Raw genomic sequence first — 128270 nt, forward strand, 5'->3', positions numbered from 1 at the left:
GATAAAGAAGATGTGGTACATATATACAATGGAATACTACACAGCCATAAAAAGAATGAAATCATGCCATTTGCAGTAATATGGATGCAACTAGAGATTATCATACTAAGTGAAGTCAGTCAGACAGAGAAAGACAAATACCATACAGTATCACTTATATGGGGAATGTAAAAAAAATGATAAAAATCAACTTATTTACAAAACATAAACAGAGTCACAGACATAGAGAACAGACTTGTGGTTACCAAGGGGGAGGGTGGTAGGGAAAGGATGGACTGGGAGTTTGGAGTGAGTAGATGCAAACTATTACATATAGAGTGGATAAACAACAAGGTCCTACTGTATAGCCTCGGGGACTATATTCAATATCCTGGGATAAACCATAATGGAAAAGAATATTTTAAAAGATTGTACGTATTCGGATATCTGAGTCACTTTGCTGTGCGTCAGAAATTAACACAACACTGTAAATCAACTATACTTCAATAAAAAATAAATTTTAAAGAAAGAACCACCTAAATCAGAATCAGTTGGTAAGGCATATTGAAAATGCAAATTTCCAGGATCCACCTTTTGAATCCTAACTTCTAGAGATACGGCCCTCCCTTTTATCAAGCTCCACCTGACCAACACTGATTGGCCCAGGAGTCAGTCCATCACTCAGAGCCAATCAGAGCTCTTCCTCAGAATGTTAAATTTATGGCCCCTGGACTAGAAGTTCCATGAGGAGCAGAAGCTGTTTTGTTCTCTGATGTATACCGAGCATTTCAAATAGTGTTGGTTACACAGTAGGAGCTTCTTAAGAGTCTCAGTTTCCCTTTGATGGTGAACATTGTGAGCTGTGAGGTTGCCATATTCCCCTAAGTTTGGAAGAAGTATAGAGACAGAATGAGATTGTCCTAGAAATACTCAAGTCCCTAATTCCAGTTGTCCCTGAAGTCTAACTGTCTCCCTGTCCTTCCCCTGGTTTTGTGAGCCAATACATTGCCTGAATTTATCGTCCAAATTTGCTTGATTTGGGTTTCTGTCACTTGCAACCAAAAGTATTCTAAGAAGTACAACCAGGATCTTAGAGTCTATTAATTTCATTTTAATTATTTTTATTATCAGTGGAGTTGGGTCTTCGTTGCTGTGCGCGGGTTTTCTCTAGTTGTGGCCAGCAGGGCCTACTCTTCGTTGCGGTGCGCGGGCTTCTCCTTGCAGTGGCTTCTCTTGTTGCAGAGCACAGGCTCTAGGCGTGCGGGCTTCAGTAGTTGTGGTGCATGGGCTCAGTAGTTGTGGCTCACGGGATCTGAAGCTCAGGTTCAGTAGTTGTGGCACACGGGGTTAGTTGCTCCGTGGCATGTGGGATCTTCCCGGACCAGGGATCAAACCCGTGTCCCCTGCATCGGCAGGCGGATTCATATCCACTGTGCCACCAGGGAAGTCCCTAGAGTCTCTTATTTGTAAATTATTTCATGATATTTTACCACACTTTAGTCTAAAGCAACCTCTGAAATACATTTTAAAAATTGAGATACAAAGAGGTTGAGAAGACTCACCTAAGGTTATATGCTAGTGTGTGGCAAAACCAGGACTAAGATTTGTATTGATGCTTCCTTCCTGGTGGAAAAGAAGAGATAAAACTTGGGAGAGATTGAGAGTTTTGAATTGTTTTTACCTCTAATGCTTTCCAATTAACTTAATATTATAGCATAACTGGTTCAGTGAAGAGGGAGGGTTTCAGCCACCAGGTACTTTCAGAAATCTCATTCTACGACACATGAAATGTTGCATAAATTCTTATTTAGCCCCAGTGGAAGTTTCATCTGTCAATGGAGAGTGAGGGTAACAAGGGAACTGTTACTTTTAATTCTAATCACAAGGAAGAATTGGCTGGTGATGGTGGTGCTATAGAAGTGTTAGGAATCTGAAGAATATTGCCTTGTTGTTTTAGAAATTGTCCGACTTAGATGACCCTGGATATATCTGTCTAGATATGTGGTGAGCAGAGATTTCAAAATTTTAACAGAAGAAAAACAGGAATAAACTCTTTTGACAGTTGTGTTATATGTGTGGGGGTGAAAGACTAAGAGATTGGGATGGATTTTTTGGCCCGGCATCCCTCTTCCTTTGCTGTGGCATCAACAAACACCCTATCATATATATATATACACACACGTAAGTACATATTATTTGGTCATACATATGACCAAAGTGTGGACAATCAGATTTGTTCTGGAATGTGACCCAAATCAGCCCAAAAAGAGCCAAAACCTTGAGAGAAGCACTTCTTTTTTTGGCTGAGCCACACGGCTTGTGGGATCTTAGTTCCCTGACCAGGGATCGAACCTGGGCCCCCTGCAGTGGAAGCATGGAGTCCTAACCACTGGACTGCCAGGGAAGTCCCCAGGAAGCACGTTTATTAGGGCGTTAATTTGGAGCACTTAAGCCTGTCTCCACCGTCTGATGGTGGCTATTTTGTCAGTATAAGGAAAGAGCCTGCTTAAGAAGGGATCCAACATGGGGAGTGGAGAGGGTGAGAGAGGGGGAGAGAGGGGGAGAGAGGGGGAGGGAGGGGGAGGGAGGGGGAGGGAGGGGCAGAGAGAGAGGAGGTATCTTAACATCATTATTTTAGCACTTGGTTCCAGCCATGCCAGGATATTTTGGTTCTGAGCCTTTTGGCAAGGCCCAGGTAGAAAGGTTGAGCTGAGTTCTGCCTAATTCAGAGGCATCTAAAGAATCCAATGGAGTTGCACAGTGCATTTGCTGAGCAACGAATATTTTAGAAAGACAAAGACACGATGGAGCAACTAACCAAACATGAATACGGAGGAGTAGCATGAAGGCCTAAGGGAGGCATCAGGAAGACACAGAGAGAGTTTAGGTCATTAAGTAAGTGTGCAAAAATAAGGTACAATGCTTTTTTAAAAATTCTTTTCTCAGCAAGAAGATATAGGAAACTATAGGAGTATGTGTTGGGTCATAACAGATGATAGAAGGAAAGTTAAAACTATTCCACTTCTGTTTCTATTGTTTTTCCATTGAGGACAATTATTCTCAAATTGAAAATGTCAGAACAACAAAGATCAGGAGAAAATGGAAACCAGGAACACTTACAGAGACTGGAGGTTATTTCAGTCGAAAACAACTTTGGCTGATTTGAACAGAAAAGTGATTTATTAACAGGAAATTGGGTAGCTCATAGAAACTCTGGAACGGGTGGAAAGCTAGGCTCAGAGACTAAAGGCAGGGACACTCACCTAAATGACCCGACAGAACAGCCTACTGAGGACTCAGCTGTCACAATCTCTGGGCAGTGGATACTACAGTTTGTGCCACAGCTACCACAGTATCGGACATTACATGCTGCCACTAGGATCCTGTCTCTGCTGCCCTGAGAACTCTATCTTGACACAACCATACTTTCCACTCAAGATGAATCTCCACAGCTATGGATTTTGTGCATGGCTGACTTCAATCCAAAGTCTGAATGGACTGACAAATGTATCTGAGTAACAGAATGTAGTTATGGACTTACATCCTAGCTGCAAGGGATGCTGGGAAAAATCTGAGTGTGGTATTTTTTTATTCTTATAAGAGGAGGTAGATTCTGCCTCTCACTAAAGCTCACAAAATGTGAATTCCTCAAGCTTTTCATATATAGCTGTTAATGTGTTGAGGTAAATTCCTTCTATACTTACCTTGTTCAGAGTTTTTAATCACGAAAGGGTGTTGTATTCGGTAAAATGCTTTTTCGGCATGTGTTGAGGTAACCATGTGATTTCTATCCTTAAGTCTGTTAATGCAGTATCACATTTAAGGATTTGGGTATGTTGAACCATCCTTACATCCCAGGGATAAATACCACCTGATCAGAGTGTGTGATCCTTTTAATGTGCTGTTGAATTCAGTTTGCTAGTATTTTGTTGAGAATTTTTGAATCTATGTTCATCACGGATATTGACCTGTAGTTTTCTTGAACTGTCTTTTTCTGGTTTTGTTAGCAGGGTAATGCTGGTCTCATAAAAAGAGTTTGGAAGTCTCCCCTCCTCTTCAAGTTTCTGGAGGCGTTTGAGAAGGATTGGCATTATTTGTTCTTTAAATTGTTTGGCAGAATTCACTCATGAAGCCATCTGATCCTGGGCTTTTCTTTATTAGGAAGTTTTTGATTACTCATTTAATCTTCTTACTAGTTGTAGGTTTATTCAGATTTTTTATTTCTTCGTAATTCAGTTTTTTGTAAGTTATATGTTTCTAGGAATTTATCCATTTCTTCCAGGTTATCCAATTTCTTGGTGTATACTTGTTCTCAGTAGTCTCATAACCCATTTTATTTCTGTGGCATTGGTTCTAAGGTCTTCTCTTGAATTTCTGATTTTGAGTCCTCTCTGTTTCTTAGTTTAGCTAAAGGTTTGTCAATTTTGTTGTTCTTTTCAAAAGACCAAACCTTATTTTGTTTTTTCTATTCGTTTTCTATTCTCTGTTTGATTTATTTTTGCCCTAACCTTTATAATTTCCTTCCTTCTGGTATTTTTGGGCTTAGTTTCATAACTAAGCAGGACTCCATGGGGCATTCCTCGGAAAGAACTCCCCATGTCCTCTGCCTGCCTCTTGTTTGTAGAAAAACTTTACCCCCTAGGCCTTCCCCGAATTCCAACAGATAAATTTAATCAGCGGAGTAAGAAAGTACAGAAACAAAGGAAAACAAACAAGACAAAATAATAATTTAGCCATTAAACTAAGTCAAGGACCTTTAGTTCCTCCTCAAGGGCTATAGATAATATTCTGAGCCAAATCCTTTGAGCTGTTATGTTTTTTGTTTTGGGGTTTTTTTTTGAGGGTATGCGAACCTCTCACTGTTGTGGCCTCTCCCGTTGCAGAGCACAGACTCTGGACGCGCAGGCTCAGCGGCCATGGCTCACAAGCCCAGCCGCTCCGCGGCATGTGGGATCTTCCTGGACCGGGGCACGAACTCGTGTCCCCTGCATCGGCAGGCGGACTCTCAACCACTGCACCACCAGGGAAGCCCTGAGCTGTTTTGAAGATACTGAAACCCCCACCAGGTGGAAGAAGTTAACTATGTGCTGACCACAAGCACATAGACTTTAGACCAGTTGGAACCAGAAGGTTGATGATGTTGACTCCTGATTACCTCACCAACAACCAATCAGAAGAATGTCCACAAACTGATTATACACCCTGAAACTCTCCCCCTTCCCCCTTTTTTTAAAAAAATTATTTATTTTCGGCTGCATTGGGTTTTCCCTGTTGCACATGGGCTTTCTCTAGTTGCTGCGAGCAGGGGCTACTCTTTGTTGCGGTGTACGGGCTACTCATTGCAGTGGCTTCTCTTGTTGCAGGGCTCTAGGTGTGTGGGCTTCAGTAGTTGTGGCACGTGGGTTCAGTAGTTGTGGCTGGCTGGCTCTAGAGCACAGGCTCAGTAGTTGTGGCACACAGGCTTAGCTGATCCGTGGCATGTGGGATCTTCCCCGACCAGGGTTTGAACCCATGTCCCCTACATTGGCAAGTGGATTCTTAAGCACTGCGTCACCAGGGAAGCCCCTCCACCGTCTTTTAAAACCTTTCCCTGAAGGACTTCAGGGAGTTCAGGCCTTTAAGCATTAGTCACCTTTACTCCTTGCTTGGTGCCCCATAGTAAATGTTGCACTTTCCTTCACCACAACCCGGTGTTAGTAAATTGACTTTACTGCATGTAGGCAAACTGACATTTGTTATTTGTAGACCTTTTGTTTGATAGCCATTCTGACAGGTATGAGGTGATACCTCATTGTAGTTTCCATTGGCATTTCTCTAATAATTAGTGATGTTGGGCATCTTTTCAAGTGCCTGTTAGCTGTCTGTATGTCTATTTTGGAAAAATGTTTTTGCTCGTCTTCTGCCCATTTTTTGATTGGGTTGTTTTCTGATATTGATTTGTATGAACTATTTATATATTTTGGATATTAACCCCTTGTCAGTTATATCATTTGCAAATATTTTCTCCCATTCCGTGGGTTGTCTTTTCATTCTCTCAACAGTTTACCGTACAAAAGATTTGAAGTTTAATAAGGTCCCATTTGTTTATTTTTGCTTTTATTTCTTTTGCCTTAGGAGACAGATCTGAAAAAAAATATTGCTGTGATTTATGTCAGTGTTCTGCCTATCTTCTCTTCTAGGAGTTTTACAGTTTCAAGCCTTACATTTAGAACTTTAATCCGTTTTGAGTTTATTTTTGTATATGATGTGAGGAAATATTCTAATCTCATTATTTTACAGGTAGCTGTCATTTTCCCAGCACCACTTGTTGAAAAGACTGTCTTTTCTACATTGTATACTCCTGCCTCCTTTGTCATAGATTAATTGACCATAATGCGCATTTCTGGGCTCTGAATTCTGTTCCATTGATCTATGTGTCTGTTTTTGTGCTGGTACCATAATGTCTTAATTACTGTAGTTTTGTAGTATAGTCTGAAGTCTGGGAGGGACAAATCTAGCTTTGTCCTTTTCTCTCAAGACCGCTTTGGAAATTTGGGGAGTTTTGTGGTTCCATATATATTTGGATTATTTGTTCCAGTTCTGTGAAAAATGTCATCGGTATTTTGATAGGAATTGGATTAAATCCCTATCAAAATAGATTAGATTGCTTTGGGTGGTAATGCCAGTTTAATAATATTAATTCCTCCAATTCAAGAGCTAGAGGTATCTTTCCATTTCTTCTTATCATCGTTAATTTCCTTCAGTAATTTTTTTTTTTTTTTTTTTTTTTTTGCGATATGCGGGCCTCTCACTGTTGTGGCCTCTCCCGTTGTGGAGCACAGGCTCCAGACGCGCAGGCTCAGCGGCCATGGGTCACGGGCCCAGCTGCTCCGTGGCATGTGGGATCTTCCCGGACCGGGGCATGAACCCGTGTCCTCTGCATCGGCAGGCAGACTCTCAACCACTGTGCCACCAGGGAAGCCCCTCCTTCAGTAATGTTTTATAGTTTTCAGAGTATAGGTCTTTCACCACTTTGGTTAAGTTTATTCCTAGGGGTTTTTTTTGTTTCTTTTGCGGGGGGCATGCCACAAGGCTTGGGGGATCTTAGTTTCCCAACCAGGGATTGAACCCATGCCCCTACAGTGGAAGTGCGAGTCCTATCCACTGAACTGCCAGGAAATTCCCCCTAGGTATTTTTCCCCCCTGGGTATTTTAGTTTTACTTTTTGATGTGATTTTAAACAGAATTTTTTTTTTTTTTTTACTTTCTAAGAGTTCATTGTTAGTATACAGAAAAATAACATATTTCTGCATATTAATCTTGTATCCTGCAGCTTTGCTGAATTCATTTATTGATTCTAATAGTTTTTGTGTAAAGACTTTAGGGTTTTCTATGTAATGTATCATGTCATTTGCAAATAGTGACAGTTTTACCTCTTCCTTTCCAATTTGGATGCCTTTCATTTCTTTTTCTTGTCTGACTATACAGGGAAGTATAACCATCATTTCTTTAAATTAGCTTTCTGCCTCTTTCTCTCTCCTCTTTCTGGGACTCTCATAATGCATATATTGGTCCTCTTTTTGATGTCCCATAATTTCCTTGCGCTTTTGTCACTATTTTTCCATCTTTTGTCTTTTTGTTCCTTTGAGTAGATAAACTCAAATGGCCTTTTCTTCAACTTTGCTGATTCTTTCTTATGCTTGTTCATGTCTGGTTCCTCTAAGGAATATTTTAATCCAGTTATTGCATTCTCCAGCACCAAAATTTGTTTTTTTCTTTTTTATATTTTCTCTTTGTTGAAATTCTCATTTTGTTCATAAATACTTTTTCTGAGGTCCTTGAGCATCTTTATGATAGTTATCTTGAATTCTTTGCCAGGTAATTCATATACCCCTGTTTCTTTAAGGTTGATTTCTGGAGATTTATTTGTTCCTATGACTGGGCCATTTTCCCTTGTTTGTGTTCTTTGCAATTTTATGTTGGTATCTGCACAATTGAAAAAACACTCAACTCTCCCAGGCTTTATGGACTGACATCATACAGGGAAAAACTTTCACCAATCAGCCCAGTTAGAGATTCTGGGGGCCTCTCAAACCTTTTCTGTGGATGTCTCTTCTCTAAACTTGGGCATGTAAACCACTAATTAGAGGGATTTGCTGGTTTCTTTTTTCAGTAGTTTGTAATCTCTTGCTCCCTCTGTTGTCTGTCTGCTGTACTGCGGGCTCTTTGAAGCAGCAGCATGCTGGCCAGCTCTTTTTTTGTTCTCAGCGGCTCCCCAAGCAGTACAGAATGCCAGTTCCTGTTTATGCTCTGAGACAGGTGAGACAGAAGCTAGTCCTTGCATAGCCCCCTGAAAAGCCAGAATGTTGGATGCACACTCCACTCCTGTCCGCTGAGGGAGAGGCCACCAAGCTGTATCAGTCTTTGTCTACTGTGGTTCCCCTGGAGCTCTAGCATGCCATCCAGCTCAGCAACTCCAGGCATCTAGAGTGTGCTAGTTCACATAAGTGTTCCAAGACAGGTGAAACAGAAACCAGTACTTTGGGCAGCCCCCTAAAAGTCAGAACATCGAAAGTAAGGTCTAGTCTTCTCTTTCACTCCCCAGGGAAAAGGCAGGAGCTAGAAGTTTGATCCAAGATTGCATAGCACCATAGCAGGGAAAGAGACTACAGCAAGAGATTGTCACAGATTTTCCTATGGACTTCAGTGTGACCGGATGCATGCTTGAAACAGTATTTCCTTGGGAGGAAGGAAGCTCTGGGGCTTCTATTCTGCCATCTTGCTGACATTACTCTCTATACCATTGACTTTTTTTTTTCCAACAGGACAGAGAAATAAACTTCTACTGTACTTAGAATTTTCTCAAATATATTTTTTCTTTATAAGCAGCTAAATATAATTTGAATGGATGCAGATAGATGCCTGCTTTGGATGGTAGATAAAACTAGATGAAGTCTTAAAACTTTACAAATCTAGGATGATCCAAATGTAAGATTCAAATTATTCTTCTTCTCCCAAATATTTTGTGAAAAAGAGGAAATTTTAAGAAATGATGAGAACAAACAAAACCTAAAGTCAACAGTAGGAAGGAAATAGTAAAGATCAGCGAGGAAATAAATTAAAAAAGAGATTAAAAACCAATAGATAAAGTTAATAAAACCAAGATCTGGGTCTCTGAAAAAATAAATAAGATTGACAAACCTCTGGCCAGGTTCACCAAGAAGAAAAGAGAGAGAACCCAAATAAACAAAATAAGAAATGAAAAAGGAGACATATCAGCTGATACTACAGAAATACAAAAAACCATAAGGGAATACTATGAACAATTATATGCCAACAAATTTGACAACCTAGAAGAAATGGACAAGTTTCTAGAAACATACCGCCCACCAAAATTGAATCAAAAAGAAACAGAAAGTTTGAACAGACCAATCGCTAGAACTGAAATAGAATTTGTAATTTAAAAACTCCCTACAAAAAAAAGTCCAGGACCAGATGGCTTCACGGGTGAATTCTACTAAACATAACTTATACCGATCCTTCTCAAACTCATTCAAACAAATGAAGAGGAGGGAACACTCCCATGGACATTCTATGAAGCCACCATCACCCTGACACCAAAACCAGACAGACACCACCAAAAAATATTAGGAAACTGGACCCAACAACCCATAATAAAGATCACACACCAAGACCAATGGGATTCATCCCAAGTTCACAAGGATGGTTCAACATATGCAAATCGATCAATGTGATACACCACATAAACAAAAGAAAGGAGAAAAACCACATGATCATCTCGATAGATGCAGAAAAAGCATTTGAAAAAATTCAATATCCATTCATGTTAAACTCTTACCAGAGTGGGTATAGAGGGAACATATATCAAAATAGTAAAAGCTATTTATGACAAATCCACAGCCAATATAATACTCAATGGTGAAAAGTTGAAAGCCTTCCCACTAAAATCTGGAACAAGACAAGGATTCCCACTCTCACAACTTCTCTTCAACATAGAATTGGAAGTCCTAGCCACAGCAATCAGACAAGGAAAAGAAATAAAAGGTAACCAAATTGGAAGGGAAGAGGTAAAACTGTCATTATATGCAGATGATAAGATACTATACATAGAAAACCCTAAAGACTCCACACAAAAACTACTAGAACTGATAAACAAATTCTGCATGGCATCAGGATACAAGGTTTACAGAAATTGGTTGCATTTCTTTACACCAACAATGAAATATCAGAAAGGGAATGTAAAAAAACAATACCTTTTAAAATCGCAACCCCCAAAATAAAATACTTAAGAATAAACCTCACCAAGGAGGTGAAAGACTTATATGCTGAGAACTGTAAGATATTAATAAAGGAAACTGAAGATGATTCAAAGAAATGGAAAGATACCCCATGCTCTTGGATTGGAAAAATTAATATTGTTAAAATGGCCATACTACCCAAAGCAGTCTACAGATTTAATGTGATCCCTATCGAATTACCCATGACCTTTTTCACAGAACTAGAACAAATAATCCTCAAATTTATATGGAACCAGAAAAGACCCAGAACTGACAAAGCAATCCTGAAGAAAAAGAACAAAGGAGGAGGCATAACCATCCCAGACTTCAGACAATACTACAAAGCTACAGTAATCAAAGCAGCATGATATTGGCACAAAAACAGACATATAGATCAATGGAACAGAATAGAGAGCCCACAAATAAACCCACACACCCACAGTCAATTAATCTTCAACAAAGGAGACAAGAATATACAATGGGTAAAAGACAGTCTCTTCAGCAAGTGCTGTTGGGAAAATTGGACAGCTGCATGTAAATCAATGAAGTTAGAACATGCCCTCTTACCATAGAGAACAATAAACTCAAAATGGCTTAAAGACTTAAACTAAGAAATGGCACCATAAAACTCCTAGAAGAGAACATAGGCAAAACATTCTCTGACATAAATCACACCAATATTTTCTTAGGTCAGTCTCTCAAGGCAATAGAAATAAAAACAAAAATAAACAGATTAGACCTAATCAAACTTACAAGCTTTTGCACAGCAAAGCAAACCATAAAAAACACGAAAAGACTACCTATGAAATGGGAGAAAATATTTGCAAACGATGCGACCGACAAGGGCTTAACTTCCAAAATACACAAACAGCTCACACAACTCAACAACAACAAAACAAACAACCCAATCAAAAAACGGGCAGAATACCTAAATAGACATTTCTCCAAGCAAGAAATACAGATGGCCAATAGGTACATGAAAAGATGCTCAACATCACTAATTATTAGAGAAATGCAAATCAAAACTACAATGAGGTACCACCTCACACCAGTCAGAATGGCCATCATTAAAAAATCTACAAACAACAAATGCTAGAGAGGGAGTGGAGAAAATGGAACCCTCCTACACTGTTGGTGGAAATGTAAGTTAGTGCAGCTACTGTGGAAAACAGTATGGAGGTTCCTCAGAAAACTGAAAACTAGAATTACTATATGTTCCAGCAATCCCATTCTTGGACATATATCCAGAGAAAACTATAATTCAAAAAGATACATGCACCCCTATGTTCATAGCAGCACTATTCACAATAGCCAAGACATGAAAACAACCTAAATGTCCATCAACAGATGAATGGAAGAAGAAGAGGTGGTACATATATACAGTGGAATACTACTCAGCCATAAAAAAGAAGGAAATCATGCCATTTGCAGCACCATGATGCAACTAGAGATTGCACCAATGCAACTAGAGATTATCATACTAAGTGAAGTAAGTCTGGAAGAGAAAGACAAATACCACATGATATCACTAATATATGTAATCTAAAATATGACACAGATGAACCTATCTATGAAACAGAAACAGGGACATACAGAATAGACTGGTGGTTGCCAAGGGCAAGGGGGGCGAGAGAGGGTTGGATTGGGAGTTTGGGATTAGCAGATGCAAACTGGTATATATAGAATTGATAAACAACAAGGTCCTACTGTATAGCACAGGAAACTGTGCTATTCAATATCCTGTGATAAACCATAAGGGAAAAGAATATGAAAAAGAATGCATATATATATGTACGACTGAATCACTCTGCTACACAGCAGTAATTAACACAACATTGTAATTCAACTATACTTCAATAAAAAATTTTTAAAAAGAAATGTTGTAAACGCATAAAAGTGTAGTTCCCAGGGAAGCAATTCCTCCTCTTTGATTTTTTTGTTGTTTTTATCCATAGGAAAATAATGGCTTTCATGCTGTTTTGGTTAATTAGGAAGAACAGGACAGACATCCAGATGTTAATCCCTCCTACTCCACATCTTTCTTTGGTCTGGAAACTAAGTCTGCATCAGAAACCCAAGTCAGCTTGTATTAAAAAAGCGGTCTGATGTTGTTTATACTTAACCACTTGGTAAATGAAATAAAGCCATTAGGAGAGATAATAGACCTCAGATTTAAAAATAAATGTTGAGATGAGATAAATATCTCTGCTTTTCCATGACATTTATCTGGCAGCAGGAACCTATTAGACTGTCATGATATTCTATTCCACTGACTTATTGCCAGGCTCCCTTTTACAGAAGGCCAATCTTTCAGGTGCCTTTACACTCCTTATTTATATATACTTACCTATTTATCTTTTTTGCATTTGCTAGTACTCGGTATCTGAATTCCAATTTTGTACATCTCATGCGAAACTTAAAGTCCAAATGTACGGTGTTCTTGACAGAAAAAAGGCTAAATGTCCCCATCTGAGTAAACACCCATTTTACTGAGTAGTGGTGGCCTGAAGGTTCAGTTACGTGGAGGTTCTAATTGTGCATTTCAAGTGACCATGTAGGAGCCACTCTCACCCGCACGTTCAATAGAAAGAGAATATTGACGGTTTTCTAGAACATTTAATTGAAAGAGAAAATATAATTAAAGACTGAAAATACTGATTTCTTTTCTTAACTAAGTTTGTCTTGTACAACTTCCAGCCAATAATAAAAGCAAATTTCTCTATCAATCTTTCCAGAAGCAGCTCAAATAACCCAAAAAACCAAAGATATCTTGCAGGTTTTCTTTTAAAAGTTGTGAGACAGTGAAAAAGTAAGGAGAAATGGTGGAAATCTTCCATTGTATTGAAAAGATCAAAAACCACTGAGTCAAATATCCCCCTCATGTAGTGCCCGCCTACCCCTCTTTGCAGACATGCTCACCAGCATGGCTTTATGTCACATGTTTTTACTTTCCTGCCCACTCGTACCACTGTAGAACCAGAAAACCTCAAAAAGGATTTGTATTCTGTCTTATGCATTAGCAACAAAATTTGTCAACTTGAATCTTTATTACCGGCGATCACATCAAAGCTGAAAAACACGGCATAATCTCTCTTTTCACCTTAGAAGTTGAATTTGTCACACTAAAAAAAAACCACATTCTTTAAGCTTGTAAATGGAACATGTTTGATTTAGGAATCATTGAGAAAGAATAAGCAAACCAACCCCCGACCCCTGCCCCATGACTCTCTTCTAAGGAGAACCAATTTAGAACAAGACAAAGATACAAGAGGTTAGGTGGTAAGCAGGCAGTGGGAATTCACTTTTTGAAGCAACTACATGCAGAATAATGATGACTGTGGACAAATGCTAACATGTATTCAGTTTTCGACAACAAGTTATACCCTTTATAAGCTTTATTGTAACCGTTTTGTGAGGCAGATTCTATTATCACTGCCAATTTCTAGATGAGAAAACTGAGGTTTAGGAAGGTTAAATAACTTTCCCAAGGTCACACAGTTAGATTTGGCGGAGCAGGAATTTGACATCAGGTCTCAATGCAACACCTCCACTGATTCATTTCTCAAGAGCTGTTCTCAAAAAGCTCTTATTCTCAATCATCTCCTCCAACATGACTTCTACAACTGTTCCAAACATGTTCCCTTGCTCCTCTCCCTACCTCCCCAGCTTCTCTAAACAAATCACGGCAAACTACTTTAAATGATCAAAAACCCGAATCAGTCCAGACCTCTTTCTTTTGCAAATGACAGTCACCCACTTGAGCAAAAGAAAAAAACGTACTGGGCCTTATAACTGAATAGTCCTTCAGATAAGGCCAGGTACAGGCATGCCAACAATGTCATCAGGTCACACTTTTTGTCCTTTACTCAGTTCTGCTTCCCACTGTGTGGCTTATCCTCGGCTTGGTAGGATGGCCACCAGAAGCAGCAAGTTAATCCTTTTACTTTAGCAATCCCAGCTTTCCCAATGTTTCTAGCGGAGAAAGCTCAGAATTACTTCTCCTAGAGCAGGCCTGGGATATATGCTTCCCCTTGGGGACATGGAAATCATTTAGCTCCACTCAAATCACACGTTATGGTAATGGGGGATGGTTGTCTTTCAAAGGAAACTCAAGATATTATTGATAGAATGTAATGGAAGCTGGGTTGGCGAGCACAACAGACCTCGTTCTGACGTCTAGCTGCACGCCTTTTCCCATATTGTCACTATATTATCCCATTTCCAAAGCTTACCTCCATCAGCCTCCTTTAGTCAGTCTTACTGAATTTTGAGTGCATCTTCAGGACTTAAGTGCTGACATTTTATATCTATATATGTCCCATAATAAGACTATAAAGTCACACTCAACAGTTTCAAAACTGTATTCGCCATTGTCCTTCCCCTCCTGCCCCATACCTATTCTACTACCTGTACCCTTTGGCTTGGTGTAGAGCACCTCCATTGGCCTAATTGTCTAGAGCAGAAAACAGCCATAATCTTTGACTCTTATCCTACATTACGCTCACATCTAGTTGGTCATCAAACCCTGTAAATCCTATCTGCATAGTATCTCTTGACTCCTTCTAAGTCCCTCCATATTTCCTGCTACACACCTAGCTCAGATTTCCTCATTTCTTGACTCTTCTACTTACCATCCCAATACATCTTACTCCTTTCAAATATATTGTCCAATTTTCCAGAAAAATAATCTTTCTAAATCACAGATATGATCCCATCACTCTCCTCTTTACAACCATTCAGTGACTCCCTGTTGTACGACTGCCAGGGATCTCAGTTTCCTTATTGTTAAAGGAAAGGATTCAATTAAGGATCTCTTGGATCCTTCCAGCTCCATAATTCTTTTCATCTTTGCCAACCTAAAGCAGTTATTTTTCTTTGGCCATCTGGCAATGGCTTTTTCTGCCTTTTGGATTATGGGCTAAGACTCAGGTTCTTTCTGGGTATCACTCCTTACTGTACCTCAGAGGAACGCTGGGTCAAGCTATCTTGAGAAGTCATCTCACATTGAGAACAGCTGGAAAAGTGTAAGCATGGGCAGTGCAGAGTCAAAATCAATATAAATTATTTGAGACATATCTGATTCTTAACGACCACCACTTACATTCATGAAGCTGTCTACAGATTGACTGTCTAAGAGAATAAACTATGTTATATTTCTGATATTGGAACTTCTTCCAACAATGAGAACTATATCGATGCAGAAGTAGAAATACTGGTTTATCATAAGATGAAGAGCAGAAATGTTAATGCATTATTCATTACTACGTTATTATTTGACATCTGTTGAACTATACCATCACAGAGATCTTTAATCACTCCTTTCCTCCTAATATCCTGAATATTGGAGAAAACCTTGGAAATGACTACATGTAGGAAACTGTTATAACTTTCAAGTTAAAAGAATTTATTCTAACCAAATGAACACCTCCATCTCCACTTGCCGATTTAAGGTAACAACACAGATTCATCAATTTAAAATAGAGGCATACAGGGCCTTCCCTCGTGGTCCAATGGTTAAGATTTTGCCCTCCAATGCAGGGGGTGTGGGTTTGATCCCTGGTCGGGGAGCTAAGATCCCACATGCCTCGTGGCCAGAAAACCAAAACATAAAATGAAAGCAATATTGTAACAAATTCAATAAAGACTTAAAAAAATAATAGAGGCATAGATTTGCTGTACACCTGAAACCAACAAAACACTGTAAATCAACTATACTCTAACATAAAATAGAAATTAAAAATAAAATAGAGGCATACCTGCCTTAGCACTGCCCCATACAGCAATGATTTACTATAGTACATTCAAACCTTATATACATACACACACATTATAGTACCCATAGAAAAATAGTGAACATATTTTTGTCACGTCCAGTACAGTAGGGTGTGCATTATTACTTGCTCTTGGCCAATGTGACTGATCAAACTGGGCTGCCCCTCCTTCAGATGGAGCAATGAGTGCCAGTCCACGTACTTATTGCACCTGGTTTCTGATTCTGCCATTACAGTGTGTGATTATGTTTGACTTATAATAGCTAAAAACAGCTCCAAATTGATAATACTGGAGCTACAGAAAAAGAGACAAGAATCAAATCCTATGTTAAAAATGCACGTTTTTATGGCCGCCTGTGCAGAGGAGCACAATCAGGAAACTGGTCAAGAAAGCAGGCAACAAAGCTCAGCCATCAGTCAGGGATCGGTGGAAGTTTGTGATATTATCAAGGGTACCACAGACATCAATAAATATCTACTGAGCAAATACTCTGTGCCAGGCATTAATCTAGATGCTGGGGATAAAGCAGGGAACAAGACAGATGAAAACTCCTGCCCTCATGGGGATGACATTCTAGTGCCGGGAGACAGAAAAGAAAAAACATAAATCAGTAAAAATGTTTGGACACTAAGTAAATACCTTTTAGACACTAATGGTTGGGGGAAGGGTTGTAATTTAAAATAAGAAGTCCGGGGACTTCCCTGGTGGCGCAGAGGATAGGAATCTGCCTGCCAATGCAGGGGACACGGGTTTGATCCCTGGTCCGGGAATATCCCACATGTCACAGAGCAACTAAGCCCATGTGCCACAACTACTGAGCCTGCACTCTACAGCCCGTGAGCCACAACTACTGAAGCCCACGCGCCTAGAGGCCGTGCTCCGCAACAAGAGAAGCCACTGCAAGGAGAAGCCCATGCACCGCAACAAAGATTAGCTCCCACTCACCACAACTAGAGAAAGCCTGTGCACAGCAATGAAGACCCAATGCAGACAAAAATAAATAAAAGTTTTTAAAAATGATAATTATCCATTCTGTGTAACAAGTTCTTTTTAAAGAAATAAAATAAGATAAAATAGGAAGTCGGGGAATACTTCACTGAGAGAGATTTGAAGGGGCAAGACATGAGTATATCTTTTGAAGAGTATATCAGGAAGAGAAAACTGCAAAGGAAACTCTCTAAGTTAAGGCTATGACTAATACGTTTGAGGAACATCACGGCAGCCAGGGTGGCTAGAACTGAAAGAGCAAGGGGAAGAGGAAAAAGAGGAGAAGTGGGGGAAGTGATGAGGCCATTCTATGGACTCTGAATTTAGGCCATCCTATGGACTCTGAAATTTACTTTGAGGGACATGTGGAACGTTGATATCATCAGTTAGAAGATGATATGGCTTACATCATTCTGGCTGCTACTTTGAAAAGAGCCTAAAGAGGATGAAAGAGCAGAAGCAGGAGAAATCTCCAATTAGGTTGCTGAGCTAAAAGATCAGAGATGTGGCACCCGGTTTGGGCTGGGAGGCAGCCCCAAGGCCCCAGCTGGGCTGTCCCAGGCGGCAGCTGTCAGTGTGCCATGGGAGAACTGAGAACGGTAAGGTGGCTGCACCACGCTCCTTGGCTCTTAGACGCCAGAAGACGCAGATCTGAACAAACCACTTGACCGGAGGGTGGAGACAAGATGCGGAGTGAGCTCATCCCCCATCATGAAAACACCAATATCACTACTAACTGCTGAACAAGCATTGATTTAAAAAAAAGGCTGAAACCTATCAAAAAAGATATCCTACATCCAAAGACAAAGAATGAGACAGTAGGAGGGGTGCAACCTGATAAAATCAAATCTCATACCTGCTGGGTGGGCAACTCACAAACTGGAAAATAATTATATTGCAGAGGTTCTCCCACAGGAGTGAAAGTTCTGAGCCCCACGTCAGGCTCCCCAGCCTGGGGGTCTGGCATTGGGAGGAGGAGGCCACAGAGCATCTGGCTTTGAAGATAAGTGGGGTTTGATCACAGGAATTCCACAGGACTGGGGGAAACAGAAACTCCACTCTTGGAGGGCACAAACAAGGTCTCGTGCGCACCAGGACACAGGGGAAAAAACAGCTGCCTCCTAAGAGCCTGGGCCGGACCTACCTGTGGGTATTGAAAGGTCTCCTGCAGAGGCGGGGGTGGCTGTGGCTCACTGCAGGGGCAAGTAAACTGGCAGCAGCACTTCTGGTGAGTACTCATGAGAGTGAGCCCTCTTAGAGGCCGCCATTTTCTCCCCAAGACCTGGCCCTACCAGACAGCCTGTAGGCTCCAGTGCTGGGACACCTCAGGCCAAACAACCAACAGGGTGGGAACACAGCTCCACCCATCAGCAGACAGGCTGTTTAAAGTCTTCTGAACAAACAGCTGCCCGATAAACACATCCCCTGACATGGCCCTGCCCATCAGAGGGACAAGACCCAGTTCCACCCACCAGTGGGCAGGAACAGGTCCCTCCCACCAGGAAGCCTACACAAGTCTCTTAGACCAGCCTCACCCACCAGGCGGCAGACAGCAAAAGCAAGATGATTACAATCACAGAAAGTTAGACAAGACGGCAGAAGAATACGTACTAGATGAAGGAACAAGATAAAACCCCAGAAGAACAGCTAAGTGAAGTGGAGAGAGGCAATCTACCTCAAAAAGAACTCAGGGGCTTCCCTGGTGGCGCAGTGGTTGAGAGTCCGCCTGCCGATGCAGGGGACACGGGTTTGTGCCCCGGTCCGGGAAGATCCCACGTGCCGCGGAGCGGCTGGAACCATGAGCCATGGCTGCAGGGCCTGCGCGTCTGGAGCCTGTGCTCCGCAGCGGGAGAGGCCGCAACAGTGGGAGGCCTGCGTACCGCAAAAAAAAACAAAAAAACAAAAAAAAAACAAAAGAAAGAACTCAGAGTAATGATAATAAAGATGATCCAAGATCTCGGAAAAAGAATGGAGACACAGACCGAGAAGATACAAGAAATGCTTAAGAAAGAGCTAGAAGATCTAAAGAACAAACAGACATGAACAATACAATAACTGAAATGAAAAACACACTAGAGGGAATCAATCGCAGAAAAAATGACGCAGAAGAACGGATAAGTGAGCTGGAAGACAGAATGGTGGAAATCACTGCCACAGAACAAAAGAAAGAAAAAAGAATGAAAAGAAATGAGGACAGTCACAGAGAACTCTGGGACAATATTAAACACACCAACGTTTGCATTATATGGGTTCCAGAAGGAGAAGAGAGAGAGAAAGGACCTGAGAAAATATTTGAAGAGACAATAGCTGAAAAATGCCCTAACCTGGGAAAGAAAACAGTCACTCAAGTCCAGGAAGCCCAGAGAGTCCCATACATGGTAACACCAAGCAGGAACATGCTGAGACACATATTAATCAAACTGACAAAAAGTAAATACAAAGAAAAAATATTAAAAGCAACAAGGGGAAAGCAACAATTAACATACAAGGGAACCGCCATAAAGTTATCAGCTGATTTTTCAGCAGAAATTCTGCAGGCCAGTAGGGAGTGGTATAATATATTTAAAGTGATGAAAGGGAAGAACCTACAAGAATACTCTACCCAGCAACGCTCTCATTCAGATATGATGGAGAAATCAAAAGCTTTACAGACAAGCAAAAGCTAACAGAATTCCGCACCACCAGACCAGCTTGCCAACAAATGCTAAAGGAACTTCTCTAGATGGAAAAGAAAAGACCACAGCTAGAAACAAGAAAATTATGAATTGAAAAGCTCAGTAATAAAGGCAAACATAAAGTAAAGGTAGGAAATCATCCACACACAATTATGATATCAAAACCAGGAATCGTGAGAAGAGGAGAGTACAAATGCAGGATACTGGAAATGCATTTGAAATGAAAAGACCAGCAACTTAAAACAATCTTGTTTATTTATAGACTACTATGTCAAAACCTCATGGTAACCACAAACCAAAAATCTACAATAGATACACACACAAAAAAGAAAAAGGAATCCAAACACAACAGTAAAGTTAGTCGTCAAATCACAAGAGAACAAAAGATGAAGGGAAGAAAACAAGACCTTGAAAAACAAATCCAAAACAATTAACAAAACGGCGGGAATTCCCTGGTAGTCCAGTGGTTAGGACTCTGCACTTTCACTGCTGAGGGCATAGGTTCGATCCCTGGGCCTTTGCACAGCAAAGGAAACCATAAACAAAACGAAAAGACAGCCCACAGAATAGGAGAAAATATGTGCACACGATGTGACCAACAAGGGATTCATCTCCAAAATATACAAACAGCTCATGCAGCTGAATATCAAAAAAATAAACAACCCAATCAAAAAATGGGCAGAAGACCTAAATAGACATTTCTCCAAAGAAGACACACAGATGGCCAAAAAGCACATGAAAAGATGCTCAACATCACAAATTATCAGAGAAATGCAAATCAAAACTACAGTGAGCTATCACCTCACACCAGTCAGAATGTCCATCAACAAAATGTCTACAAACAATAAATGCTAGAGAGGGTGTGGAGAAAAGAGGACCCTCCTACACTGTTGGTGGGAATGTGAACTGGTGCAGTCACCGTGGAGAACAGTACAGAGGTTCCTTAAAAAACTAAGAACAGAACTACAATATGATAAAGCAATCCCACTCTTGGGCACATATCCAGAGAAAACCATGGTTCGAAAGGATACATGCACCCCCAATGTTCACTGCAGTGCTGTTTACAATAGCCAAGACGTGGAAGCAACCTAAATGTCCATCGCCAGATGAATGGAAAAAGCAGATGTGGTACAAATATACCATGGAATATTACTCAGCCATAAAAATGAATGAAATAATGCCATTTGCAGCAACATGGTTTGACCTGGTGATTATCATACTAAGTGAAGTAAGTCAGACAAATATCATATGATATCCCTTATAAGCGGAATCTAAAAAAATGATACAAATGGACCTATTTATAAAATAGAAACAGACTTGCAGACCTAAAACACAAACTTACGGTTACCAAAGGGGAAAGGTGGGGGGAGGGATAAATTGGCAGTTTGAGATTGACATATACACACTCCTATATTTACAATAAATAACCAACAAAGATCTACTGTATAGCACAGTGAATTCTGCTTGATATTCTGTAATAACCTAAATGGGAAAAGAATTTGAAAAAGAATATATATATATATGCGTAACTGAGTCACTTTGCTGTAAACCTGAAACTAATACAATATTGTAAATCAATTATACTCTAATATAAAGTAAAATTTTTTTAAAAGTCAGAGATGCATCTCCAAAGAGAATGTGCTATAAGGACTGGACATAGCACTGATTCAGCTATCTAAACCATCTTCAAAATGCACGCTTTGAGCAAAACTTTGGAAAACTTTCTGAAGGTAATTTTAAGATGGTTTATCCCATAAAATGTACTAAACCTTACATGTTGAGGTTTGACAGTTATACAACGACTTTTTTTTTCATATTCACCCTTAGATAGCAATGATTTTCATAAGAGAAGCCCTTTAATTTTAATATGTTTTTCCTGGATAGTTTTGCATAATTTTTACATGATTTCCTTGATGAACCCACTAAAACTATTTTCCACCCATAGTTTTGCAAAATCCGTATACTAAGGAAATACTGAGGAAGAGCTAGGAACTGGGCAATTCAGCAGGATCACAGAAACCACGTGCTGGGAGCTGCCTGTCAGCAAATGCTGCTAGAGATTCTGTAAATATCAGGAAAAATCCTGCAGGTAAGGGCAAAATAAATGGCTTTGGCAAGTTTTGTATAGGCTGCATATTTCTTGTGGGGTCAGTGCTACTTCTAAAGAGTCCAAGTAGACTATTTTGGAACACAACTTTCTGTGTGCCTGCATACTTGCTGTCTCCCTGCCTAGATTCCTCCATAAAAAGCCTCTTGAGTGCACTGTTGATTACAGGGATTTTATGGCATTGGATGATGGGAAGCTAGCAGGATGTTCTAGTTACCACTGCTGAAAAACAAATTATCTTAAAACTTAGTAGCTCAAAACAACTATTTTATTTTGTTCATGATATTGTGGGTCAGGAATTCTGGAAGGGTTTGGGATGGGGTTCTCATGCAGCTGTAGTCATCTGAAGGCTCAACTGGGCTGTATATCCAAGGTGGCTCACTCACATAACTGTCAGTTGATTCTTTCAGCTGGGCTGTTGATCCAAGCACCTACAAATGGCCTCCTCACGTTGTCTGCGCTTCCTCACAAAATGGCAGCCTCTCTTAGATTCTTACAAGGTGGCTCAGTGCTCCAAATATGAGTGTTGCAGCATGTAACCCGGAAGCTGTATCTTTTTTTATGACCTAGCCTTGCATGACATGCAGTGTCATTTTGATCACATTCCATCGGTTACAAGTAAGTCATAAGCCCACTCAGATTCTGGAGTCATAAGCCCACTCGGATTCCCACTCAGATTCTCAGCCCACTCAGGGGGCACATACCTTACCTCCTGATGAGAGGAGTGTCAAGGTCACATTGTAGAGGAGCATGTGGCAGAGCAGATATTGTTGGGGCCGTAGTTGGAAAATATAATCTCCCACACAGGGTTAGTTATTAAAAATAGAATGTGTGAAGTCACTGAATTCAAGGTAGAGTATAGAGGTCACCAGACTTCGTGGAGAAACAAAGTAAGGAGGCAGAAACTGCAGAATGTTTACATCCTCACATTCAAAAGAGCAAAAGGATCCAAGAAAACAGTGGGAGTTTAATCAAGTCAGGCTAAAGTTTCAATAAAGGCTTCACTGCATGCTACACCCCAGGTGACCTTGCTAACGGTTCTCTTACGGCAATGCATTCATCATTTCACAGACTTTTAGTGAGTGCCTACTCCATGTGCCAGGGACTATTCCAGGCTCTTGGTACACATCAGTAAATTAACGGGGCAAAAAGCCCTACCTTCACGGAGAGTATATTCCAGTGGAGTCATGATATTAAAATCAACAACACTGCTTGCAAATTAAGTAAATGACGATTAGAGGCGAGGCTTCACGTGGTCTGACTAGCTAACTTTGCCCTGAAGAATGTTCTGCGCCGAGAATTTGCCAGGTAACTGTGCAACAAAGTGGCAAGGTCTTTGGGAAAGACGTTTACAGGTAAAAGGGTTAATTTCTCCTGTGAGTTTAAGAGGGCTTCTAGATACCACTAATGTCTTGCTTCTCCCACGCCAGGCTGTTTCTCATCCATCTTGTGACCTTTGTTCTACTTGCGGGCATCACTGCAGAAAAGAAACCCCTAGGAACCCTAATACTTCACCCCACCCTGTATACACACCCTTTGTCATGTAGCTTTGGACTTACATAAAGACACCTTGTATTTCCTGAGGTGATTTGCCAATAGAATAAGGCAGACAAGAGCGTGTCAGCTCTGAGACCAGACCTAAAGAAGTCTTGCATGTTTCCTCTTGTGCTCTGGCCCCTCTGCCATTGCCATGCAGTCATGCCAGCGTTGAACTGCTGCAGGATGAGACATGTGGACCACAGCCCAGTCAACCCAGTCTCCCCAAGCAACAGCCAGCCCGCCCCCAGAGCGCAGCCAAGATCCCAGACGCGTGAGCAATAAACTTACTATGATGCGCCGCAAGATGTTGTGATTGCTTGTCATGCAGCATTTTTTGGCGGGAGGTGGGAGGGGAACACAACTTGGAAAAAAGCAGAGCTCCTTGTCTCGGACACCTGCTTCCATTTTATTTTGAAGGCAATCAGCCCAAGTCCCTTTCATTGCTGCTGCTGCTGCTACCTTGGTGCTGGGCTGTGTGGAAGGATAATCAGAGCCAGAATGAACAGAGTTGCCTCTAGATTCATGACGAGGGTGAGGTGGGGAGGAATAAAGTAGAATAAGGCTTCATTTCTGCTTATGCAGGTTTGCAGTTGATGACTCCTTGCCCAAAGGGGCAAAAATCACTCCTAATGCCTACTACGACTGAGGGATGAGCAAGAAGCCCCAAGGAGAAACAGAGCATTCCAGATGCTCCTTTGATACCGTTAGCCCATCACACTCCCTGCCTAAAAGTGGACTTAGCTTTCTATTATTATAATGAAAAATGAACCTGTTTCGGCACGTTACAGGAGAACGGAGGCCATGCCATCCGCTCTATGGATGTGTCAGTCCTGGCGGTCACCTTGGCAAACTGAACTTCTCCAGAATACATCAAGCAAGGACAGAGGGGCAGCCTATTTAATCTCTGCTTCCAAATCACTGCGACAATTAACACTTTTCAGGAAAACAATTACCTCCAAGCAAAACTGGCCTTTCAAGTAAGTGGAGTTGCTGCTCTCCCAACAAAGTGTCAGAAACTTTTCCAGGAGTCACTCATTCTTTTGGGTCTTGCACCGTCCCTATCAAAATGCAAATACCGCTGCGAAAGGTGAGCTCTTTGGCCTTCACTAGTCAACACTTTGGGAAAGGAAGAATTATTTCAAAACAGCTGACCAAAAGAAAGGCAATTCATGTGTTTAATTGTTCATTTTCTGTCTTTCCCACTGGACTGTAAGCTCCAAGAGGTCTAGGACCATGTCTATTTTGTTTATCCATCTACTTTCAGGGTCCAGGACCCATACGAGACACTCAATACGCCTGCGGCGGGTCGGGGTGGGGGGCGGAGGAGCAGACGGGAAGAAACATGGGAAGGAAGGAAAGGAGGGAAGGAAGTAACTAAGGACACACAGAAAAGGGTCAAAACGCCTAATTAAAATTCTCAGCAGCGTTTACCCTTATATTCACTAGTTAATGGCCTCAAGACATTTATGGGGCGCTCACTACGCATGAATGGGGGTCGGGGGCGGTCTCTAGAGTAGGAGAAAGACCCCCATCCCTTACCTTATCCTGGTGTGGTTCTTTGAACTTTTACTCCTGGATAGTCCAAGAAAAACAACACGACGGCCAAGGCCGAGAACAAATTACCCTATGGGGCATTTCACCGTTTTACTGCACGAAACGTGCGTGATGCATTCAAATCCCTCAGCCTTCGGGATGAAACACTCAGAATGAGAAAGCCAAGTTGACCAAGACGAAAAACAAGTTTCAGGAGGGCGCTCAGTTTTTTCCCAGTAGCCTCTACTAGTTGCGTGGCTTCTCGACCTTTACTGTGCATGAGAATCACCTGGGGATCTTGCTAAACATGCTGATTTTGATTCACTAATCAAAGACTGCTGGGGTGAAGTCTGAGCTGCTGCATTTTTAACATGCTCCCAGGTGATGCTGATCTGCTGACTCGAGGAGGGCCACCCTGGAGTACACGAGGGATTCGAGGTCTTCACCTCCTCCGCCAGGTGTGCGTAGACCCAGCCTCAGCGTTCCGGATCGGTGTCCCGCGCGTTCCTGGCCTTCCGCCGAGAGGGGAGGAGCCGGGGGCGGAGCGAGAGGAGTGGCGCGGCCCCCGCGTGGGTCCTGCCGGAGATCACCTCGGCCCCTAGGAGAGGCGGCCGAGCTGCGGCGGCGCAGGAGGGGGCGGGTTCGGCAAGGGCGCGGCCTCTGTGAGGGGAGCGCGAGACGCGCATCCCCCGCGCTCGCCGGGGCCACTCGGGAGCCTCGCGGCGATCCGGTGCCCCACTTGGCAATCCGCTCCGCGCTCCTGCCTCGCGCCCGCCTCCTCTTGTCACCTCCCGTCTCAGCCTCCTCGCTCCATTCCGGCCGCATCCACCGCCATCCGAGTGCCTCAAAGAGCGAGAGGTGGTGCGCGGGACCGCAGGGCGCGCCCTCCGGCAGACCCCAGCCCGGCCTTGGCGGGCACGGGCGGCAGCATGGACACCAAGCGCTGCTTCGCCAACCGCTTCGATGACTACCAGGGCAGCCTGCTGGCGGGCCAGTGCGAGGAGGCGGTGGCGCCCTTGGTCACCGCCACCATCGAGCGCATCCTCCAGGAGCTGCCCCCGCTGGGGGGCGGCGCTGAGGGCCGGGGGGCGGCGGCCGCGGCCAGCAGTTGCCAGGGAGGGCTGTACGGCGGCGTGGCCGGGGTGGCCTACATGCTCTACCACGTCTCTCAGAGCCCGCTCTTCGCCGGGGCCCGGGAGCGCTACCTGCGCTCGGCCAAGCGCCTCATCGACGCGTGCGCCCGCGCCGAGGAGTGGGGCGAGCCGGACGCCGACACCCGCGCCGCCTTCCTGCTCGGGGGCGCGGGCGTGTACGCCGTGGCCACGCTTGTGTACCACGCCCTGGGCCGGTCCGACTACGTGCAGCCGCTGGGCAAGTTCCGGTCTCTGTGCGCCGTCTGCGCGCCGGTTTCCTTCCTCGAGTGCGGCTCCGACGAGCTGTTCGTGGGCCGCGCGGGCTACCTGTGCGCCGCGCTCGTGCTCAAGCAGAAACTCGCCCAGGAGGTAAGAGGCAGCCCCGGCCGCGAGGCGGCGCTCGCCGCCTGCCCGGCCCTGCCCCGCCTCCCTGCCCCGGACTCGCGGCTCCGGGAACAGCGTCCCTGGCTGTTCTCCACCTCTCTTTGTTACTCTTTGTCTGACATTGTCGTTTCTTGAGTCCCTTCAGGTTTATCTCCTGGCTTTTTCCCTCTCCCTCTTCTCCCCCCACCCACGCTCAGTCTCTCGGTTGGGATTCTGAGCCTTCGCGCTTTGCTCGTGTTTTACGGCGGACGTGGCACCTCCCCAAAAGCCTCTTTGCCCAGTAGTTTTCTGGAGGCCCTTTCAAGTGAGATATTTTTTAATCCCAAATGAAAGAGATTTCCTTTCCTTTGACCCTCCTGTCAAAAGCTGAAGCACCCTCGAATGTTAGAGTACTAGAAAATAATAGAAGTTTGGGGGGCTGATTATGCTATTATTGTTTCCATCATTAAGGTGAAGGTAAGTGGCTTCTGCGATCCCCAGGTCTGTAACCCAGAATAACTGCCCAGCTATAGGTCTGATGTGCTTCCTGTGTTGCTTTCTATTCAGTTCATTTTATGGCTCTCAAAATGCATATCTGATGGGGTGTCCTCTTTTAAATAAATGTAGACAGAATTTTACCCCATTGTAATCGAATGTGTTTTTGTTTCTTTCATTTTCAAATGTGTCTTTAGGATTGTCAGGACGACAGCATACTTGACAGGGCAGGTTTTCTTAATGAATAGCTTTCCAGTGGCTCCTTGAAGTGAATTGGATTTCACAACTGCATATGGGGTGTGTTTTTTGTTTGTTTCGGATTCACTTTGAATACAGCCTGTAGATATTAGAGGAGAATGTGCCAGTTCCTATAGAGTAGGGAAAAAAAATCCTCCAAAGGATCATAGTAACTAGAGCTGAAAGAGAGGTACTTTCATTCATAACCCACTGGAGCCAAATATTGTTCTAGGGAGGAAGTGACACATTTAACTTGGCTCTGTTTGGACGAGAGCGGCGTTTGAAGAAAACTTAAAGGCACACAGTGTTTTTAAAGTGTAATTAACTTAGATAACTTCTACAGAGGCAGGCTTGATTTTTGTTTTAATTTACAGCAGGTTAATTCAAGTGAGAAAAAAGATTACTAAAGACTGCACTGTACTAGCAGGGAAGCAAAGGGCTGTGTGACAAAGTTGTCTTGAAATAGTTCACTCTGCTTCTGAGTCATTGTTATCTGCTGGCGGTTTCCCAAGGGCCCTTCCAGTTGTATAAAACCTTTGAGAAGGCCACAGGGCGATTTACATATCATTTACATTATATTTGCATCTGCTTCTCAGACCTTGCTGTCTGGCGGCAGGCAATTTTCAAATTGTGCGGGTCCCCCCCCCCCCAGTTGTTTTCCTTAAACTTGCTGCTTTCCCTTTCTTTGCTTTTCTCTGGAATGGAATAGCAGAGTGGGAGACCCATCAGGCTACGCAGGTGGCAACGGATCAGAAGGACTCCTTGCCCCAAGACTGGTGGCCCAGGGCCAGTCTGCAGTGCTGATCCACAAAGACATTTATTAAGACCTCTCTTTTGCCCTGCTGCCAAACCAGATCTCTCTTTTTATACTAATCAAGTTGAGGTGCTCTGGCCTCTGCTCCCAGGACATAGAACAAGCGCTGAGAGTAAAACAAAAAACAAAACAAAACCCATCTCTTAGCCTGAGCAAATCAGCTAGTCTCAGTGCCAGCCTCAGCTGTGGTAACCCCAAAAGTTCAGGCTTGAAAGGCGCAGGGCAGAGGCTAAGCACGCCAGGCTGGAAGCCCTTTGAGGGGAAAATACAAGTTTTCTGCACCATCCCCACCCCCACGTCCTAGCCTGCATATGGCTTTGCCCTCAGTAGATGACCCATAAGCCTTGAGTAAATTGAATTGTGAACTTCTGTCATTTCTCTATAGTGTGTCATTCTGTCCTGAGTTTCTTTTCCTCCAATGTCATTTATATTGACTTTCCTCTGGCTCGGTTACCACCCTAGTCTAGCTCGGCCCTACCGTACTAGGCACATCTTTGCCACCTCATAAGTAGCTGAATGAATGAATCACCCTATAGTGGGATCAGTGCAATGTATGTACTCTGAGCTGGCTTCTCTCACTCAAGCCGTTCCATGTATCTCTGAGACCCTAGGTTTCTTTAAAACACTTTTCATTATGTCACTACCCTGCTCAACATCCTGCAGTGGCTCCCTATTACCTTTTCTCTAGTGGCTGCTCATCTCACTCGCCGTTAGACCTAAGATCCTTAAAATGGCTGACGAAGCCCCATGTGACCTGGCCCCTGCTTACCTGTTCTACTTTTTGCTCACTCGGCTTCAAGCAGACCAGCCTTCTTGCTGTTTCAGGTATTTATTGTCTCAGAGTGTTTGTACTCTCTGTTCCCTCTGCTTGGAATACTCTTCCCCTAGCTATTTTTATGGTTAGCTCCCTGACCTTGTCCAAGTTAGCTCCTCAATGAGGCCTTCCCTATCCACCCTATTTGAAACTGCCACCTGTCCCCTGACTTATGCCCCTTTCTTACTGCATTTTACTTATTTTGTTTATGTCTTTTTTTTAAATAACAGAACATACTTTAATTTTTAAATTTATTTATTTTTGGCTGTGCTGGGTCTTCGTTGTGGTGCGCGGGCTTCTCACTGCGGTGGCTTCTCTTGTTGCAGAGCACAGGCTCCAGGCGCCCAGGCTGCAGTAGTTGTGGCACGTGGACTCAGTAGTTGTGGCTCGCAGACTCTAGAGTGCAGGCTCAGTAGTTGTGGCGCACGGGCTTAACTGCTCTGTGGCATGTAGGATCTTCCAGGACCGGGGCTCGAACCCGTGTCCCCTGCATTGGCAGGTGGATTTTTAAGCACTGCACCACCAGGGAAGTCCCTGTTTATGTCTTCTTAATTAGAATGTAAGTTCCATAAGAGTAGAGAGTTTTTGTTTGATTTCTGTACTTAAGCATTAAGACAGTGCCTGGTATATATCTGGGTACTCAACTTGCCTTGTTTTGGTGGTGCAAATATTATCTACTCTGTGGCTTGCTTCATCACTCAGTTTTAATGGCGTCCCATTTATCAATATCTTCCTTTATGGTGGTGCTTTTGGTGTTAATGTTTAAACAAATCCTTTCCTATTTCAATAAAAACTTTAAAAAAATCCTTTCCTACTGCCAAGATAACAGTAAATATTGGTTGAATGCGTGAATAAATGAATACTAGTTTCGTACAATCTTGACCTCAAATCAAACTTAACCACTAGACCAGTGTTTGTTAAACTTTAACATTATAGACCTCACCTGCAGATCTTGTTAATAAAATACAGATTCTGATTGAGCAGGGCTGGGATCGGGCCTGAGATGCCGCATTTCTGACAAGTTCCGGGGTGATGCTGATGCTGCTGGTCCAGGGACCACACTTTGACCAGCAAGGCAATACAGTGCTGCATAGATTTCGGCATTATATCAGCCACGTCTATTAAGACACCGTTTTGTGAAGCTTGATACATTTATTTATAAGGTTTTAGTTTAGAATACTGATCACTATATCCTACCATGCTTTCATTATAAGGATCCGCAAGAGGAATTTCTGTCAGGGCTTCGAAACAGGAAGAGTTGAGCTCCTCCTGGAAATGGATTGAATTTTTTAAATCTCCAGGATAAACTGTGTAACTGATTGTATTTCTCACTTTATGGTGGCTACTAGGAAGCATATGGCAGAATCGTGGTCCAGGTAGCTTATGTACAATACCTTATCACGTGTATTTTTGCATACTAGACTTTGCCCTGGGTTTATCTCATTTTTTTTCGTCTTTCATTTACGGTTTTCTGAATTTTCTTCCTTACATTTGATTTTATTATTTTTGTATATAAGATTCATACATTAAAGAAAGTGTGTGTATGTAGAGAGAGACAGACAGAACGAACCACTCTATCCAGGTAATATACTTTTGGTTAATTTGGCCCTCCTGGAAATACTCAAGGGAAATAGCTTAGAGGGTTTGTTGGGCAGATAGCCTTGAGCAACACAGCACTAAAGTCTTAAGAAATCACACCATAAATACTTGCATTGGGTCTATTCTGCTTTCCAGATTGGTGGAAATGTTGCAGGGAAAAGGAAGTTAGAAAGTATGCTGGAGGGATTAAGGCGGAGGCCTAGGGACCGCAGTTAAAATAATAACTTTTGCCCCCTGGTGACCTTGGACAAATAATTTAACATCTTGGAGCCTTAATTTCCTCGCTTGTAAAATGGATTAATAATAGCTTCCTCCTTCGCTTAGTCTGTCATTCATTCATTCAGTGAATGTCAGGTTTCCACGTGTGCCAGGCACCTTGCTAGATGCCAGGATTGAGCAGTGAACAAAAATCAATATATAGTTATGTTGTCAGAAGGGCTTGGAAGGAGGTAAACAGGAAATAAGTGCAGGTGGGGCGGGAGAGGGGAGGGGTGCCGCCTGGCATACATTAGCGGGGAAGCGTTCTCTGCGGAGGTGATGTCCTAGCTCATCACTGAAGCATGAGAATGAAGTGGCTGCCTTAAGGGCAGGCATTCCAGGCCTTGCTGTTCCTAGGGGACAGCAAGGACAAAGCCCCCGAGGTGGGAAAGTGCTTAGAGATTTCGAAGAAAAGGAAGGTGGCCTGCCCAGCTGGAGCAGAGTGCGCAAGGGCTAGAGGGCTGGAGACCAGGCAGGAGCTGTGAGCAGGGGAAAAGCAGATCCTGCAGGGCCGGGGCAGTCCAAGTTAGGAGTTCGCACTTGTTTCAGGTTGAAACGGGAATGTCTTCATCTCATTCACCTTTCAAAAGAAGATTTCCCTGGTTTTCTGTGTAGATAATGGGTTGACCAGTATTAAGAAGGGTCACAAGGGGGGCTGATTAGAGGGGGTCTAAACCCTTTTGTGCCAAGGACTCCTTTGTAAATCTTGTGAAACCTACAGTACCTCTTTTTCAAGGACATTTTTAGATGCATAAAATACACAGGATTACAAAGGAAGCTAATTATATTAACATTCGGTTACCAAAACATTTAAAAATGTGTGATGCAGTAGCATACGTGCTGCTTGATTAACACATTCAATAAGTTTTTGCAGCGAGGCCTAAGGATTATTGTACATTTGTATCATGAGGGTCAATGATATTTCAAGTTATCTTCAACAACTGCAGCGTGACATGAATATATCTGTGATTTCTATAGGTGGCAAAGTCACAAGTACTCCTGGGTGGTTCGTGGTCTGCATTCATAATGAAAGGAAATGCCAAGTTGTTTAAATAAGATTGGAGAAAATATAGATGTGATTTTCTTTTCCCAAAGGGAACTGTTCTGGAAGTTGCTGCAATGACTCACCCTAGATAAAGTGCCTAGTGTAGTGCTTGACACAAAGTACCTGCTTAATGAGATCAATGGTATTTCCCTTTGCACCTACTAACAAAAAATCAAAAGTGATTCTGAACATCACATAGAAAATTATACCCAATACAAGGAATCTATCTTACTGCCATGATTATAGGAAAACACCTTTTGCCAGATTGTTAGTTGTGTCCTTAGCTCATTGCTAAGGCAGGTGGTTGGCAGCTGTCTAAGCGGGGATGCCTTTAGCTGCAAATAATGGAATGTCCAGTGGAAAATCATCTAAATCAGGTAACCGGGCCACACAGCAGGGGTGAGCGGCGGGCAGACGAGAGAGCGAAGCTTCATCTGCTGCTCTCCATCGCTCACATTACCACCTGAACCATTCCCCCTCCCCCCCCCCAAAAAGGTTGGGGACTGCTGATCTAAATAATGGGAACAGTATTACCTCACTTGACAAGGAGTGTAGAGCTAGGTCATTACAGGATTGGTTCAGCAACTCAGGAAAATCATCAAAACCCAAGCCCTTTCAGACCTTTTTCTCTGCTGTTCTGGGTGTGTGAGCTGTTATCACTCTTCAAAATTGCAAGATGGCTGCTGCCATTCCAAGCGTTGTGTTCTCCCATACAACTGGGTGAGGTTTTTTTCTTTGAATTTTTTTTCTTATCGTATGGAACATTCTATCCTTGAAGAATTTCCCTTTTGCCTCATTGCCCAGCAGTTGGTCAACAACCCAGCACTGGCCACTTCTGGTTTCTGGGGATGCCGAAAAGGCTAATATCCTTCATTTCTAACCTCTGACCTCTAGTGGATGCAGGTTCTGACAAGAAGAAAGGGGAGGGCAACGGCTGTTGGGTTGTTACCAAAGTGTCTGCCCCTTGGCTCCCTTACCAAGGTCTGTCTCATGACCTCCCACTTGGCTATTGTCAATAATGCTGCAATGAACATGCAGATGCAGATATCTCCTCCAGATCCTGTTTTCATTTCATTTGGATAAATGCCCAGAAGTGGGAATTCTGGATCATATGGTAGTTCTAGTTTTACTTTTTTGAGGAACATCCATACTGTTGTCCGTAGTTGTCGTAGCAACTTACATTCCTGCCAACAGTGTACAACAGTTCTCTTTCTGCATCCTCACCAGTACTTGTTATCTCTTGCCTTTTTGCTGATAGTCATTCTGACAGGTGTGAGGAGATACCTCATCGTGGTTTTGATTTGCATTTCCCTGGTAGTGATACTGAACACCTTTTCATCCAACTGCTGGCTGTTTGTATGTCTTCTTTGGAGAGTTGTCTGTGCAGTTCCTCTGCCCATTTTATTAATTGAGTTGTTTGTTTTGCTATTGAGTTGTATGAGTTCGTTATATATTTTGAATATTAACCTCTTATGGTTCACAAATATTTGCTCCTATTCCATAGGTTGCCTTTCCTTTTTGTTAGTAGTTTCTTTTTGCTGTGCAGAAGCTTTTTAGTTTGATGTAGTTCCGCTTATTTTTGATTTTGTTGCTTGTGCTCTTGGTGTCATATCCAGAAAATCACGGCCAAGACCAGTGTCAAGGAGCTTTTCCCCTATGTTTTTTCCCAGGAGTTTTACATTTTCAGGTCTTATGTTTAAGCCTTTAATCCATTTCAAGCTAATTTTTGTAAGTGGTATAAGATAGGGGTCCAGTTTCATTTTTCTGCATGTGGTTATCCAGTTTTCTCAATGCCATTTATTATTGAGACTATCGTTTCCCCGTTGAGTATTCTTGGCTCCCATATCAAGTATTAGTTGACCATATATGTGAGGGTTTATTTATGGGCTCTCGATTCTGTTCCATTGGTCTGTGTGTCTGTTTTTATGTCAGTATGATACCATTTTGATTACTATAGCATTGTAATATAGTTTGAAATCAGGAAGTATGATGCCTCTAGCCCTGTTCTTTTTTCTCAAGATTGCTTTGGCTATTTGGGGTCTTTTGTGGTTCTGTATGAATTTTAGGACTGTGTTTCTCTTTCTGTGAAAATGCCATTGGAATTTTGATAGCAATTGGATTGAATCTATAGATAGCTTTGGGTAGTATGGACATCTTAATATCATTCCTGATCCACAAACACAGGATCTCTTTCCATTTATTTGTCTTTAATTTCTTTCATCCAAGTCTTAACAGTTTTCAGTGTATAGATCTTTCACCTCCTTGGTTAAATTTATTCAGAAGTATTTTATTTTGATGTTATTATTATAATGGGATTTCTTTATTTTTCAGATAGTTTTTTTAGTGTACAGAAGCACAACTGATTTTTGTATGTTGATGCTGTAACCTGCAACTTTACTGAATTCATTTATTCTAGCAGTTTTTTGGTAGACTCTTTAGGACTTTCTATATATATGATTATGATTATATCATCTGCAAACAGACAATTTTACTTCTTCCTTTCTGATTTGGATACCTTTTATGTCTTTTTATTGCCTAATTGCTCTGGCTAAAACTTCAGTACTATGTTGAATAAGAGTGAGAGTGGGCAGCCTTGTGTTTTTCCTGATCTTAGAGTAAAAGCTTTCAACCTTTCACCATTGAGTATGATGTTAGCTGTGGGCTTGTCATATATGGTATTTATTATGTTGAGGTATATCCTGTCTATACCCAATTTGTTCACTTTTTATCATTAAAAGATGTTGAATTTTGTCAGATTCTTTCTTTATCTGCATCTATTGAGATGATCATTATTTTTATCTTTCATTATATTAATGTGATGTATCACGTTTTTAAAGGAAAACATTTTTTTATTTACTCATTCAGTTACTTGAACAGACTATGTGCCATGCAGTGTCCTTTGTACTATGTATTCATTTTTATTTTCATTTTTTCAGCTGTACTGAGGTATAATTGACAAAGAGAATTGTAAGATGTTTAAAGTGTACATCATAGTGACTTGATATATGTAAACATTGTAAAAGGATGTTCACCATATAGTTAATTAACACATCCATCACCTCACATATTTGCATTTGTTGAACCATCCTTGCATCCCAAGGATCAATCCTACTTGATCCTTGGGTATGATCCTATTAATGTGCTCCTGAATTCAGTTTGCTAGTATTTTGTTGAGAATTTTTACATCTCTATTCATCAGGAATATTGGCCTGTAGTATTTTTTTCTTGTAGTGTTCCTGTCTGGCTTTAGTATGAGAGTAATGCTGGGCTCATAAAATGAAGTCAGACATGTTCCCTCCTTCTTTTGGAAGAGTTTGAGAAGGACTGACATTAATTTTTCTTTCAATGTTTGGTAGTATTCACTAGTGAAACCATCTTGTCCTGGACTTTTCTTTGTTGAGAGGTTTTTGATTACTGAGTCAATATCCTTAGTCAGTATTGGTCTGTTTAGACTTCTATTTCTTCATGATTCAGTCTTGGTAAGTTGTATGTTTCTAGGAATTTATCCATTTCTTCTAGGTTGTCCAATTTGTTGGCATATAATTGTTTATAGTAGTCTCTTATATTTTGTATTTCTGTGATATCAGTTCTAGTGTCTCTTTAATTTCTGATTTTGGGTCTTCTCTCTCTTTTTGTCTTAGTCTAGCTAAAAGTTTGTCAATTTTGTTTGTCTTTTCAAAGAACCAATTCTTAATTTCATTGATTCTTTTCTCGTATTACTCCTGTTCTCCATTTCATTTATTTTGGCTCTAATGTTTGTTTATAATTTCCTTCCTTCTGCTAACTTTGGGCTTGGTTTTTTTTTTTTCTTTTTCTGGTTCCTAGAAGTGTAAATGTTAGGTTGTTTGAGAGTTTTTTTCCTGAGTTTTTCTTAAAAATTATTACTGTCATACTCACAAGGTAAACACAAACAATAAGAGGATACAGAAAGATATACAGGCATACCTCAAAGATATTGTGGGTTCAGTTCCAAACCACTGCAATGAAGCGAATGTCTCAATGAAGCAAGTCACATGAAGTTTTTGATTTCCCAGTGCAGATAAGTTATGTTTACTCTTATATTGTAGTCTGTTAAGTGTGCAATAGCATTATGTCTAAAAAAACAGTGTACACACCCTAGTTAAAAAATGCGTTATTGCTAAAAAATGCTAACCATCTCAGCCTAACATTAGCGAATCATGATAGTAACATCAGAGATCACAGACCATCGTATCAAATATAATAATAATGAAAAAGTTTGAAATAGGGGGAGAATTACCAAAATGTGACTCAGAGGCACAAAGTGAACAAATGGTGTTGGAAAAATGGCTCTGATACATTTGCTTGACACAGTGCTGCCACAAACCTTCAATTTGTAAAGCAAGAAAAAAAAGGCAATGTCTGTGAAGCACAATGAAGTGCATAAAACAAGGTATGCATGTTTAAAAAAATGTCTTCTTTGAACATTTTTAAAGAAATATTCTGGATATATAAAATACCTATATTTTTATCCATTTATGTGATATTCTGTATGTGTGTGTGTGTGTATGTATGTGAGTGTGTATTGGGTTGGCCAAAAAGTTAGTTTGGGTTTTTCCGTAAGATCTGATGGAAAAACCAAACGAACTTTCTGGCCAACCCAATATATACATACACACACTACAGCTTGTTCTCTTATGTGCCTGTGCATCTTTGCACATTACTGTGTAGAGAGATCTCATTCTTTATACTGGTTTGATTTAATAGCTGTACCATAATTTAACTATTATTGATGGACATTAAGTTGATTCAAACTTTTTTCCTTTTTCGCTATCAAAATCAATGCTGTAAAGTATACACACTACTACATATAATGTGCATATATACGTATACAACATTTACATATACATACATACATATGTCTGTATATGTATCTTTGCCTTCTGTTGCAAGTATATATGTAGGATAAATTTTTAAAACCCAATTGCTGAGTCAAAGTTTATAGATATTTTTCTCTTGATGGAGATTATCAAACTGTTCTCCAAAAAGGTTACATCAATTTCCATTCCCTTCATGAGCATTTGGGGGTGCCTGTTTTCCCACATTATTTTCTCTTTTCTTTTTTTTTTTTTACATTTTATAATCTAAACTGTTTTTTTGAATATTATTTAATTTTTATGCAGCAGGTTCTTATTATCTATTTTATACATATTAGTGTATACATGTCAATCCCAATCGCCCAATTCATCCCACCCCCACCGCTTTCCCCCCTTGGTGTCCATACGTTTGTTCTCTACATCTGTGTCTCTATTTCTGCCTTGCAAACCAGTTCATCTGTGCTGTTTTTCTAGATTCCACATATATGCGTTAATATATGATTTTTTTTTTCTCTTTCTGACTTCACTCTGTATGACAGACACTAGGTCCATTCACCTCACTACAAATAACTCAATTTCGTTCCTTTTTATGGCTAATACTCCATTTTATATATGTGCCACATCTTCTTTGTCCATTTGTCTGTCAATGGGCATTTAGGTTGCTTCCATGTCCTGGCTATTGGAAACAGTGCTGCAGTGAACATTGGGGTGCGTGTGTCTTTTTTTTTTTTTTTTTTTTTTTGCGGTACGCAGGCCTCTCACTGTTGTGGCCTCTCCCGTTGTGGAGCACAGGCTCCGGATGCGCAGGCTCAGTGGCCATGGCTCACGGGCCTAGACACTCCGCGGCATGTGGGATCTTCCCAGACCGGGGCACGAACCCGTGTCCCCTGCATTGGCAGGTGGACTCTCAACCACTGCGCCACCAGGGAAGCCCGCATGTGTCTTTTTGAATTATGGTTTTCTCTGGGTATATGCCCAGTAGTGGGATTGCTGGATCATATGGTAATTCTATTTTTAGTTTTTTAAGGAACCATCATACTGTTCTTCATAGTGGCTGTATCAATTTACATTCCCACCAACAGTGCAAGAGGGTTCCCTTTTCTCCACACCCTCTCCAGCATTTGTTGTTTGTAGATTTTCTGATGATGCCCATTCTAACTGGTGTGAGGAGATACCTCATTGTAGTTTTGATTTGCATTTCTCTAATAATTAGTGATGTTGAGCAGCTTTTCATCTGCCTGTTGGCCATCTGTATGTCTTCTTTGGAGAAATGTATATTTAGGTCTTCTGCCCATTTTTTGATTGGGTTGTTTGTTTTTTTAATATTGAGCTGCATGAGCTGTTTATATATTTTGGAGATGAATCCTTTGTCCGTTGATTTGTTTGCAAATATTTTCTCCCATTCTGAGGGTTGTCTTTTCATCTTGTTTGTTGTTTCCTTTGCTGTGCAAAAGCTTTTAAGCTTTATTAGGTCCCATTTGTTTATTTTTGTTTTTATTTCCATTACTCTAGGAGGTGGATCAAAAAAGATCTTGCTGTGATTTATGTCAAAGAGTGTTCTTCCTATGTTTTCCTCTAAGAGTTTTATAGTGTCCGGTCTTACATTTAGGTCTTTAATCCATTTTGAGTTTATTCTTGTGTATGGTGTTAGGGAGTGTTCTAATTTCATTCTTTTACATGTAGCTGTCCAATTTTCCCAGCACCACTTATTGAAGAGACTGTCTTTTCTCCATTGTATATCCTTGCCTCCTTTGTCATAGATTAGTTGACCATAGGTGTGTGGGCTTATCTCTGGGCTTTCTATCCTGTTCCATTGATCTATATTTCTGTTTGGGGGCCAGTACCATATTGTCTTGATGACTAGCTTTGTAGTATAGTCTGAAGTCAGGGAGTCTGATTCCTCCAGCTCCGTTTTTTTCCCTCAAGACTGCTTTGGCTATTTGGGGTCTTTTGTGTCTCCATACAGATTTTAAGATTTTTTGTTCTAGTTCTGTAAAAAATGCCCTTGGTAATTTGCTAGGGATTGCATTGAATCTGTAGATTGCTTTGCGTGGTATAGTCATTTTCACAATATTGATTCTTCCAGTTCAAGAACGCGGTATATCTCTCCGTTTGTGTCATCTTTGATTTCTTTCATCAGTGTCTTATAGTTTTCTGAATACGGCTCTTTCACCTCCTCAGGTAGGTTTATTCCTAGGTATTTTATTCTTTTTGTTGCAATCCCACATTAGCTTCAGTACTAGGTTTCATGAGACTTTTTAGTATATGACAAACTGATGGGTAAAAAATGAGGATGGAAATTTCTCAGATAGGAAATGTGTCCTCTTTTCGTTCCATTCAGCACTCACTGAACAAAATGCATATGCAAGATTTCACACAGTCTGAATTTGAGTGGTCCCTGGTTTGTAAGCAGCAGTGTGTTGTTCATTGCATAAGTAAACCCTGCAGTTTGGCTTGAAATGACAGCAGGTTGGGGAAACTGGACTTTTGTAAGCTGAATCCAGTTCCTAATTGCTCGATTATAGACCTATCAGGGAATGGGGCACTTCTGTGGGCTGCATCTTAGATCCTTTGTTACTCTTGATCCAGAACCCTGTGATGGCTGAAAGGACATAAGAGCTAGCACTGCTTGATTCCTTGTTGTGCACACTGTTGTAAGCACTTTACAGATATTATGTCATTTAATACTTATGACCTAGGCACCAGTACTATCTCCATCCTCCCCAGTGAGGGAACCGAGGCACAGAGAGGCTGTGGAACTTGTTCCAGGTTACACAGCTAGTCAGCGGCAGAGGGGGGTTCCATCCCCACAGGCTGGTCGCCAAATCTGTGCTTTCAGTGCGCGCTCTTCACACTTTAACGTGCACGCAGATCTCCTGGGGATCCTGGTAAAAATCAGGTTTTGATTCAGCAGGTCTGGGGTGAGGCCCAAGATACTGCATCTCTAGCAAGCTCCCAAGTGACGCTGCTGCTGCTGGTTCATTGAGAAGATTTGAGTAAAAAGCTTGAAGTCACTATTTTTTTTTCAATTTTATGGGATTGCCTGTCAACAGATTTGACTGATCCCCCCCCACCCGCCTCCGCCAAACTTCATGATTTTCATCGTTTGTCCTTTGTACTAAAAATGATTTCTTCCACAAATGCCAGAATATCAGCTTTCCAATTCGTGGGTGACGCTGAAGGAAAGAATCCCTGCCTGGCACATCTTCTTGCAGGTTTAAGGACTCTGAGTGACTACATGGATTTCTTTTTTTCTGATAAATATAATTTTGCACTATATACACAAGGATTTTGTTGTTGTTTGTTTTCTACATTTCTTTAAAGGCCCAAATAGACCATGCTCCAGCAGTTTTAAATCCTTTCATAATAAGAGACACTATCATTCCCAGATCAGATCGAAAACATGATGCTCATAGAACTACTCCCATTTTAGAATCATTCAGTTAAATTTACCTGTGTGACATAAATTAAATTGAAGATACGTAGACTTTTTTCCTTTTTTTTTTCCTTCTGATACAGTAATTTAACACAGAATAATGTGGATTTCCTTGGAGATAACTTGTTTACCCCTTTTAATTAATCTACTAATATACATTCCACTAAAACCTAAACTTATCATTTGTATTGTAATTACTTGGAGAGAGCATGGTTCATAATTTCTTATTACTGAAGAAGTAAATTGGGGAAATGTGCATAGTAAAAATTATTTTTTTGCTGCACCTCGTGGCACGCGGAACTTCCCCAACCAGGGATCGAACCTGTGCCCCCTGCATTGCAAGTGCAGAGTCTTAACCACTGGACCACCAGGGAAGTCCCAAAATTATTTTAAATGTACTGAATTATTTGTTTTGCCAATAACCTGACCTCCCAGTGTTCCATAAGAAGGTGGTTTTAATGGAATTTCACTATATTTATTGACTTCTGAATGTGAAAATGATAGATTGTATTAATTTTTTATTAACTTGGCTAATTTCCTCTTTGCTGGTTAATGAGAGATGTTTGTCACTCGACTGGCTCCTACACAACACACAGTGGATTTCCTCCATGTGTGGAGGGGGGTCCTTTAATATCCCCATGTGGTGATGGTCTCTTGGTAAACTTGCCATGATGTGTCCAAATAAGCATTTCTCTTCGTGATTCACTTTTACTGATTACTCTCTGACCTACATTCACTAATTAAGTACAATGCCTTGGACGTTGGATGTTTGGTTTGTCTCAAAAACATGTTGTTCTCATGCGTTATTTATATATATCTAAGTACCTCTTATCTTTTCCTAGTTACTTTCTTTATGGATTTAGCTACTAAGGAAGCCTACCAAGTTAACAGACTCATTATTCTTGGGGTGCTAGCCACTTGGACAAATGGAATTTTCAAGAAGTCATTTGATCCATTCGTTCTTTTTTTTTTGCGGTACGCGGGCCTCTCACCGTTGCGGAGCACAGGCTCCGGACGCGCAGGCTCAGCGGCCATGGCTCACGCGCCTAGCCACTCCGCGGCATGTGGGATCTTCCCGGACCGGGGCACGAACCCGTGTCCCCTGCATTGGCAGGCGGACTCTCAACCACTGCGCCACCAGGGAAGCCCCTGATCCATTCTTTCTTTTAGCAAGCTGAACAAAGAAGTGTTTTGTGTAAGGTCACATTTCCTTTTCTGAATAGCTTTATACATTCAACAACCCAGACAAATGAATGCCTTTGACACTGTGAAGTGTGAGCATTGCTACCTGGGCCATAAAGAAGCTGTTTCCCAGATGAGAGGCAGTCTTACAGACTTCATGGGTGAGAACATCATCTGAATGAGAGGTGGCAAAACAAATATTGGTCATAGCATTATGGAAGTTAGCTGTTACTGTACCCATCTACTGGCTCCATTGCTTTGCATAGAATGGATTCCCCCTGCTCAGTGGTGTATTGAAGTCTGGTGTCCATGGCAACCGAAGCATCACCAATCTCAAAGCAAATACTATGGGGACCAGCTGAATCTCCACTCCTACAGTGACTTTAGGAGGGAGCCACATTCCTAACAAACTTTCCAGCTATCTAAGGCTGAAGAGAACCAGTGCTCAACCAGAAAGGAGGTATTGTTCTCATGCACATTTCAGTAACATAATTTTGCTATTTAAAATGTTTCCTCTTTCCTTGTAAGACAAAGAGAATTGCGCGTGTGTCAGTTGCAGCTGTTGAAATAGGTTAGCGTCTCAATGAAGGTATTAAAAGGTGATGGTTAAGAATAGGGCTTTTGGGACTTCCCTGGTGGTCCAGTGGGTAAGACTCTGCACTCCCAATGCAGGAGGCCTGGGTTCCATCCCTGGTCCGGGAACTAGATCCTGCACACATGCCGCAAATAAGAAGTCCACAGGCAGCAGCTAATGAAGCCCAGGGCCGCGTACCGCAACTAAAGATCTGTGTGCTGCAACTGAGACCCAGTGCAGCCGAAATTAAATAAATAAATTAGTATTTTTTTTAAAAAAGAGGTTACTTAAAAAGAACAGGGCTTTCAGTCATATAGCCTTGGGATTGAATCGTGGCTCCATCACAGTAGCTGGATGACCTCAGCCATGTTACTTAGCATCTTTGAGGCTTGATTTCCTCATCTGCAAAATGTAACACAAGCTTTTAAATGCACCCACTTCATAGGTGTGGTATGAAGATCCACTGAGAATGTGCGTGTAACATGCTTAGCAGAGGGTCTGCTAGGCACAGAGTAAAGATTCTGTATAAGTCAGTCCTTGTTTTATTAGTATTTTGAGTATTATTGTCATTAATGTAAGTGAGACTAACTAAATAATTAACTAAATAATACAAGTATGCTTTTTGGACATTCAGCCCATCTAATATTCCCTGTGGTGTTAGTCAGAGCTGCTATGCCCCTGATCACATAAGCAAGGCTTTGAGATCTTCAAACAGAGGCCATAAAGGGCTGGAGGGAAATATCCTCTGCTCTGCCACACAGGAGATTAAGCTGAGCAGCTCACAGAGATTGTGTCCAAGTAAATTGAGTGGCTGGTCATCACTCCGGAAACCCGAAGCCATGCAAGTTACCCTTTGCACTTTGCTTCCTCCAGGAGGGTGTTCTTTCCTCTTTTTAAAATTTCAGGCTCCTTGAAGACTTAATCTAGGAATTGGCTTTCCTGTGTCTGATTTGTACTCCTCAGAGTAAATCACCTAATTGGCTTTATCGGCAGTAAATTGCTATGCAGGTGATGTTGGAATGTTTGTTTTTTGCTCTCTTCCCCCAGAACCTGAGTGGTAGATTCAAGGACCTCTTTCCTGCTCTTAAGTTCTCTTCTTTGCTTCTAAAGATCATTTGCTTGCATGGCGCTAATTCAGAATTTCAGACAAATTTCAGTAGTTGTGTCTCTGGCGAAATGACAACTTCAGATGAGTTTTCCTCAGCAAATGTTCCCGATCATGTACAGTCGGTAGCTTGTTTCAGAAAAGGATTAATACAATTAAGGATTCTTCCAAGTGTTTCTTCAGCTTCTGGGCCCAGAAATTATGTTTTTCTTGCATTAATGCACTTTTCTATTTCAAGGCTATGTCATATGGACTCACTGTCAATTTTACAAACTTAAATCTATGTTTTACTCTTCAGCTGCTATTCATATTCATTTATGACATGATGATCTTGATATGTATAAACTATACTACTCTATTAGTAGAGGCATCATTGAGTTCTTATCCCTAATCATTGAGGTGTCATGTATAATCATTAGTTCTGCTTACAATCTTCAATACCATACCAAGTGGTTCTAGGTCTGTGGCCTTCATCTCCATGGGGGTCTATTATATCTTTCTCTGATCTGTGGCCTTAGGTCAGTGTTTCGCACACTTGAGGGTGTATTAGAGTCCCTTGGAGGGCTTATTCCATCCCCAGAGTTTCTGATTCAGTAGGTCTGGAGTCGGGCCTGAGACTTTGCTCTGTTAACAAGTTCCACTGATGCTGCTGCTCGCCTGGAGACTACTTTTTTAGAACCACTGCCTTAGACATACCCTTAACCTTGGCCGAGCGTGTCTGACATGTGGGAACTGGGTGAAGGCATGTGGTGGTAGTACCACAAACTTATCACCACCACCAGAAAAGAACTCAAAAGACAGGACTCAGATTTTCCTGGTGGTGCAGTGGTTAAGAATCCGCCTGCCAATGCAGGGGACACGGGTTCGAGCCCTGGTCCGGGAAGATCCCACATGCCGCAGAGCAACTAAGCCCGTGTACCACAACTACTGAGCCTGCGCTCTAGAACCCGCGAGCCACAACTACTGAGCCCACGCACCACAACTAGTGAGGCTGTGCTCTAGAGCCTGTGAGCCACAACTACTGAGCCCATTCGCCACAACTAGTGAAGCCCGTGCGCCTAGAGCCCGTGCTCCGCAGCGAGAGAAGCCACTGCAATGAGAAGCCCATGCACCACAACGAAGAGTAGCCCCCAGTCGCCGCAATGAAGACCCAACGCAGCCAAAAATAAAATGTAAATAAATAAATAAATTTATATATATATATATAAAAAGATAGGACTCACTATATTACAGGCACTGTGGTTAACATATTATATCCATTTCAGGGGAGAAAACTGGGACTTAGGTTCAGTAACTTGCCTGTCATCACACAGCTGGTCAAGCAGTTAAAGCCACATTTTTCAGACTACAGAGCTTCTTTTAGAGATTTAAGTCAGGTTAGATTTCTGCATGTTTTTCTAGTAATGTATACACTGCCAAGAGGAGAGTGAGTTGTACCCCAAGCCACATGGAAGGATAGTTTTAACTTGGCTCTCTGAACCTCAGGGTGTTTCTGAAGTTCAACTTAAGATTCAATAAAAATGGCAGTACAGGAGAGGGCTCTACATTGGTCCCAAAGTTCCAGAAGCCTGTGAGACTCAACTTCAACTTTGTCATTTACAAGTTTGATAGAGTGGTTAGACTCCGGGATCCTTTCCCAAACTCGAGCAGCTAGATGATGGTCTTAGGCCAGGTTCTCCAAAACCTGACTCAGATATGGGCATGCTCCATTAAGGAAGAGTTCTCAGGAGAAACCAGTATGGGAGTGGGGGAAACAGTGAAGGGTCAGAAGCCAAAACAAAGGTGTGATTTTAGGCTAAGCCCCACTTTCTGTCTCATTCTGTAGGGGAGCTCCGGAGTGTAAATCACATCTCAGAGTTTGTCCTGACTAGAGGTATCGCTCTCCCACCAGTAATTCACTACAGCTGCGTGTGTGTGGGCGTGATCCTCTGGGTACTTCAAGGCTTCTGGAACCCTGGGGCAAATGTGAAGCCACATGAGTTGCTGGATTTAAGGGGCCCACCAGCATGTTGGATGGAAAAAGAATAAAAAGAGATTCTAAAGCCTTCTAAGAAGAAAAACAAAACTGCTTCCTTAAAAGGATTTGCACTGGACTTTGAATAGCAACTTAAGAAGCTACAGGACAATGGAGCAAGGCCCCCAAAGTTCACTAAGAAAATTCTCAACTAGAATTCTATAGCAGCCAAAATTATCAAATGTGAGAGTAGAAAAAAATCTTTGCAAGTTCTCAAAGAAACAGAACATTTTTTTTCTTTCAAAAGCATGAGGCAGAGGTAATCTAGCTTCACAGAATGTGTTAAAAAAACGTAGGGGCCAGACGTTCCAAATGAACCAGCCACCACGTGGAACACCGCAAGAGCTGGTAAAACATTTTTAAGGGGGGTCCATTGCGATGGGAGAATGAACCAAGAAATAGGAAAATACGAGATCTCAGAACCTGGAGCTCCAATGCAGGTGGGATCAGAAAACTTCGAGAGTGATGGTAAGGGACAGCCCGAGATGACAGCTCGGTATCAGGCCTTGAAGGCAGCTGGTAAGTACTGAAGCAGAGCTACAGCCTGGATGATGCTAAGAGAAAAAACAAAAAATAGAATAGGCAGCTTACCTGATATGTTTGGCTGTACCTAGGGGAGTTTTGCAAATTTGTTGGAAAGTTTGGGCATGAATTGGGTGTAGACAAAATAGAAAACCGAACAATATTATAAGAAAAGGAAATTGGGCTTCCCTGGTGGCACAGTGGTTAAGAATCTGCCTGCCAACGCAGGGGACATGGGTTTGAGCCTTGGTCCGGGAAGATCCCACATGCCACGGAGCAACTAAGCCCGTGTGCCACAACTACTGAGCCTGTGTTCTAGAGCCCGCGAGCCACAACTACTGAGCCTACGTGCCACAACTACTGAGCCTACGTGCCACAACTACTGAAGCCCACGTGCCTAGAGCAACAAGAGAAGCCACCGCAATGAGAAGCCCACGCACCGCAACAAAGAGTAGCCCCCGCTCGCCGCAACTAGAGAAAGCCCGTGCAGCAACGAACACCCAATGCAGCCAAAAATAAATAAAAATAAAATATTTTTTTTTAAAAAAGGAAATTATTAACTTGTGCAGGGGGCACGGGGAGAAAGGAAATGGTAATCACTGCAAATGGCTTTGTTTAATGGATATTGATTTAACCTCATATTGTTTGGGAAAAAAAGTGATATAACTGTTTTGGGTATTTGGGAAAGGAAATGTATGTGTGGAGAGATTATAAGAGAGCTAAGTCTTCATCTTCCATGTTAGGAGATTAATAGATAACACCTTTGATGGAGAAGTCAAGAAATAGCTGTACAAGCATCTCATCTAGAAATATGAAGATAAGTAACTAGACAAAAATGCCCAAAACAATGTTTTCAGTTTTTGCCTTGGAGGAGTCAGAATGTGGATGGGGAGGGGTGGGGCGGGAGCCTGCTATTATTTTAAAGAACTCTTCACTTTTTAAGTTATGCACATGTATTTCTTTGAGAAATATAACTGCCAAGAAAATAAGAACTATTTTTCTTAATCTCACCTGTGCTTTTTAGCTGTGATTTCTCCATATTCTCTTCTTCACATATATCTTATTCCTGCTCGATGATTGTTCTCAGAGAACATCTATGGAATGTTCCTAATAATAGAATTGATGTCATATATAGATAAATTTTGTCAACAGATATTTCCCCATCAAAAATATAGCTGGATATATGCATTTTATTCTTATAAATAATACTAAATTAGGATTTAGTGATGACATTGTATTAGTTTGAATGGTCGAATAGCTCTGTGTCAATTAAAATCTTCATATGGTTTAATTTAAATAGTTGTGCCTTCCTTAATAAAGTATTGAGTAAAATCATGAGGATCAGAGCTATATTTATTAAGCTGCTACCCAAAAAGAAGGAGGAGAGAGCCCAGTTAAGATAATTAAAAGTGAAAAGATAGATGGTTAGAATACAGTGAAGACTGGTGGAACCACTTACGTAAAGCAGAATAAGAATAATTTTTTTTTTCGAGGCAATAGCTCTAAGCCGCTCCAAGATTCTAAAATGCTTCCAAGTCATTGCAGCCAGTGGTAACTAATTATTATATAGAACATTAAGTCAGCTAAGTACTCTTTACGTAAGCTGTCCCATTTAATTCTCACAATATCTCTTCGAGTTACATATTATTACTACTACTATCTTCTGAACAGAAAATAGAAAGCATTGCAGAGAGGTTGAGTAACTTTCCCGAGGACGCAGGGTCGAGGAGTAGGATAATAACATTTATTGCCCAAGCAGGATACTTTTGGTAGGAACCAGCCAGTTGAGAATCTAAGACAAGAGAGAGAAACCAAGACTTACCTATGGGACTTACGGTCCCCAATTGATAAGGGGTTACATGTAGTCTAGAACTCAAGTTCTTCTGCAAACTCATGCTCTTTCTGCTACCTTGGGTTGGTGGTACCCTTAGTGTTAAACAAAGTTCCCCATTCCCTAAATACACCGATAAATGTTGACTGATAAATGGCAAATTGTTTCTGTTGAGAGAACCCTCGAGGGAGTAGGTGGAGCTTCTGAATCAGTTCTGGGGCTTCAGGACCAAATTAGTTGCTCACTCTCACCCCAGATTCCACATAGTAGCTTGAAAGCTCAAAGAGAGGAGGTGTCTGGAAGGCATTCAGTTACAGGTGACAAGTTCCCAAATAGAACATGGTAAAAAAAAAACTGGGGGTGTGATATTGGAGCCAAGCATGGATGATTAAGTGTGGGGATTGAAAGTGGATGGCAAACTGTGAGAGAAAGGATGCTCAGCAGGAAGTGCCTAACACCACCTGAGTTTCTTTTGTTATTTTCCCTTTTTTAAAAAATTATTTATTTTGGCTGCGTTGGGTCTTTGTCACTGGGTCTTCGTTGCTGCCTGTGGCCTTTCTCTAGTTGTGGTGAGCAGGGGCTCCTCTTCGTTGCAGTGCGCAGGCTTCTCATTGCGGTGGCTTCTCGTTGCGGAACTCGGGCTCTAGGTGCACGGGCTTCAGTAGTTGTGGCGCGCAGTCTCAGTAGTTGTGGTGCGCAGGCTCAGTAGTTGTGGTGCACAGGCTTACTTGCTCCGCAGCATGTAGGATCTTTTGTTATTTTTCTCACAAGCCTTTTTTCTCAATCGATCCCTTTCCCCGGCACCTCTGGCTGCCCGTTTTGGATGTACTGTTCAATGCACATATCGTGTTTGTTTCCATCCTACATGTTTCCTAGGGAGCCTTGCCTGCAGCATGACTGGGGCAGCTCTAAGCTCTTCATCTCCACTCTGTTTTTACTACTACTGAGCTGAATAATAGGCAGACTCCCGGTAAACAGAAGATTCTTAATACATATTCACGGAAGGAAGGAAGGAATGAAGATGAACTCTTTTTAATTTCATGAAACTAAATAATCCCCTGTATTTGAGGCTCAAGAAGGGACAACCCACATTTTAAAAGGAGCTCCTATTGAAATGTGTTTTAGCTTTTTTGGGTTTGACAGAGCCATGTAGGATGAAATACCTGATGGACAGGATAGTTGATTGGTCGTGAATATTGTCATATTTTCGTTTGCAGTCAGCCTTGTGATAGCCAACAGATGGTAAAATTCTACCACTTTTACATTACAAAATGAGAAGAGTGCCCAGCTTGTGACAGGTCAAAATGATCCACTTACGCATTTCTGTGCTGACACACAGAACTCTCCGATTGTTAACATTTAATAGACTTTTTAGGAAACTCTTAAGTCTGGACTTGTACAGTACGTGACATCTAAAAAGGCTTTTGTTTTTAAAATAATCTGTTACTTTTATATTCATGCGGGTGATAAAAACTTGCGTGTGTTTCTCAACCTTTATCTCTCTCTCTAAAACTTGCGTTCACTCTTGATAAATTAACCATTGACAGATGTAGACACATAATCAGCTGTTAGAATTTCTTTTTTGTTTGTTTGGAAGGACTTATGCTTTTCCAGCAAAGGAGAACTGAATGTAGAAAACTATCCCTTTAATTGCATATCGAAATACCGTTCCTCAAACAACTGTTAAAGTAAATATTTATGAATAAGAATACATAGGGGAGTAGAAGAATCAAAGCCAGTTTTCAGTAAGTATACTTTTACTACAGCTAAGAAATGAATAGCTCATCACGTCTGTCGCATAGTGAATAAACAAATACCTGAAGAGATAACTAAATCAGAAATTAGAAGGAAAAATGTACCCTCAGCATTTTTCTACAGCATACTGTGACTTAATAGTTCTCTTCATCTTAGACAGCATGAGCTTTTAATTAGCAGGGCGATACCCTGTATGGCACAGCTATTTCTGATTTCTACTATTGAATATTGACCAACACATAACTAACTCCCCATCAGTATTTTTAGCAGTCAGAGAAAAGTCCCCAGTTCTTCTTGGTGCAGGTGACTTCTTAGAGATTCTAACTGAAACTGTGTAAAATGGCTTTTGACATTTAGCTTTCAAGCTTGAGGCATTCTTTTTTCTTTAGGCAAGCCGTGTTCCTGGCCAAATGTGAATCAAAGACAGAACAGTACTCTTTTGATTTCTGTTACTGCCTAGTGTTTTGTTTTTTCTAGAGATTTCAGGCCAAAGGTGCTACCTTCTGAGTAGTCTGTTCTCCTGATGTTCTGGCAGTTAAGGTGCTATGATGCTTTCAATGTGTTCGCAATGCCCTCTGAATTTTGATTGCCAGGGATTTCCTTGTTTTGGGCTATCTGCAGTTTCACCATAGTGTGTCTAGAGTAGATTTCATGTTAATAACCCTCCTTGTTATAGGTTGTGCTTCTTATATTTATCGATTTGTGTCTTTAATCAGTTCTGGAAATTTCTCTGTCATTGGCCCTTCAAATATCACCTCTTCATTTTTAACAATTTTACTGAGATATAACAATTCACACATTCGAAGTATACAATTCAATGGTTTTAATGTGTCCATACGGTTGTCCACAATTGATTTTATTTATTTATTTTTTTTAACATCTTTATTGGAATATAATTGCTTTACAGTGGTGTGTTAGTTTCTGCTATATAACAAAGTGAATCAGCTATACGTATAACACAGTCAATTTTAGAAGAGTTTCATCACCCCAGAAGGAAACCCTGATGCCGTTAGCAGTCACTCCTCTATTCCACCCAACCCCTCCTCCTAGTCCCACTGCTCTAGGCAACCACTAATCTACTTCTTTGTCTTTATGGATTTGCCTGTTTTGGACATTTCATAGAAATGGAACAATAGCCTATGTGGTCTTTTGTGATCGGCTGCTTTCACTTAGCAAAATGTTTTCAAAGTCCATCCATGTTAGAGCATGTATCAGTACTTCATTCCTTTTTATTACCAAATATATTTAATTGTATGGATATATCACATTTTATTCATCCTGTTCTGTGTTGATGGACATTTGAGTAATTAAAAGTTATTGGCTACTATGAAAAATGCTTCTGTGAACATTCTTGTGTAGGTTTTTGCTGTGGACATATGTTTGCAATGTTTTCACTTCTCTTGGGTGTATACCTAGGAATGGAATTGCTGGGTCATATGGTAATTTTATGTTTAACATTTTGAGAAACTGTCAGACTGTTTTCCAAAACAGCTGTGCCGTTTTCCATCAACACCAGCAACATACAAGGGTTCTAGTTTCTCCACACCCTCACCAACACTTACTATTATCAGACTTTTTGATTATAGCCATAAGCGGGTGTAAAGTGGTATATAATTGTGCTTTGATATGTATTTTCTTGATGACTAATGATGTTGAACATCTTTTCATGTACTTATTGGCACATCTTTGGAGAAATGTCTTTTTAGATCCTTTGCCCTTAATTAAGTTATTTGTTTTTTATTATTGAGTTATAAAATTTCTTTATATATTCTGGATATAGATCCCTTATCAGAAATACGATTTACAAATATGTTGTACCATTGTGTGGGTTATCTTTTAACTGTATTGATGGTTTCCTTTGAAGCACACACAAAATTTTAATTTTTATAAAGCCTTATTTATCTACTTTTTCTTTTGCCAGATGTGCTTTTGGCATCACTTCCAAGAAGAGTGACTAAATCAAGTTAGTGATCTTCGCCATTTTTTTTATATTAGTGCTTCTCTACCCTGGCTGCACATTAGAATCCCCTGAAGAGCTTTAAAAATTCTGAAGCCCAGGCCATGCTCTAGAACAATTAAATCAGAATGTCCTGGGTGGGACCTAGGCATCAATAGTTTTATAGCTCCACAAGTGCAGGTAGAGAACCCCTGCTCTACATCCTTCTGAGATCCAGATGCACATATATTCCATCTTTGTATCACTTCATATTGCTTATCCTCTCTTTTATGTTCTCCATTTACTTATTTCTTTGTGCTGCGTTCTAGGTAACTTCATTAGCTCTATCTTCCAGTTCACCAGTTCTCCCTTGAGCCATGTTTCACCCGCCGTTAAACCCATGTGTTGAGTTTTACATCTATCAACTTTATTTTTCTTTTCTGTAAGTTCCAGCTGAGCTTTTCTCATGGTTTCATATTGCTTGTTAAGTTTTGTGATTTGACCTTTTTTGGGGAACATTGAATGCATTTTGGGGGGGTACTTCATATCTGGTAATGTAAATGTTGGAAGTCCTTGATGGTGTCATTTCCTTGTTTGTGGTTTCTGCATACTGTCACTTATGGGGGCTTGTTTCCTTGGGTCCTTGATCTTCTACCATGCACATATATTTGGTTGATTTTAATATGTGGTGTCTAAATTGAGGATGCTTCTTTGCAGAGATCTGTGTTCGCTGCTTCTGGGATTCAGGAATACTGCCAGCCTGGAACCATTTTAGCCTTTTTCCTTGGTGTCCCCAGCTTGATGCAGGAGAATGCAACGTTTGCCCTCAGGGCGACCTTATCTGGCTTATCACATGTGGTTCTGCTCAAGCTTTTTGTTTCATTTTGCTTTTTTAGGGGGACTTGGGGCTTCCCCTTGCTGTATTTGAGCCTAACTATATACTGATAAATAAGTCTCATAAAGAATATGCGGTATTTAATCAATTACAAGATTCTGCCAAATTAAGATGCATTTTTTATGTACCAGTAAGAAAAAAAATGGTCCATTAAACTGACGTAATACTTCTTATCACTAGCATTTTACACTTATTGAAAGAGCTTGTTTAGAGTTATTTAGACAGTGATTTTTTTATCATATATCACTCTTGTGTATACCTAGAAGAAAAATGTAAGCAAAATAAATTGGTTCATGATATTCACAACGCTTTCTTACATTCATACCCCAACAGGCTTTAATTACTTTCTCCTTAGAGTCGCTAGCATCTGTGATTTTTCTGCAAAATATCATCCTCTGTGCTGTGAAAAGCACTGGTGATGCAGCATTTCTTTAAAAAGTGTTCCACTTTGTCTCTGGCATTTTTCCAAGTGCTTGATACCCATTTTGGAGGTTTTGATGCACCGTGCACAGACCAGGAGAGCTAAGTCCTACTGCCTCTGGGCAGATAGTGATTTTGAGATACATTTTAATTACAGCGATATTAAAATTTTTAAAAATGGTGCATCTTAGAATCAATAAAATTATGCAGTTCCTCTGTTATAGGGAAAGACCTTTCTGAGTATCCAGATGAGTGCTACTGAAAGTGTGGCTTGCAGGCCAGTGCCATTCTGCAAATTTGTTCCTGGTCTAAAAGGATATAAGTACAGAAATGGAGAGTTAGGCATTTAGGAACTTTTTTAGTAATTATACCAAGTAATTGTTTTGTCAGTTGGATCTAGTAAAAAAAATTGGGACTCATATTTCATATGTCTTTTCCATTTCATTTTCTGGCAATATATCAGTATGTTATTTTACAGAAACATCAGCCCATGATGTATTAGAAATAAACAAAATTGGTCTTTTCACCAAGGATAGTTAGTAGATAGCCTTGATCTTAATGGGTCTCAAAGTTTAACTTCCGGCAGAATCACCTGGAGGGCTCATGAAACAGGTTTTAGGTGGGTCTGAGATAGAGTGTGAGAATTTGCATTTCTAACAGGTCCTCAGATGCTGCTGATGCTGCTGTCCTAGGGACCACAGTTCCAGAGCCACTGCCCTAGACTCCTGTATTGCTGGAAGCAGAAATCTTATTGCCAAGGATTTCCGGCTTGGTTTGTAGGACAAGAAATCCTGATGCTCTCTTGGAAAGTTCCTGCTTCCAGTGATCACTTTTTTTTTTTAATGAATTTAGAATAACTGCTCTAAACTTCAGTTTGTTTCATCTCCATTCCTTGGTACACCGTTCAGAACACCACTGACTTTCAGGGCTGTCACAATCAATGTAGGCTGCAAGGTATATGCGATCGTATTTGGTTAGATGTTCACACTCTCCTTAGAAGAGCAAAATGTGCATTTTATTTTTTCAGTGAATTGATGCCATGGTTGGGTGTAAATAAGCTCCCAGTTCTTTTGATAATGCCATGGACAATCCACTGACAGCATTCTAGGGTCTGGTCAAATAGCACCAATGCCCAAGATAACCCTTTCCAGTGTAAACCAGACCGCACACCAGACTTCTGAGCTATTTGTGTTGCCTTGTTGAGGTGACAGGAGGAAGCATCTTCATGAAAAATTGGTATTGCATATCCACTGCATAGTTCCCAGCAACAACTCTTGTTATCACTGTCATCTTGAAGAATATAAATTAACCTCAGAGACCTTGATAAATGACCCTTTAGGGGAAAATTAATATCTTTAGGTGAGTCAAATATATTAATCATTGGTGGCATGGGCAGAATAAATTTCCTTCTTGCTGCCATGGCAAGTGCTGTAAATCCTTGCAAGGTCCACAGGCAACATTTATGGCCCTCTGAATATTGGGCAATGCCTGCCATTCGCTGGGGTGGGAGTAATTAACATCTCCTGATTTGAGGTGTTATAACATGTTAGGAACATTTTTAGTGTTCTAAACCAGTGCTTCTCAAACTTCAATGTATCTGAATCACCTGGAGAATCTATTAAAGATCTGGGATGGGGCCTGAGTTTCTGCATTTCTTAGAAGCCCCTAGGTGATGCCAGTGTTCCACTGAGTGGTCCTTTGCTGAACACTTTTGAACAGTGTGCTTTCATAGAGTACCCCTTCTTGCAAACTAGCAAGTGGGGTACTGGTATAGCTCTTCACCCAGAAGCTCAGCATGGTCACCTAAAGGCATTACCTGCTTCTTTATGTTCATTTAGTAAAAAACATTCTGCTTACTCCGTGGACAGTATTCACATTAGCAACTACTGCTTTTATGTCTGTGTCCTTTAAGAACTTTTTACCTTGGTCATTAGAAAGGTCAACTTTATTTTCATCAGAAAATTTCAATCAGAAAATCAGAGACTTCCTTGTGGTCCAGTGGTTAGGACTCCACGTTTCCACTGCAGGGGGCACGGGTTTGATCCCTAGTCAGGGGACTAAGATCCTGCAAGCAGCGCCGCACAGCCAAAAAAAAAAATGCTGTTGAGGGAAGAGTTGTCATGAATGTCATATTGAAGGTAATTCCATAGCATTGTAGCAGAAGAAAACCCCAAATCCCGAGGAGAGAGATACAACGCAGACTCTGTGCTGTGCCGTTTAATGATGTCCTCAGAAGGGCACAGCTTTCCTTTGTAAACTTCAGCTTGTGATCAGTGGTGCATGAGACCGAGTATTGCTTTAATAAAATGGTTTCATTGCTTGCTTTGGTCTTGGGTGAAACAGGAGTGATGAGAGATATTATTAGAGCTTGTGTGCGGCCATTGCTTACTGCGAGGCACTCACATGTTTCTATTCCCAAGGAGCAAATTACCATAACCTAACAGGGATTATTTCAAACAACGAAATCGACTCAGATCTGAGGGTGGAAGCTGGATTCCTTTCCTGGCCAGATGTATCACTTACCAGTGCTTTTAGCTGTAGGTGACAGAAAACCTGACTACGGTGGCTTAAACAGATTAGGCTTATTATTCTAACATGTAAAGAGGTCTGGCATTAGATGGCTGCTGGGATTTGTAAAATGAGTTGTTGCTGTCAGGGTCTTTCCCAGGTCATAGCTGCAGAATCTGTGGGGAAGTTCCAGACACCATGATTTATATTCAAGGCAGGAAGCAGAGGGAAGGCTGTACTAAGTATGTCTGAACTGACCAGGGAAGCAAAAGCTGTCCAAGACATCACCAAATTTCTCCTTGTATCTGTTGAGCAGGGCGGTTGCATGGCCACACAAGGGAGACTTGGAAAGCTTTCATTTATCTGGGCCACCTTGAAAACTGCTGGGTTTCTGTTAGGAAGAAAGAAGGGATAAATGGATATTGGGTAAACAACTAACTATACGCCACACTAAAGTAACTAGAAGTAAAATGTCCCTGCCTCTGTCATTCAACTGTTCTTAGCAGAATCCAATATTCACTACTAGGAGAGAGAGCCAGTGTCTGCTGGGGGTAGGGGGTGGGTTTGGTAGAGTGAAGAAGCAAAGGTCAAACAGCCTTTCAACATCCAAACTCCGTTTCCTCCGAGTGAGATAAATATACATATTGGGTTTTGAAGGCGCAAATTACACCTAAAATCAAAAGGAAAGGTAATAGACATCACACTGTACACACAGAGTAGTTTGGAAATTCAACAACAGAATTTCCAAAGTCATAAATATGGTGGTACCCGTTATCCTGCAATTTTATTAGACAGTTCAGGTATTAAATAGCTTCTGTTGTCAGCTTAATGAATCCCTAAAGATTTTGAAAAAAAACCCTTGTACTATTAATTATAATTAGACTGCCTCTTGGGACACTTCAAGATTCAGTTCTTGATAAGGAGAAGTCGATAAGGTCTTTTGATAAAGAATGAAGCAGCATGGAACACGAACATCTTGGGGGGTATTATATTCCTTTTAGAAATGTCCTTTGAACATTGATCCTTAAATAATGACTATCTTTCCAAGGATGTTACTGTATATTTTCTGTTGATTTTTAGATGACCTTTTGCATCAATTAGAGTTAATTAGACCTGCATTAGATTAGGGTTTTGCCCACTGTGGAGCTGGGTAACTGCTTTTTTAATTCTTCTTCATTTAACCTTATTAAAATAATTTAGTTGCTAGGAGTTCACTCTTATTTTGAAGATGAAGGAAAATACGGTTTGGTGGGGGAGAGGGTGGTGTATTTCTCCTTCTTGATTAAAAACAGTGCGTGTATATGGTCAAGATCAGGCCTTTCACCTTGGCTTTGTAACATTTTGAAGGTGATTGCCTTGTTTAATCCTCTCTCTCTGTGCTTTCTGGCTCTGAAGTAGCTCATACATTTTTATCTGTAGCCTGGTCACTGGGTGAGAGGGAATGATGATTTGTGTGGTGCAGGTTTTAGAATTTGGAGGAGAAAGGTGCAATAAAAGACAACTTTTCATTTTGTTTCATTCATCTAAAGGCTATAGAAGTGTTTCACAGATTCCCATAGAAAGTCTGGCAGAAGATGGAAATTGGGAAGAGAGATGGGTGCGCTTCTTTTGCTCTGTCTTGAATCAGGAGATGAGTTCTTACACAGACTTCCCATTCCTGCTTTCCAAAGAGAATGCGGAATAGCTTGTGTCAGGGTCTAAAGGCCCATTGGGGTCCTGGTGGGATTGTGTGGCAGAGATAAGACAAAGTAGAGTTTTAGGGTTTTCTGTGTGTACCTCCAAGTGGATGGCCTGAACTCACACACCCTGGGAGAGGTGAACGTTGGAGTGCTGTGCTCTGATTTCACATCGGTGCCTCCGCCGTTATTGACAGACCCATAAGCATGACTCCCTCTTTTGTGTTTGCCTAGAACCTGGAACCTGCTCCTATCATAGCACTTGGCACTTTGTGTCCAGAGCTCTGCCAGGGCAGAGGGCTCTTTGAGGGTAGACCCAAGGCCTCAGACTCCAAAGGGCAAGGAGGGTGTCGGTCTTGCTTCTCACCGTGTGTGGTACCAAGTAAACGGACGCAGGATTGAAGCAGCCCACTGTGACGCTTCGAGTTGAGTTCATCTCTCATCTTATGATCCCCATTTTCAAGGGAACGTTATGGCTGCTTTCACTGTACTTCTTCGGCTCATGTTGAGAGAGTTCTTGGTGTGACTTCCAAAGGCACTCAACATATCTTGACCTTTTCTTTTCAGAGCACAATGATTAAAAGGGGATACCTGGTGCAGCAGTCAAGCCCCCCCCAAAAAAGTGGGGAGTTGAGGAGAATGAAAAAAGCGTGGACGTTGATGGGCATGGATACATTCAGGTTTTCAATTAACTTGACATGTCGCTGCCCAAGAAGCATACAGTGAAGTGGGCAGCTCTGTTATTCTTGGGAGATGAGAATATTCTCTGAGCTCTACAAAATGAGGCTGTGATATTGAAACGCTGCCAATCTTCCTGCTGGGCAGCTTGCCTGCATTTCACCCAGGCCTTGAGTTCTTTCTCAGCTGCTCTGGCGTCTGTGCCCTTCCTGCTGTTCCCCGCTTTGCCAAAGGCCAGCCTCCCTGAGCTGGGAGAGAATCTGCCCTTTGTTGTACTTGAGCAGGGACTGTTTCCAACATTTCAATTGCTCTTCTCCTGGGGAGCGAGAGGGAGAGGGAGAAGCCGTGTGACAATTGTTTGACTCTCAAGCCAAAATGTAAGGGTTTTCCCAAAGCGAAGCATCCCATCTTTAAAGTGAGTGGCCACCCTCCAAGCCCTTCCGGCTTTGAAATCGTTGTCAGACCTGCCTTTGTCCTGAGAGAGGCCGTGAGAGATTCTTCAGTGATTTCAACTTTGAAGCCCCTGTCAGGAGGCATCTGGAGAGCTTTTGCAGAGACATTCAGGCTTGGGCATGTGTCTCAGTTATCTGTTGCTGCCAAAGAACCTTAAAACTTCCTGGCTTCTGTTTTGGTTATGATTTAGTGCTTCCGAGTCCATCTAGTGGTTTGGCTGGTCTGGGTCAGGCTCGGCTGATCGTGGCTGGGCTTGCCCACGTGTCCGCACTGAGCGGAAAGTTCAGCTGGAACTGGCTGGTCTGGGGTGACCTCACTCATATGTCTTTCCATTGGCTAGCTGATGGCTGAGGTGATTGGGGTGACTGAACTCCAAGAGTGAGGATGGAAGTACGCAAGGCCCCTGGAGGCTTTGGTTCGGAACTGCTGCATCACCACTTCCGTGCCTGTTGACTGAAGCAAAGTCACCTGGGCAGTCAGTGTCAAAGGGTAGCCAGCTGGACTCCACCTCTTGATGAGAGGAAGTACAAAGTAAAACTGCAAGGGCCTGGATGCAGAGGGGGAGAGACTTTGGCCAGCCTTGCAGTCTGTCAGTGTGTGATGTCAGAGGCAGCATGAAGTCGTGTGTTGGGTGTGGATGTGTATTCTCAGGGTTCTACGCTTTGGGGAGGTGTGGGGAGGCAGGTGTGCTGGAGAGGGGGCAGGGCAGGTGCTGAGGAGCTTTCCACATCCCCTTGCCTTCAGCATCTCTCATTAGGGCTGCCGTAAACAGTCCCCAACAGCTTCCTTCACCTCACGGGTATCATAGACCCTTTATCCTCCTGCCCTTCCCAGAAGGCCAGTGCTAGGTATTAAATGTATATAACTACAGAGTGAGGCCAGAACAGTGTGGTGGTGTTCAGTAATGTGCTTTTGCCGTTTGCTGTTCACATGAAGAGCCGAAAATGGATAGTGATTATTTATCCCAATTATTAAGCAATTACAGTTGACCCTTGAACAGCGTGGGGGTTGGGGGCAGTGAGCTTCTGCACAGCTGAAACTTGGCATTATAACTTTACAGTCAGCTCTCCATATCCGTAGTTCCACCTCCATGGGGTCAGCCAACCTCGGATCATGTAGTACTGTGGTACGTATTTATTGGGGAAAAATCTGCATATAAGTGGACCTGTGCAGTTCAAACCCATGTTGTTCAAGGGTCAACCCAATATGGTTGCTTTTGCCATAGTTCTTGCCTTAAGATTGAAATACAATGACTCGACACCTGAGATTTTTTTCCCCTCAGACCAACCCAAATATACAGCCTACTTACCGACTATGAAGGTCCATGGTGTACATATTTTTGTGTAGTTACCCCACCCTTGGCTTCATCTTAGTTATCCTGCTTATTTTTATTTCTTGTTATCTTCATGGTGGCCTACAAGGTCCTATATGTTGGGCATCCTCCCTTCCTGGCCTCACCTCTCTGACCTCATCTCCTGCCTATCTCCCCCTGGCTCTCACTGCTGCAGACACACCGGCCTCCTTATACTGTTCCTTAAACACACAGATACCCTCCCACGTTAGGGCCTTTGCATGAGCTGTGCCCTCTGCCTAGAAAACTCTTCCCTCACACATCACTTTGGCTAGTGTCCTCACCTCTTTCAGGTCTTTGATCAGACGGCACCTTTTCTACGAAACGTGCCCTGACCCTCCTGTTTAATACAGAATACTGTACCCCTCCCTACAACCTCCCAAACCTCCTTCCCCGCTCTACATTCTCTTCTCTCCGTAATGCTCATCACCTTTTAGTATACTAGATACTCATTTATGATATTAATTGCATGTTTTCTGAACCTCTTCCTCCTGTGTTTTGGGGGTCCCCAGGACCACCCTAGGATTGATGATGCACTCAGAGAACTCAAAGGACTCAGCACACAGTCATAACCATGGTTATGATTTACTACAGCGACAGGACACAAAGCAAACTCAGCGAAGGGAGGAGGTGCCAGGAGTGAAATCTGGGGGAAAACCAGGCACTGGCTTCCAAGGGTCCTCTCCCTGCAGAGTCAAAAAGGACACGCTTCATTCCCCTGGTGGCTACTTGTGACAACACATGGGAGATGTGGTTTGCCAGGGAAGCCCATTAGAGACTCAGCACCCCGGGTCTTTACTAGGGGCTGGTCATGTAGGCGCCCTCTGCCCAGCATGTATCAAAATTCTAGACTCCCAGAAGGAAAGCAGGTGTTCAGAATAAACCATATTGTTTGCACAAACAGCTGAGGCACACCTTTACTAGTCCTGGGCGTGGTTGTCTAGAAATCCAAGTTCTCAAATGCCAGCCAAGGCCAGCCTTGCAAACAGGCCTCTCTAAGAATGGCAGTCTCGGGCCTGCTGTGATAACTTTTTTCTCCATACCACGCAGGAATCTAAGCTCCTTGAGGACAGCGATCTTTGTTCTGGGCCATCATGCGCCCCCTAGAGCAGTGTCTGACACATAGTAAGTGCTCCAAGAGCTTAACAAATATTTATTGAATGAAGAGGGGGAACACAGGCCCTTGGGTGGACCATTCCCTGTGGCAGAAATACCTCACAAAGGAGGAATAGTCTCCTGATTTACCCCTACGGGGCTTTACCTGAAGCAGCAGGCCCATATACGTACGGCTCCCATCCAGACAGCCCCTGTCCAGGGGACCTGAAACAAGCCTGGCCTCCACACCCTCACAAGTCCATTTGTCCAGGAGCAACGTGTTCAGAGTAGTTGCTTGGTGAGGATCCAGGTCTTTTGATCCTGGTGTTCCTCTTCCCATGTTTGTTTTTTGCCATCCCACAGTGCCGAGGGTTGGAATGAAAACTGGCCTAGTTGTGGACCATTTGACTTGACCTGCATCTGGTTGTGACATTTATGCAAGCAATGTCTTAGTTTCTTCTTCTAGTGTTGATTTTTAAAGGCAAAAGGGCCATGTGAAAGGACTTTTCCCTCACACGATACACATTTCCTCCTTCTCTGTTTCCAGATTCTGAACCATTTTTCACTGTGACTCTGTAAGCTCTGTAGTTTTACCTATGATCAGTGACTCTTCAGGGGAAAAACCTCAGTTTTTCATTCTCCGTTCCCTCAGTAATTGAAAGATTAAGCTAATTTCAAAACTACTTGTGTCAGGATTTCATCCCATCTGGAAAGTCTGTTTCATAAAAGGCTTGCTTGTCTCATTCTGAAGTTTGACAAATTGATGGAATGAATCATTTGTTGAAATTCAGCAAAGAGCGCCCAGCCCCATATTCTATGTCTCAGCTTAAGATTGGTCTCAGCTCAAAAATACTAAATTGCATTTATCAGCAGGAAAAAAAAATGAAAGGTTTTTAAAATGCATATCATAGTACCATCTGAGAATATAAATCTCATGTAACATTTGTCATCAAAATTAAGGTTTAATATTATTGCCAGAATGTGTTGACCCATCATTCCTACCAATAGAATAGGCTAGGTTGGCATATTAATAACAATTCTAACTAATGCTGAGTCACTTTTGTATAGGGAGAATATTCTTCTGAATGGAAGGAATTATGAATCTACTCTTAAAATATGGGCAAATAAAAAATGGGCAAATAAAAAATAATTGCCCATCAAGATTGCCGGACTGATCAGATGAATTAATATTTCTGGCTGAGAAATGGTAAATTCTGAGGGAGAAAACTGTCAGGGGGCATTCACCAGCGACTTTAACAAATGACTTGGTCTTGACAGAAACATTTTAAATACAGCTTCTAGATGTTTAAAGTATTTAGTCATCTTGACAAGATTGGGTTAGCCTTTCCTGAAACTAAAAAAAAAACAAAACAAAACTGACATGTTAGAAAAAAGGGAATCATATGGCAGGATATTACAGTACTCGGCCAGTGCTCTTGAGGACAGTGACTTTGTTACTTTCTGGAGCTGGTAAGGACCTAAAAAAATTTCTGATCCATGTCCTTCATTTTTTTTTTTTTTGCGGTACATGGGCCTCTCACTGTTGTGGCCTCTTCTGTTGCGGAGCACAGTCTCCGGACGTGCAGGCCCAGCCGCTCCGCAGCATGTGGGATCCTCCCGGACCGGGGCACGAACCCATGTCCCCTGCATCGGCAGGCGGACTCTCAACCACTGCGCCACCAGGGAAGCCCCATGTCCTTCATTTTATAGGTGAGAAAACTGAGGTCCAGAGAGGTGCAGTGACTTGATGAGAACCACACAGTAAACTAAAGCAGAGCACAGAACAGAACTCAGGTTCTTTCACTTTCAGATTGCTGTGCCATTCTGATCCAATGATATGGTCTAAGGCAGGGGTCCCCAACCCCCGGGTCGCAGACCGATACCAGTCCGCAGCCTGTTAGGAACAGGGCCGCACAGTAGGAGCGGAGCGGCGGGCGAGCGAGCAAAGCTGCATCTGCCGCTCCCCATCGCTCACATTACCGCCTGAACCAACGCCACCACACCCCTGCCCCCATCCGAGGAAAAACTGTCTTCCATGAAACTGGTCCCTGGTGCCTAAAAGGTTGAGGACTGCTGGTCTAAGGCAGGGGTTCTCAAAATCTAGGGGCATCAGAATCACCTGGAGAGCTTGTTAATACACAGCTTCCTGGGTCCTACTTCAGAGTTTGTTTCCATAGGTCTGGGATAGGGACAGGGAATTTGCATTTCTCTCGAGTTCCCAGGTGATGCTCTTGGTCCTGGTCCAGTGACCACACTTGGAGAACCCCTGGGCTAAGGGTTGGAAGGGATAGTGAGGAAACTAAGAATAAATGTGGAATTTTCTGCAGGGGAAGAGGGAATGACTGACTGATTGATTTTAGCTACTCCTGAGTATCTTCATACTCAGAGAATAGAAGGTCTGTTAGTAATTTTACGTTTCTTATTGTACTTGTACTTATTGTTAAATAAGGTTTCTACTATTAGCCCAAGTGGTAAATTTCTTTCCTGACTCAGAATTATGACCCATTGTGGGCCTGGATAATGGGTAAAGGGGACCACAGCAAGTCAGTGCCAAGGAAAAGAAAATCCCTAAGAGGTATTTTAAAATATGGAATAATGGTTGATTGTAGACACCTCTTCAGAATCAAAATCATTACCAGGAAATCATCGAGTTGCCTTTACTCATCTTGAGCATTCCCATTAACATAGGAAAAAAGAGAGCCAGAAATGGTGACTGCAGACCAAAAAATTGGTTAATTGAGTTGACAAAGAGAGTTGAACTTAAAGCAGGAATTTTATCGCTCCAAATTTTGTTTTTCTGGGCCAATTAACAGAAATGTGCTTTACGTTTCCGTTGGTGCTACAGAATGTGAACACTGATAGTAAGATGATGTCTAAAAACCAAGTTCTCATGGTAGATTCTAAGCACATCTTTTCATTAACATAAAGTTTACCTTTATTTCTTCTTTTCATCTTTCTGTCGGTGTTCATTAGCTAGTTAGATTGAAATGGATGCTTTATAATACATTGGGACAAAATCAAAATTGTTGGTCGCAACCTTTCCTCCTGCCTCCTTTCAGAAATCGCCTACCTGCTGAAAAGAAACCCCTATTTGCCCGCTCAGAATCCCTCTAAATTGTCCCCTTCACCTTCCTAGAGTAGGAAGAAACTATTCCTTGCTGGCCTAGAGACTAAATCAAAGTTTTGGGAGAAGGGGAGAGAAGACAGAGTGGAGAAAAAGAACCCAAAAGGATTCTGGGGCTCAACAGATCATTTGTGTGTAAAAGGTTCCAAAGCAACTGTGAGGGACAAAGGAATTAGTGATTGGGGAAGGGGTTGAGAAAGTGTTATGTGGGTTATGAAGGGATCTCTGTTACTATGTTTTGAAAGACAAAGAAAAGAGCTGCTTTTTCGAGGGTCTGTAGCTACTAAAAGAGACACTGATCCAAGATTAGACCACATGCGTCCTTGGATTTATTAAGTTTACTGAAAGTACCTACGATTCAGTCTTTGCTCTAATAAAATTTGTTTGCAAGAGGGAGTCAAGGGAATCCATGGAAAATTAGGTTTCCAAGGAAACCAGCCTGGATGGGATAAGAGGAACATTATGCCTATCTATCAATTAACAAATATTTACAGTCACATGAGGGCTCTTGCTGTTGGTGAGAAGGCAAACATTCCACACTGCTCCAGTCAAAGTGGTGAAAGATATAGGGGCATGGAGGTACCGGGGAGAACTTGAGACTACAGGCCTCAAAAAGGGAAAAATATACTGTGGTTTCAGAAAAAAAAAAGGTTCTAGTAAAAACTCTGAGTCACCTTTCCATTCTGGGGAAACTGAGTGTATCAGTTACCTATTGCTGCGTGACAAACTGCCTCAAAACTCAGTAGTTCAAAATAAAAATCTTTTACTTTGCTCAAAAATGTGCAATTTGGATAGGGTTCAGCAGAGAGGGCTTGTTTTTTCTTCTGCTTTTGTCTGCTGGGAGGGCTCAACTTGAGGCTAGAGTAATTATTTTCAAGATGGCTCACTCACATGGGTGGCAAGTTGGTGCTGGTTCTCTACTGAGAGCTCATCTGGACTCGGAGGCTTGGTTTCTCTCCCCATTGGCCTTTCCATGGACTGCTTGGGCTTCCTTACAGTATGGTGGCTGGATTAAGTGAGCATCGTAAGAGAATATGACAAAAGTGCATGGCATTTCATGACCTAGCCTCGGGTGTCATATACTGTCACTTCTGACGTACTCTGGTCAAAACAAATCACGGTGTCCTTTGAGGCTCAAGGAGAAGGGGAATGGAAAGGCCCTGGAAAAGCATGTGGATGGACATTTTTGGGTGATCTGCCACACAGGGAAACCTAAGGCATGGTCTAGGCTTTGAATTGGTGTTTACAAAAGTCAAACACATGTCTCAGTGCTTCTCACCTTGCTTCTTTTCCTCCTTTTATCCCTGTAGACAGAATGCTTAGCCCTTACTAAAAGTCCAGTCCTAGAAGCAGCAACCCTAATCTTCTCCCATCTTTTTTTAAGAAGACAATTTGGGCCATTTTTAAACATTTCAGGTCACAGAGCTGGGAAGGAGAGAGTCAAAAAGAATTACACAAGAGAAGCGGAAGTTGCAAGTGTTACTCAGCAGCCTTTCCAACCAGCAGTGGCCCTCCCTAACACACTAAGAGATGCACCGCTTCTGGAACTTCACCTGTAGCGGGCACTGTGTTAATTGTGTATACTCCTTGTCTTAGTTTGGGTTTCACTAAAGTGCACCCTGGGACAAGGATTTGGGAGCAAGCAGTTTACTCGGGAGATGATCTCAGGAAGCACAGTGAGGGAGTAGAAAGTTGAGGGAGTAGAAAGTAAGGGAGGGAAGGGAGGAAAGCCAACGGAGTGTATGATACTGAGCCGCTTCCCCCGTGGGCTTCTGGGACACCGTCCCATGGGGGCTTTTGATAGATGGTGTAGAACACACCCCAGAGCTGTCCCTTAGGAGGAATGAGGAGAGTGGAGTGTTCATCCACCAGTTCCTGTCCCTCGTTTGTTGGGGGCATTAACCCTGACACTTCTAGCCTGCCCCGTGCCCAGACCAAACACACTCACGAAGCCAAAGGACGGCTTCGGCAGACAGTACCCATCTTGACATTGTCTCCCGCATGAGACTGTGCTTCAGCCCAAGACAGAAAAGTAAACTGCTGAATGCCGACTAGCTTTCTCTCCCCCTCTTCCCACGCAGCACCCCCAGCCCTTGTGCATCTTCTCTGCTCCACGGCTCTGGTGGTTTCCTTTTTTTTTTAAATTTTTTGTCCCCCATCCCAAACCATGGTTAGAAGGATGCCTTTGCTTACCTATCTCACCATGGTTTATGTCATGTTCCATCCTTCTCATGGAGGCAGGCCTAGTCATCCTCTCATTTTTTAAAAAATTTTTATTGGGGTATAGTTGATTTCCAATGCTGTGTTAGTTTCAGGTGTACAGCAAAGTGAATCAGCTATACATATCCACATATCCACTCTTTTTTAGATTCCTTTCCCATATAGGCCATTACAGAGTATTGAGTAGAATTCCCTGTGCTATACAGTAGGTCCTTGTTAGTTATCTATTTTATATACAGTAGTGTGTATGTGTCAGTCCCAGTCTGCCAATTTATCCCTCCCTCCCCCCTTCCCCCCACCCCCCCACCCCCGTAACCATAAGTTTGTTTTCTACATCTGAGTCATCCTCTCATTTAAAACAAAGAGGACAGGGCCTGTCGCCCGTTCTGATGTGGGAAATGGAAGGGTTCCTTGAATGGCCAGGGTCAAGGTCATAGTAATTATAGCTAGAGGATGAAGGAATTGAAGAAGACTGATACAGGCCAGTGTTCTTAAAGTGACACTCCTCCAGCACCAATATACCTGGCCTGCTTGGTGTGAATACGTGTCGGGTGGCAATAGACTGGGGTGCTTCCAAGCTTTGGGTCCAGTTGCCTGAGTTTGAATCCCAGAGTTCCTCACTAGTTGTATGACCCTGGGCAAGTTACCTGAGCCTTCTATGCCTCATTTTCCTCCTCTATAAAGGGTGTCATATGATTGTTTTGTGGATTAGCTGGGAGAGAACATGAAATGCATATAGAATGATGCCTGGCAATTACTTAGTGCTCAGTGGTGCTTGTTGTTTTTATTATCATTCTTGGCCATATCCCAGACCTAGTGAATCATAATCACCAAAGATAGAGCCTGGAAACCTTCATTTCAAACCAGCCCCTCGTGTGCGATTCATATACATCCTGAAGTTTGAACACCCTTCTCCAGGCTGAGAGACGGAGAGAGCTATCAGGTGATGTCAAGGCAAGATTGATTAGCCCAGGAGCACCTCATTTCCAGCAACTTCAGGAAGTGAGGAGTTTCCTATAAGTCAGTTTCCCAGATGTCTGGAGCTTTTCTCTTGTTTTAAACACCCAGTCATAAAAGTTAAAACTTGATGTATTATTCATCCTGAAGTCTAAATTCTAGTACACGCTTGCACAGAGAATTCTGGAAATAGTAGTGTTGTTAGCAGTATTTTGGGAGGAGACAGTCATGCAGATAGTAAATATTTATAGACGGCCTTGCTGTGTCCCCTTAGTGTGGTAGGTGCTGAGGATACAGTGACAAACAGGACCAAAACCCTGCCTTCAAGATGCTCACCGTCTAGTGAAGGAAAGGCCAGGAAATGGTGCTGATGCAGCAGGAGGGGTGATAGGACAAAAGGCGGTTTTGAGCTTTGTCACAGCGATGTCCTAAAGGCTGTGGAAGTGGGAGCGGGGGGTGTGTGGCCCTCATGCTGGGCCCTCTGAGTGCTTGGTCCTGCCAGTTGGTGCTCCTGCATCCTTCCCTGGCTGTCAGTTGACACTCCTTGCTTCTGTCAATTTGCCTGCCTTCAAATGACATTCCTGTCCTCATCTAACGCACTGCTTCTAATCTGCTGTGGGCTGGAAACTGGATACCCTGAACTGGCTGGAACGTTGTCCTCTCAGAAAGGCCTTCTCTGACCTTGCCATCTAAAATAGTGTGCCCCCCTCCCCCCATCACGGTCGGCAGCCCCTTACACTGATTGACTTTCCTTCGTGGCATTTGTCACCTCCTGATGACACGTTACATGTATGCATTTGTGTTCGATGGTCTGCCGTCTTCACTAGGATGTAAGTGCCAAAAGGGCAGCTTGGTCCACCTCTGCATCCAGCACCTGGAACATGACCTGGCTCAGAATAGGGTTTTTTTTTGTTTGTTTGTTTGTTTTTTGCAGTACGCGGGCCTCTCACTGTTTTGGCCTCTCCCGTTGCGGAGCACAGGCTCCGGACGCGCAGGCTCAGCGGCCATGGCTCACGGGCCCAGCCGCTCCGCGGCATGTGGGATCTTCCCAGACCAGGGCTCGAACCTGTGTCCCCTGCATCGGCAGGCGGACTCCCAACCACTGCACCACCAGGGAAGCCCTAAGTACTTTTTTTTCAGACATCTTTTTTTTGTGTGTGTGTGTGTTATGCAGGCCTCTCACTGTTGTGGCCTCTCTCGTTGTGGAGCACAGGCTCTGGACGCGCAGTCTCAGCGGCCATGGCTCACAGGCCCAGACGCTCCGCGGCATGTGGGATCTTCCCAGACCGGGGCACAAACCCGTGTCCCCTGCATCGGCAGGCGGACTCTCAATCACTGTACCACCAGGGAAGCCCAGAATAGGTTTTTAATAAATATTGAGTGAGTAATAATAATAGCAGATAAATTTCTTTTTTTTTTCTCTTTTTTGTCAGGGTATAACTTGCACTCAGTAAAATGCACCCATCTTACGTGTTCGACTCAACGAACAGGTGTACGTGCATGCACACATTGTAACCCCACCCAGAGCAGGATACAGCGTCTTTCTGGCACCCACCCAGCAGTTCCCTGAGACCCCTCCCAGTCAGCACCTCCTCCAGAAGGTACCCACTCTTCTGACTTCCACCACCTTTGATTACTTTTGCTCATTCTTGAATTTCATGTAAATGTAACCATGTAGTCTGTGTTCTTATGTGTCAGCCTTCTCAACACTATGCCTGTGAGATTCATCCATGCTGTTGAGTGTAGCGGCACCTCATGCTTTATTTCATTACTTGCAATGTTCTGAGTGAATTTATTGCAATATATTTAACCCATTCTGCTCACATGTGGATTGTTTCCAGGTCTGGCTGCTAAGGAAAATAAGTTTTGAGAATGGTCCTGCAAAGCTCTGTGAGTTAGAGGGCATGAATGTCATGGCAACTTTTTTGGATGGTTTACTCTTACCCCATTTTCTCAGTCCTCCATTTCTGGAACTCTACCCCTCCTCCTATTTTGTCAGGGTTCTGATTATGCTTGGACCTGTGATGTCTTCCCGGAACTCAGTCAAATTTACAAAACCCCTACTTGGCCTGGTAGAGCAAAGCCACATTCCTGGTGGTTCATTCCCAAGACATAGAAGCAAAACGCTATTAGCTATCCCTCCTGGTGGCCTTCCCTTCTCTTCCTCTTTTGTCCTTGATTCTTGTTCACTTTCTGCTAATTCCCTCCACTAACTGGGGGCACCTTTGGGCCTCATGTGTGTTATAACAGGGGTTCTCAACCACAGCTGCACATTACAATCACTTGGGGAACCTTGAACGCCACCATGCCTGAGCCCCACTCCAAAGCAATTAAATCAGTGTCTCTGGAGGGGTGGTGGCTGGGTGTCAGTGTTTTAGATACGCTTCCCAGATGATTCTAATAGCCAGCCAAGTTTGAGAACCATTAGAGGACACATCTTATCGTAGGAAATGGTGTAGATGTGTAGAATCAGCTCAGCTCCTTTCCCCCATCAGACAGAATCAACTTGTTTCTATAGGACGTACTAGATAGGGCTCGTTTGCATGTTGTCAGCTTTATAAATTGCAGGGAGCAGTTTGTATTAGAACTGCTTAAAAATGAGGAAGTCAAGGAATGTGGCTTTTTCTTCCACCATATTAGTCACCCCATAGTGTCTAGAGCAGTATTAATTCAAGTTTGGTTCATGTATTACAATTGAGATCCATCATTTAAACTCCAGGCTGTGGCAGAGACGCCTTGAGTACCACTGGATGGGTACTTCTGAAAGGCTGTTACTTGTTTGTTTGTTTGTTTTTTAATTTATTTTATTGACGTATAGTTGATTTACAATGTTGTGTTGATTTCTGCTGTGTGGCAGAGTGATTCACTTATACATAGATACTCATTCTTTTTCATATTCTTTTCTATTATGGTTTATCACAGGATATTGAATATAGTTCCCTGTGCTATACAGTAGGACCTTGCTGTTTGTCCATCCTACATATACCAGTTTGCATCTGCTAATCCCAAACTCCCAGTCCATCCCTCCCCCACCCCCCTCCGCCTCAGCAACCACCAGTCTGTTCTGTACGTCTGTGAGTCTGTTTCGGACTTGTAGCTAGGTTCATTTGTGTTGTATTTTAGGTTCCACATATAAGTGCTATCATATGTTATTTGTCTGAAAGACTGTTATTTGTGATTATTTTTAAGTGGACACCACGTGTAAACAGAATTAGTACCACCAGGTCAGAAGTGTCATGAGGTCAGGGTCTATTTTTTAATCATCTGTTTCCTGACAATACCCAACAGTATTTTGTCCACTGCAGCTAACATTTGTTATTTACTGCACTCGGTGTTTAAAACTGAATTAATCCTCAACTGTAACAACAGCCTTACTGAACACTTATGCACTGTCCCCCTTTTTTTTTTTTTTTTTTTTTTTTTTTTTTTTGCAGTACGTGGGCCTCTCACCGCTGTGGCCTCTCCCGTTGCGGAGCACAGGCTCTGGACGCGCAGGCCCAGCGTCCATGGCCCACGGGCCCAGCCGCTCCGCGGCATGTGGGATCTTCCCGGACTGGGGCACGAACCCGCGTCCCCTGCATCGGCAGGCGGACTCTCAACCACTGCGCCACCAGGGAAGCCCCACACTGTCCCCTTTTCTAAGCTCTTTGCATGCATTCATTCCTCTACTCTACTCAACAGCCCTATGAGTTGAGTTTTTAGTATTATCTCCATCTTATGGGTTAAGAAACTGAGGCACAGATTGGTTCAGTTCCGTACCAAGGGCTCACAGCTGGTAACTGGTAGAGCCAGGATTCAAGAAATTTGGGCTCAGAGGCTGTTTCCTTATCATCTACCCAGTGCTTCTCAAATTTTAACGCATGTAGAAATCACCTGGGGATCTTGTTAAAAATGCAGACTCTGGCTCACTAGATCTGGGGTAGGACCCAAGATTTTGCATTTCTAACAAGCTTTCAGGTGGTGTCGATGCTATAGGTTCATAGTCCATGTTTTGAGTAGCAAGGACATGCCCTGTGAGATCGTTTCTACTTCTGTCCCCACTTTCAGGTGAGTACTCTGAGGCTCAGAGAGGAGAGTGGTTTCACCAGCTTCTCACAGAAAATATACAGTGAAGCTATAATTAGAATTCATGCAGTGGGGTCTCAAAGGTGGTGTTTTAACCAATATGCTTGGATCCTTGGTATACAGCTATTGAGTGAGTAAGTAAAGGTACAACGTGCACTCAGTAAAATGCACCCATAAGTAAGCATTGGGTGCTGGGTCTAACAGATCACCACTGTGTAGCCAGAGGTTGGAATATAATGAATAGAACCCAGGTAATCACATATCTTTCGTCGGTACTTTTTACCCCTTGGAACTGAATCCACGATCAGCTTTCATCTTGACCACATTTTCTTCTCATGGCCTAAGCAGGTCCTTGCACCTTTGCTGTTGATAGAACATAAAGAAAACAGCTCAGCAAGTGTTCGTTGGGGTTACCTTCCGTGTGTCTGTTGCTTTGGAAAAAGTGGCACAGATCTGGCATCCTGCTGACATGAATATTTCTTACTAAACTGAACAGCAGTGTCAGTAGATGTAGAAGCAATATTCATTTGGAAATAATGCCACTATTTAAGCTTTTGTCATCAGCAAAGAGATTGTTTTCCACTTTTTGGAGGAAAGAAAATATTTCCACGAGTAGCCTTGACCCCTGCCTGCAATTGCACAGGAAGCCCAGTTCAATTGTGCGGTGGATGAGATTCAAGCTCTCACCAGCCACTCTGTCCTGATAACAGAGATTTACTCCCTGAGGGGCCTCCTGAGAACAAGGCCATCGGAACAAGATAAGAATGAAATTTCATGTTCCTTGCAACAATTCAACAGTTATGGGTTCCGGGAAGAGCTCTCTGTGCACTCCCACCACCCTGGACAATGTTTTCCAGCTAGATAATGCATCCAGTCAGCCCTGCGTATCCGTGGGCTCCATGTCTGCTGATAAGGAGGGCTGACTGTAGGTAAGGGACTTGAGCATCCTCGGATTTTGGTAGCTGTGGGAGGTCCTGGAATCAATTCCCTGCGAATAGCGAGGGATGACTGTATATGCGACAAAGAGGCTTTGCCTGGAAGAAAATTTATTTACTTATTAGGTTATTTTAAGAGGCACTTCTTGGCTCAGAACTGGAGGGAACAAACTGTGTAATAGAAAATATGTGACTTATAAAAAATATGTGATTTCATGCAACAGAAATCAGGGGTGAAATCCTAGCATCTCTACATTGTAATGGGGTCCAGTGTTAAGAAAAGGACTCTTGGCTGTATTTTATTGACTAGAATTCTGAAGCTATTATTCTCTCTGCAGAAATGTCAGTTGAGGTACTAGTTGTCTCATATTAGTCACTGCTGGGAATGAGAAATTAGACCTGAAGATTAGCGGCTGTATTCACTTCACTCACTCACTCATTCATTCATTCATTCATTTACTCAATAAAAGTTGTTGAGTGCCACTGTGTTAGGTACTCTGAAGGTCCCAAGGAACATAAAACATGGTGCCTGCCCTCAAGGCGTTTACAGAATTACTGAGGATACTGTACAAAAAGGAAAGAGGTTAACAGCAAGAGCTAGTGTGTGACAAGGATAATACAAAAGGTACACAGTGTCACAGAGCAGTGTTTCCTCAAAGAATGGCCCTGGACTGTGCAGCAGCAGCATCTGGGAGCTTGTTTGAGATACAGTTCTTGGGCCCCACCCCAGGCCCACTGAATCAGAACCTCTGTGGTTGGGACCCAGGGATCTGTATTTTAAGCAAGATCCTAAGGTAATTTGTAGGCACATTAAAGTTTTAGAAGCACTGTTTTAGAAAATCACTTGTAACAGAGGAAGAACACACTAAGGTCTTGTCCTCAAGGGTCTGCAATTTAAAGGACAGAATGCAATTTGAATATGAATGATCGAATGTGATAAGAAGGAACATTAACAGATGTTACATGACTGTGGGAACAAAGAAGGACAGGAGGTAGCGAAATTTTGCTTGACGGCAGGTGGGGAAATCTGTTTCCTGGAGAGGGCCTTGGAGGATAGGAAATGTATTGGCTAGGCAGGCCCTGGGCTGTCAGTAACAAAAGCTGATTGAGAGTGAGTTAAGGAAGAGGGGTGTTTCTGTCTTACATAAGAAGTAGCCTGGAGGTAGGTGGCCTCCAGCGCTGATTCAGGTACCGAAGGATGTCTGCCCTCTTTTTTTTCCCCTTAGGGTCACAAGATGACTGTGGCAAGCTAGGAATCCCATCTTCACCCTACTGTATTCAAATGCAAGACGCAGAGGGCCATAGGGCCTAAGGATTCTCCTTCTGCTTTCTTATCAAGGAGGCAGCTGTTTCCTAGAGGCCTCCTAGCAAACTCTCCCCTTGCCCCATTGACTAGGACTGGGGCATATGACCACAAGGGGCTGGTCTACCCTCCATGGCTTCTAGGAATCCTAGCCCAATACTTATGTCGAATTGGGCTTGTTTCAAGCAGGGAATAAGTATTTGTAAGTGGCAGAGCTTTGGAGTAATCCACCAACACTGTATGGCACAGGAGGACTTCACTGGGTGAAATCAGGAGTAAGGGCGTTCCCAGGAGAGGGAGGCATTAACAAAAGCACGGAGAGTGGAGGGTGTGTGAAGAATAGTTACCAGATGAGTTTGACTGAAGCGTAGGGGTCTACGCCAGACATTTATTTTTATTCTGTGGAAGCCCAATTCACAGAGGAGAGGAGAGCATAGCTGCTTTGATCAGAAGTAGGATGGGAGGCCTGGAGCTGGCCGGCTCAGCCTCTGGCCTACCCCAGCCGAAAGAGGGCTGCTGCTGCTTCCCCCCCTCAGTTTTATTGAGATATAATTGACATACAGCACTGTTTGAGGTATCCAGCATAATGATTAGATTTACATATATTGTGAAATGAATACCACCATAGGTTTAGTTAACATCCATCACCTTGTATAGTTACAAAAAAAAAAATTTGTTTCCTTGTGATGAGAACTTTTGGGATTCTCCTCTCTTAGAAACTTTCAAATATACCATACAGCGGTGTTAACTATAGTCACCGAGTGTTGTACCGAAAGGGCCTCTTGAAGGCCAGACTGAAAAACGAGGCCCTGCTCCTTTGACCCTGCCACGCCCGAGGTTCCATGGGGCCCTCTCCTCGCAGGAGACCATGAGGTACAATTAGCAAGGTCCCTTATCTGGCCTCAAACTGGAACTTCACAGCTATGTTTGGGAAATATAATGATCCAGCCTGGGTCCACGTGCTTGTTTTTTTGGGGTTTTTTTTTTTACGGTACGCGGGCTTCTCACTGTTGTGGCCTCTCCCATTGTGGAGCACAGGCTCCGGACGTGCAGGCTCAGCGGCCATGGCTCACGGGCCCAGCCCCTCCGGGGCATGTGGGATCCTCCCGGACCGGGGCACGAACCCGTGTCCCCTGCATCGGCAGGCGGACTCTCAACCACTGCGCCACCAGGGAAGCCCACACGTGCTTCTTTTTATGGTGGTGGACTTTGAAAATGCCACATGGGGCCCCGCACCTCTCAATCCTCTTCCTGACCCTGAATCACTAAAACAAGAATTGAGGAGAGCCTCGTGAGGAAACGGCCAGAGGAAGGGGAGCTGTGTTCCTTGTGGGAAGGGGCTTGCCTCCTCGCCTCCTGCCCTCACTAGCCTGTATTAGTTTCCCAGGGCTGATATAACAAAATGCCACAAACTTGGTGGCTTAAACCGCAGAAATGTATTGGCTAACCATTCTGGAGGTCAGAAGTCCAAGACCAAGGTGTGGGCAGGATTGGGTCCTTCTGAGGACTGAGAAGGAGTGTCTGTTCCAGGCTTCTCCCCTAGCTCCTGGTGGTTTTCTGGCGGTCTTTGGCGCTCCCTGGCTTGTGGATATCTGCCCTCATCTTCACGTGGTGTATTCCCTCTGTGCCTTCACGTTGTCTTCCCTGTGTGTGGGTCCATCTGTATGTGAATTTCCACTTTTTAAAAACATTTTATTGGAGTCGACTTGATTGAGAATGTTGTGTTAGTTTCAGGTGTACAGCAACGTGACTCAGTTATACATATACATATACTCATTCGGATTCTTTTCCCATATAGGTTGTTACAGAGCACTGAGTAGAGTTCCCTGTGCTATACAGTAGGTCCTTGTTGGGTATCTATTTTATATATAGTAGTGTGTATATTTTAATCCCAACCTCCTAATTTATCCCTCCCCCCCACACATTTCCCCTTGGTAACCATAAGTTTGTTTTTGAAATCTGTGAGTCTGTTTCTGTTTTGTAAATCACTTCATTTATATCATTTTTTTAAATTAGATTCCACATATGAGTGATATCATATATTGGTCTTTCTCTGTCTGACTTACTTTGCTTAGTATGAAAACCTCTAGGTCCATCCATGTCGCTGCAGTTGGCATTATTTCATTCCTTTTATGGCTGAGTAGTATTCCACTGTGTATATATGCCACATCTTCTTTATCCATTCCTCTGTTGATGGACATTTACGTTGCTTCCATGTCTTGGCTGTTGTGAATAGTGCTTCAATGACGAGTTTCCACTTTTTATAAGGACACAGTCACATGGGATTAAGGCCCACCATAATGACCTCAACTTAACCATCAATTTCTAAATAAGGTCACACCCACGGGTATTGGAGGTCAGGACTTCAAAATCTCTTTTCTGGAGCAATATAATTTAGTCCATAACACATCCCATATTCCAAACCCCCACTTCCCTTTCTCTGGATCCTTCCCCTCCCACTCTTGTTCCCAGTGGTCACAGTCTAGTCACTTAATTCTTATACCAGTGGAATTTAGTGGGGGAAGGTGGGTGATTTCAAGGAATATTTCAACCTGACTGTTCTGTTTGAAGGGATGATTGTGTTGAATAGTGTATTAAAAGAAACTCTGGGACTAAATTATATACCTATATTCAATCTTGTGCATGGGATCCTAAGTTTGAAGAAAAAAGAATGGAATCAAAAGACTGAATAGGGCTTCCCTGGTGGCACAGTGGTTGAGAGAGAGTCCGCCTGCCGATGCAGGGGACGCGGGTTCATGCCCCAGTCCGGGAAGATCCCACATGCCACGGAGCGGCTGGACCCGTGAGCCATGGCCGCTGAGCCTGTGCGTCCAGAGCCTGTGCTCTGCAACGGGAGAGGCCACAGCAGTGAGAGGCCTGCGTACCGCAAAAAAAAAAAAAAAAAAAAAGACTGAATAATAATTATTATAATTTTACCACAATTATCATTTGTATAGCGCTTTCACACATTCTCATTCGGAAACACGTTCCTTTTTTTGCCAGTGGTCAAGATCCCTTGTTCCCATCCCCTTTTACCTCATAATAAGTTCTCCTTGAGGATGTTTTCTGACAGGATTGTCTGCAGAAAACCCTTTACTTAGAGATGTAACTGGATCTTCCTAAATTTAGCAGAGTTCATGCCACACTGAGCTGAAACCCAAGTAAGGGAAGATGGAGAGAGAGAGTAAATGAGACACTGAAGAAATGTGAAATAGAATTTATAGAAAAAAAACCTTTTTTTTTTTGGTAAGGGCACTGACAAAGGTGGGGTCAAAATTTGGTTGAGCCAAGTTATTTTTAAGTTATATGGTCCTAATTTTGCGACATGCTTTATTTTTTAAGCTTGGAAACTTGCTAATTAAATACTAGTTACTAGTGACAAAAATCTGCCCTTGATCAAGGAAGCAAAAAGGGGAAGTTACGACACTAGCTTTGATCTCTCCACTTTCTTGCGTTTGACCAGTTGTCAGATGTTACGATCATTTCCTCTTACTCAGTGGAAATTTCCTCTTACCCCATTTTCTCTGCAAATGAAAAACAGCTGCACAGAACCTCCATTCAGCCCTCCCTATACTCAGAGATTCTTATTCGTGTCATCACGTCTTCTCTCTCCTTTATCCCAGTCCATCAACAAGCTCCATTCATTTCTCCTCATCAGAGCACTTGACGCGTGACACCAAACCATTGCTTACACTGTCATGCCTACCTAGAATGCTTTTCCCTCTGAATTTTCTGCCAAAATCTCTCCTTTCTTCATTGAATACTTAGCCGAGGAGAGAGTTCTGGAGCACATCTAGGAAGCCATAAAATGGGGAAGCCCCCAGAAAGGCAGGTAAACACATCCTGAGGTGACGCAGCTTGGCTTCCTCGTCTCTCCCTGTAGCCCTCCTAATCGGTCATGCCTCAAGTGCTCATTGTTATCGACCAGTTGGGGTTTTCCGGATCTCTACTTTCCTAAAACCCAGCTAACTTCTAGGATGAAATGCAGTGTGTGGGAGTCTCCAGAGAAAGAAGGCCCGAGGCGAAAGAGCAGGTGACTCTTGAGGTCTCAGACACGGGAAGACAACTACAGCCAACAGGGCACACTTGTAGGTTTGGGTACCACTTGGCTGCTGAAGGATGAAAGCTCTCCTAAGGAAGAAAAGAAGGCAGATATTCAGACCTGTGATAGAGTCAGTGGATTTCATCTACCCAGTTCCCATCAGGTCCAGGGAAACAGGGACCAGCGCAGAGTCTGTGTGGTCTTACAGAAGCTGGGGCAAGTTGCAGAGAAGTTCCAAGGGCTTAAGCCCAGTGTAGCCTGGATTTGGGCACCACTGGAACACAAACTCTTGCCTGCCCGTGCAGTTCTTAATTGCTGGTGGCCCCACGTCCAGGACCAGAGATCCCAGCATGCCTGTGGCCATTTTGCATCCAAGTGCCGCAGGGCACTTGAAAATGGGGCCAAGACTGTAGAACTAACCATGAGACTATGGCCAGGACTGAGGAGTTCAGCTGTATTCTTCAACACCTTCAGAGCCTTGATAGCAACTGTTGAAAACTGAGAAATGAGATCTTGTCTGCAGTACAATCATTTGGATCCTTGGCTGTCCTTTAATGTTGAACCCCACATGCCCGACTTAAAGGAGTGTCCTTGCCAGAGACGCTTGAGATGCCCTTGCCATCACACGAGTTCTTCTAGAGCACTCCTGGAATGACCTAAAAGGGCCGGTGAAGTGGCACCGACCCTTAGCTTACAACTTCTCAATGCTGATCCCCACAGATCACATCCTAGTTTCTGTCACATCAGTACCTCGCCTGTCTCATTTAAATCCAAATGAAGAAAATCTTAATACAATCTTTCATCGTTTCCAGATTGGACCAGGCCGGCTTTGGGTATCTCAGTAACAAGTACCTTTGTCCTTTTCAGTCCATTATTTTGCTCCTGAGGCAGTGTCTACAGCTCTGGTACAGTATTTGTGTAGCCCTGCCCCTTTTGTCCAATTACACATGCTTTGAGGTCATGCACTGTGTCTTTTATTAATTTTTCAGACTCTACGCAGAGCTCGACACAGTATTTGCCGGACACAGACATACTATTGCTTGACATGTAAATTCAAGGTGTTTGGTTGATTCTGAAGAAGATCAGTTATGTAGTCTTTCTCTAGCTGTAGGCATTAAGTTCCAGAAAACCCAGAGACTAAAGGAAATCCTGAAGGTCATCTTTACGGCAGAGGTAAGGGTGGGTGGATCAGTGGCAGCCCATTATCAGATATTTTCACGTTCACTGAAACAAAACATTAAAACCGGCATTCTAAATAGGATATTAATAACATTTTATCACCTTCAGTTAATATTTGGTGATTTTTTTTTAATTTTCCTCACCTCGCGTGAGAATTATGTCTTCTCTCCAATTGCAAGAAAATGATTTGCTTTCTTGCAGAAAATATTCGTGTGTGAAAAGCCAGTTTGGGCCTGTGTCTGGTCCTGTGTCCAGCATTTCAGTCCTCCTGATTTTAGGACTTGAACTTGTTGACCTTGAACTTCAAGTGGTCCACCTTAGTGAGCCACCGTATCCCAGGGGTGTGGAGGCCCGTGGAAGCTTGAGATGGAAAAAGCTCTGTTGGGGTGGATCTAGCTCAGCTCCTGCCCCAAGCCCCTAAACTGGTGGGATCCCTTCGCCCCCCACCCCACAAGCCCAAGCCAGAGCACCTGCCATCAGCTCCTCTCACATGCGTCTCTCTCTCCGGTGCCCCTAAGGAGAGTTTCCAGTTCTGAGGTCAAGGCTGATCTCATCTTCCTTTGTCTTTCCCAAGACATCATTTCCAGAGCCCCTGCTGCTTCACCATCTGTTTACCTCCTAATTCTCAGCTCCCTCTTTATTCTAAGAGCCACCCCCCTCCCAGGATGGACCTCCCACATGGCATCTCACCAGTTCTTAGGGTGGTGAAAAGGCGTTAGATTGTATGTACGTGAGAGGGGAACTCAAGTTGGGGACAAATTTGGGTACTCATCATGGAGAGCTTCCAAAGTTTCCATGTCCATCCTGTAACTCAGGGGTCCCTAACCCCCGGGCCATGGACCGGTACTGGTCCGCAGCCTGTTAGGAACTGGGCCACCCAGCAGGAGGTGAGTAGCGGGCGAGCGAGTGAAGCTCCATCTATATTTACAGCTGCTTCCTGTCGCTCGCATTACCACCTGAGCTCCGCCTCCTGTCAGCCTTATGGTGAGCTGTATAATTATTTCATTATATATTACGATGTGACAATAATAGAAATAAAGTGCACAATAAATGTAATTCGCTTGAATCATCCCAAAACCATTCCACCCCCGCACCCCGGTCTGTGGAAAAATTGTCTTCCACGAAACCGGTCCCTGGTGCCAAAAAGGCTGGGGACTGCGGCTTTAACTCATTTTACAAGCCATAGTTTATAGACCTTGTCCTTGGATCCCTTCCTTTCTCTGGAAGGGGTTCCCCATTGCCTCCCTGCTGTTCCCCAGAGTCGTGATATAATTGGAGGTTGTGCAAAAAGGGGGGCTTTTGGTCAAATATTTTCTTCGCAAACTCTAACCCACTCTTGGAGACCGATACTACACTGAGAAATTCTGCGTTGGGGGAAAAAAACCTCACTTTTTTTTAGCTTAACACTTCTCAAATATTTAACCACAAAGACCAGGACCGTGCCCTCCCCCTCCACCATAGATCATCTATTATCATTGAGTAGGACAGAATTTTGCAAACACTAGGGTAATACATGAGTTGCACACTTCTGCATGGTTTCCAAGCCTCCTGCAAAGTGGACTGAGCTTCTCTACTCAGCCCAAATGTTCTCTGTCTCTCCTTCAGAATGTGATATACTATGCCACCGGGGGCCATTTTCTGCATTTGCTGCGCTCCACCTCTAGGCCTTTGCTCGTGCCTTTTTACCCACCTGGATCCTTTTACCCTTAGGCACAGCTTATGTTCCAAATCCCGTGTGAAGCCTTCTCCAGCCCTCCAACTGCCAATACGCTTTGTCTCCAGTCCTGCACCAAGTGAAGGCCTAATTCTCTCCCAGCAATGAAACTGTACATTCCCATTAGGCATGACCGTATCACATCCAACTGCACCGTTTCTCCTTCGCTTCTTTTGAAGATGTAAAAAACGCACTAACCACCTCTTCGTTGACTGATGGATAACAAGGTACCATACAAGTGGCACCTTTTGATCTGCAGTTTTGGGGGCATGGAGTGTGGTTTCCTTAACCAGGTACAGTTCAGTTCTTCCCGAGAATGCGGCTACCCTGTATTTACCCCCATGAAAGCCTAGCATACTTATTTCTACTTTATTTTAAGGAGAGAATGAATGTTATGGGGTTTTTTCCCCCTGATTTAACAGCAGTGACGGCTTAGAAATTTCATAATGGCTCAGTGCCTAAGAAACACTTCAATTCTCCGTGGACCAGTCATACCACAGTGGTAACTTGAGGGTCTTGTTCCTTCCACCTCTCTGCAGTAGAAGTTGAGCCATGACGATAATGCAGACATTGTCTTTCATGTGTCCTCAGAGTTATGTAAATGACCCTACCTTCCTTACTGACTGAAAAACTGTCATTAGTTTGCTTTTCAGGTCATTCTCTGTCTACTGAATGAAATTCAATAGTCCTTGGGAATTCAGACTTCTGCAGTCTAATCACTAGATCATTGTTTAAAAAAAAAAGCTTATCCTTTTAAATGCATCAGTTTTTCTAGAGTAATAGAAAGGCAGTTAGGTTTTGTTTTGTTTTTCCTGTATACCTTTAGGGACTGTTCAGTTTTTACTTTTATTAACTAGATTTTCATTTTTAAAAGTATTGCATGTACTTGGTAAACACACACATCCAAGTGTACAAAGGGTACACATTGGACCCTCCGTATCCTCAGGTTTCTCGTCCACGGATTTGCAGATCAGTTGGTTGTATCCGGGGATGGGAAACCCAGGGATACAGAGGAGGGCCGACCGTATTTTTTGTACTACACCATTTTATATAAGGATCTTGAGCATCTGAGGATTTTGGTATCTGCGGGGTCCTGGAACCAGTCCCCTGCAGATACGAGGGACGACTACATAAAATGAAAAGTAAGTCCTCCTCTCACCTCAGATTCTCAGTCTCCAGTTATCCCCATGAGTGAACAGTTTTACCTGTTCCTTGTAAATCTTCCCAGGAATACTTTAACGTCTCCACCACACACATGCACGTGTGAGTGGAACATGCTACAAACACTGTTATACACTCTACTTTTTTTTTAATCCAACCAGATAAGTTGGAGAACTTTCCATATCAGCACACATAGATCTACTTTATACCTTTCATTACTGAATAATACTTCATTGAGTGGGTGGTACCACAATTCATTTAACTAGTATCCTGGTAACAGGCATTTTGGTTGTTTGTAGTCTCTTGCCATTGTATATAACACTGCAGTGCATTATACATATATCTTCGTACACCTGGAAACGAATATTTGTTGAAATTGTAAGACAATTTTTGATCAGTGTTGTGAAGTTCCTTCCCAAGTGGCAGCACGTATTTACTCTCCCCCTTAACAGTGTATGAGTGTTTCCCAACAAGTTGCCTGTGCTACAAATTTTACTTACCCGTTTCTGCCCCTCTGCTAGGTTAAACATGGTATCTAATTTTAATTTGCATTTCTCTGATTATATGCAAAGATGATCTTTGCATAAGTTTTATTAAGTTTTTTGCATATCATTATATGCAGATTCTTTGTTCATGTCCTTTTCCTTTTTCCTTTGAATTGTTACTCTTTCTCTGACTGGTTTGTGAAATTTTAAGTGTTAATATCGTCTGTCATATATTTTGCCAACATATGTAAAATCATTCCTAATGTGTGTTCTTCTACAACTTTTCTGATTACTTTTTAAATGTTGTCTAAATATTTTATCCATCTGGAAATTAGTTTATTATACTAAATGATTGTAAGTTCCATGGGAATAGAGGCCAAGTTTTAAATTAGCCGTTGTATACCTAATATCTCACACATTATTTTAGTACCAGTTGTGGCCAAGATACAATGGGTAGCACATTTCTGGCATTTTCTTTGCTCGTTTTACCAACTTTCTCTCAAAAGATTCTCTGACCTGAAGTTTGGGAGGGATAAGCCATACCATACCACACTTCACCGAAATAGCAGCAGTTGGGCAACAGCGGTGGAGGTGATGGTGATGGTTAAGGAGTCGACCTCCACCCCGACCTCCATCACTTCCTCCTCATGATGGGCCTTGGATAGCACCCAGAAGTGTATCACCCCACATTCAGCACTTTCCTGGCACTCCCATGTGAGATTTGGTCACCTTCAACTGTCTCTGAGTGGAAGAAAACTCACAGTACTGTATACCAGTCAAACTGAGGGCAGTGGGGAGAGGGGGATGTCCTAGAAGATTCTTTGGAATGTGCTTTGACTAAGGTAGCTACATGCACTGCCATGTGCAGACTCCCCTGGGTGGTTACACATCGGAGCTCACCTCTAGCATTAGTTTGGAGTCTGGAATTGATAGCAAGGTGGGGCTGAATGAACTTCAAAACATTGTTACCATTTTAAAATTTCTTACAAACACCCCTAAATCGCAGTGGCTTACAATGACAAACATTTATTTTTCCTCACTCCTGGGGCAGCTCCGTGTGGGTTCAAGTTGGCTCCATGTGTGTCCTCATTCTCCTTGGGCTGTCAGTTACCTGGAGGATGTTCTTCTCATGGCAAGTGCAAAAGGACGGGCCAAGTCACATTACCATATTGAGCTCACCAAGGTCAAGTTGAAGGGATTTCCAAGTAGCTTCTGCCCACCTCTGATAGAACACAATATAGGGAACTGGTGAAGATAATGGACATTGGAACCTGACAACACTGGGACGGCAGACACTGTTGAATGCCTGCTCAAAAACTATCTCCTCTTCCTTCCATGCTGGTGGACACTAGTTCCCACAGTACGGGCTTATAACGCCAGATACTTTTCTAGCCTCTCTTGCAGCTGTAGGTAGCCGTGTTACACAGTTTTAGCCAATGAGACATCAGGAGAACCCTGCTGGGTGCCCCTGGGAAATTATTTTCCTATTTGAGTAATCCACTTAATTTCTCAACTCCTCGACATTATCTGCAAGTTGGGGCTAGATATATTTCACAGTGTTGTTGTATTAGTCCGATTCGCTTTGTAACAAACAATCCCACATCTCGGTAACTTACAATAACTAACATATATTGATTTTTCTTGCTAATGGTCTGCAGGTTATCTGGAGGGGGTGGGGTGGCTCTGCTTCAGGCCATGAGTAGGATTTAGCCCCACTTCATGTGTTTCAGAACAAGACAAACTATGCAAGCATGTTTAAAGCTTCTACTTATGTCACTAACATTCCTCTGACCAAAGCAGTTCACATGGCCAAGACCATCAATAAATAAGGCAGCAAAATATGCTCTGCCCACAATGGGAAGTACTGCAGTTATGTGACAAAGGTGTGGGTGTATAATCCTGTAAGAGTAGAATGAAGATTTAGAATAAGAATCCAACCTCTCGCACTTGCTAGACGTGTGAGCATAAACAAATCACTAGCTTCTTAGAACCTTCGTTTCCTCATCTTCCAGATGGCACAGGGCTCCTTGCTCTGGATTGGTATGAAGATTAAACATAGACCATGTACTGTAGGTGGCCCTCCCCTGCCCCCACAACCAAATTCTGATTGTTCCTTAATGAGTTCCTCCTCCAAGTCAGGTGTGGCGTGTGATTTAATGTTGGCTTCCCCTGAAGTTGATGAGTGGATTGAGAAGTCAACATCAAGGCTCCCTGCGGGAGGAGGCAATCCGTTTATTCACTGAATACCTGGAACCATCATTTCAAGGTCATTGTCATGCTTTCATGCTTCAATAAACCGTAACTTTTTTTTTCTTTTTTTGGCACATGACACTTAATTCAGTCTGACAAGAGCATACAAACACTGGTATTTTAGGATTGATCTTTGGCTGTTTCATAGGCTCCCTCTGCTGGAGTAAAACATCAGGTTTTGTCCTCAAGACTTGAACATCCTTTCCCTTTAATTGAAAGCAAATGTAATCAAAAATTTGCTGCATGGCTAGACTGGCTTTTCACACAGTGTTTCTGCTGCCACGTCCTAAATTTACCTGCCACAGAGCTGTAACACCAACCGGCACTCTTGCCTTTTCAAAACAGAGCCTTACAAAAGAGACTGACTTTAAAGAATTTGCCAGAATTGTGAATTGTTAATAAGAAGCAGGTTCTTGTTTCCTGTGAGTAATGCCCTTGCTACTTCAATTTCTAACCTTCTCAGTTTTAGAACATCTGGGAGTATTATGGGAAGGCTGTGACAAGCCTATTTAGAGGTGCTTGCTGAAAGGAAATTAGCCTGAGTCACCAGGTTTGTTATGTTATGGAGGTAGACTATAATTTTGTGTAGAAAAAGTGAGGATTGCTGCAAAGCCAGCACTGGCCCCTGCCAGGGGCGGGAGCCACCCTTTCTCAGGACACACATGTTTCCAGGGCCATCAAAAGGAGATTTCACGTGAATTTATCTTTTTTTTTATAAAGCCACTGTTCACTGCTCAACGTTTATGGAGTTCCACTTTATTTCTGGCTTGGCAGGGTGCCAAATATGTCGTCTTCTCCTTTTTCACCTCTCTATCTTTTGGGAGTCGCGTTTTGGATTTAAATGACTTAGTAGGGTATTCAGTGAATTCTGAATCAGTAGACTCAAAGAAGCTTCTGTGTGATGGTATTTAGAGCAGAGGGGACTCTCACAGTAATGCTGACTCCAAGGTATGTGTGGTAGTGTTGGCACCTCCATTTCTGCCCCAGCCAAAAACAGTCTTCTCCGACAGTTCTGGAACTCCAAGTGTGGTCTGAACCAGCGCCACCGGCATCACCTGTGGACTTGTTAGAAATGCAGAAAATTCAGGCCTCACTCCAGACCTACTGAATCTGACTCTACACGTTCACAAGATCCGCAGGGAATCCAGATGCATGTTTAAATGCGAGAAGCGTTGGTCTGGAGTAAGGGGACTCACACAGTAATGCCAAGCCTGAGGTACGTGAGAGTGCAGGCGCCTCAGAAGCTGCCATGGGCAGGAACACCTTACTCCTGCCCTCATCTGAGGTCTGTGACTAACACCCATGGGTCCAAGGCCAGCTCCACCCATCAACTTTATAATGCCAGGCAATGAGCCCATAATCCCTGCCCTGCAATCAGTGTTTACGTTCCTTGTTGACCGGCGCTTGCCAACTTTGACCTCGTGGACTCGGACTTCCTGGACCTATACCTGTCTGCTCTCCACCGACTTAGCTGACTCAGATGACTCCCGGAGTCTGTTTAACAGCTGGTCTTCTTTGGCCCAGATGCCTAAGTTCTGGTCCTCTCCAGCTGGGATGTAGCCAGGCCTAAGTGGTGACACACCTTACTGTTGAGACAGTATTAAAAGAGCTTGTGTGTGTTCAGCACACACACAAGCTCTTTTAATACTGTGTGTATAACTTTTAATACTGTGTGTATAACTTAAAAAGTCTCAGACGGTGCAAATTCAAGTTGAAGTAGCTTAATTCTAAAAGAGTGGAGGTGGGCACCAGTATGGATCAAATATCATGACATCACTTCTGGGAGCTTTCTGCCCCCAATACATAAGTTGAATCTGATCATGAGGAACACTGTACACATCCAGATGGAGGGCATCCTATAAAATAAATTGCCCGTACTCTTCCAAAATGTCAAAGTCAAGAAAGACAAAGGCAGGCTGAAGGTCTATTCTAGATTAATGAAGTCTAAAGGGCATGACAACTAAATGCAATGTGTGATTCTGGATCGGATCCTGTAACAGAAAACACACACACACACACACACACACACACACACACATATATATGTATGTGTGTGTGTGTGTATATATATATATATATATATCTTTCAGGGGCATTAGTGGGATTATTGGAAATTTTTAAATATGGACTAGAGATTACATAATAATATTTGTATCAATGTTGAATTTCCTGGTTTTTGATAAATACACTGTAGTTAGGTAAGAGGATGTCCTTGTTTGTAAGAAATATACACTGAAGTATTTGGGGGTAAAGGGGCATCCTGTCTGCAACTTACTCTAAAATCCCCCCTTCGAAAATAAGCAGTGATAAAGCAAATGTGACAAAATGTTAACAAAAGATGACTGTGGGTAAATGGTATATGGAAAATTTTGCATCATTCTTGTAATCCTTTGGAATTCTATACTGAACATTTACAAAAATAAAATTAAAAGGGGGTTTTATTAACGGAATCCTGGGGAACTTCACAGAATTAAATGAAGAGATGTCAGACTCAGGGCAGCATGGGGACCTTGGGAACTTGAAGTGAAGCCACCAGAGCAAACTCTGACCTTGGTAAATTTCTTTAACGAAATGATAGAAACCTGGAAATCTAGAGCAAGAAAGGGCTCTTAAGGTCCTTTCATGTCTCCATTTCATGGATGAAAAAACTGAGATCCAGACAGCAAAAGTGATTTGCCCGGGGAATCACGGATGATTACTTCAGTTTCCAACTGTAGAGGTTTAGAATTCCTCTTCATATTGGTTTATAAATGGATCCCCAAAGTTTCTTCTTTTCCTTAAACTTTGAAGTTAGGATATGAGTTGATGTAAGAACAAGATTAACATATATAAGTATGCAGTAACATGAATGTAGGTTTTATGAACAAATATCTAAACAAGATTCCCCCCCATGATTAACATGATTCTCCCCCAATTTTGTCATTACATGTATATATGATAAATACAATATTTAAACATAAAAAGCAATGTCGTTGTCTTTGAACACAATTCTATTTGTATGTGAAAATCAGCTAGAATATTTGAATTTCTCCACTCGCCATGTGGGTAGGTACATTCTGTCCTTTCCCATGCCCCTTTTCTCACCTCATAGAATACATTGTCTGTCGGTGGAAAGGTAACGCTAATCGACACTTGATTCTTGGAAATGTCCCTAGTGCTTTGGAGAGACTGTGATTGCCGACCATTTAGAAAGCATAATATCAGGCATGTAGGGACTCCTAGAAGTCATCTAGTCCCACCCATTCCTTTGAAAGGTGAACCTGCCTGCGGTTGGCTACTCACTCTCACCTCAACTCCTACACCTGTTTCACACTAAGGAACAGATTTAAAATGGAATAGGATCTATTTGCACATACCGAAATAATTATCTTTGAAATCACTTCTGAAATAGTGTAATTAGAGAAAGCAGAGCTCCTTTAATCATGCTTCCTATAATCCTGTATTGTCTTTTGGTGTCGAAAAGGCATTTGTGTAGCGCTTGGACCGTTAGACTGGGAGCTGATAAACCTGCCTTGACAGCTTTTGGGAGAGAATGCAAATCCTAGCCAAAGGATCCTAGGTGGTGGAGTGCAAAATCCAGTGGCTTAGCGTGTGGTGAGAAGCAGTGAATTTTTTTAAAAGAAGGAATTAAGCGTGCTTTCCATCACCTGTGTTCAGACGTGATCATGAATGGCTAACATAAATTTTTCAGAGAATGTGGATTCCTATAGTTCATTCTGGTGCCAGACACTGCTGCCTGCCAGATATTCATTTTCCACGTTGTCTTTACTAACAAAAGCCTAATCTTGTTTGGCATAGCAATGTTCTCGGATAATTATTTGGTTTTCCAACTTCTCTGTCAGGGTGGCTGTGTCAAACAGTACTAGCTAATGACATGTCAATATAAGTCTGCTCGGGAGTTTGGGGAAACCTTTTGCTTTCCTGAGAAAATGGACATGACTGGTGCTGGCTTCCGCATTTCTTCCTGCCTTGAATATAAACATGACGCCTGGAGTTACAGCAGCCATTTTGTGCCTATGGGCCAATATGAGGGAAGGAAGAGAGAATTGTGACATCCTGGCTGTGACATCACAAACCAGTAAACATTATCAGCAGTCAGCCACTTCTAGACTTTCTTTCATGTGAGAAAATAACCTTTTATTTGATTAAGCCACTGGAAGTCGGATTTTCTCTAGTTTAAGAGTGTAGTAGACCCTTTTAGGGAAGTCTGCCTAGCTCAGAATAATCCCAGTTCTTTGTGAAACACCATCCTCCTCCCTCTCTGGGTGGATCTTTGCACCCATATTGATGCAGTTGGGGTGAATGAACCTGACCGAGGCTGAGCCAATCAGATTCTCTCTCAGGCATTTGAAATTAGGTTTCAGTGGTTCTGGTTGATCCTGAAGTGTGACTAAACCTGAGGGACACTATAAGACTTGCAAGCTGGTGTGTATCATGGTGTGCTGGAGGTCACTTCAGCCATAGAGAAGGAGAGAAGATGGGTCTGTAGAAGGTGAAAGAGACAGGCAGAGCGCAGTGTCACCAAAAGAGAGAACACTGCCTGGGATATGGCAGCTTTCTGGCTTCCAGTGTGACTCCCTTCTCAGGCCTGGCTGCCCTCGGATCCCTAGCTTCCTTCCAGAGGACTGGGCAGCCCTGTGTGATTGGCAGGGCTGTGCCCTGCACAAGGGCACCTGGCCAAAAGGGCGAGGGAAGTGAAATCCAGCCTCAGTGTCCTGGTCACTAAGCCTTGGCCTGGGGCTGCATCAGCCCAGAGGTAATGTGCCACTTTATGCAATTCATCTGCCTGGAAGGGAGACCACCTTTTTTTTTTTTTTTTAAATTTCACACAAGATTTAGGAAGGCCCTTCTTCAGGATACCTAGCAAAGTTGGTGTCTTCTGACCAAAGGACCTTGACATTCAGACAAAATGTGTTAATGAACAGCTAAACCATTTGTTCTGTCATTTGATAGATAAGCTGTTCAATACCTTGATTTATTTTGCTTTTTAAAATTGAAGTATAGTTTACATATAGCAAAATGTATGAATCTTAAGTGCATAGTTCAATGATGTCACTGTGACTCATATATTTATTACCCAGATTAAGAAAAAGAACATTTCCATCATCCCAGAAAGTCCTTTTATCCCAGTTAGTACCACTTGCCTCACACACACACACACAAAAGATACCGGAGGAGGGACTTCCCTGGTGGTGAAGAGGTTAAGAATCTGCCTGCCAGTGCAGGGGATTCGGGTTCGAGCCCTGGTCCGGGAAGGTCCCACATGCCGCGGAGCAACAAAGCCCGTGCGCCACAAGTACTGAGCCTGCGAGCCACAACTACTGAGTCTGTTTGCCTAGAGCCCGTGCTCCGCAACAAGAGAAGCCACCGCAGTGAGAAGCCCGCGCACCACAATGAAGAGTAGCCCCCGCTCGCGGCAACTAGAGAAAACCCGCGCGCAGCAACAAAGACCCAACACAACCAAAAATAATTAATTCTTTTTTTTTTTTCTTTGCTGTACGTGGGCCTCTCACTGTTGTGGCCTCTCCCGTTGCGGAGCGCAGGCTCAGCGGCCATGGCTCACAGGCCTAGCCACTCTGCGGCATGTGGGATCTTCCCGGACCGGGGCACGAACCCCTGTCCCCTGCATCGGCAGGTGGACTCTCAACCACTGCACCACCAGGGAAGCCCTAAGTAATTAATTTTTTAAAAAAAGATACTGGCGGGCTTCCCTGGTGGCAAAGTGGTTGAGAGTCCACCTGCTGATTTAGAGGACGCGGGTTCGTGCCCCGGTCCGGGAGGATCCCACATGCCGCGAAGCGGCGAGGCCCGTGAGCCATGGCCGCTGAGCCTGCGCGTCCGAAGCCTGTGCTCCGCAATGGGAGAGGCCACAACAGTGAGAAGCCGTGTACCGCAAAAAAAAAAAAAAAAAAGATACTGGAGTTCACCACTCTTCTGATCTCTATCACCATAGTTTGATTTTGCCTATTCTTGAACTTCATATAAATGGAATCATAGAGCAAGTACTCTTTTGTGCCTGGCTCCTTTAGTTCTGCATGTTCATGAGATCCACTCTCTGTTGTATGTATCAGCAATCTGTTCTCTTTATTGTTGAGTAGTATTCCATTGTGTGAATATTCCAAATGTATTCATTCTCCTGTCGATGGACATTTAGGATGTTTCCAGGTCTCATGAATAAAGCTTATGAATTAAGCTGCTGTGGACATTCTTATACTAGTGGCCCTAGGTACTTCTTTCCCTTGGACGCTGATGTACTGTAGTAGAAGTCCAAATTGTACATCTTTCACAGTAAATCTATTTATCTCACATGCATTTATCACGTGGATCAGTTTTGTCTGGAGTTGTTCCGTCATCGTGTAGTTGGGAGACCTTATTTTGTAAGTGCCTCTTCATAACTAATTATATATTTAATGTATCTCCCCCCTTTACATATTAAACATGGGGCTCCTCTCTCAGTATCACGGAGATACGTGCTTTTGAAAAATTGGTAAATGGTCAGTAGTATTTTGTGTTACAACTAATGAAGCATATTTATAGAGATGGTTCCTGGCATCGAGCTTATAATTAAGTCTAGTCCGTGACCAGGAATAGCAGCAGCACAGCTTACATGAACCACATAAGATTAAGCTGAGTTCCTTGTTCCAACCACCCGTGCTATTTGCAATACTAAATCATGCTGGATTTGCAATGTAAAGCAATGTCTGTGTCCCAGCATCCTGAGTGGAGCTTTTGTTAAAAAAAGATGAGTGTTCAGTCCTACCTCCTATAAAATCTTGGTATAGAGTGGGAGCTCTGTTTTTAAACCTTTCCATGTAACTATCTGCTATAGCAACTGGCCAGCTGGCCATTTCTGTCCTATGTACATCCTTACACTTTTGGTGATTACCCTCAGTTGAACATCGGAGCCTGTGAATGGATTTCATCTCCTGTTAAATTTTCCCCAGGCAACCTGAGATGTGGCACACAATTTACTTAACATTGATTTCTTTATGAAGGCAGCCCCATTAAAATAATAACAAATTATGGAAAGTGGCCGCATAAGACATATTGGGGGCAATAAAATATGGAGCACAATATGCATGTATTCAGACTGGAATGTCACCTCCACAATGGCAGAGGTTTTTCTCTCTTTTGTTGACAGACGTTCTCTGAGTGAGCCATAGTAGGGCTTGATTAACATTTACAGGATAAAGCTTACATAAGACAAAGACCTTAGTTACTAACTTACAAGGTTGTAAATCCTGCTTTGCTTAGTACTGGTTATATAACCCGGTGATTCACCCCAGCCTTTGTAAGGACCAGGAAGAATCCTCCCTAGCTGTGTTCATTCCATAGCAACCACGTGGAACTTGTGGATACTGAAATCTAAGGAAGTGGCTTTGGGGAGTTCGGTGTCCTTAACAGAGCAAAGGTGTCAATTTATTTCACTCTTCTCTCCTCTCTCCTCTTTAGCCACAGAGCCAGCTCCTCCGGAGACCCTCTCTTCTTCTCCTTCCCCTAGGCCTAAAATGAAAATTGAAAGCAGCCACAGAGACTCTTTTGTTCATCCTGGCTGCCTGGTCCCTAATGGGGTGGGGTGGGGGGAGGGTGGGGGGTGGCCACTCCCTTCAGCGTACCTGCATGCCCAGGTCACCTCCAACCTCCTTTTTGGATATGTTGTTTATATAGAACGCGATTCTTTCGGAATCTTATAACCTAGCTCTCCTAAAGACCCCTGGCTACAACTGTTTCCGAAAAGAAACCAGAAAACAAAAAACCAGAATCATTTTCCCTTCGAAGTACCTGAAAGCACGGTGTCACCATAACGAAACTACTTTGGACAGGATCACACGGAGGATTCCCTCCAACGCCTCAATGAATACAGAGGAGGAAGGAAAGTTCGATACATACTTATAAACCATCATGAACCAGAAAGGTCTCGGGAAGTTACTTGGTCACCTACCTCATTTTACCAATGAAGACTGAAGGCAGAGAGGTTACATCACTTGTTCAGGGCCATATAATGACAAAGCCAGAAATTCCAAATTTCCCAGCCACGGTCACCCAGTCCACCCCCCGCAATAGGTTTAGGTTTTATTTTGCAGAGAAGGTACTATTCAGGGCCTTAGCTTCCTTTAGCCCCAAGGAACACTTTTTTTTTTAATTGGAGTATAGTTGGCGTTACACTGCTGTGGCAGTTTCTGCAGTGCAGCAAAGTGAATCAGCCATACGTATACATATATCCCCTCTTCTGTGGATTTCCTTCCCATCTAGGTCACCACAGAGCATTGAGTAGAGTTCCCTGTGCTATACAGTAGGTTCTCATTAGTTATCTATTTTATACATAGTAGTGTATATATGTCAATCCCAATCTCCCATTTCATCCCACCCCCCCGCCAGGAACACATTTATTAAAATGTATTTTAAGGTATTGGGGGAAAAAAGAAGACAAAAAGATGTAAGCCGTTTTAAAGAATCTCCACCACTTGTGACCTTCAGGGCACCCATCAATCCCACAGGCCCATGGAAAGGAAACCCTCCTAGCTTATTTTGTCGAAAATATCTAGGTGAAAGAGTTATTGAGCTTTAAAATGTCACAAATGGCTCAGATATTGTTCTTCTAGGACCATTTTCGTGACTAGCTCTCTCAAGTGACAGGGCAGGTAGTACATAATACTGTCACTTAAGTTGAGGTGACAGCGGTTCCTGGTAAGGAAGAAGATTGCTTCACAGCACTTGTTGCTGAGGCTCCCCCAAGTCTCCTCTCTGTCTCCCCAAATCGACTTTGAGGATTGGAGGATCTACTGTCCTGGGGGCAGATTGGAGAGTGTCCCTTGCCCCTGACCTGGAGCAAGATAAGTGGAAGGAGTAGGAAGGTCACCCAGGGCAATGGCAGCAAGGTGACAGTGTGTTTGCCAGGCTTTGTCTCCCGGCTCTAGAATAGCACTTAACAAGAAAAATCAATCACAACCTTGTGAGTACAGCCAGTACTGAAAACTGCATTTGAATTTGTCCACTCAGGCAGTCAGCCTCACTTTAAAGAGCTCCGGAACTAGAGGTTTCCATGGAAACAGAGAAATATGTGGGCAAAATTGCTTTACAGGGAAATGAATGCTAGCAGTGCTGTTAGGTTGGCACTTTACAGCTGCCCAGCTGATGTGAGTTTGTAAGTAATCCAATGAACAGTGACTTTAAAAAAGGAAGTACTTTTTCTCTCATAACAAGGGTCTGCAGATAGGTGCTCCTAGTTGTGGTACAGATGCCCAACGATGTCCACAACCCCCAGGATCTTTTTCCTCTATCCTTCTGTGAATGTTAGTGTTTCATCCACAAGCTTATTGCCTCAGGATGTAAAGTGGATGCTACAGCTCCAGGCCTCACATAAACATTCAAGGCACCAAGAAGAGGAAAGGCAGGTAACAGCCAAGTCTGTCCAGTTTATTTCCATTTATCATGAAATCAAAAGCTTTCCAAGAAGCTCCCACCTCAGCAGATTTCTCCATTGATCAAAGTGAGGTCACATAGCCAACTCGAGCTTCAAGGAAGGCAAGGGACAATAGGATTGACATGACTGGCTGAAGCTCATATTCACTATCACCTGGAGTTAAACACAATTGTCAGCCTAATAAAACTGAGATCCAGTTAGCAAGGAATAAGGGGAGAACTTTCCAAGTAAGAAAGGCATTTACTTGATACCTGACTGTCCACAACTACTCATCTCTATATTCCTGTAGTCTCTAGCCCAGTGTCATGCACGCAGCAAGCACTTGAAAAATGTCCGTTGAACCATGGTTTGAGACTAGTGTAATGACATAACCGTGGCTTAGAGGAGCGTCTGACGTGAAATGGTCAATTACGCATCAGGCCTTAATAACGTAGTCATTCGCTTTGGAGGCATCGGGAGACAAAGACTCCAGTTAGTCAACTAACCAATGCCAAGAGGCTAAAACAACTTCTAATTTCCTAAGCTTTCTACTAGGAAGAAAGCACATAAGAGAATATGCATCTTTTTTTTTAGTAAGAAGTTACTACTTTTTTTTTTTTTTGGCGTCACGCGGGCCTCTCACTGTCGCGGCCTCTCCCGTTGCAGAGCACAGGCTCCAGACGCGCAGGCTCAGCGGCCACGGCTCACGGGCCCAGCCGCTCCGTGGCATGTGGGATCTTCCCAGACCGGGGCACGATCCCGTGTCCTCTGCATCGGCAGGCGGACTCTCAACCACTGTGCCACCAGGGAAGCCCTGGAAGAAGTTATGACTTTTTTACTGAAGTATATAGTTGATTTACAATGTTGTGTTAGTTTCTGCTGTACAGCAAAGTGATTCAGTTATACATATATATACATTCTTTTTTATATTCTTTTCCATTATGGTTTATCACAGCATATTGAATATAGTTCCCTGTGCTATACAGTATGTCCTTGTTGTTTGTCTATTTTATATATAGTAATATATATCTGTTAATCCCAAATTCCCAATTTATCTCTCCCCGCTTTTCCCTTTGGTAACCATAAGTTTGTTTTCTATGTCAGTGAGTCTACTTCTGTTTTGTAAATAAGTTCATTTATATAATTTTTTAGATTCCACATATAAGTGATATCATATGATATTTGTCTTTCTCTGTGTGACTTCACTTAGTATGAAAATCTCTAGGTCCATCCATGTTGCTGCAAATGGCATTATTTCATTCTTTTTTATGGCTTAGTAATATTCCATTGTATATATGTACCACATCTTCTTTATCCATTCATCTGTACCTGGACATTTAGGTTGTTTCCATATCTTGGCTATTGTGAATAGTGCTGCTATGAACATAGGAGTGCATGTATCTTTTTGTATTATAGTTTTGTCTGGATATATGCCCAGGGGTGGGATTGCTGGATCACATGGGAGAATATGCATCTTCATAAAATAAGATGCCTAGAATAGAGGTCAAGTTAAACATGCACTATAATCTCATTGCAAAGGGCTTTTTGCCTAGCCTGTAGAAAATGAAACCACTGAAACATACCATCCCATCCACATCCCAGAATTAATGCCCAAATAAGTATTTATAGATTTGTAAAATGGTTGTCATAAAGTGTTGAATGACAAAATGACAAAATACTATTGCTGGAAGACACATTAAAGACCACCTCAGCTTAACTCCTTGTTTTTTCAGGTGAGGAAACTGAGGACCAGAGAGGTTACGTGATTGGTCTAAAGTAACAAAGTTAGTGACAGAGACTTGTCTAGAAACCAGGTAAACTTGAGCAGTAGTTTTGAAAGAGCAAAGCAATGTGGTTTGGAGATAGTGGGACAGTGAAACGCCCAAAGTGTGATGAGGAAAGAAAAGTAAATACACAGACATGAAGAGCCATACGTTACTAATCTATGACTTACAAGTTACAGTGACTTAGGAATGCAAGCTGACACAAGCTGGTCCTTGGATGGAAGACGGGGTGCGGGAGGTGAGCAACAACAGCAGGGTTATTTTTTGAGGGAGATTCCGAGCACAGACCCGCAAGGCCTGTGGTGCTGAATGGTGGGGTTGAGTCGCTGCTGGACTTGCAACGTCTATCTTAACCCCAGCTTACTGCATCGCGCACGCGCCTCATGGCAGGAATTGTGCTAAGTGTCTTATATGGAATCCTCATAAAAATCCAGTGAGATAGGGAGGTCTTATTATCGATACTTTTTACAAATGAGTAAACTGAGGCTTAGAAAGTATAAGTAACTTGCCTTAATCCACACTGCTAGAAAGTGGTGAAGCGAAGTTTCTCAGTGATTCTCAAACTTGACCGCACTCTGGAATCACCTGGAGAGTTTTCATAAATACTGATGCCTATGTCCCACACCCTGAGAGGCTGATGTCATCGATTTGGGGTGTGGTCAGAGACTAAATTCATGTTGTTTCTAGCCACCAAGTTTAAGCAGCAATAGAAAGCCAATATAAAAGTTAACAAGAAAGTAAAGTACTTCTTTTTTCTAATTGAAGTATAGTTGTTTTACAATGTTGTGTTAATTTCTGCTGTATAGCAAAGTGATTCAGTTACACGTATATATACATTCTTGGTCATATTCATTTCCATTATGGTTTATCACAGGATACTGAATACAGTTCCCTGTGCTATATAGCAGGGCCTTGTTGTTTATCCATCCTATACATACTAGTTTGCATCTGCTAATTCCAAATGGGAACTGCTTTTTTGGTAATAGTCTCACCATCACCTGAGGAGGTAGGTGGGGCAAGTCATTGTGATCCCCCTTCTGTAGATAAGGAAACTCAGGCTCTGAGACATTTCGTGTCTTGCAAGAAATAGACCAGGAAATCATCTAGTGACCCTTGGTGCAGACTGGGTTACCAGGTACTTGTAATAAATCTTTCAAGCCAGCAGTCAGTCAGCAAGAATGGGGTAAAACCTGTTTTTCTTTTCTAGTTTCCATTGTTTTCTTGGCTTGGGTTTCTTGACATGAGAAGGGAAAAGAAACAACTTTGAAATGGTATCTGGGACCAAGTGTTTATAAGTGAAATTCTCCGTTGAATCCCTCTAAAAGATTGGAAGATAATCATTAAGTAGAGCAACCCCCTTCTGATTCCTCATCGCCCAGCATAATGATGGTCAGGGAGCATCAGGAAAACCAGATGGAAGGGACTTGCTTATTCTGCGCCAGCACATGCGCCCCATTTGGAGACTAATTAAGAAAATAAACTTGGCCACATTGGCTAAGAGAGCTCCCCACTGGGTTTTGCAGATTTAGACACACTTTTCCTACGCATGGCCTATTGGAAGAGAATTTCCCATTGTTGCCACTTCTCTTTTCTGGGTAATCTGATCATTGAAATTATGATGTGCGGTGTTCTTGCCTGGTGTTCCCTCTTGCTTCCTTGAATGTCTTTGGGAACTTCCTACAGTTCCTTCCAAGTTCTCACCCTTCCCAAGAGAAATCCTCTGCTGCAGCCAGCCTCTGTGCGCCCATAATCCCATCGCTTGCTACTTCAGGTGTGGTCCTGGGACCAGCAGCAGCCTCGCCTGGGAGCTTGTTAGAACTTTATTCTCCTGGCCCCGTCCCTGACCTACTGAATCAGAATCTGCATTTTCAACAAGAGCACCAGGTGATTTGTGTGCACATTGCAGTGTTAGAAGCATTGCCCTAATACACAAGGTTTTCCCCATCAGCCCGCAGCTTAAAATACCCTCTCTCCCTCCCACCCCCCGCCACTTGCATTTATCCACTTCCTCATTGTCCTTCAGAGCTTAAGCTCATGTCCCTCTCCCTCTGTGAAGCCCTTAATGTTCACTCCCTCCACCTTACCCCTATAGATCATAACTTTGAGAATTTAAACAAATGCGAAATACTTCATTATTTAAATGATTCACCTCTTAAGTCTATTTGTTAAGATGATATCATCTCTCAAAGGGCCTGGCACAGGCCTGGCACATAATATGAACTGTCTGATTCATCAAGATCTGTTTCCTATTTGAAAGCCTTCCCTTAGCCCTACTTTATCTCTTTAAGCTTCTTCTGCATCAAAGCAGCTCCCCTGAGTTTTTGTCTTCTCAACACCTGAAGTACCTCTCCACCCACTCCAGAGATTTCCTGAAGGCCTGGCCCTTACCTGTAACCTAGTGGCTTCCAACTGAATCTAAGCCCCAAACAGGCCTCAAAAGTAAAACTCTAACCGTATGTTTATATTGACTTTGTACCCAAAAAGTTTCCCTAACTTTTAAATTTGGGTAGTGAATTTTTTTAGAAAAATTTACTTTAGGGTGTGGGATGTTTTTCTGCTCCACCATGGTACCCACAGGAAACTCAGGATTGTCTCTGGCTCTTCTGTGGACATGCCGTGCAGCGATGTCTCTGTTACTGGCCCCAGACCCTGAGGCAAGAGCCACATCTTTGAGGCTGCCATCTCCCCAATTCCAGGTGGGAGTGGGGGACACACATCCTAACTACCTATAGATCCCCAAACCTTTTCGGGGGATTATAGGATCTCTCCTAATGCTTAACGCAAGGGAGTGGGGCTAGGAGAGCAGGAACTCCACACTGACTTTCAGTTTGCTGGTTTCGCCTCTTTCCACCTTGAACAGATTTAGCTCCATCCTGACTCTACATATCCTTCAAGTCTGTTGTTTGTATTCTCAACTTCAAGTACTAAAATACCCAGTTTCTACAACTCAACAGCTATTGTGAATAGTGCTCAGAGCTATTATCTCCATGGGTCTCAACAAAAGAATGAATATGTGTGTATGTATAACTGAGTCACTTTGCTGTACACCTGAAAGTAACACAGCACTGTAAATCAACTATACTCCAATAAGATTTTTTTTTAAAGTTAACCTAAAAAAAAGTCGTTTTGATGTTCATTGGTCATCAAATGGCTTTTTTCTCTCTCAGGCAGAAGCTTGTGCTACCACCAGAAAGGCAGGGCAAAGGAGTGGATGAAATAAATTGCTGGAGGAAAGCACCTAAGTTAATGTCAGATTCTTGCTCTGTTACATATGTGTTTGGCATGATATTGGAGTGACCTTCTGCATTCCATCTGGATGGGCAGTCGCATACTTTGGGCATTTTGGACTGCTGCTTGCTAATGCTGGCGGTGGTTGATATCAAGCTAGCAAAGACTGCCACTTCAGAGGGCCTGTGGGCGGGACACTTAACCCTGGAAAGGGGTCTGTGGTGAGGCAGGCTTTCTGTGGCTTGGCCCATTTCATTCATTTCCTTAACAAAGGTCCTCTCTCCTCAGCAGGGAGTTGGTTCCATCAGAGCACAACCTTTAGGCGGGGCCAGGAAACACAGAATGGGCTTTATTACTCTCTCCTCTCTTCATATTCAGAGCCCAGCCCAATGGGACTATTTCACAGCAAACACCTCCGTTCAAGGATCAGCGAAGGGAATCGATTAGACTAATGAAAATATTTACACCAAACCGCCAGAGACTTGCTTTGTATTTTTGAGATATCTTAATTTATTTCAATTCAGTGTAAAAACAAATTTTTATTTAAAGAACCAAATCCAAATACCATATGATATCACTTATATGTGGAATCTAGTGAGGTGGATGGACCTAGAGTCTGTCATACAGAGTGAAGTAAGTCAGAAAGAGAAAAACGAATACCGTATTGCTAACACATGTATATGGAATCTAAAAAAAAAATGGTTCTGATGAACATAGGGGCAGGACAGGAATAAAGATACAGACGTAGATAAACAACAAGGTCCTACTGTATAGCACAGGGAACTGTATTCAATATCCTGGGATAAACCATAATGGAAAAGAATATTAAAAAAATGAATGTATATATGTGTATAACTGAGTCACTTTGCTATACAGCTGAAATTAACACAACATTGTCAATCAACTATACTTTAATTTAAAAAAATTTTTTTTAAAAAGAACCAAATCCATCCAAGACATCAACACATGCATAGCCTTATGTGCTACAGATACAGGAGAGGGAATTTGGGTTTGTCCTGATAAAGGCCTAATGCGCAGGGAGCCGCTCTCTGCCATCCCCAGTTACTTTTTTCCCCGGTGGAAATGCCATTTCCTCATTCCCAAGGCCTCAGAGTGTTTCAGCAGCACGGAGGCCGTCTTCTTGGAAGTGTGTGCGCTTGTGTGTTCCTCTGTGCTGGGAGTGCGGCCTGGAGGGATGTCTGAGAGGGCAGACAAATGGGAGAACACGAAGCAGCCCCTGCCCCGTGTCTCATCTCCTTTCTTCCTAACGTACTGTGTGTTGGGCGGGGACCAGTACCCTCTTCTTCAGTGCTCTCCTCTGCACACTTTCATGTACACTGTTTTTCCCCTTTTTATTTGCTGATCAATAAAGCCAAGGGTAGGTCTTGTCTGTTCCCAGCGATAAAGAACTGCACGCATAACTAGTCTTTATCCGGCCCGACAAGCGCCGTTTCTCTTTGTTTTTCACAGTGTTTCTGCGAGATAAGAGGAAACCACCCAGACATGATGCATGACCGGGGAAGTTTTGAAATATTTTATAAACTCATTCTCTATTCTGAGCTGTGGATCAGGGATGGAAAGAAAGAGGGCACCACATAGAACCAAAGTTGATTTTCCTTTTCTGGGTTAAAAACAAGCAGGTGGGGCGGGGAGAGAACGGAGACGTGAATAAATGTTCAGCTGAGGAAAGAATAATCCAGTTTTCAATTATCAGCACAGAAGTCAAATAGGGAGAATTCTAGTCATTCAAATGAGTACGTACCCTGAAAATCCAGTGGCCTTTTCCTATCACAAAAACTGCCTCTGTCACATGGATTCAAAACCAATAGTGGCATACAGGACCTCAGTTCAGGTGAAGAGCCAGATATATTCCCAGGAAATTATGGGATGGGACCAGGATAGACTCCTCTTAAGTTCATGCCCTTTGAGGTTCTTGGCAGGTTTCTGAGAGTAAGCCAGGATGGAGGGGTCGATATGAGGCTGATGATGCAAGATATTACATAGAGTAAGACTAAATGTGAGGTCAGTTGGTGCTGATAAAGGTACAGAGAGAGTAAGATGTTGTCAGTGGCAAATGAAATTTTGGTAACAATTCGAACGGATGCAGAGTAGGAAATCATTTAGGAGAAATGTGCCGTCCATCTAAGGAAAGACCCGAGGCTGAGCCCTGAAATGACGGTGGGAAGATGTGGGAAGATAGGGTCTTTAGGATTTCTAGGCAGAAAGGAGGAGTAAACCCAAGAGGCAAAGATAGGTACCTAATAAAAGGGAAACTTAAGTTGGAACCCATGACGTACTTGTTTCTGAGCAACCAGATGGAAAATGAGGAGATGATGTCTTAGTGAAGCTGATGTGTTAAATATTCTGCATTACTGTTTCTTTACACCCCTGCCTGGGTTCATGAACTTTTTTTTTAATTAAAAAAATTTTTTTAATTGAAGTATAGTTGATTTACAGTATTTCAAGTGTACAGCAAAGTGGTTCAGTTACATATATATATATGTGTATATATATATATACACACATATATATATATTCCTTTTCAGATTCTTTTCCCTTATAGGTTATTACAAGATATTGAATATATTTCCCTGTGCTATACAGTAGGTCTTTGTTGTTTATCTATTTTATATATAGTAATGTATATCTGTTAATGCCAAATTCCCAATTTAATCGCTCCCCCCCTTTCCCCTTTGGTAACCACAAGTTTTTTTCTATGTCAGTGAGTCTATTTCTCTTTTGTAAATAAGCTCATTTATATCATTTTTTTAGATTCCACATATAAGTCATATCATATGATATTTGTCTTTCTCTGTCTGACTTACTTCACTGAGTGTGATAATCTCTAGGTCCATCCATGTTGCTGCAAATGGCATTATTTCATTCTTTTTTATGGGTGACTAATATTCCATTGTGTATATGTGCCACATCTTCTTTATTCATTCATCTGTCAATGGACACTTAGGTTGCTTCCATGTCCTGGCTATTGTAAATATAGCTGCAGTGAACATTGTGGTACATGTCTTTTTTTTTTTTTTTTTTTTTGCGGTACGCGGGCCTCTCACTGCTCGGGCCTCTCCCACCGCGGAGCACAGGCCCCGGACGCGCAGGCCCAGCAGCCACGGCCCACGGGCCCAGCCGCCCCGTGGCACGCAGGATCCTTCCAGACCGGGGCACGAACCCACATCCCCCGCATCGGCAGGCGGACTCCCAACCACTGCGCCACCAGGGAAGCCCCATGTCTCTTTTTGAATTATGGTTTTCTCAGGGTATATGCCCAGTAGTGGGATTGCTGGGTCGTATGGTAGCTCTATTTTTAGTTTTTTAAGGAACCTCCATACTGTTCTCCATAGTGGCTGTATCAATTTACATTCCCACCAACAGTGCAAGAGGGTTCCCTTTTCTCCACACCCTCTCCAGCATTTATTATTCGTAGACTTTTTGATGATGGCCATTCTGACTGGTGTGAGGTGGGCTCATGAACTTTAATCACTCTATTGTAGACTTTTGTCTATGTCTATCTCCAGTGCTGGATAGTAAGTTCCTTGTAGGAAAAAAAAATGTGTCCTAGGCTTTCTAGAGTTTCCCCCACAATACCTACTAGAGGGCCTCACTGGAATAGTAGCTCAGTAATGTTAACTGGCAGAATTAATTAATGAACAACTTCCTCTTCTTTATGTGATTATTTTTCCAAATTAAATGCTGGATTTGAAGGGGCCACAACCTGGATTATATTTTGCCCTTCTAATGTTGCGTAAATCAGAGGAGCAAGTTATGACTTAAGAAATCATTAGTTATTTCAAAAGGAATGGGTGAGTCTAATGGCAGATATCAGGTAGGAAAATTTGATGTGTGAGTCTTCGGAGAAAGGCCAAAATCCAGCAGATTGTTCCTTGATCCCAGATTCATCCAGTCAGGCCAAGGCTGAACTTTAGGTGATTTCTTCTTCCTTTGGTTACTCTGGCTAGTACTTTTCCTGTGTAGGTCTGCCTTTTTGGAAGGTTGGCTTCATGAGAGTAAAGGTCTTGTCATGTTGTTCACTGTTGTGTCTCCAGCGTTTAGAACAGTCTTTCCTGCTTATAGTAAGGGCTTAAGAAATAATTGTGGAAGGAAGGGGAAGAGGGAGGGAGGGGGTGAATAAAGAAAAGAGGAGAGGGGGGCTCTGCTTTTCATGGCAGTCCACCTGGCACTTACTCGCTCATCAGTTACCAAAGGCCCCCTCGGGCTCAGAGTCAGGAACCAAGGATACCAAAATGATGAGACATCACAGTCTTTGCATCTGATCATCCAGTAGAGAGAGACAGAACGCAACAGGTGACAAGTGCTGTGCCAAAGGGAGCATCCAGTGTGCCCCGAGGTAGACTGGCAGACAGAGAACATTGCAAACGCGAGCAGAACCCTAATAAATGCAGTGATGCTATGTAGGCTTGAGAACATTTTAACCTGTATAGCCCTAAAACTTACGGTACCTAAATTGAATAAAATATGGGAGACGGCCTTTTAGCCATTCTCTATCCAGCATCATTTTGATAGTAAAAGTTCCTTTGCCTTGGTCCTTATTGGACTTAGGTTTCCTTCGTGGACTGCAAAAGGCTCCAGCGGGTCTGTCCTGCAGCAGCTTGTCATAGAATTGTGGCTTTATGAGCACAGTCGAAATGACACAAACTGAAGGCCCATTGTCTGAGCCAGACCCGTGCCGTACATCGGAAGTAACAGCTTTGCCAAGCATGGTCGCTTAGGACCAGTCTTTGTTCTTTCCTGAGCAACTTCTTGTTCCTGTGACAAGGATTAATGATATAACAGCTGTTAGGTGGTCTCTGCCATTTATAAAAACCTATAGCAGTAAAGGTGTGTGTTTCCCATCAGAACTGCAAATTTTCTGAAGAGGGGAGATAAACTTGACAACAAAGAGAGAATCAGTGGTTTTAAAAAAAAAAAAGGTACGGTGGGCTGAGCTTATTTACAAATAGGAAAAGGACTGGGGCGGATATGCTGATGGACTTTTTAAGCAAGAAAATCCAGTGTCTGTGGAATAATGATGATCCTGACTTGACTTCTGCCTCTTTTCCTTACTCAGGTGCTGACCCCAGCACAGATCAAATCAATTTGCCAGGCGATCCTGGACTCCGGGAAGCAATATGCCATGAAAAAGAGGAAACCATTCCCACTGATGTATTCTTACTATGGAACCGAATACTTGGGTGAGTGAGGGTGTTGGCAAAGGCCTGGAGGAGAAAGGCAGTCTCTAACAGCAGCACTGGCTAAAGACTGGAAGATTTTGGTTTTGACATAGGTCATCACTATTGCTTTCACTGGGAACCCTTTGAAAGGCCATTTAAAAACAAATATTGATGGATACTACAAAGCACAATTTCATATTTGTTTTCAGAGTCTACCTGTCAGAAGTGGAGCTGTTTGGGTGGGAGGGAGACGCAAGAGGGAGGGGATATGGGGATATATGTATACATATAGCTGATTCGCTTTGTTATACAGCAGAAACTGGCATGACATTGTAAAGCAATTATACTCCAATAAAGATGTTAAAACAAAAAAGAAAAGAAAGGAAAAAAAAGAAATGGAGCTATTTTAACAATGACTTTCACTAAAGACTCAAATCCTTTATTCTTGATTGTGAATTCACTGGCCTAATTTTGCTGAAAATTAACAGCTTATATGCTCACTGCCAATAGTACCTCTGAACAGGGAAGCAGGATTCAGCCGCTGACAGTTTCGAGTTTTTAGTATTAGTGGATTAATAACAGACTACTGAATCACAATGACTACGTTTGAGATATGAGGCTTGTAAAATGAAAGTTAGTTACTACCCCTTTGAATCCTTCAGTGGTTCCCCATCACTCCTTGCAAGCATGACTTGCAAGCCCCTTTGCAGATCGCCTGCCTCCCTCTCCAAACTCGAGCTTTATCTCTCCCTTCCCTGGTTCACATTTATAAAGTCTCCAGCAGGCAAAGTGTTCTCATACCTTTGTAACCTTTGTGCCTGTTCCTTTTGCCTAGAATGCCTGGCTTTCCCCAACCCCTTCATCAATCTGTAATACTTACGCCCAGACTTCAAACTGGTTCTCCTCCCACTTATGTGAATTAATGATGCTTTGCTTGTCTGTATAGGAGCAGCTCATGGCCTGTCGTCCATCCTCCAGATGCTTCTTTCTTACCATGAGCACCTTAAGCCCTCAGATCAGGAGCTGGTGTGGCAGAGCGTGGACTTCCTTATGGAGCAGGAACAAAACTGCAACTGGCCACCTGAGCTCGGCGAGGCCATCGAGAGGGAGAACGAGCTGGTGCACTGGTGCCACGGCGCCCCAGGTCTCACTCATGTTATTATCTGATAGCATTGCCTTTCATTGGGCTTAGCCAAAGACGGGTGCCTTTTCTGAGAAGTGAGGGTATTTCTTATCTTATGCCATTACCGTGGGAGATGAAAAGGTCAAGATGAAACTTTTCAAAGCCAAGAAAGTCTCCATCAGTAAAGGATGTCCAGAAATGATCCTGTGTTTAAAAAATATATGATCTTTATCTACAGTATTTGTATACAAATTAAACTAGTGCTGTCCAACAAAATATAATACGAGCCACATATGAAATTAACTTTCTAGTAGCCCTGTTTAAATCATAGAAAGAAACAGGTGAAATGAATTTTAATAATAGATCTACCCCAATATACGCCAAATATTATTTCAACATGCAACAAATTTAAAAATCGAGTGACTTCATATTTTTTAAATATCCAGTCTTTGAAATCCCGTGTCTCTGTTATACTTACATCCCATCCTGATACAGACTAGCCACGTTGCAAGCGCTCAGTAAGTTCATGGGACAGTGCAGATCTGGAACCTGGCAGTTCAAAACGTGGTCCCTGGACTAGTGGCACGGGAGTTTGTTAGACATCCAGAATCTCAGGCCCCAGCCCAGCCCCACTGAATCCGAATCTGCACTTCAGCAAGATCCCTAGGTGATTTGTATGCATATTAAGGTTGAAGATGGACTATTCTGTAATTCTTCTCCAAATGACGGTTTCCATTATCACCTAATGAAAAGTCTAGAGAAATGAGAAGCCATTTGCAGTGAACTCTCTGGAATCGAGCCTGGAAACTTATCAGACCCCATCTTTTCCTTTTTTTTTTTCCCAATCCCATTACACTGCTAATTAGGCCTTAGACAAGGGGCAATTCAAAAAAGACAGTGCATTTTGGTCGATTGGCCAGAGGAGAGACTTAAAATACCAAAATAACACACACATTTTTTTTTTTGTAAATTTATTTTATTTATTTATTTTTGGCTGTGTTGAGTCTTCATTGCTGTGCATGGACTTTCCCTAGTTGCGGTGAGTGGGGACCACTCCTTGCTGCAATGCACAGGCCTCTCACTGCGGTGGCCTCCCTCGTTGCGGAGCACGGGCTCCAGGTGCGCGGGCCTCAGCAGCTGTGGCACACAGGCTCAGTTGCTCCGCAGCATGTGGGATGCTCCCAGACCAGGGCTCGAACCCGTGTCCCCTGCATTGGCAGGCGGATTCCCAACCACTGCGCCACCAGGGAAGCCCAACACACACATTTTTGATTAGGAGTGTTATTTAATTTCCAAGGCTATGCTTCAGTGCCATGAGTACAACTTTAAAATATATTTGATTTCTCTTTCATTTGTTACCTGATTTTTATTACTTCCTTTCCCCTCCTTACCTAATTAGTGTTCTTTAATCCAACTGGAATTTCATTTTTTCTTCAGTACAGTTTGAGGTGACGAATAATAGAAGTGTTAGTCCTTCTATTTTTATTTTCTCTGCCTTCCATTTTTACTTAAGGAAGGACTTCAAAGGCTCCCGCGTGTGCTTGTACCAGCGCCAGGGCATTGTGCATTATGTCCAGGCTAATTCCCACCAGTGATCATTTGAGCCCACCTTTTTCTTGCTTTGAACTTTCTGAAGAAAAACAGCAGTTATTTACCATCCTGGAAATGATATCTCTTCATGTTACGCTCAACACTCCCATTTCCTATTCCCTTTCATCATTTTCAGTGAAGGCCTTTGGGTATCCTCCAAGCACCCCAGGATCCTTGAATTTTGGAGATGTTCCAAATTAAATACAGCATATTTTGAAAGGATTCAATGTATAGTAAAAGCCCTGTGAAGAGTGGGAAGATAATTTACTAAAATGAGTGGCTGGGTCACTTAATTGATGTGGGGTTCTTGAAGGGCGGTTATTCCATTCTCTCTGTACATCACATCCCATCTGTCTTTGTAAATCATGGACCATAACAGTACAGCATAGTATTCATCACCTTGGGGACTTTATTTATCCTCATTTATCATTCATGTTCAGTATCTTGGTTAGATTAAACGCAGGTTGCAGGGCAAAACCATTCAATCCTCATATTCACTGGACTGCCAAAAATAAACGAATTCACAAATGAATAAAGAACCAAATGGAGCCCATTATGTCTGCCAACCCGCACTTCCATCTCAAGGGTATTGGTCTTCCTTTTAAGAGATGTGCTAAAAATAGCATCAGGAGTGATTATAAATCTGGTAAGTGCAGGTTAAAGACCATGAAGATGCCTCTTAAGTTGGCAACAGTAAGCTCTCCAAAAATTCTAAAACAAGAGATGACCTAGAAAAATAATTCTCACTTATGTGAGAAGATTTTTTGAGAGTCGATTTATGAACAGTGCAGATGGTTTGGGGCGGCAGACTGATTCTGTGATTAAAAACCTGCCAGAAATAATCCACAGTGTGGAACTTCATCAATGATACCTTATCTTCATCAATGATACTATAATTGTTTCCTATTGACTTTCCTTCAACCCACCTCTACAGGTGACAGCCTTAGTTATCATTTATGCGCTGTGAATATTCTTCTGGACTCTTAAGTTAATAACTCCGGGTTCTAATTATAGTTCAGACACTAACCAGCTAAGTAACCTTGAGAAAACCACTTGGTTTCTTTTGTGCCTTTGTTCATCTGTGGAAGGAGTGCATTGAGGTGGAGCAGTGAAACTCAGTCTTTTTTTCACCACAGACCCCTTTAATCCTGTGGACCCTTACCGTTCGTGAGGGATATGGCCCAAAAGATTTGCAGACACCCACATTTATAAATACCCAGCGCGGCGTAGAGTTTTTCTCACTAAATACAACGAAGTATAGCAGGCAGATTCACCTGACCCCTTCCTAGCCTTAAAGATTCTGTAATACAGGACAAAAGTCATTTACAAAATCATTAAAACAAATGCTGTGGCTAAAAGAAACTCTAGATCGCATTATGTTACATCATCTGTGGTCACACTGACAGCGCATTTCCTTTACTCTGGGTGAAACACAGGTGTAGCTAAATTTTTTTAAATCATTTCATGAGGGCTCCTGGGTAAGTGACTTTGAATAGAGAACAGTAAGTACTTGTACAGTGCAGGTGTCTTTGGTCACTAAGCTTTGTAGTGCACACCGTACAATGCGTGCTTCGGTGAAATTCCGGATCCCAGAATGGACCTGTGCGCTGATTCTCTAGGATGTTGAAACGAAACGTGCCAAGTCTGGCTATCACGAGGCTCTGCTGGGTCACATGTTTCCAAGATTTAGCCTCTCAAACCATACTTCTTAAGTAATAATTCATTTTCCCATTTGTATTTGACAAAGACATATATCACTGCTGCCTCCGGGTTTCATGTCAATGCACAATAATCAGTGTTCCCAGGGTGAAATGACACCGTTCCCAGCAAATGCAAAGAAATCCAACGTCCTTTCCTTTTAGGTTAAGCCACCTTATTGTGGACTTCATTAGGTTAGGTAAGGAGACAATAGGTGTAGAAGTTTTTCAAGGTCCTGTCCATGTACCATTCCATGATCCAGGCTACAGGAAGAGGCCCTTTGTCTCTGGCCAGAGCCATAGGATCAATACCCATTAAGCTGCCTGGGGCTAATGGCCTGGTTTAGCAATTAGACCATCTCAACCCGTCTTCCTTCTACATCTTTCATCTCCGCTTCAGCATCGGCCTGCGCTGGGGTGAGAAATGGGACATTATAGGGTCAGCAGACATTTGTGGAGTCCTTGCCATGTGTCAAACACCATGCCACAGATTGGGGAGCAAAAATGAACAAGACAGAGTACCTGCCCTTGGGTAGCTGGCACAATACTAGGGGCGGCAGCCATGAAAACAAGTAATTTCAACAGACTTACAGATATAGAAAACAAACTAGTGGGTACCAGTGGGGAGAAGGAAGGGAGGAGGGGCAAGATGGGGGTAGGAGATTAAGAAATACACATTACTATGTATAAAATAGATAAGCAACAAGGATATATTGTATAGCACAGGGAATTATAGTCATCTTGTAATAACTTTTAATGGAGTTTAGTCTGTAAAAATACTGAATCACTATCCGGTACACCTGAAATGAATATAATATTACAAATCAACTATACTTCAATTTAAAAATTATTTATATTAAAAACAGGTAATTTTAATATGATACTGTGTGAGTGCTAAGGCTTGTATAAGGAGTGATGGGAGCTCAAAGGAGGGATTTCTGGTCCTCCTCCAGGTTCCGGGAAGGCTTCCTGGAGGAGGTGATGCCTGAGATAAGTTAGACTAAGAAAGGTGGGAAGTTTGTTCCAAGAAAAGTCAGTCAGAGGCTGACTTGGAACCACATGGTAAAGGAAGGGGAACTGTGGGGTGGTTTGGTTTCACTGAAGTAAACGCTTCATGGAGGGCATGGGGGAGAAGTGGCAGGAGGACAGAGTAGGAGCTGGGTGGCAAAGGGCTCTCTGTGTCTCACCTGGAGAGTAGCTTCACCTGGATTCTGGGTGGTGGTGGGGAAGCTAAGAAGCACAGATGACACCACAGAGTTGCTCTGTCTTGAGGCAGCCAATCATTGGCCAAAACCTTCTGGGGGAGGTGCATAGCATAGCCACCCCTTTGGCTGAGACCGTATCTCCCAAGAAGAGGGCAGCAGTGAGCTTTGTCAGCAGTCAACTCACAGTAGCTGGGGGATGGGGCACCTGCCAGTAAAGTAAAGGGATCCGATAGAGCACCAAGGGCTCCGGTTCACCTGGCCTGTTCCTCCTCCTCCCTTGGTACCCAGGTTAGATGGTGTCATTTCACCAGTGGGCCTTTCCTACCTCCAAGTGTCGGTTAGGAGCCTTCCTCTGTGCTTCCTCAACGCCTCTCTGTCCCCTCACGTAGCCTAATGAGTGCCCCAGTTAGGTTGTAAAGACTAATGAAGGCAGGGGCTTTTATTTACTTTTTAAACCATCTGCTTCTCTTTTTTTTTATAAATTTATTTATTAATTTATTTAATTTTTGGCTGCGTTGGGTCTTCGTTGCTGCACGCGGGCTTTCTCTAGTTGTGGCGAGCGGGGGCTACTCTTTGTTGCGGTGCGCGGGCTTCTTATTGCAGTGGCTTCTCTTGCTGCGGAGCACAGGCTCTAGGTGCACAGGCTTCAGTAGTTGTGGCTCATGGGCTCTAGAGTGTAGGCTTCAGCAGTTGTGGCTCGCAGGCTCTAGAGCGCAGGCTCAGTAGTTGTGGCACACGGGCTTAGTTGCTCCACAGCCTGTGGGATCTTCCCGGACCAGGGCTCAAACCCGTGTCCCCTGCATTGGCAGGAGGATTCTTAACCACTGCGCCACCAGGGAAGCCCTGGCAGAGGCTTTTAAAAAACTTAGTACCTACTACTGTCCTGGTATATAGTAGGTGCTCAATTAATATCTAAATAGCCATCCATCCTGTGAGCTGTCTCTTTCATTAGCCTCTTTGCCAACTTTCTGCTGACACGATCAGCTCATAGCTACCCTATTGCCCTTCTTTCAGCCTTGGTTGACCCCACAGTGGGGCATTTTGTCTATAATACTAATCACATCATTAAAAATATAAACCAACCAATTCACAACAAAACAGTCCCACTGGTTCCCTACTGCCCACGAATACAGTCCAAGCTGCCCATCTGGACTTGTAAAATCATCCAATATGTGAGCCCAATCTACCCTTCCAGCCCATGGTCCTGTTGATTAGAACAGTGCCCCACTGGTCTTCATGTGACTTGTTTATTGTGGCTTAGAAACTTTGCACTTGCTGATTTGATGCCTGGAATGCTCTCTCTCCATCTCCTCAGGCCTGCAGTTTCCTATGCATCCTACACAGTCCTGAAGAAAGCCTTCCTTCCATCAAAGCTTCCCCTGACTGTCTCCCTCAGGGAGCTTCCACTTTTCCGATCCCTCTAGTATTATTTTCAGGGCCATTCATTTTATGTCCCCACAGCATCATGAACTACATGTCTTATTATGTATCAGACAAAAGTACATAATTTTCTCTCCCTTTCTAGGCAGTGCCTTCCTGAAGGGCAGGAATCGTGTTTAGCATTTATTTTATATCACCCAGGGCCAGAACTGGTGACATAATTTGGGGGACCCAGTACAAAATAAACATGCAGACCCCTTTTTAAAAAATGATTAAGAATTTCAAGATGGCAACAACAGAGCATTCAATCCAGGGTGGGGCCCTTCTGGAGGCCCTTTGTGAGGCTGTACAGGTCACATGCCCATGAAGCTGGCCCTGCCTAGGGCTGTGCCTACAGCAGATCATCAATGAGCACTTTCAAATGAATGGATACAGTGAATGAATGAATGTGTAATTAACTAAGTTCAATTCTTTTAAAAATCATTCTTTGTGGGAATGACACTTTCTTCCTAAAACTGAAGGAGGACAGTGCCATAGGTGACCATTGTCAGTGGTTGACTGGAAAGCACTGGCTGAGGAGAGCCCGTTGTTATGTGTTCCTCATAGGGAGTGTTAAAGGATATTTTTTTTTTTTTTTTTCTGTACGCGGGCTTCTCACTGTTGTGGCCTCTCCCGTTGCGGAGCACAGGCTCCAGACGCGCAGGCTCAACGGCCGTGGCTCACGGGCCCAGCCGCTCCACGGCATGTGGGATCTTCCCAGACCGGGGCACGAACCCATGTCCCCTGCATCGGCAGGCGGACTCTCAACCACTGCGCCACCACGGAAGCCCAGGATACATTTTTAAAAGAGAATAAAATCATGACTCTCATACAAACATAAACATATGTCAACAATTTTAACTCATAAGTTAATGAGGGAACCACATAGGTATTACAACTGGTTCAAAGGAAAATCCAAAGAGTGGACATATTTCTAGGCTGTTAGGAACGCTGACATGAATTTACTTAATAGATGCAGAAACTAGCTGCTTCCACGAAGACTGAGGGAAGTCAATGCAGCATCTACCATACAGAATGTGAGTTTCCAGAGACAGGTATTATTTACATTACTGTCAGTTTTCTACAAGGTAATTTCTGTCTTTACACAGTTGGAAAATAGGCTAGTCAAAGACAAAGGCAGAGGTAACCTTGATGGATGAGCTAGTCAAAATATCTACTAAATTCCAGTCTTTCCCACTTTCTATAGAGAAGGGTAGGTGAGGCAGGAGAGAGAGTGAGCTTCTGTTACTAATCTCCTCTCTGAATATGAGCACCTGGAATGTGGAGGAAATTGTTTCTATTAATAGCTGTCACTTCTCTTGTTTCCATTCCTGCCTGTGTAATTGAGATCGCCTTGGCTGAGGAGTTTTGAAAGAACGTGTCTTTCCTTGGAACAATCAAGTGGGGAGGGCCTCGCTTCACAGCTGAAGCCAGAGTCTTGGCCAGGTCACTTGGGATCATTGTTGTTTTTGGAAGGACTCCCAGTTTGGCTCTTAAGAAAGGATGTGTAGTTAGAAGTACTTTAACATTACGAATTCTGAACATCCGTGGGGGGATGGGCAAACTGTGTAAACATTTAGCCATTCCAAATAGCCACATATGCATAATGCTTACCAGGGTGTGTGTCATCAAATATTAACCCATTTGTAAATTAGGGATTTTATCAATCTAGATACTTGTTGCTCTTTCTCTCAGGGCCAGTATCAGCATACAATTCAAACAACTTAATCTAAATCTCACAGGTAAAATAAGACTCCCTTGGAGAAGATCCTATAGCCTTGCTACTCAAAATGTGGTCCCCGGAAGGGCTGTCATTAGAAATGCAGTATCTCTGGGCCCACTTTAGACCTACTAGGTTAGAGTGGGTATTTTACCGATACATTGGTGATGTGTGAGCCTCTGAGTTTGAGAAGTTCCTCTCTTTATTATTAAGCCCTGAAAATCACCTCTAATGTCTTTGATGTTTTCACAGGAATTGCCTATCTGTTTGCAAAAGCTTATCTGGTTTCCAAGAAACCACAGTACCTGGACACATGTATCCGGTGTGGGGAACTCACGTGGCAGAAGGGCCTGCTAAAGAAGGGGCCAGGGATTTGCCACGGGATAGCTGGCAGTGCCTATGTCTTTCTGCTGCTATACCGGCTCACGGGAAACTCTAAATACATCTACCGAGCCCAAAGGTCAGCCTTTCTTTGCATGTTTTTTTTCCCTCCAAATGTTAATACAATTAATGTTCTGAACAGGTAATAGAGTCACATAGTTTTAAAGTGTAAAAAGAAATACTTCCACTGTGCACTATAGCAAGTTAGTTCACTTCCCAGGAGACAGTTACCAGTCTCTTAGTTATCTTCTCAGGGATATACATATCTGTATATATACACAAGCAGATAGGCATATATGTAATATTTTGTCCCTCTTTTTTTTTTTTTTAATTTATTTATTTATTTATTTTTGGCTGTGTTGGGTCTTCAATTCTGTGCGAGGGCTTTCTCTAGTTGCGGCGAGCGGGGTCCACTCTTCATCGCGGTGCGCGGGCCTCTCGCTGTCGCGGCCTCTTTTGTTGCGGAGCACAGGCTCCAGACGCGCAGGCTCAGTAGCTGTGGTGCACGGGCTTAGTTGCTCCGCGGCATGTGGGATCTTCCCAGACCAGGGCTCGAACCCGTGTCCCCTGCATTGGCAGGCGGACTCTCAACCACTGCGCCACCAGGGAAGCCCTGTCCCTCTTTTTTGTTACAAATGGTAGCACTTTGCTATCTTAACGATCACCCTAAATCAGTAAATAAAGGACTTTTCATTTTTATTGCTGCATAGTATTACATCTTCTGAATGAGCCATAGTTTATTTAACCAGTCCCATATGGAGGGCAATTTGGATTCTTTCCAATATTTTGCATTACCTATGATGCTATGATGAAAAACCTTGTACATATATCATTTTGTTCACGTATGGGTACATCTGTAAGTAAATCCCTAGAAGTGGAATTTCTGGGCCAAAGGATATGTATTTTTGTGATTTTTTTTTATTGTGGTGAGAACACTTAGTATGAGATCTATTGTCTTAGCATATTTTAAAATGTACAGTAATATCTTGTTAGCTATAGGCACAAGGTTGGACAGCAGATCTCTAGAACTTATTCACCTTCAGTAACAAACTTTATACCCATTGAGCAAAAACTTCCCATTTCCCCTCCCCCACCCCAGCCTTTGGCAGCCCTCATTGTATTCTCTGCTTCTATGAGCTTGACTGACTTGTACATTCCTCATGTAAGTGTTATCATGGAGTATTTGTCTTTTTGCGACTGGCTTATTTCACTTAGCATAATGGCCTCATTTATCATTTAGAACAGTGCCTGGCACATAGTAACTGCAATGTAAGTGTTCACTGTTATTATCACTAACAATTTGAGTTATATCATTCTAGACATTTCTCTATGCATGAATGTATGTTCCTATATATATATATATGTATGTATTAAACGTACATATTAATAAGATCCAACAATTATGTATGTGTAACAGTACTATACATAATGTTTGCAGTTTATAATTTTAAATAAACAATTTTTAAGGGACATCCTTTATTTCAGTTTGTATAGATCTATCTCATTGTTTTAATGACTATATAGTTATTTATTATAGTTGTACCATGATTAATTTAACCAATCTTTAAGTAATGGACACTTGGTATATGTGCAGTCTTTACTAATACAAACAAAATTGTCCCAAATATCCAATACATACCTTTCTGTGCACTATGAGAAAAATTTTAAATTGAAGTCGTTAAATCCAGAGGTATTTTAAACTGTCTTTGTCTTTTGCCCATTTTTTCCTATTGTGATGCTTATTTTGAGGACTGTAACTCTTTGTCAATATATGCTGTAAATATTTTTCTACTTTGCCATTTTTCTTTCAACTTATTTCATGGTCTTTTGCCAGACAAAAATTTTAAGTATTTTTCTTTATAAAGTTGTCAACTTTAAAGATTTCTGGACTTTGTGTTATAGTTAAAAAGACCTTTCCCTGGGCTTCCCTGGTGGCGCAGTGGTTGAGAGTCTGTCTGCCGATGCGGGGGACGCGGGTTCGTGCCCCGGTCCGGGAGGATACCGCGTGCCGCGGAGCGGCTGGGCCCGTGAGCCATGGCCGCTGAGCCTGCGCGTCTGGAGCTTGTGCTCTGCAACGGGAGAGGCCGCAGCGGTGAGAGGCCCGCGTAACGCAAAAAAAAAAGAAAAAAAAAAAAAAGACCTTTCCCATTCTAAGATTATAAAAATATTAATTTACATTGACTTTTAATACTTTTATGATTTTATTTTCATTTTTAAAATAAACTTGTACCCCTTCACCCATTTCTCCCACCAATTTAGAAGTTACTTTAACTTTTAAATCATTGATTAGTTTAGAGCTTACTTTTTAAAATAGTGTCAGATGGATATCTATCTTTGTGTTTTTTAATGAAAAAACAAAACTTTCCCATAACATCTGTTGGCCAATAACCCCAATCATCTAAAATTCCAGTTTTATCATAAACTGAATTTATATAAATGTGTGGGTTTGCTTCTGGACTTTCTATATTTCATTATTCATTTATTTCTAGTTTTTCTTAGCTGTTCTCTCTCATTTATTCTTCCAGTTGTATTTTAGAGTCAATTTTTCAAAAATTAAAAAATCCTATGGACTTTGATTGGAATTTCAATGAATTTATATGTTACTTAGTGAGAATTCACATTTTTAGAATATTGAGTTTTTCCATCCAAGAGTATGGTATGTTTTCCCTTTATTTAAGTTTGTAGAAATGTCATTTGGTAAAGTTTTGATCTTATGAAGAAGGACTTGTATGTTTCTTATTAATTTTATTACTATGTATTTTATGTTTCCAGGATTGTGAGTGGAATTTTTTCCTCCCTTATGTTTTCAGGTCATTTATTACTGGCATTTATGAAGACTTAAAAAAACGTACATATTATTGCAGTTTAGCAATCTAAGACACCCTTCTCTCATATAAATCTGCATTTATCTTACAAACATCTTAGTTTTGATAAATATCAAAATGATATATCTGGCCACCTTACTGAACTCCATTAATCTTTCTATTAGATTCCATTGGGTTTTCTAAGTAGGCACACATATTATCTGCAAATAATTATAATTTTGTTACTTCCATTCTCAACTATATACTCTTTTTTTTTCATTTCCTGTCGCATGGGTCAGAATCTCCATAACAATGTTCAATAAAAATAAGGATAATAAACATCCTTGCCTTTATGCTTATTTCATTAAGAGTGAGTCTGTGTTTCACCGTGATCTTTTTTTTTTTTCTTTTTTTTGCGGTACGCAGGCCTCTCACTGCTGTGGCCTCTCCCGTTGCGGAGCACAGGCTCCGGACACGCAGGCTCTGGACGCGCAGGCTCAGCGGCCATGGCTCACGGGCCCAGCCGCTCTGCGGCATGTGGGATCTTCCCAGACCGGGGCACGAACCCGTGTCCCCTGCACCGGCAGGCGGACTCTCGACCACTGCACCACCAGGGAAGCCCTCACCGTGATCTTTTAAATTTGCTTCTTATAATGTGTATCATGTCGGATTATGACACTCCTCTGTTCAGGATAATCTGATGGCTTCCCACATGAATCAGAGTAAAAGCCAAAGTCTGTTCTCTGAACAAAAAGCCCTCCAGGATCTTGCCTCCCATTACGTCTCTGATATCATGCCCTACTTGTCTTGCTCCTGGTTCTTTGCACCACAGTGGCTTCCTTGTTACTCTGTTAAGATGCCAGGTACAATGTACCTCAAGGCCTTTGAAGTTTTTGTCTCCTTCACCTGTGATGTTCACTTTCTACGTATATGTCCCAGTTCTCTCACTTCATTCAGACCATCACGCAAAAGTCATTTTGTCAGAGAGGTCTTCCCAAGGCAATTTTTCTAATATTCGATCTTTAAAAAAAAACCATAAACTACCCTTTATGATATTTGCATGTATGCACAGAAGGAAAAATACTAACATATGTGAGTCCCCCATTTGTAGCTCCATTGTTTTAGAAGTCTGTTATTATATTTTGATTAATGGCTCCCTAATCTATTTAGGTTGCAACCTAACCCTTTATTTCCCAAATATAGGGAAAAAAAGTCCTTTGGGATCTTACTTAGGCTAATGTGATATCACCTTTAGAATAAATTTCATCAGGGTTGTCATTCTCTAGAAAGCCTATTAAAAAGAATCAGAACAGGGCTTCCCTGGTGGCGCAGTGGTTGAGAGTCCGCCTGCCGATGCAGGAGATACGGGTTCGTGCCCCGGTCCGGGAGGATCCCACATGCCGCGGAGCGGCTAGGCCCGTGAGCCATGGCCGCAGAGCCTGAGCCTGTGCTCCGCAACAGCAGAGGCCACAACAGTGAGAGGCCCACATACCGCAAAAAAAAAAAAAAAAAAAAAAAAAAAAGAATCAGAACAACCCCTCTATTTTTCTGGGACACTGGTCCTAGTTTACAGAGTCTTAATTATAAGTCTGGGATTACAGGGCCCTTCAGACAACTTAAATTTCTCACTTACAGGTAAAGACTGAAAATGTGCAGGTAATATCTGAATATTGTTTGGGCATTGCATTTAATTGTTTAGTGTACTGAAATTTCCACTTCATCATAACTCAAAGTTAAATATGGTGTGGTCTAAATTGGGGAGACATCTTTTGGCCGTTCCTAAAACAGTAAAGTCAAACAATATGTACCTTCCTGGAATAAACATTACTTGGTCATCGCCTACTACTCTTTTAACACAGAGTTGGAATTTATCGTTCCAGAAAAATATTTGACCACCTTTTCAGTTTCCTCTATGATTATTTAATTATTCAGGTTTTCTACCTCTTTTTGAATTATTTTTGGTAGTGAATAAACTACTATAAAAGCATCTAGTTCATATGTATTTTCGAATGTTTGACATAAAGTTCTAACAGTATAGTTCCATGATATTTAAAATTTCCCATGTCTGTGATTACATGCCATTTCACATTCCTAATGGTTTTCCTTTTTGGCCAGACACACCAGCATTTTGTCTATGTTGCTTACCCTTTCAAGGAACTGGCTTTTGGTTTTTATTAATTATTTTTGTTTTTCTCTTTTGTTTCCTAATTCATTGTTTTCTGCCTTTATTTTTGATTTTCCAGTGTTCCTTCCCTTTATTTTGTTATTTTCTACAGTTTTTAAAAAGTGCTTAATTAGAATACCTTCCATCTTTATAACATCAACAACAACAACAACTCAGATAAATGAATTTTCCTCTGAGTTCAGTTTTGGCCATAGTCAATAGGTTTTGATATGTAATGTTATCAGTGTCTATAATTCTTTTTAGTTCCATACTTACCATTCTGACTTCTATTTTGACAGAGTTTTTTAGAAAAATGAATTTGTTTATTTGAATTTTTCACCATTGGGTAGTTTTTGGAAACAATCATTTTCACTTTAGTATGATAACATGCGGTGTAGGTCAGAATACAATGAAACTGCTACTCTCACACATTGCTGGTACTCTTGTAAATTGCTATATATCATTTAGAAGTTATTTTGAAAAGCACAAAAAATGTTTATCATATTTTAAATTAAAAAATATAGGATACTAAATATTATAGACTATGATTTCAATAATGCAATAAATAAATCTAACCCTAGGGGGGAAAAAGGTCAGAGGAGGGAGCAAAATTAACTGTGGATTTCTCTTAAAATGTGGTGGGATGGTTCTCTATGTTTTTGTGGAAAAATTCTGTTTACCGTGTATCGAATGCTTGCTCTTTGCTCAGAGCCCTAATATATGGCACCTTTGATCTTTACAGATAATCTTATGCAATTCTGCAACTTCACCGTTTTAAAGTCAGATTAAGAAATTTTCCAAAGGTCATCAAACTTGAAATTATCAGTTGCATATTGCAACCCCAAAGCCCTTCCTCTTCCTGCTACACCAGGGCTTCACAATCTAGGATTGGTGAATTTACTTGAGAAGAGTATTACGTTTCAAGCTGAAATGTAGCATTTCTTTCAATTCTGAATCCGCAATAGCTGTGACTCTGTCACCAATAGATGTCGTAGATATTCTCATGTTGTTAGTCTTGTTGCAGATATTGTGAAATATATTTTACTCCCGTCACTACTTAGAAATGTCAGCAGTTATTAGACCCACTACTAGATCTTGTTATTTAATGTGTTAATAAAGAATCCATATATCACTGTATCACAAATTCGGTTGAAAAGTTTTTGCTAACCATGCTTTAATATAATTAATTTCCTTGGGAATCCTGTGTATTTTTCTTCACATATTTGAAGACTTTTTTTTTTCCAGGCTGCCAAATGATCCACAGCACTGAAACAGTTAAGATTCCTTGAAACTATACCACGAAGTTTCAGTGCGTAATTACAAATTTTGAATTAACTCTTAAGATGTGTCATTATTCTACTGTTTAAAATTTTGACTTCCATTAAAAATTGCTGCATATTCAGGAAAACAGTTGAGAGAAAAATTGTCCCAGACAGAATTGCAGTATGTTTCCTGTTGATTTACTTTAAGCTACCATCAATTCAAAAAGCCCTAAAAAGATCAAACAAGTAATTACTCTTCATAGGACCCCCTGTGTAGTAGCAATAATCTAAATTTATGGCAGAATCAGCAGTCAGGCCTTTTCAACCTGTGAGCTCTTGCCTCTGAATTGGTGATTATGTTTGTTGTTGATGGGAACGGGTAGAGCAAGTCTGTAAAGAGGTGACAGCACTTTAAAACCTGTAAGCTACTAAAAATGTTACTCATTATAAATGATTTGAATAGGCTTTGTGGCAAATACACGTAAAAGAAGAAAAGATCTCCCATAGAGAATTTGGAGGTCAGTGATTTATTTTTAAGGCAGGTGTCCTAAAAATAATCTATCTTGTAGCTGAGTTTGCTGTTTGATGTCATGATTATAAAATGTTGCTTGCCTTTTCCCATTCGTCTTATTCTTTTGTTTGCCCAAAGCACAGATTGTATAAAATCTTGCCCATTTATTTGCAGTCTCTGCTCTCTGTCACATATAAATGAAACCTAGCTCAGAAATGATATGCTTGCAGAAACACAGCATATTTACTTTTTTTAAAGGCAGAGACCTATATCAGCTTGCTTCTCTTCAAGATAAATAAAAGTATGGCTATTTATCTGTCTTTTTTACTTTTAATCATCGGATGACAGAAGGAATGAAATCCTCAGAAACTGCTTTGCTTTGCACATGCTGAAAATAGTTGAATTTGCTTGCCAACATGATATATTGTGAAACATACACAATGGCATAATGGCTTCTCCGTTTTTTAACAGGGAAGAAGGCTTCCTTAAGATATTATACACATCTGGAAAGAGAATGATGCTAAAACTTGAACTTAGCGGAGAGGAGGAAGAAGCAACCCAGGGCCAATAATGTGGAAACACTCATGTGAAAACTGTTCATATTTTCTCCTTCTCTTAGGTTTGCTGAATTTTTATTTACCGAGGAATTCAAGGCTGGTTCCCGGGTCCTTGAAAGTATATACAGCTTGTATGAAGGCTTCTCCGGGACGGTGTGCTTTCTGATCGATCTGCTGCAGCCCAACCAGGCTGAGTTCCCTCTCTTCAGCGTCTTTGTTTAGAAGGCTCCGTGTCCCACCGTGGCCCTGCAAGAAGGTTCCTAAGATTTCCTGAGCTTACTACCTGAGGCAGTTTCCACATAAGCCACATTCAATGGTATCACAACCATGAGCCTTAACATTGCTGTCGGAAGGGAGGGAGCAAGCAGGTGAAGGCAACGTGATACCTGATTGAAGGGAGAACAGCGTGAGAACCTGCAAACATAAAGACACCACAACTCTTCTAAAACCTCTGGAGATGGAATAGTTCAGGGAATAGATGTGAGACCAGAGATCAGAGGAAAAAGGGAAAGAGAAATCATCTGTCTTTCACTTGCGGGATAGAAAACAAAATTGAAATGTGGACTACGGCAATGAAATGCCAAAAATACCTTTGCGATTGGAGAGAGAATTTGACCATTTGTGGGTGCCCTCCACCCCTAAATTTAGAAATAGAAACGATCAGAAAACTAAAGTAATTGCCCAGCTAAAACTGCTAGGAGGGACGTGTCAGGTTGCCGAAGGACAAAAAGGGAAACTCTTGGTTGTCCTTTGCCTTTACTTATTGAAATTCATGATTTTTAATGAATGGAGAAATTTGCGTATGAATCTCTATTTTTTATCACTACCCTGGGCACTTTAAAGAGGTCATATCATAACTTAGTTTAAACCCCCAAATTCCAAGTTCCCTTAGGTCTTAGAGCATCTCTCTTCCTGGGTTCCTTTTTCTTTCCGAAAGCTCAATTAGAATAGCAAAATTCACAGGCTAGCAAATACCGTAGCAAGTGTTATACTGTCAAGTGTTTTTCTCAATTTGAAGCATAAGCTGTGTACTGTCTATTGTGAGTAATTTTTTAAATGCTTATGTAATCCTTATGAAGCTATTAGCTGAACTGTAAAATATACTCATGGAAAAAATCACTCATCTCAAAGATCAGGGTAACCACTATGAAGGTGGGTCATTTCCGCCTTGGATGGAATACTGTGTCCCCTGGGACAGGCACACAGTGGCCTAGAAAGGGACCAGTGATTATGAAAAGAACACCGCTCAATTTTATACTGTAAGATTAAGAGATGCGTGAACTCCCTGGCTGATCACCTTACCCTCCAAGACACAGGCTCCACTAGAATTTGTCTACAATACCCAGTGAGCCAAGTTGTCATATTAAATTCAGCCCTGCCATAAACACATAGAAGCTGTAAAACTACTTGAAGTAAATAGTGTTTCCAGAACGTTGTGGGAGCATCTGTCACTTCAATACTCAGAACATGAGTTTATCCATTTTCTAGAATTTGGTCAGTGTCAATTACATATATCAGAGTGAGGAGGAAATTGCATACTGTATAAGATTTAACAATTATTTAAATAGTCATTAAATATTTGGATATACGTGATAGATGTAGAATATGTATCATTAAGTGCTTAGGTTTACATCAGGATGTATATATATCTAGATATGTATCTAGATAGATAGATAGATAGATACCTAAGCGCTTATTCAGTTCAGTAGTTCCTAACTTCTTGATTCATAGATGAACTTTGGGAGGAGTTGGGGAATATTTTGTTGCCTAAAAATGTGTGTGTGTGTGTGTGTGTGTGTGTGTGTATATGTATGCGTGCGCGTGCGCATACACGCGCACTCTTTTTTTTCTGGGAAGAGGATCTCTAGCATTCACAAGATTCTCAAAGAATCTGGGGCTGAAGAAAGGTAAGAACTGTCTGGATATTTTCTGACTTTCTTTATGTTTGCACTCATCAGAACAAACTAGGACAAAGTGGTTTTGAAAAGCATGTGTGTTTGTAGCTCATTGTTTCATTTTCACATCCTCAGATATAAGTATATAAAATTGGCCTCAATTGTTCATCTTTTGAACATACTCATCTTTTGAACATACTCAGATTGGGGCAATAGCAGCTTTCAGGTGACTCCCAAAGTTGGGCTCTACAAGTTCTTTCATGAATGGTCAAGGACCGCTCAGAAAGCCTTAAGACAAAATGCCTTCTACAAAGTAGTCTCCTTTTGAAATGATAGTGGTAGCTGCTTTCCACCATCTGGATTTAAATTCATTTCATCTGACCCCTATAGGCTGACGGTAATAAGCATTCAATATACAGGGCTTTATAGAAAGCATGCGTTTTTCATCGTCCAGCAATGCTTCAAGGTGATTTACGTAATTGATCCAAAGTCTCACAGTTAGGAAGGGGCAGAATGAGGATTCAGACCCAGGGTTTCACTTCCCACGTGTATGTATTTGGTATTCTAGACTAGAACCTGGGGATACAGCAGTGAACAAAATACCCTAGGAAGTTAGCTTCTGTTTCTGTTTGCTGATCCTTCCACCATTCATCCTTAAGACCTAAGCACTAAGAAGTGATAATCTAGCTCAACATACCAGTTTCATCTCTAGGAACTTCAGAAAAACTGGACTCATTTCTGCTCACCTGCCCTTCTAAGGTCCAGTATGGTAACTATGATGTTGTTGTGCAAATCGTTGTGGAAAGGCAACCATTTTGTCAAATCCAAGAAAAGGCCATGTTTGTGTCTTTATGAATTGACACCTCAGTAAATTAGAAACAAGGGTAAGCTTGTTTAGCACTTAAACATGTTGATCGTTTTTATTTTCCTGAGAGTAGAATTACAAGTTTGGGTAGGTCTTCTTCTATCTTGTTTTCCCAAGAAGTGGGGAAAAGACCCTTTAGTGTTGCTGTAGAAAAGTGTGGCATGTCACTTCTTGCTTAATTAACCAACCTGTTCCCTTCAATGTATTATCCTTTTTTGAATAGCGCTGAAGTGTGTTGCCTCTTGAAGGCTATGAGGGTATTTTCACCACCACTAGTATAACTTTAATGTTATTTACTATATGTGATACGAACAATTATAAACCTGAAGGTAACAGTGGAAATTTGAGGATAGATTGAAAGAATCTCTCAACAATGGGGGAGACTGCCTTATACTTGGAGAACAGGAAGTTTTGGAAAATATTACAACTCCGTGTATTTTGTTTCATTAACAAAATTATGTATCTTCTCTTTCATGTACCCCCCCCCATGTATCTTTATTTTGCCTAATCCCATTTCAGTCATCACTTTTTTATTCCATTTGTAACCTGGTAACTGAGAACAGAGGTTTGAGAGCATATATTCCCCTGTGCTTCTTTAGGTAATTGACTACACTATTAAGATAATTGTATTCACTTCCTGATAACTCTGAGAAACAGAGTCATTTTCTTGGCCTGTGCTAAATTGGAACTTTTCCATGGCAATTTGTATCTTTAACTTTCTTTGACACACTTAAGGTGTTAATCAAGACAGTGTTCAAATTGTTTCCATTTCTGTAGAGAGCAAATCTCAATAATTTCAATGCAACAAACGTAAGTTTGTGATTTATAGCCATGTTCAGGGAACACATGATTAAAAGAAAAAATATTAGTAATGCAAAGAGCCCTGTTTTGGAAATCTCAAATCCTTGCTCGGTGACCTCCATGGGCAGCTATAATCACCATCATCATCACCATCACCCTCTCCACCTCACAGGGTAGTCAGTGATAAAATGGATATGAGAGTTTTATAATAGGCAGGTCCTTTATATGTTTAAAAGGAAGGCTATATTTTAAGTACCTATTACGTGCATACAAAACCATGCTCAATTATGACTTCAAGTAGGCATTTCAGCCAAATGGAATCTCCCTGTCTGGATGCAGAGCTTGGAGTCTGGATCACTTGATGGGTAAAAACAAAGTATGTTCTTTATATTCTAGAACCAATGCTGACTATAGCATTTGTGCCTCAGAAAGTTCTGATTCACTGGGGCTGAGTAAAAAGGAATAGGCTGGTTCGCTGGGGAGCTCCTTTTAATGGAAATACTTATTTTGCTCACTGGAAACAAAGGATTACAGTGCCAGTAACTTGAGAAAAGGAGCTGCAGGCCAGGTCTGCAGAGAAAACATGAACTGGGAAATAAAGTAATTTGGGGTTGAGTTTGGTCTGCACTTTAATTCAGGCCTCAGAACTGCATGACATAGAGCAATAGAAATATACTCTCCACGGCATATAAGGCCTTCCTTTGGGGACGTGGAAGGAAACACTGTCCCAAATCGACAGAAAAATGACGAAGCCTCATATTCGCCAAGGCCAGGTGATTTTGGTATGAACTTGGCAAGGAAAGCAAATGAGAAGGCAGGCAAGGGGGTGGGTGGAGGAAAGCTTGCCTCAGCCCAGCATCTCAGCGTGAGTTGTGGAGGCACGTTTAATGCTGCTAAAAACCAGTCATCTTCTATACTACAAAGCTACAGTAATCGAGACAGTATGGTACTGGCACAAAAACAGAAATATAGATCAATGGAACAGGAGAGAAAGCCCAGAGATAAACCCACGCACATATGGTCACCTTATCTTTGATAAAGGAGGCAAGAATATACAGTGGAGAAAAGACAGCCTCTTCAATAAGTGGTGCTGGGAAAACTGGACAGCTACATGTAAAAGAATGAAATTAGAACACTCCCTAACACCATACACAAAAATAAGCTCAAAATGGATTAAAGACCTAAATGTAAGGCCAGACACTATCAAACTCTTAGAGGAAAACATAGGCACAACACTCCATGACATAAATCACAGCAAGATCCTTTTTGACCCACCTCCTAGAGAAATGGAAATAAAAACAAAAATAAACAAATGGGACCTAATGAAACTTAAAAGCTTTTGCACAGCAAAGGAAACCATAAACAAGAGCAAAAGACAACCCTCAGAATGGGAGAAAATATTTGCAAATAAAGCAACTGACAAAGGATTAATCTCCAAATTTTACAGGCAGCTCATGCAGCTCAATAACAAAAAAACAAACGACCCAATCCAAAAATGGGCAGAAGACCTAAATAGACATTTCTCCAAAGAAGACAAGCAGACTGCCAACAAACACGTGGAAGAATGCTCAACATCATTCATCATTAGAGAAATGCAAATCAAAACTACAATGAGATATCGTCTCACACCAGTCAGAATGGGATCATCAAAAAATCTAGAAACAATAAATGCTGGAGAAGGTGTGGAGAAAAGGAATACTCTTGCACTGTTGGTGGGAATGTAAATTGATACAACCACTGTGGAGAACAGTATGGAGGTTCCTTAAAAAACTACAAATAGAACTACCATACGACCCAGCAATCCCACTACTGGGCATATACCCTGAGAAAACCATAATTCAAAAAGAGTCATGTACCACAGTGTTCATTGCAGCTCTATTTACAATAGCCAGGACATGGAAGCAACCTAAGTGTCCATCGACAGATGAATGGATAAAGAAGATGTGGCACATATATACAACGGAATGTTAGCCATAAAAAGAAACGAAACTGAGTTATTTGTAGTGAGGTGGTTGGACCTAGAGTCTGTCATACAGAGTGAAGTAAGTCAGAAAGAGAAAAATACTGTATGCTAACACATATATATGGAATCTAAGAAAAAAAAAAGAAAAGAAAAGGTCATGAAGAACCTAGGGGTAAAATGGGAATAAAGACACAGACCTACTAGAGAATGGACTTGAGGATATGGGGAGGGGGAAGGGTAAGCTGGGACGAAGTGAGAGAGAGGCATGGACATATACACACTACCAAACGTAAAATAGATAGCTAGTGGGAAGCAGCTGCATAGCACAGGGAGATCAGCTTGGTGCTTTGTGACCACCTAGAGAGGTGGGATAGGGAGGGTGGGAGGGAGGGAGACACAAGAGGGAAGAGATATGGGAACATATGTATGTGTATAACTGATTCACTTTGTTATACAGCAGAAACTAACACGCCATTGTAAAGCAATTATACTCCAATAAAGATGTTTAAAAAAAAAGTCATCTTAGTCATGGGTTTTATTGCTTCCTGGGGCCACTAATCCCAAACCACCCCTGATTCAGCAACTTCTTGTCCTTCTCCTCTTAAATAGTAGGTTCTGATTTTTTTTTTCTGTGTCTGCTTAATCATGTGACCTCCTGTCACCTGGGAGGGCAGGCTTTCTCCTTATCTCTTCCATCCATGTCAGTTGGTAGCTAAGAGCTCCAGGCTCAGGAAGGCTGGACTCCCCTCTGGGTGGAAGGGCCGATCTCAAGGTCAGCAGCAGAAGGAGTTGGACCCATTCTGCAGTCAGCTCACAGGTCCAAGACAGGCTAGCCGGGGTGCAGCTGTTCAGGAGAGGAGAACAGCGGCTGTGTTTATCCTACTTCTCCTCCATAAAGAAACCTGGTCATTTTATTTGTACTGCTGTGGGGAAAATAAAAAAAAAAAATGATGCTACATTAAATATCTGGACCTCCTGCATTATCATAAATCTCATACTGAGGGAGGGTGCCCTCTCTCTCCTTGTTTCTTTAATTGCAAGTGGTAATGAATTGAGACCTGATGGATGGTGCCTGTGGGGTGGAAAATATATTTGTTTTTATTTTCTCAAAGTACTGAAGCTTGTCATTTCCACGTGGACTTCTCCACAAATGGCAAAGTCCCTTATCTGCAGAATTTCCTGCATCTCTTTTGCGTTTGTGTACCCGTTACCCCCCTGAACTGAATTTGAAAAAATAATTTAAAATGAAAACCAAATCATCCATATTTTTATTCTTTGCCAGGGGTGGGGGTTGGTGAATAGCATGATTAAAAGAGCAGATGACCCTTTCTTTCCTTGCCTTTCTCCTCCACACACAATATCCAGGAAGGAGAGGGAGAGAGGGAAAAAGATACACAAGCCTTGACTGCCAAAGACCGTGAAAACACAGTTTGCAAGGACTTCCTGTTTGTTTCCTGTTTGGGTTTTTTTTTTTTTTGTCCCTATAGGAAATAGTTTGTGTGTGTGTCTGTGTGAGTGTGAAAGAGAGAGAGAGGGAGGGAGAGAGACTGACTGAGAGTCAGAATCACATATGAAATAAAACCCCATATTTAGCTCGGAGATGTATCTGAATGAACAGATATATGCAAGCGTAAACATGAATGAGGGGCTCTTCATTGTGTGTTAACTGCTCTCTAAAAAATTACCACGTGTTTAATGAGGGCTCTAGTTATACTTCGAGTTGTCTATCTTAAGCATTCACTTTCATTAAAACTTCTGCTGCCAGGTTAAAGCCATTAGTAGCCATCTTGTAGAAGAGAACAGATGTGAGTTGCACAAATAGAGCCGCAAATGTGAGCCACATATGTAGTTTTAAAATTTTCTAGCAGCCACATTAAAAGTGCAAAAAAAGTGAAATTAACTTTAATGATGTGACTCTTGATTTAACTCAGTCTATCCAAAATATTATCATTTCAACATGTAATCAATATAAAGTTATTAATGAGATATTTGACAGCTTTGGGTACTGACTCTTCAAAATCTGGTGTATATTTTACACTTACTACCCACCTCCAATCGGACTAGCCACACTTCAAGTGCTCGAGAACCACATGTGGGTTGGCTGTTGCGTTGGACAGCAGGGCTAGCATCCCTCTGCCGCTTCACAGTATTGAGAAGGTCCTCCTACAGCGTATGTGTATTTTCGTTGTTACAAGAGAAAATGGAAACCAAACGCTACATGTTACTTGAGTACTGCGGTGTTTCCCCAAGTGTAGGACACTAGGATCAAGAGCTGCCCTGTGGAAAAATAGATTCGGTGATGAAATAAGTTAGGAAGGTTCTATTCTAGTACCCCCTTTTGGAGATTTACATGGTGTGCTAACATAGCACAGACTCTTAGAAAACTCTCTTGGGTAAAGGAGCCTATTGGAAGTTGGCTTCTGTGTCTGTAAGGTTCCACCTCCTGAGTGTGACTGTTACCCAGCTACCACTATAACAACATGGTTAGTCTGGCATGGTACATTTATGGTATGCTTATAATATTGTTTTTCCTCCCGAGGTGTTCTAACACCCCTTGCCTCCCCCGCGCTTACCCCGCCAGGCCCATGAAAGATACCAGAACAATGGTTCTGTCCCTGAGTATTTATCCCTATTAATTATCTTGCCCTCACAAAAACCTGAGGTCATTCTTTACTACACTTTTGGGAACAAGAATTCTGGAAATTGCCACAAGTGTCTCTGCGTAAGGAAAACTGTCTTCCCTTCCTCCAGCCTTTTCAGAGCCTATCTCTACTTATTCTTTGTATTCAGAATCACCCGAGAGCCAAGATATGTCTTCTTGATCTAGAACCACCTACTAAATTGAAACCGGCAGATGGCTGTAATGTCTTGTATGTGGACACAGATTTTCAGAAAGTACCCAAATACACATCTTCCTCTCATTCTTTCAGAAATGATGAGCACTCTACAAAGATGAGGGGAGAAACATCTGAATGTGTATCTGTGTAAACACGGAATAGTTTCATAAGTAGAGTAATACCGTTCCTGCTAATGCTTTTTTAAAAAATATTTTGTGTGTGGTGTTAATTTACATGCTTTAATGTGTACTGTTATTGTAAAGTGTGTAAAGTAGTTGTGATAGCAATCAGTTTGAAGAAGATATACACTATACTTGACAACTGTCAATCTTTAGCAAATGATCTCTTTGCCTTTGTTTTAGTGGGACCTCTGACGCTGCCCCCGTAAGTTTTGTTCTACGATCTGTACTTAAGTGGCAATTACCAGTTAAATAACTTCTATCGCTGAATTTGGTCCAAGTTGACTGTAGTAATGCTTATATGTGGATGTATTTAAATAAGATTGATTTAAATGATCTGTTTTGTCTCTGTTTTTTAGCACTTTAGTATTTCA

General features: G+C 42.2%; 1 protein-coding gene across 1 annotated transcript; it reads left to right on the top strand.

Moving 5' to 3' along the window:
* Positions 1-25798: 25798 nt before the first annotated feature.
* On the top strand, positions 25799-119578 carry LANCL3 (LanC like family member 3; the record flags this gene model as incomplete). The annotated part of the gene is made up of 5 exons (XM_082864763.1): positions 25799-26371; positions 102821-102944; positions 103870-104067; positions 111930-112137; positions 119419-119578. 5 exons carry the CDS (start codon positions 25799-25801, stop codon positions 119576-119578), a joined length of 1263 nt encoding a protein of 420 aa, XP_082720889.1.
* Between the last annotated feature and the right edge of the window lie 8692 nt (positions 119579-128270).

This window comes from Leucopleurus acutus (genome assembly GCF_964270905.1).
Source record: "Leucopleurus acutus genome assembly, chromosome: X".
NCBI lineage: Eukaryota > Metazoa > Chordata > Mammalia > Artiodactyla > Delphinidae > Leucopleurus > Leucopleurus acutus.